This window comes from Oncorhynchus keta, chromosome 14, assembly GCF_023373465.1.
Source record: "Oncorhynchus keta strain PuntledgeMale-10-30-2019 chromosome 14, Oket_V2, whole genome shotgun sequence".
Taxonomy (NCBI): Eukaryota; Metazoa; Chordata; class Actinopteri; order Salmoniformes; family Salmonidae; genus Oncorhynchus; species Oncorhynchus keta.
Window position 1 is genome coordinate 35,883,314 of NC_068434.1, and position 129,849 is coordinate 36,013,162.

A 129,849-nucleotide genomic window follows, 5' to 3' on the forward strand; every position below is an offset into this window, starting at 1 on the left:
TTAAAAAGTCCTGCTCTGGAAATCAAAACCTCGTATCATATCGCATACAGACAGCACTTGATTTGGGATGAAAGAAGTGCACGAGCTCTCGGTCAATTAGACTATGTTAACCGAAATTCACAAATAATGCTATAGAGACTTCTGATTATTCACTATTAATAGTTGATACACATTTTCCATGACTTCTCACCAAATGTTCATGACTATTATTATAGCCTGCATGAAAAAGTAAGCATTGTTGACGCTGGAAGGACTGCTGTGTCTGATCCCATGAAGGCCTACCCTCTCCTGCCATTGTGCCCGGAGAGGGTGGGGGGCACTTAACCCCCCACAAAGTAAAACTGCACATGTTTTTCATCTGGAGAGCTTCTGGGCATGCAGGCTTGGCTTTTGATCCAGTCCTGAAACACCCAAGTCTGCTTATAAAAGTCATGTTGAGCAACTGATGTTTAAGCTACAATGTGGTTAGGCCAGGGCTTGAAAAAAAGCCTGCACACCCACACCCACTATCCTGGAGGATGGTTGCCACCCTTGATGTAAAATATTGCAAAATTACAACCAGATATTTTTGTCTTTATGAAATTATAAACTCATTCAATGAATCAGGGATCAAATGGATAACGTAGGCTACTCCAAAGCAAGATATCTAACTAGACATGTTAATATATAAGGCTAAAATATGAATGTTTCAGTGGAGATCAATGCACAGGAAGTTATTTGTCAATTAGGCCATTTTTAGAAATGGTTTAACGTTATTGTAATTACATGCCTACTGTTTAATAATGGGAATCCTAGATTTTCAACGGTGCACATTTATTTAGGCTATCTACAGTTCCGGTGGAAAGGCGACAACTACATTAATGCTGAGCTATAGCTATAGTTAAATATCGAGATAACTGCTACAAGTTATGTTTTGAATTGGCTATGTAGTTAGTCTGTTTGTCTGTCATTATTTTATACTTGCTGCTGAAATGTCCGCCCACTCGCACTGGCACACGCAACACACACATACACGCACTGAAGGGTCCGATAATGGCTGATATGCAGAATTGTAAGTGATTGATAATATTAAAAGGTGTGTCTTCATGAATTACATTAACAAAAATCAATACAATAATTTCCATGACTGTTCATGACCATACAACCCCACATTTGACATCTTGTAACAGCGCATCGTGCGCATTCAGGTTGGCGCATTTTTAATCTGTACAATCTCAAATCGCCTACTGTCACACACTGACACACTGATTCACAGACTAGCGGCAAATACATTTGAACAAAGTGGGATCAGGAAATGAATCCCCACCCTATTGCTATTCAATGCAGATCCAGTACGCAATTCCCCCCCAAAATAGAAGCACCGGTACGGCGCTCCGGACAGCTCTGGCCCAAGTCAAGCACGACAGTCCGTTGCAGTGTTTCACGTCATGCTCCCTCTAACTACATTGTTCCATTTCACGGAATTGCCGGCATCACTCAATGAAATACAATTATTGATTGCACTCTCTCCTAGCTCTCCCCGTCCCTCCTACTTCTCCCTCTCTCGTTTCTTTCCTGAAGTACTGCAGGGAGAGAACATCATCGAAAAAAACACCATCAGACAGCAACTACCTCAGTTCTACAGTGGGACACCAGCACATTTACATTCACAAGACACAAGCAACTCGCCTGGTGCAATGGCTTAACAACCAGCGAAATCCACTTTTCCTCTCTCCTTAAACAACGGTAAGCGCTTTAATTTCCTGAGACGAAACTGAGATTAGTATTTTTCAAAAAACCTAGTTTACAGTGTTTCCTTTATTGTTTCATATTGGCTTTCTGGGAATGCAGAATCATTTTCACTATAGGCTAAGTGCAAAGTAGGCTAATGTAGCAAAATACACTTTTGATATTGTTAAATGCAAAGTTCCATTGCGTAGTTCTAGACTGCAGTGCAACTGTGTGGAGGATGTTGGCAGGGATCCCCACTTTATTCATAATACAAAGCTACTGCTTAATCTCATGCATAGTTTACGTCTGAAGTTGACCAGCTTTTTCAGTGTTTATGCTTGATTTTTCTTTGGGCTATGCATAGTCCGCGCAATAAATGTGCTTCGAACCATCCAGATGCATTACTTGGAGTATATATAGGCTTAATTTGGGACACTAGCCTATAATGTAGGTTAACATCAAAGAGACAAGTTCGGTTTTAGTCATGTAACATTGTGCCTACCCCTTTACAGACCCACCAAGTAAAGTCATGATGCCCATGATATCTGTTCTTCATTACATTTTATTTCAATTGAAGTCGATAGTTGTTACAGTCTCACATCTCTGCAAGTCTGACAGGAGCTCTCGGCTGCGGTGAATTAGTAGGCTATCACATGGCCAGTTACCCGGAGCTTTTATAGCACTCTGCATTACCGCCAAAAAGAGCGCGAGGCTGCGGGTACAGTAGCGTGCTGGGTACTGAGTCATCCGTGGACTGCACCTCAGAAAATGCAACGATTGATAGGCATTCTACCAAGGAGCATGGCCAGTGAACCGGAAATCTGCATCAAAGTCCTCTGTAGGAGCACCATAGGCTTGCTTGGCAACATTTAAAGGGTAGGGAGCATACACCTAACCACATGAAACAAATGTATTTGCATTAGTATATCAAAAGTCCCAATGCAAAGTTACACCTCACTTTTTATATATAAAAAAAAGTGATCAGAATTCCCGAAGAATTGCCAAAGTCATGTTAGGGAGTGATGTAATATGGAGGACCTGGAAAGCAAGCCTATTAAACTCCAACAGAAATAACTTCAAAAGTATAACTTCAAATTAAACCAAATCATTTGCACCCATGACTACTGGTTTCAATTGAATTTTCAGCCAATTTACAAGCAAATACTAGATGCATTTATTGTTACAAATCAGCTTGCAAGGTTGCTAGCCAACTAGCCTGCTAATGTTAGCCCTACTAGCCTGCTAACATTAGCCCTACCAGCCTGCAAATGTTACTTTAACACTCCATTAGTCATCCAGCTGCTATCAACGCCTAGCTTACAGCTACATTGAAGTAAACCAATGTTTTGGAAATACATAATTCTATCTAACCAGTTAGCAAATAATGTTACCTGTACTTAAAGTTATCTTAGTCAGCAAGCCAGACAGCTAAAGTTAGTTATTTTAGCCTGCCAGCTAGCCTATACAGATAACTACCCAAGGTTACCAATGTTGACCATCACCACGGTCAACATAGCTAAGTAGTAAGCCAGAGAACAACTTGTCAAGCACAGGTAGGAACCCACAAAACACACACAAATACACCACCAGATATAATGTAGAGAGAGCGGAGAAATACAGATTGACGGCTGTGTTAACTACCAAAGAAGAGTCTGAGAGAGGCCTTCAGAGGGAGAGGCCGTTTCACCGGCCCGAGGGAGAGTCAGCTAATCCAATGTGATTTAATGAGGTAAATTCACATTGAATTTACCCGGTTCATGTACATCACTGCTGACACTTGCGGTGTACCGGCAGGTTGGTAGGAAACAGAGGTTGCAGGGTTCACATTCACACATGGCACAGCACCTGGTTTCATTCAGTCTCATTCCGAATCCTGCCTTCCACTGGTTTAACTAAGCCATCAAAGTCATCTGGGGTGAAATGAGCACTGCACACAGTAGATGTGCGCACGGTTCCCTTACTCCAATCTGCTCGCTTCAACCGGACAAACCAGTCCCACTTCAAAGCTAGCTTCTTATTTTTGGGCAGCAAATGAGTCGTAACCCTGTCCTTGTGGGTATTACTGCAGTATGTGGGTGTTACTGTACTAGCTACGAATGAAAGAAAACGAATACAACACTCACTCGCTAGCTCATCCACTGCTAAGTGCACAGAACAAGAGATGATGCAGTTTTTCGCATGCATGTACAGTGCATTCGGAAAGTATTCAGACCCCTTGACTTTTTCCACATTTTGTTACATTACAGACTTATTCTAAAATTAATCACTTGCTCAGTTTGGAGACCTTTAATGGTGCAGACTTTGTTTTGGTACCCTTCCCTAGATCTGTGCCTTGACACAATAATGTCTCGGAGCTCTATGGACAATTCCTTCAACCTCATGGCTTGGTTTTTGCTCTGACATACACTGTCAACTGTTGGACCTTATAAAGACAGGTGTGTGCCTTTCCAAATCATGTCCAATGCATTTTATTTACTACAGGTGGACTCCAATCAAGTTGTAGAAACATCTCAAGGATAATCAATGGAAACAGGATGCACCTGAGCTCAATTTCGAGTCTCATAGCACAGGGTCGGAATACTTATGTAAATAAAGTTTTATAAATTTGGCAAAAAAAATGAAAAACCTGTTTTCGCTTTGTCATTATGGGGTATTATGTATATATTGATGAGGATTTTGTTTTATATAATCCATTTTAGAATAAGGCTGTAATGTAACAAAATGGGAAAAGTCAAGGGGTCTGAATACTTTCCGAATGCAGTGTATATGGTTTCTTCTTCGTGGATGTACATAGTAGCTCACTAATGCCAACACTTGGTTTTGAATGTAATTACATGCGTTGCTAGTAGCTAACCGGTTCGCCATATGACATTGACAATAGTTCATTGTGGGTAGTTCCGAAGATATCCAAAAATAAGTTCATAAATATTTCAAAACCCCAAAACATAACTATTTATGGAATTATGGGAAACCACACCATGACTACGAACTAAGTTAATAAGTCTTTGACCATACTACGTTGTTACTTGGTGAGTAAAAACTCATGCTTCCTACCCTTTACGTTGTCTTCAAAACAGCTTGACAGATTTTCATGGGCGGTGTTGTCTGTCTGTAGTCAGTTGGTGGGAAACACTTGACTTTTAATGGTGTTGACAGCTAAATGAAGCCATGTGTAAACTGTGGCTTTCAGATTCAGGAAAAAGCTCCTGGAAGTTCTCCAATCAGTTAACCAATCAATCACCAATCAATCCCAAATCGTATAGTTTTGTTACTCAAATCTAAACCCAAATCTTTTTCTCCCAGGTGGACCATACACTCTAGCAACCCCTCTCGACTCAAAGTTACATCATTGAGAGAGGTAGTTAATTGACACTGGTCCAATGACAATGCAGTAAAAGTGGAGGCCTCCAAATAGACCCAGTGAGTCAGCCATGCAAGTAACCCTGTCTAAGCACTAAGCAAATTAACAATTTACAGATACATCATTTATATATCTGGGATGATTGAACCTGGTAATGTAATTACTTGGCATCATACAGTAATGTTATTCAGCCGCGACCTCTGAACTTCACATTGTATCTCCAGTTAACATTTGAACCACATCGTTTTCTGCAAAAATGTCCTGCATAAATTCTTTAATCTCTTCACACATACATGTGTGTCTCCAATTTCACAATTTTCTCTCTTGGTGTAACTTGTGGTGGTACAAAGAAGTTCCTTTCGTAACTAGTGTCAGGCTGGTGAATCACTGCCAAAGACTATAGTGTAAAAGCCGCATCCAGCAGCGAGTGGCGTGCTCGCCATCTTCTCTGTTCGAGCTCTCTGTGTTTCCTAGCTCTGCAGTGAGGGGCTGGCATGGCTGGGTGACCATATGTCCACCGCTCAGATCAAACAGGAACCCGTGTGTGTCCACTGGGAACCAAGGGACAACACATACAGTACACTGTTTGGATCCTCCCTCCCTCCCTCCCTGACTCAAATGTGACTATGTTAACTATTATGTGACATAGTAATAGTAAACGGGTACTAGGTGATATTGTAATACAAATCCCAAAGATGAACAGGGCGCAGTTATCTGATATCCTATTGGCCATTATCTCCTGCATCTGTGAAATCTGCCGGATGTGTGTATACTACCTTGGCTTGAACTGTGAATGCTCTATATGGGATCCTTCAGCTTTATTGTAGGTCACAACATAGTGTGTGTAGAGTGCATATATAAGTGCCGTTCATTTTGACCAGCACCATCACGTGACGTCACAACATCATTACTTCAATTCGCTGCAGTGGTGAGGGAACTATCTATTATTATAAGCATGGGGTGAATTCCAACTGTATGTCTTATCTTCACTCAGCACGAGATTCATTGAAGTCAACAATAATATTTATAATTCTGGTTCTTACAGAGAAAAAAGGTATTGCCAACTTGCAAAAGTTGACTTCAAACCATTCGCCATCATCAATATATCCTTGTGAAGGTTGACTCTGCACTACAGAGCACTATTGAAGCAGGTTTCCTCCAGGTCTAATCTGTGTACCCACATGACTAGTTTGCCTTAGCTCTCTTCCATTCCTCTCTCACTTTCTTTTCTCTCCTATAATCTCTCTCACTCATCCCCCTCTTCTCTCCCTTCAACCCTCTCTCTTTCTTTCCTGCCATCCCCTCTCCTCTTTCATCTCAACTCTTTCTCCCTCTCCCCATCTCACCTCCATACCGCTCCTCTCATCCCCCTGTCTCCATACCACTCCCTTTTCCTATCCCTCTTTATACATCTCTTTTCTATGTATTCCACCATTCTTCTCTCTCTCTCTCTCTCTCTCTCTCTCTCTCTCTCTCTCTCTCTCAGTAATGGCATCAGTGTCTGATGAAATCTCCTAACGGAAGACATCCCAATCTCAGGCTCCATCTTGCAGATGAGGTCATGCACTCTCCGTTTTGATGCTGGATGTCCTCTCCTCTTTCAAAGGGGAGGACATCCACAAGTCAAACATGACTAGGATGGAATATATTAATAATTTCTGTTTAAATAGATTGCTTCCCCTATATTGCTATTATATCCACCATAGGATTTTATGATCTCATGGAAATAAAGGAGTTGTTCACTGCCTTCAGTAGGTGTGGATCAGGAAACCTGTAAACTCCTCCTGCAAGCTTTTGTTTTTCATTCTAACCTCCTGCTTGTAAAAGTCAAATGGCCTTGTGTCAGGTGATCTGTGTCATGAATTCAGGCCAAATTGAGAAAGCAACATATTGTGATATAAACTGTGGGGCACCAAGACCCATTTGCATGCAACACTGCTGAAGACACAAATGGCCAACACGATACATTGAATGTAAAACCAATGTTGCTAGCTAGTAGCTATATCTCTTCGAGTCTTGACTCAGATGGAATGGAGTGCAGGAACTCCTGACTCAGTGATATACTCAACTAATCATGGTCCTAATGGATCTATAGCGCTTAGCATTGTTGATCTCAGCCAACCCAAAGTAGTTTTTTCCCTGTTAACCCCTCTGTATGCCAGTCCACACTCTCCCGTGACAGTGGTACCCCGCTAGTGCAATCTCTGGGCGTTGATTGCCTTGTCAGGCCTGGTGCAGGATGACTGAACTGAAATGGGGTTGGTAGGAATGGAGGAGATGGAGAATGATGGGGGTGGGGATGGGGCGTTTACAACCAAGTAGAGACTTATTTTTTTGGTTGGTACATTTTTTTGTAAAAACATCCCTTTTCAATCAGTACACACATTAATGGATTTAAAAAAGAAATCATTTTGACACATTTTTCACACTCGGTAGGAAGGTACATAGGGCCTAGTTCGGTGAAATGCCTTACCTACTGTATATAGTTAGGGCAGTTAGATATGTTTGAAGGAGACTAGGTAGAGGTTTGGAGTGATAACTAGTTAGTTAGTTTGACAGGTGGATACGAGGGGATGGTGGAGGGAGAGGTTGAATGGAAGGGTGTAAATGAACAGAAGAAAGTAGTGCGAGGTATAATGGATAGAAAAGGGGAACACGGTAGGGGAGTGATAGACAGATCAGATGTGAGGAGAGGGACGTAGGAGTGGTATGATAGATGGCAGTGAGACTGCCCCTGTTGGTCTGGCTGTCTGTGCTGTCTCGGTTTCGTCAGTGGTGGTCAGGTGAGGTGGACTGTGAGGGCCTTGGTATGCACACATGTCTTCACTGATCCTCATCACCACTGACAAGGGGGCTTGGACTCTGCTCCACAGACTCTCTGACAGACAGATGCTGGACACACACACACATACACACACACACACACACTCACACACACACATAACCCACCGTGTGTGTGTGATCAGTGTGTGTGTGTGTGAGAGAGAGAGAGTGCATGAGAGAGTGTGCGTCTGTGTGTGTGAGTGTTTGTGTGCTTGCTTACTTTGCATTTAGAGGTGCTTGTGTATGTGTGAGCACCCAACTCATGACCTGCATGAAACACTAGGAAGCGTCAATGTCTTGAGAGTCTGTCAGGAGTCTTGACAAGCCACTGGCAGCGCCTGACTCTGAGTTCACATAACAAAAGCATTAAAAGTGCAAGCTTCGCTGTCAAGATAAACTGCAGAATGGGCTCCAATAGTAGAGTAGCACAGTATAGCAGGGGGGTTGAGAGAGACAGGTTTGCATAATAAATCTCTGAAGATAGTTATTTAACTTCACCTAACCTGAGTGTCCTCTGTAATACAGCTCAGCGATGTTCATCAAACTAAGGTTCTCTGCAAAAAAAGGATCCCAATAACGAGAACGACAAAGCAGTAACACACAGAACCCTGTACTAGTCACAATGATGAATAACACAGGCAATATGACCAGTACATATAAAAGGAGACTTGGTCTTAACTGCAGAAGCCAGCCAATGAGACAGAAGGGATTAGCAGAGTCACCTTGAATCAGCTGTGTCATTCTGCCCGGTAAAATTGTATAATGGGAGCTGGAGCCTGGGAGGTGATTTGTGGCCTCCTGACAGAGCTTCAGTGTTCATTAGGCCCTGTGGAGAGCAGCTCAGAGACACACTGAACGGATGCAGAGATACACACACCCACACTTGTTAATTAAAAGTACACAAAAATATAACATTTCAGCACTTAGAATTTTACAGAATAAGGACACGCCTCTCAGTCTCTACCAGAATCAAAGCCTTCTTCCATTGGATAATTGCTTGACAGTTCCCAATTAACTTCCTTCTTCCCTCCAATCAGCAATGTATATTTTATGCAGCTGTAGTATGAAAGAGTTCAGCCAGGGCGATTAAGTCAATCTGTGATATACTGTAGGTCTTGGTTTACACTTTGATCATTCACAATGAATCACTCCAGGGTTATGTTGGGGTCACACTCCTGCCTGCTAACCTAATGTAGCAGGCGTAAAGGAAACACCTGAACGGCAATTCTTTCTTACTGATCCTGACGAGAGGGGAGGTTCTCTTCTGCACTATTCAACCAATCCAGTAAATGTGGAGGAGGAGTTAAGATGGAGTGTTGCGTTGTTAACGTCCAAAAGCGGAAGTCCCGTCACAGGCTCTCTTTCCATTTCCCCTGAAAACCGGATGCATCCGGTTGTTTCCACTCTGCTGAGGGTGCACTCTTGCCAACCCAGGCCTCCTCTGACTGGGAGGGTTTCCCCCTGCCCATTGTGTGTGTGCGTGTGTCCTAGTTCATGTGTATGAAATCAGTGACATTGCCAAATTAATTTCCTTCGAACACACAGTGTGTATGTGTTTGTACATTATGCTGGTGACACAGAGGCCATTTGCTTTCAGTGTTTCCCGTGGATCCTCCTCGTGCATGGATTTAAGGATGACACTACGGTTCCGCTTGGATCACCACACCTGCTCTTATATACCAGAACCTTGATCATGACTCAGCACATTTCCTGTCTCTGTTTAAGACCTGAGACTGAAGGAGACTCATGAAATATAGAACAGGGGAGCTCTCCTGGAAATGTAATATACTTCATGAATATAAACTGTGTAATACGGCCAAAGCCATTTTCTTTACATCACTCAAGGAAATGATTAAAGGGGAAAGGGGCAGGCAGGCAGGACAGCGAGCAAATGTTTAAGAGAGTTAGGTGTCAGAGCTGTTTTCCTGCAACACCTGTTTGTCTGGTTATGAATGCAGCTGTCAACTTCCCGAGTTATTCACCTCTTTCTCTCTTCCACAGCTTGACCAATGAACACCACAGCCAGTGAGGGTAACTTCCTGTTGTGACTGCAGACTTCAGGGTTTTCCCTGTTGCATCTCCAGACCCACCACTCTGATCTGCTCCCAAACCTCTCTACCCCCCTGTACTCCCACCCCTGAACGTCCATCAGAGCTAAAATGGACGACAGCTACGAAAGCAGGACTTCCTTAGTGAAGGGGGCCAAGGACATCGTCAAGGAGGCCAAGCGGCACGCTGTGAAAAAGGTCAACAAGGTCGTGGACAGCACCACAGACGAGTACTCCCAGCGCAAATACAGCCGTTTCGAGGACGAGGTGGACGAGGGGGACGACTTTTACCGTAACCCTCCCAGGCAGGACGGAGGCTACAATGACAACGACCAGGCCAGTGATGCCAGCGACGCCACAGAGGGCCATGATGACGAAGATGAGATCTACGAAGGGGAGTACCAGGGAATCCCAGCGGCCGGAGACAGGCGGGCCAGGGAGGGGCAGGTGGCTCTGGGGCAGCCCGTCACAGACAGCCTGAAGGACCGTAAGGAGCTGGAGCAGGAGAGGCAGGCGGACGAGGAGGAACTGGCCCAGCAGTATGAGCTGATCATCCAGGAGTGTGGCCACGGCAGGTTCCAGTGGCAGCTGTTCCTGGTGCTGGGCCTGGCCCTCATGTCGGATGGGGTGGAGGTGTTCGTGGTGGGGTTCGTTCTACCCAGCGCCGAGACGGACATGTGTGCTCTGGGTGGCTCCAACTCCAGATCTGGATGGCTAGGTAAGCAGTTAGGGGTGTGTGTGTGTTTAAAACATGAGTGCTTAGCAGTTTCTGAAAACTTCTGTAAGATCACAACAGGATTAAATTACGATTGTCCACAGAGTACCGTGTAACGGTACGTTGGTTTCTGTGTCCTTGTTGAGGGACTAGTGTTCCCAATGTGTTCACTTGGAGTCGCACTAGTACAGATGGCTGCAGGTCTGTAATCCATCACTATCGAGTCTGACATGACATGTGTGTCTGGGGGCTGCCTGTGTTAATGTCATATTGTAAAAACATAGAATCAGTCAGCCCTCCACCCCCTGCACAGTGAGACATGGCACTACTACTTTCACTGATCCATGCTCTGCTTACCCTTATTCATGCTCCCTCCCTCTTTCCCTCTTTCCCTCCATCCCTTCCCCCCTCCCTCCCCAGATGAGGTGACTCAGGCTGAACGGGATTGTGTTTGTCTGTGTGTATTGTGGAGTTACTTTGACCTTGTTGGAGTCCAATGTGATCATCATCAGATGTGTCTCTTTTCATTTAGTTTTGTCATTTTTCTTTTTCAGAGCGGGGTTAGAGCTACAGAAATATGAAAATAAACCCGCCCGCGTCCTCCCGTCCCACCCGGAAACCATGATTTTCTGTGGAATATTTAATTACACATCTGTGCATTTTGTATACAAACAACACCAATGTCAGTGCTTTGTTGGTTAGTTAGTTCAACCTGAGTTTACTTAGTTGTTTCCATGCAGACCCATCGCAGGGAAACATGAATAACATCCCAGAGACTGAGGCTTTGCATCGCAAACTGGTCAAACTGAGCCCAGTGTAACAGGATAATACAATCTGAAAAATGAAATGAAATCAATCAGATTAAATTACAGAATAAAATTTGTACCTAACAGGATCCCACAGGAATCTTAACTGCTGCATGGGAACGATGGAGGAATGAGAAAGCACCTCACTGTATCACTGTTCACCTCCTCTGTTTTCTTCCCTTTCTCTTTCTGTAACTCTCTTTCCCTTTCCTTTCTTAGTCTCTTTCTCCTTTGTTCTCCCTCCTCTTTTTTGTCTCCTTCATTCTCTCTTTACATCTCTCCCTCCTTCCTCCTTTTACCACTTCCTTCCTTCCCCCCCATCCATCCATTCATCCATCCAACCCTCTCTCTCTCTCCCTCCCATCTCTCTCTCTCCCTCCCATCTCTCTCTCTCTCTGTCTCTCTCTCTCTCTCTCTCTCTCCCTGACTCTCTCCCTGACTCTCTCCCTCCCTCCCCCTGTGTCTCTCTCTGTATATGGTAGCCAGCTGGCAGGCTGTGAGTATCTGCGTGGTCCAGGCCAGGGGCAGCTGAGCATGGCTAAACTGCAGTGAGATAGCAGTGCCACTGCAGAGATTACCCGCTGCTACCGCAGAGAGAGTGTGTGTGGTAGAGGGCTGTGGGGTGGGAGAGCGTGTGTGTGTGTGTGTGTGTGGGGGGGGGTTCTCTTATCGAGCACTCATAGTATCAAAATACTTCACGCCTATCTGGTCATTACCCTTGATGCAAGGGAGCTTAGAAGCATTACTTAGCTGAATGAGTCATTCCATTGTGCTTGCACCCCTGGGCCCAAGATAAGTATAATTTCATAAAGATTTCATTGAAATCTTTGCTACCCCCACCAACCAAAAATGTGACAAAGAGACCCAATCTTTTTTTCTGCAGAGGTGGTGGTTTTCTTACGGCAAAAGAGGGGGCACGAATCCCATCAAGCCTGACATGATCTGGTACAAATGTGATTACACGCTGCTCAGTGTAAAGGAGCTGAACAGAAGAGAGGAGAGGAGGGGAAAAGGAGAGTGGAGGAGAGGAGAGGAGAGGAGAGGAGAGGAGAGGAGAGAGAGAGGAGAGGAGAGGAGAAGGAGGGGAAAAGGAGAGTGGAGGACAGAGAGGAGAGGAGGGAGAGGAGAGGAGAGGAGAGGAGAGGAGAGGAGGGGAAAAGGAGAGTGGAGGAGAGGAGAGGAAAGATATGGGAAAGAAGAGGAGGACACAAGCAGAAAAAGAAGAGCGGGGAGAGATCAGCACAGTGAGAAAGAAAGCAGACAGGAAATGAGAGAAGATCTGAAGAGAGGAGAGGAGAAAAGAGACGAGAGGATAGGTAAAGAGAGAGTATGAAAACAGTAAAAAATACAAATAAAAGGAAATCACCAGACCGTTGTTTACAGTGACAGAATTAGCTTCAGACAGGCACGCCGTACTCCCCTATATTCAGACAGGCACGCCGTACTCCCCTATATTCAGACAGGCACGCCGTACTCCCCTATATCCAGACAGGCACGCCGTACTCCCCTATATTCAGACAGGCACGCCGTACTCCCCTATATTCAGACAGGCACGCCGTACTCCCCTATATTCAGACAGGCACGCCGTACTCCCCTATATTCAGACAGGCACGCCGTACTCCCCTATATTCAGACAGGCACGCCGTACTCCCCTATATTCAGACAGGCACGCCGTACTCCCCTATATCCAGACAGGCACGCCGTACTCCCCTATATTCAGACAGGCACGCCGTACTCCCCTATATTCAGACAGGCACGCCGTACTCCCTTATATTCAGACAGGCACGCTGTACTCCCTATATTCAGACAGGCACGCCGTACTCCCCTATATTCAGACAGGCACGCCGTACTCCCCTATATTCAGACAGGCACGCCGTACTCCCCTATATTCAGACAGGCACGCCGTACTCCCCTATATTCAGACAGGCACGCCGTACTCCCCTATATTCAGACAGGCACGCCGTACTCCCCTATATTCAGACAGGCACGCCGTACTCCCCTATATCCAGACAGGCACGCCGTACTCCCCTATATTCAGACAGGCACGCCGTACTCCCCTATATGCAGTATGAATAGAACAGGGCAAGCGTTTTGTGTGGCGCTGAAACAGTTTACCCCTCTAAGAGTGAAGAGCATCAAAGCGTGAAATCGGAAAAGAGACCATGATGCAGCTGAGCGCTCTTACTACTCTTAGGGGGCTCCTCAGGATCTGACAGCACAAAAATCACCACCACCATGCCCCCCCCCCTCTCTTTTCACTTCCTCTCATACACCCTTTCTCTGAACTCCGTTTCCTCTCTTTTTCTTTATCTCTCACTCTTATTCTTCACTCCTCCTTTTTCCGAACTTCTCTCCCTCGTTCTCCTCTCACTATGCTAATTTTCTCTGCCCTTTTCTATTTGTTTACATCCTTTTCCTTCCCCTTCTCCATCTCCCCTGTTCTCCTCCCCATTACAATTTATTTGATTATCTCTCTCTTTTTGCCCTTCATTGTCAAGTTTACAAGAGCTGCTGAATCATGATCCCTAACTGGGTGTGTGTGTGTGTGTGTTTTGCCGCACTTTTCAGCTCCAGTACCTCTCCCTTTAGGGTTTGTGTGTTGGTGCGTGTCTGACTGTTTGTTGAACATTTCCCTGTTTTGTAGATGTGTTTTGACATATCTGTGATCTATGTGAGTGCTTTGGGACAGTTGTGTCTGAGAGTTCTGATGCAGTGTGTTTTGTATGGGACGATGTAGAGTTTCGTTGCCATGCAGTTAACCTGTCCAAATTCAAATACGGTATATTCTCTTCACTTTTGGGACCAGAGGCACACCACCCTGCATCCCACTGCTGGCTAGCCTCTGAAGCGAAACAGGGTTGGTCCTGGTCGGTCCCTGGATGGGAGACCAGATGTTGCTGAAAGTGGTGTTGGAGGGCTCGGTAGGAGGCACTCTTTCCTCGGGTCGAAAATAAATATCCCAGGGCAGTGTAGTAGGGTGTCTTTTTTTCTGTCAAAGATTCAGTCTCGTCTCACCCTGTTGAGAGAACCCAATCACCCAGACAGTCATGTTGTTTCACCACCTCCTGCTTGGCCACAGATCACCTCATCATCACAACTCTCCTCTCTCACACCTTCTAGCACCCAACAGGGAATAGAAACACACACGTTCACCCTGCCTTTCCCCAGCTATTCTAGATGTGACCTGTGTACAAATTATGTCATCTATCTCTCCAACCGCCAGGCTTCTGGGCAATAGCCTATAAAACTAGACTTTTTACACGTGAATAGACTCGGACGCCCAGGCTTTGCTCATGTGGTTTCTATACGGAAGGCAAGGTTGAAAACCTGTGACAGAGGATAACAGGTGAATTGACTTGACCCTCTGTTGGCCTGCAGGTTTGAATGAAGCTGCGTTCACCCCCCCCAGGACAGGGAGTGGCTTCAGATAACGGGGAGCACTGAGCCACTCTGACAAACGGTCTGCCTCTAAGTTATTCTTAACTGAGGGGTGAATGTCTATTTGGTCATATCTATTCCTGTATCATTTAGTCTAGCAGTACTTTATTTAGTAACCATGTGTGATGTGTGTGGAACGAACATTCCTAAATGCACTAGTATCATACTTCTTAGAAAGTGTGGCCAACCCTGTTTCACCACCAGATGCTCTGTCCACTGCTGCTTCCTTCTGCAGAACAGTTTGTGCAGCGTAATAATTTCTTGGGCTCTACAGGAGCAAACTAGCGCCTTGAAAAGTGCCTGGTCATAACAAGAGTAGCAGGGGACTATAGTCTGTAGACTAGAGGCTGCACAGTTAAAGAGAAATATCTTGTCGTGCAGCTTTTATGGGTACTTGTGTGTCTGAAAAGCATATAGAGGATACTAGCATATGAATATAGGTTTGGCACAACCATGTGTAGCTGGCTAAATGCTTCTAGTTGGTGAATGGGACGCTGGAGTATTTCAACATAGTGATACTGTAGATGTCTTTCCCCCATGAGTCACGTTATTTCCTGGCGCCAGTGCTGAGATGATCACACCCTCAGATGCTGTGCAGTAAAACACAACAATCAATACATGAATGAGGTATTCGGACGTCCTCTAGGGGCTATTAGACAGTATGATCATGGTTCAACTGTTTTACGGTTTTAGAAGATATCTGGCATCCTAGGCTCCTTTCTCTCTTTTTGTGGGGGGGGGAAAGGGTTCTTCCTAGAACCATAAGGGTTCCCTTGTGGGTAGGGCTGGGAAATTCTAGGGATCTCGCCATACGATATTGTCACAATGCTTAGGTGCCGATACGATATGTATTGCGATTCTCACGATTCTGGTATTACGATTAGATACTGTGATTTTATTGCAATTTGATGTTCCAAACATATGACATATTTGTCTGCTGCAGCCTCCCGAGTGGCTCAGTGGTCTAAGGCACTGCATCGCAGTTGCTAGCTGTGCCACTAGAGATCCTGGTTTGAGTCCAGGCTCTGTCGCAGCCGGCTGCGACCGGGAGACCCATGGGGCGGCGCACAATTGGCCCAGCGTCATCCGGGTTAGGGGAGGGCTTGGCCGGCAGGGATGTCCTTGTCCCGTTGCGCTCTATCGACTCCTGTGGGCACAATGCATGCTGACACGGTCGTCAGGTGTACAGTGTTTCCTCCGACACATTGGTGTGGCTGGCTTCTGGGTTAAGCGGGCATTGTGTCAAGAAGCATTGTGGCTTGGTTGGGTTGTGTTTCGGAGGACGCATGGCTCTCGACCTTCCCCACTCCCGAGTCCGTACGGGAGTTGCAGCTATGAGGCAAGACTGTAACTACCAATCAGATACCACGAAATTGGGGAGAAAAAGGGGTCAAGTTTTTTTTTTTTTTTCATTATAAAAAACATGTCTGCTGCAGAGGGAGCATGAGAATAAAAGTGCTGAAAACATGTTGGCTCACTATTTAAAAAGAAGATGGAGAGAAAGCTATATGATGCAGGTACAGCCGACTAGCGCTCGCTAACGCTACCTAGCAAAAATATAAACATATATATATTTTTTTACAAATCAATACTTGGAGTCAAAGTATCAATATAATATTGTCCAAAAACATATAGCAATACAGTGTATGTAACTGTATAGATGTGTTCCGCCATCACTATAGAACCCCCTGGGGACAAGCTGAAGAACCCTCTAAGGCTTGCAAAACAGTGTGGGGAAAAGTATGGGCAGTATTTGATATATCACTATTATTTATGTTGTCCCTTTTGTCAGGAAGAGATCAAGGAGTATGCTGTCTTCCTAATGCCTTGGCTTCAGGGCTGTATCAGATGGCCGAATGGCTTGCTGACTCTCCCCAAATCCTCATCTCAACCATTAGATCATAAAGAAGGACCTCAGATTAGCGACTATGGCCAAGTGTGAATGACCTCAGTTTGACCCCTGAAGTAAGAGAGTTAAGTCAGATCCCCATCTATCCACAACAGTGGGGAGATGAGATCTGAATGAGGTGTATCTTGTTATACCCTGAATTGCAATTATTTGGACCAGACGTCATTGCCTCAGGCTAAATTATACCACACCATGTGTAATCAGAATATGGCCTAATCTATCTGCAATCTGTTCTTTATTGTCATAGCGACTGAAATGTAAAATATAAATGACAGTGCTTTTGTAATGTGAGAGCTATCCCTTTGACGCCATTTTCTGTTTACTCGTCGGTTTATCCGTTTATATCTCGGTTTCTTATTATATGAAAAAAAAAATATTTAGATGGTGTCTGAGTCCTCTTAAGGAATCCTGTTTGATGGAAATGTCTCTTGACCAGGACTTCGCAGCATTCATTCTATCAATGCATGAAATGATTCAATCCTAGAAAGATTCCAAAATGGACTGGTAGGCCATAGCAGGACTATGACTAAAGATGAACATCTTCCTGAGATTAGAGAGGGTACAGGAACAGTGGCATTAACAATAGAGAAGGATATCTCATAGTGTTCCAAGACCATGATCAGCAGTGGGTGAAATTGATGCAGAGATCAAGTCACCCTGTACAGTGCCTTCAGAAAGTATTCACACCCCTGGACTTTTTTCCACATTTTGATGTGTTCCAGCCTGAATTTAAAATTAATTACACTGAGATGCTGTGTCACTTACACAATACCCCATAATGTCAAAGTGGAGTTATGTTTTTAGAAATGTTTAAAAATGTATTAAAAACGAAATGCTGAAATGTCTCGAGTTAATAAGTATTCAACCCTTTTGTTATGGCAAAAGCCTAAATAAGTTCACGAGTAAAAAAAATGTGCTTAAGAAGTCACATAATCAGTTGCATGGACTCACTTTGTGTGCAATAATAGTGTTATTTTTAAATGACTGCCCCATATCTATACCCCACATATACAATCATCTGCAAGGTCCCTAAGTCGAGCAGGGAATTTCAAGCACAGATTCAACAACAAAGACCAGGGATGTTTTCTATTGGTTCGCAAAGGGCACTGTATTACTGACCACATTCTTCATCCCATTGATTCATGTCACACTAGTGGGTCCAGGTTCATTCCTTCTGTATTCACTCATCACATCACAGTGGGATTGAGAATGGGTTGTGTTTTACTGTAGGGACTTCATCGCTTGTATAACTCCTTATCATTCTGACACGTAACAGGAATCGAATAGTTCTTGGTGAAGGTATTTATGAAGTGTGCTCTTGGGATGTGCAAATAATTGAACACAAAACTGAAAGAAAAGTTGAATCGACAGTATCATTTGGGTTATGGTTTGGGCAGCAAGGCAAGAGAGATCCTTTGTTATTCCTGCATGAGATAAAGGTTTTAACAGTCAAAAGATGAGCAGGATTTATCAAGTTGTTATTCTACCAAGACATCTCCACTCTCAGGAGAAGTGGAATTTATTACACAAAACAGAGTCGTTCAACAGATTTGGTGATTATATGTTCTTATTGATGTATGATAATCAGCACTAATGGGCCTTAATGCCGCTCCATACTTTACTGTGACAATTTTATACCCTTCACTTTAGCAGCTAGAGCCCACGGAGGGGCCATAAATCCTAATGGTTCAGTCCCAAATGGCACCCTGTTCCCTAGATAGTGCCCTACTTTTGGCCAGAGCACTATGGGTCCTGGTCAAAAGGAGTGCATTAGAAAGGGAATAGGGTGCCATTTGGGAAGCACTCAATGTCTCCTGGCAGGGATATGATGTCAGGTAGAGAGGGACTAGAGGTGATTATGACATTGCATATTAAAATAGCATGGGATATATATATAAAATAAAGGAAACAGTAATGTCCACTGTGTTCTGCTGAAGACGATGTGAATCCACCATTAAGATTAGCTTTATCCACCAGTCAACAATTCTTATCTACACTGTCAAATTCACACAGTATTTGTTGGTTTGTTTGAAGGTTCGATGACAATCGGTTTGAGCATTGCTTTGTGCTGTGCAAATAGATATGGTATAAATCTAAAGTATCTCTCTGTCTGTGTCTCTCTCTCTGTCTGTCTCTCTCTCTCTGTCTGTCTCTCTCTCTCTGTCTGTCTCTCTCTGCAGGCAGTATTGTGTACCTGGGGATGATGGTGGGGGCGTTCTTCTGGGGGGGCATGTCGGACAAGGTGGGCCGCAGACAGTGTCTGCTCATCTGCATGTGTGTGAACGGCTTCTTCGCCTTCCTCTCCTCCTTCGTTCAGGGTTATGGCATCTTCCTACTCTGCCGCGTGATCGCAGGCTTTGGGTGAGTCTATCTGACTGGGGTTACAATGGCAAGCAACATCAATGTGTTATTTCTCTTAAATAATGGGCTACTGAATTATAATAATCCACACTAAACAAACAGTTAGAAAAGTGAACTACAAATAATACTGGAGATTAAAACATGTATTGCGAGTTGTGACATGAACAGTAGAGTAAGGACAACTGACTCAGTCTGTTCCAATTTTACAAAGCTCGCTACAACCATGATGTGTCCTTTCAAGTCGTTCATCAAATGGCCCTGCAGTTCTACGTCGTTAACTCCTTAATTCCCATAGAGACTGCTTTTCACAGTAGTTAGTCATTCATTCATTATCTGTTGTTGTAAATCATCTGTTTTGGTTTCTTGAATGAATATCTAGTTGTGGACCCCTCTGTTTACATAGACTAACTCTTATATTTCACCCACATAACCCCTAGAGGTTTCACTCACTCCTATCTATATCCATAATAATAATAATAGTAATAATGTGTGACTAGTAGTGAATGTGTCAACCACTCTCCTGTCAGTATGGCAGTATGCTCCTAACATCCATCATGAAAGACTTTAGTTTAGACCAACAGTGATAACAGGGGATTTACTGTAATATATTTACTGTAATATAGGGCCTTTGTAAACACGTCTTCTACTTGGAGTGGATGAATGATTTTAACATTGCTGGTAAAATGCTTTACAAGACTCAAAAACAAAACAATTAGCACGAAAGAATTCCCCTCATTCGTCAAATTAATTTGAAAAAGTTCAAGCAAAAAGTGCACAAGAATTCTAAAAGCAATATCTCAGCAAACAACATTCAGTCCTTTCTTACTGTCTGGCACTCGCTGATTCTGGTGTCTCATTCAATCAGATGTGTTTTTGTCAAGGTTTCCCCTGGCTTGACAAATCCTAGGGACGTTTCCTTAGCCATCACTGTCGTCATGCCACACTGGCTTTTGGTAAGCCTTTAGTGAAAGGCTCTGTGACAAATGATTGTCTGAAATGTGCTTCTGGGGCATTTAAAAAGCAGCCTTATGATGGACAAGTGACATTTGGAAACTACTGTACTAGCCCAGTACGACCATCCTGATCTCGCGAGCTTACATTCTATATCGCTACACAAGGAAACGAAACAAAAGCGCAGCAGGATAGTGGAGACGTCTTTACAGCACCGTTTCTGAATGTCCATATTGTTATTCACTGGCTGCATGGCCTCTAGCCTCACATGTCTAGCAATGTAAGAACAGAGCATTGATTTATAGAGAGAAAATATTGGAGGGGTATAACGGTCCCTGTCAAAAGCTCATTTACTAATTGCCTCCCGCCCCTCTCCCCAGAGGGACTCAATGTAATTGAAAAGGCTTGCAAGCCAAACTGCCTTCTGTTGGAGTCATGGACGACTGGCTCCAAGCCTAACGGTTAACTGGAAAGCCAAGGAAATGCCCTTTTGGCAAAGTTGTCTTATTTTCAGGAAAATTGTTGTCTACTTTTACAGTAGTAAAAACTGTTCCAGCTGCATCACGTCTGAACAATACAAAAGGTTCCTCAGAGAAAATAAAGCCCCCACAAAATATTTTTTTTAAATAACAAAAAACAAACACATTTTTGTCATTGTTGCAGCAATGTACTATAGATATAGTTAATTTTCATGGGTCAACTAATTTGTAGGTGTTAAGAAAATGTTACCTTCTGCATAATCCGTGTAGCTCTACTCGTTGTCCTATGGCATATCATCTTCTGGTGCATTGCGCCACCAAGTAATTAAGCAACTCATTGTCCTGTCCTTGTCTCCTTCAGAACAGGGGGAGTTGTACCCATCGTCTTCTCCTTATTTGCGGAGGTGCTGTCCAGAGAGAAGAGAGGGGAGCACCTGAGCTGGCTCTGCATGTTCTGGATGATTGGAGAGATCTATGCTTCAGCCATGGCCTGGGCCATTATACCACACTACGGTAAGTAGTATACTGTTATACCACATTAACGCACCACGGTGACTCACCAGGACTAGTTCACACTCACACAGGTGGAATGAACACATCATAGGCATTTTAGTAACAAAACCTTCTTGGTTAGATGGTTATGATGCCCCTGAATGTGGTATAATAATTTGACATTGTACAGTTTACAAAGTAAAAACAAATCGAACAATGGGACACAATGTTAAAACTTACTGCACAAATCCAGGTTGGCAGAGTATAACCAGCGGAACGTTTAGCTGTGACCGTGGGTGAAGGTGCCAGTTTGCCCTGCTGGCGCATCAACTAAGTGGCTGCAGACTGGGAGAGGGACAGTTGAAGTGATTAATGTAGGCCTGGAAACCACGGGGATACACATACAGGCACACATAGGGATATTTAAAGGATGAAGGCGTAACGGTGGGAGATAGGAGACTGTGATTTACAACCGCTACACTGGAAATAAGCTGCACTCATCAATAAAGAAAAGGGGAAAGGCTTGAAAATGGGCTTTCCTCTCTCTCTTCCTCACACTATATCAATCTCTCCCACCACCCGTATCTCTGTCTGAGCCTATTTCTCTCTGCTCATCTTCTTTCCCTCTCACTCCTTTCTTTCTGTCCCTCTCTTTCCTCCCCCTCTTTCACTGTCTCCCAATGTCTCTTCCAACCACTTCTTACTGTCCCTCCCTCCCTCCCTCCCTCCCTGTCCCTCCTCTCCTTCTCTCTGTCTGGGGATGTTCTTCTTGATCAAGCATAATTAGCTTTTTCTTCTTGCTCTAACCTAATGGGACAAAGCTACAGCTAGCCATGATTTATGGTCGAGCCGTGTTTTAGCCCAGCCGTGGGGGACGTCAGTGAGAGGCTTCATGGAGGATATTTCACTGTGCCGGCCGTGCTGAGCCACTGAAATGCCTGTTGGTACAAATAGTGACTGCACTGTAGACATTGAAGGAAATGATACCTGAAACAGTGGGGGTTCATTTAAGATTTCAGATCATTGAGCTGCTTTTAGGAAAATCCACAGTTTCTCTTCATTGTGCCGTGGCTATAGAGGAGGGCTATACACACACACACACACACACACACACACACACACACACACACACACACACACACACACACACACACACACACACACACACACACACACACACACACACACACACACACACACACACACACACACACACACACACACACACACAATCTGATAAACCCAGTGAGTCTCACTGAGAAAGCTCTGCTGTCAGGTCTGCAGATATCCCTTTGAAGGCTTGATAGTAAACCCACTCTGCTCTCATTCTTTCTGACACACACTCTCTCTTTCCTCTCTCACTCTTCCTCTCTCCATATCCTCTCCCTTTCTATCCTTTATCTCCCCCCTTATCTCCCTCCCCCCTTTATCCCCCCACCCCCTCTCTCTGAGCGTGCCCTGCATACTCCAACAATTTTGGGTGATTTTTATGTTCTCTCCAACTGCCGCAGTGCCCGCCAACAGCGATGGGGCTGAGGAGCCTGAGGTGTAGTCTTTTGTCTCATATAGAAACAGATAATGATGGATTACCACACATCTACCACCTCATTGGTGTTTAATACTCCACTAAAGTTCTTTATATACCTCCTCACTTGTCTTCAGCACTCTGCAGCTCCTAATGTCTTCTAAAGCCTCATGACAAAGACACAGATGGAGCCTACAGAAGTCTGAATCAGCCTGGAGAGATCTCCGTCATACTGCAGCCTTTAGTTACACTACTAGGGGTCTCTCTCTCCCTCTCTCCCTCCATCCATCCACTTAGTCAATTATGTACATTATCCCAGTAATGACATTTTCAATGGCTAAAAAGACACTAACCCTCCGGGGCTGACAGCACAGCTATATCCCCATAGACAAGGCAATCACTGCAGCACATCAAATCTCACACACACACACACACACACACACACAAATACATTACCATCAGCATACATGTGTCATGTTAACACGTACACACACATGTGCAAGCGCGCACAGACACACAGAGTTCATGCATTCACACCAACACACACATGCACAAGACCCTGAATGTAAGGAATTGAGATTGCCTTCATGGTAGTCACTGGGAATCCTTGACATCCTCCCACACACACCTACAGGATAGTGTCATTACTCAGCACACAACTACAATAACATCCCAGCAGTTCTATACATTAACGCTTACAAACACGGTGTGTGGATGACTCCGATGCATGCACAGAATGATGTACAGCCCCTGCCATACACGGGTGGTTTGAGAAGGATGATCTATGTATGACAGCCTTTCTTCAAGTCTGGCTTTATTTCCACAGTGGTTCATAAGCGGTGGTATCAATCTGCCATTAGATTCATTTCTAGCACTCATTTCCTTGCATTAACATTAACAGTGCTGATGGATAATGGGGTTATTCCTTTAAATCGTGTTAAAAAGAAAAAGGCCTGATCCAGAGGGAGAGACGTGGGAGGTCACGACTAACATCCCTCTTCTCCCTCCTTCCCCAAATAGGAACAGGGACCATAAGCACACACACACATTGCATTAGCCCTCTTACACTAATGTACACTCCCACACACTGAAGAACAGTCATTGTCAGTAAAAAGGAGATAAGGAGAACAAAAATATACCTCTTCATTGTTTTGGATTTACCCTGTTACTGTAGTTCTCAGCTACAGTGTTTATAGTGTACATACCGCATGTGGATTTGTGTTAATTCTGTGTCCTGTTTATTGTCGGTCTATATATCCTGTTTATCATCGGTCTGTATATCCCGCTTAACGTCTGTCTGTATATCCTGTTTATCGTCTGTCTGTATGTCCTGCTTATCATCTGTCTGTATGTCCTGTTTATCATTGGTCTGTATATCCCGCTTAACGTCTGTCTGTATATCCTGTTTATCGTCTGTCTGTATGTCCTGCTTATCATCTGTCTGTATGTCCTGTTTATCATCTGTCTGTATATCCTGCTTATCATCTGTCTGTATATCCTGCTTATCATCTGTCTATATATCCTGCTTATCATCTGTCTGTATATCCTGTTTATCAACTGTCTGTATGTCCTGCTTATCATCTGTCTGTATATCCTGTTTATCGTCTGTCTGGATATCCTGCTTATCATCTGTCTATATATCCTGGTTATCATCTGTCTGTATATCCTGTTTATCATCTGTCTGTATATCCTGCTTATCATCTGTCTGTATATCCTGCTTATCATCTGTCTGTATATCCTGCTTATCATCTGTCTATATATCCTGCTTATCATCTGTCTGTATATCCTGCTTATCATCTGTCTATATATCCTGCTTATCATCTGTCTGTATATCCTGTTTATCATCTGTCTGTATGTCCTGCTTATCATCTGTCTATATATCCTGCTTATCATCTGTCTGTATATCCTGTTTATCATCTGTCTGTATATCCTGCTTATCATCTGTCTGTATATCCTGTTTATCGTCTGTCTATATATCCTGCTTATCATCTGTCTGTATGTCCTGTTTATCATCTGTCTATATATCCTGCTTATCATCTGTCTGTATATCATGTTTATTGTGGCGGCACCACAAATTCCTGTACATACAAATTTATTTGGCGAATAAAGGTGATTCAGAAAATATTTTACTTTCTCGATGTTCCATCAAATTTTCAGTAAGATCCATTAAAGTGGGCAACAAATTTGATATTTATAAACTATTTCACAGAATGTATGAAACACACATTTAAGGGTTTGAAGGGTTCTACTGTGCCTAAGGGAAAGCGCTATGAAATTACAGTGCTGTACATGGGTCGCTCAGTGTTGAGGCTAAGATTATTTACATGGCTGTGTACTATTACAATGATTGAGGATAGATATAATTGAAGGCTACAGCAACCTTTTCCAGCTCGAGGACATAATTAGTCCGGCACGTTCCTTTCCAATGGCAAAGGTGCAAAAAGGTGAAGGAATTCAGATATGACATTGTTTGTAGCACGACCCACAGAGTTCTTAAACTACGGTGTGCCAAATGGTCCAATGTGCCAGTAAATCAGCACAATCTAATTTTTCGTTTTTTCAAATTGGAGCCATCTTGGAGGTAGAATTGGGATCATGTAGACTGTGATAATGCCGATACAAAAAAAGAGTAACGTAGAGCAATGTACAATAAGGCGAACATTGCAAATGAGGTAAGTTGTAAGTACATGGGGGCCGCCATCTTTATGCACCTTCGCTGTTGAATAGTCCAGAAAATGACTTTAGAATGTGCTGAGATAAGTGGCATTTAGAGAGGGGAATTGGAAATTGATTGTGTGTGTGCATGTGTTTGTGTATGTGAGAATATGTGTGTGTGTGTGTGTGTGTGTGTGTGTGTTGCTACTATGAAAATGAATTGGACATAGTCTCTACCTGTGGGATGAGATCAGGTACAACATGATTTAACTTAAATGTCCTTTCCTTCCTTCCTTCCTTTATTTGTTTTCTTTGTGTGTTGCACTTTCCTCTGTGTGTGGTCTTCTGGAATATACCCCATAGAAATTGTGCAAATAGAACCGACGTCACATCACCAAGGGAAGCAATAGTCAGTTGCCCATAAGTAACTTAAAAGACCCACTCCTGTGACATTTTTGAACTACTATGAACGGAGACCAACAACAAGCTGAATATTGTATGAATTGAAAAATCGAAGCTCCCCTCTCTTGAGAATGTGACCATTATGTAAAACATGCTGATGTGTTCTCTTGTGTCTGATTGTTTGATGATGTATTGTGTGTGATTGGTTGCTGATGTGTTCTCTCGTGTGTGATTGGTTGATGATGTATTGTGTGTGATTGGTTGCTGATGTGTTCTCTCGTGTGTGATTGGTTGCAGGCTGGAGTTTCAGTATGGGTTCTGCCTACCAGTTCCACAGTTGGAGAGTGTTTGTGGTCGTCTGCGCCCTGCCGTGCGTTTGTGCTGTTGTGGCTCTCACTTTCATGCCCGAGAGCCCCAGGTTTTACCTGGAGGTAAAGTAAAGCATTATGGGAAATGGGGTTTTAGGGAGAGTGCCTGCCCCTCACAGACTATGTCTGTGTGTGGGCATGGATGGTCAGCTTTTCAATTCAATAGTTCCAGTACTGAACAGTATAGGCAACTAATAGAATGTAGACCAAGCCCAGATAGACATATAGCCTAGATAATTGGTTATTTAAGTCTGATGATAGTGCAAGGATCGGTTATCATTAACCCAGGGCCCTATAGCAGCTTAGGTCCCTATAGCATCTATTTCCTCAGAAAACCATTGAAGAGGGTACATTATCCTAGGTTACTATAATGCTTAAGTGTGTTCATGACAGTGGGTGCTGAGGAGTATTTTATTTGTTTTTGCTGTCTTATTGGGTGGGCCTGGCAGGGCCTGGCTTCCCAGTGGGTGGGCCTGTGTCCACCCAGGCCCACACATGACTATGCCCCTAGTTCATGAAAGTTGGAAATGCTTTGTTCTTCAACAGCAAGGCCTATGAGGCAAACAGTTAGTCAGCCTAAAGCTTCAGCAGCAGAGGTCTGGGCTACATGGCACGCCAATTTGCATGTTTTGTCGAAGATGGCAAATACGACTGTGACAGTTGGCTACGCCTGTTACTGTAGGAGAATTATACTTTGAAGTAAAATGAGTCATCATTGTCGTGACTCCTGTCATCTCAGCCCATCTCCTCCCTGCGTGAGCATGGCTGTCACGGAGGAGTGCTCCGGTTCTCTCTCCGTTAATCCCGTTTAATTCTCCCTCCTGTCAGGTGGGGAAGCACGACGAGGCTTGGATGATCCTCAAGCAGATCCATGACACCAACATGCGAGCGCGTGGGCAGCCGGAGAAAGTCTTCACCGTGAGTGTTGTCCCGCCTCGGCTCTTGCTTTGTTCACGCAGTAGAAAAACGAAGGCTTATAACCGCCAGCCCTGCGACTTGTTTAAATATGTGCCGAGTATAATATCAATGATATGAAAAGGTTTTGAAAGGTATTTTGTGCCTTTCAAATACGCAATGCCCGAGGCGCGCCCGGAAACAGCACCCCAGTCAATCTACATTTAGAGCTTTTCATTTGGTGTCAGATGTAATGTCTCTGGAAGTGAACTAAAGCCCTTGCAAATCTCATGATACATCTGTAGCCTATATTTTAAGATGCAGGTTTTTGCTGCTAATGCAATAGCATAAGGGCTCAATCAATCTTGAATTGCAAAACTTGCCTATCAATTTGCATAGCCTACCTTTTTCCATAGAAACATTTAAAAGCAATGCAGAATAGTTGTAGATACTGTAAGAGAACCAGGTAAATTCCAATTCCTCGAGGAGCTTCCAGGGCCCGAGTTTCCTTGTACCACCCACAGATATCCAATGGATGGACCACAGCCACAGACCACCTTCCAGTTACATTTCTCCACCAGCAGTAGCCTACAAGAAAGAAACAGCATAAACATGACTTTTGATGTAATTATGTTATTAAAAACTCAATTTCCCATAATTCCCATCCCAGGTGAACAGAATCAAGATCCCCAAGCATTTGGATGAGCTGGTGGAGATTAAATCAGAGTCGGGGAACCCAGTCTCCAAGGCCCTCTTCAGGTCCAAGACAGAGCTATGTGGGGTGGGTTTTCTCTGTTGGCTCGCTAGATGGCCATGATAGAAGCGGAATTATCCTGCACTGCACTCTCACAAATCATTATTGATGTGTCTCTCTTGTTTCTCCACACAGATCTGGGTTAACTTTATGAAGTGTTTCGACTACCCTCTGAAAGAAAGCACTATCAAGCTAGCTATTGTGTGGTTTACTCTGTCCTTTGGGTAAGTTTTTCTATTTTAATGACTCCCGCTCCCCCCTCTCTCCTGATAGAAAGGTCCGGTTCTTAATTTAGAGCTGTAGGAGTAAGAATAGGCCAACTTCTTTCGTCAGGAAATGGCATAGACTTTTGCGCTTGCAGCCACATTGCATTTCTGTCAGCTGTCCAACGTGGTAGCAGAGGTCGCAGCTCCCTGCTCTCAGGAGAACTACTGAATCAATATGCTTTCATTGGCCTCTCCTCTCAGTGTGACAGGGTGGGAATTCAAGCAGCCTGAGAAGAAAAGAACACTCCTGGAAACCCAACAGAAACCGTGTATTCTACCCCTATAGTTCCTATACATTTCAACTGGCTCCTATGTATAAACATGGATTTCTTTCTATTTGTTAACCTATATCCACTAAAGTGACTCCCTACGCCAAATTCCCTGTGGGTACGTACATAACCTAACCTTTATGTTGGTGACGACACTGTGTGTCTGTGGATCCAGGTACTACGGCCTGTCTGTGTGGTTCCCTGACGTCATCAAGCACCTCCAGGCAGATGACTACGCCTCCAAGGTGAAGATCCACAGCAACGAACGCATCGAGGACTTCACCTTCAACTTCACCATGGAGAACCAGATCCACACCAATGGTGTCTTCACCAACGACAGGTAGGGAAGAAAGAGAAAACTCTTCCAACATTAATGCTGAACAAGCAGTTATAACTGCATCCTCAATGAAAATGGGCTGGATGGACTAAAATGGAGTATGGATGGAAATGTGAGTCATTACTATGGTGCTTTTATATTAATCTGGCATGTTGTCTTATCTGCTTTGTCTCTGCCAACTAGATGAGATGAGTAAATGTTAAATACAGAATCGACAAGGATTTCTCTGTAAAATGAACATGACATGTAGGCATTCGTAACTAACCATGTCCACACATACACTTTCCTCTGTTGAACCGTCCAGATTTGTTAATATGAAGTTGAAGTCCATCACCTTCATTGACTCCACCTTCCGTAACTGCTACTTTGACGACGTGACGTCGGTGGGATCCTACTTCCGGAACTGTACCTTCATCGAGGCGTTCTTCTACAACACTGGTAAGACAGACAAACAGAACCAGAAAGAGAACAGGGGCATTTCTGGGCCACCGTGAAGAATCCAGAAGGATCTTTGTCAGGCTTGACCTGTTCTCCTTTCTTTCATACTTCCTTTTTTGTAAAGATATAGTTTCGACGGGCTGAAAAATGTTTGCTAGGTATTGTCCTTTCTTTGCTACAGTCTCAGTCATGCCTATATTCCTGTTTGTGATGGCAGACATCGATGACTCCAAACTGATAGATGACACAGAGGTGATCAACAGCACGTTTCACCACAACAAGACGGGCTGTCAGATGACATTTGACGACGACTACAGCGCCTACTGGGTCTACTTCATCAACTTCCTTGGAACTCTGGCTGTTCTGCCCGGCAACATCGTCTCGGCACTGCTCATGGATAAAATCGGACGCCTTTCCATGTTAGGTATGTACAGGGATAGTTTGCAAAGTCCTTTCTGAGGGCTGCATTTGTTATGAGCATGACTGTATCAGGTTGTTCAAATAAAAAAAGGATGTTGTGTGTCTGTGTCTGCGTGTGTCTGCGTGCGTCTGCGTGTGTGTGTCTGCACGTGTGTGTGTGTGTGTGTGTGTGTGTGTGTGTGTGGTACAGGTGGCTCCATGGTTCTGTCAGGGATCAGTTGTTTCTTCCTGTGGTTCGGCACCAGTGAGTCGATGATGATCTTCATGCTGTGCCTTTACAACGGCCTGAGCATATCAGCCTGGAACTCACTGGACGTGGTCACCACAGAGTCCTTCCCTACAGACAGAAGGTATAGTTAGCAAGAAAATATAAATGATCCATTCCTATCTGCACACACAACAAGCATGAAAAAACACAGACATGCATATAAAACTCCTGTAAATCACTAAAAGACTTTCCAATTTCTCCCCCCCCTTCTCTCTCTCTCTCTGTGTCAGAGGGACAGGTTTTGGGTTCTGTAACGCTTTGTGTAAGCTGGCTGCAGTGCTGGGAAACCTCATCTTTGGTTCTCTGGTTGGCATCACCAAGTCCATCCCCATCCTCCTGGCCTCATCTGTGCTGGTGTGTGGAGGCCTGGTGGGGCTCCGGCTGCCTGATACCAGGGCCAACGTACTCATGTAGCCCCAGGAAGGACCACCTGGCCTGTGGAAGACTTGGGCCAAACCTGGTGCAAAGGGTTTGCTTCAAACATGTCCTATGGATGTTTGAGATTTGATTTGCTTATTGCCGCTTGTGGTCTCAAAGAGAGTTCAATTGCATAACTCCCCACCCCCACCCCATATTGCTACAAAACAGTATATCTACTTTCACTTTATCAATTTATGTATGTACAAGACACAACCCAAGCTCCAGACCATCTGCACAATTCCCTGGTGTCAAAGGGAAACTCCTATTTATTATTGAATGTAATATTTGGGGATGTCACAACGCCCCTTCCAGGATGGAATGATGTCACTCAATATTTTCATGTTATTTCATCATGATATAATCATAAGAGTTAGTGGGGTATATATTTTAGTGAAGCTTGTGGTGAGCATTGTTCAGGGGAATTGATGGTCAGTTGATCATGACTGATTGATGGTCAGGCCATTGCCTGTGGATTATGTCCATCCATCCCTGTATAGTACTGGCTGTGAAGGGAACTACTGTATAATGGGTCCTGTAGTTGGCTGAAGTAGACTCTATATCAGTGTCAAGGCCTGTTTGCTATGAGCTGGCTTGTGAAGTCAGTACTGAGCTAGTGCTATGTGAGTTGTATAGATGTAAGTAGCGCCTGTTGCTTTGTATCTTATGAGCAGTAGCTTCCAGGCATGTTTGTCTGGAGTCATTGCAGGGGCAGGGTTAGTGCTGTACATATGAATGCGTTCTTATTAGGCCAGGACAGATGGAGGAGAGAGGGGATAACAAGCTGTTCTGAGCACAGCCACCCTGCAGTGGGAGAGACAGGGGAATAGATGATCAGAAAGACTGGAGACCACACAGCTGCAACACAGCTGGCCTAGACAGACAGGCCAAGGGAGAGAACAAGGGTATTTCTGGGCCACCGAGTGTAGATGGATCTTTGTCAGGCTTGACGTGTTCTCACATAATGTTTCACTTGTAATGTCTGCTAGATATACGCACATACCCTGAACTGTCAACCATGAAGAGTCATGGTGATGGACAGGTCTTAACTAAGCTAAGCTTCTCCCAGATAACATCTGAAACTATAATAATGTGTTTGTTGTCAGTTGTGGCTATTTATTTATTAGTTTACACTGACAGATGCATAAAGATGTGTTTTTATTACAGTGTTCTGCCCCACTCTACCACAGTCATATATAAACACTCAATGTCAAAGCCCTTTGCACCAGCTCTCTAGGCCATATTGAATAACTTGATTTGTTGTTATTTGAAGTGTACATACTAAATGTATCAATATGTTAATATTTATGTTTTCTTTTGCGGGTATGTATCTGCAGCTGTTCTAAAGAATTCTTTGGAGAAAATGTAAGAATCCATATTTTTTGTATCTACTCTTGTTCTGCACTTCTCCTGTGTGTTGTATTGTATGCAGGCTTCCTGATTGGGATGTATTTATGTTCAGCCTTTGATTTGGCGTTTCTCTTCGGCACTGACTTTGTAATGACATGTCAGGCTGCTTCCTTTTCAAGATACTGAATGGCCTTTTTTAAAATGTGCCTCTTCTTCACCGGAGCGTTCTCCTCATAGACAACAGAACAGGAGACTGAAGGGTACAGGAGGTAAACAGGAAGTGAACTCTGTGTGTGTGATGTCCCTTCTCACTACGGTCAACATTTTCAAGTACTGTACATCATCACATTGTGACGTGTAAAAGGTTCAACCTCCATATCAGTTTAAAAAAAGATGCCCTCCCCTCAGATGAAGTTGGAAGACAATATTATTTTTAAACTGGATTGGAAAATATCAAATGTTATTTAAAGCAATAAGTAAGTAGTAAGTAAGTTAGTAACTGCTTGCATAAGAGTGACCCCCCATAAGACGTAATTGAAGTGAAACGACGTGAAAACAACGTTGATTCAACCAGTGTGTGCCCAGTGGGAATGCATTTGCGTGGATATTTTAAGCAATATTTAAACAGTTTTACAACATTGAGTAAACTATTCCAGTGCTTGTTATTAAAAAAAACACCTGTGACAATTTGGAAGACGTTTTGGAATCAGTAACAAAACAGTATTTTTAAAAATGTTGTACACATAATTCAGTACGTAGCACATGTATAAATCTTTTCACTGTATAATGGCATTTCATTAGTGCTGTACACTGCAGTCTCTAAATTCTCACCCAAAGTTGACAAATGCGTCTGACGTTGATAAGGCATCCTGCAGGTAGCTGTCGTTACTGTAAGCAGTATGATCACCAGACCTCAGTCACAGGTCTACATCTCGACATGGCTCCTTAGTATTATCTATGGCTTACTGCCTGTGTAGCTCTCCTGTTCCCGTGTGTGTTGTATCTGTGAGTATATTGTAGTGTTCGTAGTCCACTGTATCAAAACTGCGGTCTGCTTGCCCCCTCCTTATTTTAGCTTTACATCATCTCGGATATGGTCATGTCTGTTTGCTGATTGTTTGCTTCTTGGTATGCACTACAAATGATCAACCGCTGACTTGATGATTTCATGATTTTATAAGTGATGACATAATCAATGGAACTTGAGTATTTATAGTAGTAGTAACAACATTCTGATTGGGCTTGTGTCAAACCAAAGCTACTGACTGACTACTGTTACCATCTCAGCAGTGTAGTGCATACTATAAGATACCAGTTATTTATGAACAAGGGTTGCAGCTGTATGGTGGTACTGGATGTGTTAAACCTAGCGTCTTAGCCTAATTGTGACAGCATTGCCTGTGGTATCTTACAAAGGATAAATAAGTACCTCTCTTTTTTTGTGTGGGTGTGTGGTTTGGCTTCACTATCATTGTGGGGACCAGAAGTCCTCACAAGGATAGTAAAACAAGGGACATCTGGACAGGTATGGACATTTCGCCAGTCCCCACAAGGACAATTCCTATGTTTGGCTTAGAGGTTAGGTTAGGGATAAGAGTTAGGGTTAGGCTTAGTTTTAGGGTTAACGTTAGAGTTAGGTTAAGGGTTAGGGAAAATAGGATTTTGAATGGGAATAAATAGTTTGGGTCCCACAAGGATAGTAAAACAAATGTGTGTGTGTGTGTGTGTGTGTGTGTGTAAGTATTGTACATATCTATGCTGTAGTTGGTGGACTTCTGAGTTAAATCTGTATGCTTTTTGATTGACTGATGCCTCTCCAGCTGTGTTGAAGCGATAAATCCATCTATCCATGTTCTACGTCTGTGTTTCCTTGGCTTAAAGCCACATGTCCTCTACTACTGTGTGTACAAACTTGCATGTGTGTATGAAACTTCTCTTTTTTTTGTGCTCAACTTTGTGTTCTTATTGTATTCTTCTGCCAGAAGAAGAGAAAATGTAGATTTTTGGAAGAAAAAAAGTGAATGTATCACTCATCAGTTTTTTGGGGACATTTTTTTAAGTGAACAATGGTGTGAGCTCAGATGAACAAATGTGTGGGTTCAGATGAACAAATGTGTGGGTTCAGATGAACAAATGTGTGGGTTCAGATGAACAAAGGTGTGCACATTATTGTGAAAGGCATGCCAATTGTGGGATGACTGTGAAGCTGAGTAGAGAAACATTTGCCAAATGATGCCCTGTGAATATTGTTTTAATTAAAGGAGAATGGCAGGAATTGCAAATAGTGCTGCTTATGAGCATCAAGTATATGAAATAAAGATTTATGTTCTCTAGCAAATTCAATCATGTGTTCATTCAACTCCAGAGGATATAAATCTTGAGTGCATTGCAGCTTATATAGGTCTGCAGCAGGTCATTTTGAAGATACTATTATATCAGATAGAGTGCATGCAGACTGCAGAGCATTGGGCCCAAAATCGTATTACACTAATAATAGCTTTTATTTAGCCCTGCACTCTCATAATCAGACCGCTAAGAAATATATGAGTTATCTTGCCTTCAATGTTTGCAAGTCAGAAAATATTATCAATTGTTGTCAGGAATTAAAAATGCAGATTTTCAATTAGTATAGACTACTATAATTCCAGTCCTATAAAGTTGGAAACGATGACGCGGCTAAACTAAAGTGAGGGCTTGTGGTATTCGTTTTAAAACAACAACAGAAACAGCAGCATTGAAGACATCAAAATGCTAATCCACACAATCCACATTTCCGTATTCACTGCCTTATTGTCGTAGCTAGTGGGCATTACGCATACCACGTAAAGACATGACATCTACCCCTGGCTTTGGCCTTTTAATAAAAATAAAAACATTCCAACAAAACAAACAGATAAAATGTCAAGTGAAATTTTACGTGGAATATGGAGTTATAGACTTCTCTCACACACACCCTGCAACATCAGCACAGCAGAGACAAGAAAGAACTTGGGCAACACAATACATGATTACAGGCAGGCATATCAAGCTGCACTGCTCTGGCCTAGTTACATGTCATGGCTGCAGGTGGCCTAACGCTAAGGGCGTTGGGCCTGTAACTGAAATGTCGCTAGGTCGAATCCCCGAGCAAGGTGTAAACTCTGCCTAGGTGCCTTTGAGCAAAGCACGTAACCCTTATTGCTTGTGGGTCACCATTGATAATGGCATTTCCAATTCACACATGCATATTAATACACACTTGTACATGTGTGAAATAGGGCATTTATGTAATCCACCGTTGCTGGGACAATGCTGGAATGGAAAATTAAATATCTGAACAAGTAGGGTTTAGGTTGGCATGATAGTGTGTAGCCAGCATTAATTTATCGTCCCTGTCCATAAACCCATTCTACCAGGAACTGAAAAGCATGACTGGCAGCAGTAGGCTTCAGAGGTGGTCAGACTAGCATGAAGTGAGCTATATGAAATTATGTTATCAGAAGGACCCTCTACCCCCTTTATACAGTAGTGTATACCTTTGACCAGAGCCCTATAGGCCCTTAGGATGCATTACCTTTGACCAGAGACCTATAGGCCCTTAGGATGCATTGCCTTTGACCAGAGCCCTATAGGCCCTTATGATGCATTACCTTTGACCAGAGCCCTATAGGCCCTTAGGATGCATTACCTTTGACCAGAGCCCTATAGGCCCTTAGGATGCATTACCTTTGACCAGAGCCCTATAGGCCCTTGGGATACATTACCTTTGACCAGAGCCCTATAGGCCCTTGGGATACATTACCTTTGACCAGAACTCTATGGGCCCTTATGATGCATTACCTTTGACCAGAGCCCTATGGGCCCTTATTAGGACCAGGCCTGTGGCCAAAATATCATATCACAATATGTTCTCAAAAAGAATGTAAGGTACGGCAACCATTGTAATTGTTTTATACTCAACCAAACTAAGACAAAACTGACAGTGAAGTAGCACAATTTGTATAACTTTTCATTTGTTTAGCACTGTATCAACATATTGTTAAAAATGTATGTGAGTCGATACTGGTATACCTTAAGATACAATATATTGCCCAGTCGTAGCCCTTATAGAGCTCTACTTTTGACCAGAGCTTTATTGGTCCTGGTCCAAAGTAGTGCACTCAAGGGGATAGGGAGCCATATGGGACTCAGAACCTCTTCCACCTGGCTGACTTCAAGCTTGGTGTGTAAAGTGAACCTCTGATGTCCAGAGTTGGGACCAAGTCACTATGAATCGAGTCACAAGCAAGTCTCAAGTAACAAGATCCAAGTCAAGTCCAAAGTAGAATAGGTCTTGACTCAAGTCAAGTCCAAGTCGTGGGTTCTAAGAGCAAGTCAAGTTGAGTCACAAGATTTCAAGTCAAGTCTCAAGTCAAGTAAAACATTTTTTTATACATGCAATGACTTTTTCAACTACAAAACTTTTTATTGAGCCTACCAGATAGCCCATTTCATTATTTTGTCTACAACACATTTTGATGATGTATTTGTTAAATAGGGACCTTGTAGCAGTGGTAAAGGCATGAAATCAGCAGAAGGCAAAGCAGGTTGACATGTTGAATGTGTAGATGTACAGTATTTACAGGTCCTGGTGATCCAATGGTGAAAGCACCATATCATACAAAATATACAAGTAGATTTACCAAATTTACACCGGTAATAGCCCAAAAGAAATAGCCTCGGGTAGAGGGCAAGACTGTATAGCTTCCCCTTAAGAAACCAACTCGAATCTGTAACAGAAGCTCAAACAGGTAGGCCTACATAATGTAAGCAATTGGACCCCAGGATCATACAAGTAGCCAATAGGCAATTACAACCAATAAACTGGTTCTACAATGTAAAAGGCCATTTCCATGTGCACTGCACGTGTAACCGATAGATACATTTAAAAACATGAACGTGAGTGTGTGTACGTAAATTGTAGTCTTTTGTCTGTAATATGTTTCGTTGTGCCGATTCCCCAGTGAATCTATTGAGATCCTAATAAATCAAATCCACATCCATTGTAACATTGGTAAACGTTACAGGGATGGAATAATGAAACGCTAGCAATTATTTTAGTATCAGATGGAATATCACATAGGGCCTATGCACTTAAACGTGTGAAAGCAAGAGCAAGCGTTTCAACAAGAGAAAAACAGCACTCTCCACTGGTGGGAATTTGGAGAGCGCAAGTGAAGAGTCTCGACTATGGTGAGTCTTCGCCACAGTGATAATTCATTTTAAACCAATTCCAAATGCAAGCTTCATAAGTAAATTATACATTTCATGCAATTGTTACATACCAAAATACCAGTAGGCCTATGCTAGTAATTGTTTCCCCATTGCTGAGTTAATATTCTTGATCAGAAAATTATTTTTTAAACTGCATATTTATTTATTATGGCAATCATTTCTTCCTATAATCTGACGTTTGCGCTTTACCAGATCCTATATCTGTTCCCTAGCTCACCCCCGACCTGTATTGATTGACAGTTGTCTAGTTCAACCAGAGTGCCGAGTGTGCGGTTCACTAGCCGATCTGTTGCAGTTTTTTTTGCAGATGCAGTGCTGCTGTCGTCCACATAGACTCTGTGACATAAAATGAGTGACAAAGCATTACAAAAACTGGCCACATAAATTCAAGGTATCAGTCTTAAATCAAAGTCGAATCCCAAGTCTTGAGGCTCCAAGTCCAGGTCAAGTTATTGTATTTTCTATCAAGTCGAATCTCAAGTCATAAAATGTGTAACTGGAGTCAGACAGTCCAAGTCATGTGACTGGAGTCCACAACTATGCTGATGTCTGCAAGCCAAGTGTCATGTCATCCCAAACTATCCATGCATTTCTTGATATACCAACTACATCAACTTTTAAAAAACGACCCATTTATTCGAATGTTTCCATAGACAAGATAGCCACCACATCTTCACCTATTAATTTGCCATCTCGAGGCTATTTTGCAGTGGTGTAAAGTACTTACGTAAAAATACTTTAAGGTACTACTTAAGTCGTTTTTTGGTGTATCTGTACTTTGTAATTTATATTTTGGACAACTGTTACTTTTACTCCACTACATTCCTAAAGAAAATCATGCAATTTCTACGCCATACATTTCCCTGACACCCAAACGTACTTGTTACATTTTGAAGGTTTAGCAGGACAGGACAATTGTCTAATTCACGCACTTAAAGAGAAAATCCCTGGTCGTCCCTACTGCATCTGATCTGGCGGAATCACTAAACTCAAATGTTTTTTTTTAATTATCTGATTGTTGGAGTGTGCCCCTGACTATCCATAAAAAAAATGTATTTAAAAAATCGTGCTGTCTGATTCGCTTAATATAAGGAATTTGAAATGATTTATATATCTACATTTACCGTTGATATGTAAGTATATTTAAAACCAAATACTTGTTGACTTTTACACAAGTATAATTTTAATGTGGGTGACTCACTTTTACTGGGGTCATTTTCCATAAAGGTATTATCAAGTATGACAATTATGTAGTTTTTTCACCGATGCTATTTTGTCGCCAATATTCTAGCAAGAGAGGGACGTCATGTCATGATAAATTGACCACCAGGTGGTGCTAGAGACGGCTAAAGCATTAATGCGGTCTGGTCAGTTCAGAGCGCACCCACTGTGAACACTTGCACTGGACCAGAGGGAAATTGAATGACAAGCTCTTTCTGACATGATTCCTTCAAGGGTGAAGGCGATGGGAGTTCTGCTGAGCGAGTGATAGGAGGCATGCGGTGCATTTCGACGGAAAGGAACTTTAGAAAACTGTTTAGCCGCTGCTATTGATAGTGGCACCACTACAAATGAGCGTTTTTGTTGTTTCATATTGAACTTATAACTCGAGGTGCGGTTTATGGTTTGCTGCTAGCTAGCGTTGGTTTGACTGGACATTCACTAAGTTTATAACCGAAGGAACCGAGGCAGGATGTACTATGAAGAAAAAGCTAATTCACACAAGCCACGTTATGGAAGTAAGTAAAAGTAACCCGTTTGAAAATAAATTCAATAGACATTCAGTGGTTTTGAAACGAGTGGTTTTGTAAAGGCTGTTTTGGGGCGAACCACACGCGCTTATGCACCGCAATAAGTTCAATGACGAGCAGTTCACCGTATGAAATGAATGAAATACGGTTTAATAAATATAATTAAATTTGGACTCTTACGCATTTAGGTGTAAGATTTCAGAAGCCTATCACATTGTGATATCGAACTTGGAGTGTCTTTTTTTATTGAATGAATGCAATCTGGTTATTGTCAGACAATTTGTGTCCTGCACCCCATACCCATGTCCCTCAGACAGACAAATTGCCCGTCGCAAACAACTAAACGTTGCCATTAAGGCCTTACAGTTGTGACATATAACCTTACAGTAATATGACTAGTCCTAGTACACAATTAATGTAGTCGACAGTCCAGGTCCTCAGACAGAAGGCATTTTCGCAGTGGTTAAATATTAACTTTTTCTATTACTGTTAAGAAATCCACACCTGACTTCTGCGTGGGTATTACAGCAATTTAACAGTCAATACATCTCCTAAGGTTTCAAACGACAATAACATGTTTACCTGTTTGTCACTTTAGACCTGTGTGTTATTGACAACATTTCAACCTATGCTCACTCAGATCTGAGAGCAATGGCAAAGTGCAATGGTGTGAGATTCAATCAGGTCAATAGTCTTTTCTCTGAGACAAACCAGTGAATAGCGTAGCTGTCAGCTATAGTGGAAATGCCTCAAACTGTTTGTTGGCCTGACATTGTTGTTTTCTGTTTTAACATGAACTCTGACTCCAAGGGTCCAAACAGGAAAGGTTGAAGGTATTGTTTGCAGTGGATGTGTCATTAACACAACATGAGTTTATTATTGGAAGGGCAGAGGTGGTCCTTACTCCTTAGAGGCCTCTAGGACCTGTTCCGAAATGGACCTGGGGCTTTCCCATCTGACTCAGATATTCATAAATAAATTTTGAAAATATTGAGACCCGTTTGGAACGGACACTAGAACTACACTTGTTTTGCATAGACCTGGTCAAACCCGATCCGAGTGAGAGAAGCAGCAGCAAAGTCAATTTAAGTTACTTTATTAACCAGAGATGATAAAGCACGAGGTATAGAGGTGACGCTCTAGCAGGGGCCTTGCACACAGCAAGCTACTGTGAGTGACACTAGGAGGAGGGAGCCCCACGCGTAGAGGCTCTATGACTGTTGCCTACTGCTGCTTTGGTGACTCATGTTTGGCCAACATCAAGCTACACATGCCACTCTTCTGAAAAACAAAGAACAGCAGGGTCAATTATGCAATTCCTCTTTCTCTACTGCTGCAGTCTCATTCGGGTCTGTATGGGTCCTTCTGGACAAGATTACACACACCCGTGACAATCATATCAGACCCGTGACATTTATTTAGAATTCTGGATCCGGATCCGCTCGAGTCCCAGATCGGGTCTTGGGTCTAGGTTCTGTATTGATTCCTTTGGGTCAGCGAGCCCAAGCGGATTATTATGTTCAGATGGTGGTGGAAACAAATATACAAAAAGGAAAACTATTAACAGGCATGCCTAAACTAAAGAATCAAAACGAAAGGACTCATGGCCACCAAACAAACCAACAGCCTCACGGTTTGCAAGCTGGGACACTGACTGGCGATCCCCAGATCATCAGCATCTTCGATGAGGTTTAACAGCGGTTGGCATCCAATAACTCTTGCTATACCTACTAGACTTGAGGGATAATTCCCCTATACTTTGCTTGAAAATAAGAAATGTATATAAATTAAACAACAAATACCCTACCATCTAACCACATACTCGTACATCCTAATACCCCTGCAGCTGCCACCACAACCTCAATTTTCTGTGACTTACGTTTCATCCCTGCAGTACAGTTAATAACCATTACTATAAACAAATCAAATCTTACTGAAGCATATCGCTTGTTGGCATATCCCTCTGTACAGATCTACTCCTGTCAGGATCCCTCCCCCTTGACCCATTTTCCTCTACTTTCTACACTGTCTCAGCATATGACAACTTCTGGAAACCTCAACCTGCCTCTCTCGCACCAGACATTTCTGATCCCCAGCCCCATGGGCACCCCTACAATTACTCATAACGACTTTCCCCAATGCTACACATTCCTTTGTCTCATGCCCTTCTGCAGACTTCTCACACCTAGGAACCTCCCTCCTACTCAGTACTGCCACATAAGCTTGACACATGCAACAATGTAATGTATTCGGCACAAAAGCTCATACAGGATAACTTATTTATAACATCACTTTATCGGACAGACTCAACATCAAAACTCTAAAGAACAGAAAATGACTTCTGTTTCACCACTCACCCCACCCTGTATGCGTCGCACCAAACGACGAGCATCACAAACACCGGGAATCTTCCCCTTCAGTTGGTCAACTTTCACATTTACCGCTACCCCAGTAATCACTCCTTTCGACGGCACCTTTTCTTTTGAGAGCACAACAATTTCTCTCTTGTCCCCATTTGTTTTTAACATGGAGCACCTGCTCCCTCTGACCAGCAGAAACTAAATAAATCAATAAATTATTACCAGACCACTTCTGGTTACCTTCACCGATTCCACAGCACCAAACTCTGTTTTCTCCCACCCCGAAACCACAAATGGGTTTGCCGCTTTTTCCAAAAATGTCACTCCTGCCGTCAGACTTTTCTTTATCCTGACCCTCAGTGCAAGCTTCAGGCTCTGAGGACTTCACCACACCCTACCCCCTCCGATACCTCTCCCTCAATCACTTCCATGTCTCCTCCTGTCTTCGGTTTGGCATACAGCTCAGACTGCTTATACTTTCTACCATTCTTCTTTAACAAACCATCCCGTCTTTTCCCCACAATTTTTAACAAATTCAAGCTCTCCCTCACTCTTTGACATCCTATGCCTCCATTCCTCCTCTGTATTCTAAGTATACATCTCCTTATGATAATACTGCACTTCACCTGACATCTTGTTCCCGCCCTCTCAAGGGATGCCATTTTCCTTTGATGACCCCGTTAATTGGCATCACCTGTCCTTATCAAGGCTTTGCAGTAAAGCACTCGGACATGGTTGCTGCTGCACCCTGGTGGAATGGAGTTTTGTAGTGAGATGTAGTGTGCGGTCTAGATTACCAAACCTATTTGAGAACAATTGATTATGTAGCCTATCTGATTAGTGATGCACACCTCTGGTCTTGGAAGGCAACACCGTAAGCTGTTTTTTGAGTCAAGGCCTTTTAATCAGAGACTGATTTAAGACCTTGGTAAGCAGGTGTATGGGGTTTCTAGCCAATCAATAAACCATAATTGATCAATTAAAGAGCGGAGAGAAACTAACACTAGCATGACTGTTGCCCTCTATGACTGGACTTCCACACCCCAGAGCAAGGTGGTACTGTCTCTCTTGGCTACACCTGGAGCCCTTTCTCTGTATTTGTAATACTATGGCATGGGCCCTTAGCACCTCGTGTGTCTAGATTTGTCACTCCCTCAGGATAGAAAAACATTACCTTAACAAGGAATGAGTCATCAAGTCTATAAATCATGTCCAGTGGTGTTTAGGGACGGGAATTGCCAGGGACCTCACAATATGATATCACGATACTTCGGTGCCGACACACTATGTATGCCGATTCCCACGACTTAAAATGATATATGCATGACTATTAGATACTGTGATTTTATTGCAATAATGATGTTCCTCACATTGCTCACCATATGTCTGCTGCAGAGGGACAAGGGGGAGCCATGAGAAAAATAATAAAAGTGCTGAAAACAAATTGTCTCCCTATTTAAAAAGAAGATGGAGAGCAAGCTATGAAGGAGAAATACTATTTTGGTGCAGGTACAGCCAACGAAGACAAAAATAATATTGCGATTATTGTCAAAGCAATATGATATATCGTCAGAAATAATATCCCGATGTGTGTGTGTGTGTATTTATTCTCCCTTCCCTCCATTACTACTGGTGTTCTGACAGATGAAGGAAGCGACAGATTAAATATGGCCCAGCACAGTCAACAGGCAGGCTGGCCTTCCATGTAGTGTGTGTAACGGATGTCCTGGGGATCCAATGCCTCAGGGTTGAGCGTTTACCAACACTCTGGTCCAGTGGCCTTCAGGCTGATGGATCCTATGGTCATAGATCTTACCCTGGTCCTTCTGTAAACATTGCCTTGTGCCTTGAAATTCCGTTACCGAAAACACACATCTTTAACATATTTTCTAATTTCTCTCTTATGTATTTATTTGTAATACAGATCAGGGACCGTGATGAAATTATATCACCACAATTCTGTTACCGGATGTTATCCCACTTCATTTGCTGTAGTTCAATAACCAAAATAGATTATTTTTCAAAATCAATATGTCATATCATAGTTGACACCCCATTCACTCTGCAGACATCATTGAATCTTAATTTGGAGGTGACATTTTAGTTTTTGGAAAACGTGGACATAAAATACTGAGGGAGATTGTACTGAAATGCGAAAATCTGAGTTTCAGCTAGGGCTGTTGCGGTGACCGAATTACCGCCACACCAAGTAATGACTGCAGTAAAATTCCACGTGACCATTGAGTCACGGTAATCTACTCTTATGCACTCTGGACATGCATGTAGTACTTAACTTGCTAATGACCATCAGGTCCTAATGGCCTGGTACTCAGGCCAATCGTTATTTCCCCCCTCGTCAATCTACACACAATACCCAATAATGACAAAGCAAAAACAGTTAAAAAATATAATAATAATATAATGTTTACTTAAGTATTCAGACCCTTTGCACCTTTGGCAGCAATTACAGCCTCAAGTTTTGGGGTATGACGCTACAAGCTTGGCACACCTGTATTTGGAGAGTTTCTCCCATTCTTCTCTACATATCCTCTAAAGCTCTGCTGCACAGCTAATTTCAGGTCTCTGAAATGAGAGATGTTCAATTGAGTTTATGTCCGGGTTCATTGCCCTGTACTGTCCTGTGTCACAACCCTCTCATGTGTCTGTCCATCCGCCCCACCCCACCCCACATATTTTGGTTTTTGGCATCATCATTTCAGGGTGAACAGACCCTTTATTAATTCACCCCTATACTAGAAGTGCAATGGCTTGTCCAATTAAGTAATGTTTCAAGCAGACCCTTGTGTCACAATTTGCCCCTCAGTAAGACTATGATGAGGTGTGTGTTGTAGTTTTTGGGTGAGCTTGTCTTTGTCACCTGCCCCAGTGCGAGTAGGCTACAAGAGCTACAGGGCTAGATGTCATTGGAATGGCCCAATAAAGGGGCACCAATTAGGCCTGATTTCTGCTGGGATTTGTTAACAAGAGTTCTAGGCCTAATTTGCAATGCTCACCAAGGTGTGTGTGTGTGTGTGTCTGTGTGTGTGTGTGTGTGTGTCTGTGTGTGTGTGTGTGTGTGTGTGTGTGCGAAGTGTCAGCAGTATACTCCGTTATTCTGAATGAATGGGCTTTGCAGAGATGTAGCCTAGGCTACTCAGTCATCTGAATTGTCTTGTCTCTGAGCCTGCCAGAGTAGAGGTCGACCGATTTATGATTTTTCAACGCCGATACCGATTTTATTGGAGGACCAAAAAAACAGCCGATACCGATCAGTCGGCCGGTTAATTTTTTTATGTATTTATTTATTTGTAATGATGTCAATTACAACAATACTAACTGAACACTTTTATTTTAACTTAATATAATACATCAATAAAATCAATTTAGCCTCAAATAAATAATGAAACATGTTCAATTTGGTTTAAATAATGAAAAACAAACTGTTGGAGAAGAAAGTAAAAGTGCAATATGTGCCATGTAAAAAAGCTAACATTTAAATTCCTTGCTCAGAACATGAGAACATATGAAAGCTGGTGGTTCCTTTTAACATGAGTCTTCAATATTTCCAGGTAAGAAGTTTTAGGTTGTAGTAATTATAGAACTATTTCTCTCTATACCATTTGTATTTTATATACCTTTGACTATTCAATGTTCTTATAGGCACTTTAGTATTGCCAGTGTAACAGTATAGCTTCCGTCCCTCTCCTCGCCCCTACCTGGGCTCGAACCTGGAACACATCGACAACAGCCACCCTCGAAGCATCGTTATCCATTGCTCCACAAATGCCGCAGCCCTTGCAGAGCAAGGGGGACAACTACTTCAAGGTCTCAGAGTGAGTGACGTCACCGATTGAAACGCTATTAGCGCACACCCCGCCAACTAGCTAGCCATTTCACATCGGTTACATTAGCCTAATCTCAGGAGTTGATAGGCTTGAAGTCATAAACAGCTCACTGCTTGAAGCACAGCGACGAGCTGCTGGCAAACGCACAAAAGTGCTGTTTGAATAAATGGTTTTGAGCCTGCTGCTGCCTACCACCGCTCAGTCAGACTGCTCTATCAAATCATCATAGATGAAATCATAGACTTAATTAGGGTGGCATCCCTAAGTCTAAATATTGCTGTTACATTGCGCAACCTTCAATGTTATGTCATAATTATGTACAATTCTGGCAAATTAAGTACAGCCTTTGTTAGGAAGAAATGGTCTTCACATAGTTCGCAACGAGCCAGGCAGCCCAAACTGCTGCATGTACCCTGACTCTGCTTGCACAGAATGCAAGAGAAGTGACACAATTTTCCCCAGTTAAAATAAATTAATGTTAACAGGCAATATTAACTAAATATGCAGGTTTAAAAATATATACTTGTGTATTTATTTTAAGGTGTTGATGTTTATGGTTAGGTACACATTGGTGTAACGACAGTGCTTTTTTTTGCGAATGAGCTTGTTAAATCATCACCTGTTTGGAGAAGTAGGCTGTGATTTGATGATAAATTTAACATGCACCGCATTGATTATATGCAACGCAGGACAAGCTAGATAAACTAGTAATATCATCAACCATGTGTAGTTAACTTGTGATTATGGTAAGGTTGATTGTTTTTTATAAGATATGTTTAATGCTAGCTAGAAACTTACCTTGGCTTCTTGCTGCACTCGCGTAACAGGTAGTCAGCCTGCCATGCAGGCTCCTCGTGGAGTGCAATGTAAGGCAGGTGGTTAGAGCGTTGGACTAGTAACCGGAAGGTTGCAAGATGGAATCCCCGAGCTGACAAGGTAAAATTCTGTCGTTTTGCCCCTGAATAAGGCAGTTAACCCACTGTTCCTAGGCCGTCATTGAAAATAAGAATATGTTCTTAACTGACTTGCCTAGTTAAATAAAGGTAAAAAATAAATAAATAATAATAAATCGGCCACAATCAGTGTCCAAAAATACCGATTGTTGTGAAAACTTGAAATCGGCCCCAATTAATCGGCCATTCCGATTAATCGGCCGACCTCTAGTCTTGAGGGTACTTTCAGTCAGTCGCCCCAGTAACTTTGTGGTCTAATCAGTCTGCAGAGTTAACCAGTTAAGCCCTTTAATAATGGTCCACCCACTACACGCCTTCTACAGACTGAGTTGCAGCATAGACATGCACTCATCAGATGTAGAATACATGTGTATATACTCACCTCACACTCTCCATGTACTGTACAGCCTCAGTAACTGCCACTTGGGCCAACCAGTCCAATCCTCCCTGTTAGGAGGCCCAATCTCAGGAGCTGAATGGTATTTGGTATTTTATTAGGATCCCCATTAGCTGTTGTGAAAGCAGGAGCTACTCATCCTGGGGTCCACAACTTCATAGCCAGTTGCTGTAGGTATTAGGTAGTTGTTGTTGAAATTGTTATATTCCATGTTAGATTTTGATGCACTTTTGGGAACTAGAAGCTCAAAAGCATTTCGCTACACTCGCAATGACATCTGCTAACCATGTGGATGTGACCAATACGATTTGATTTGACACAGAACATTATTAGACAAGAACAGCTCAAGAACATAACTGCATACATATCGGTACATATCTTGGCGTTTTGCTGTGAGGTGTTGCTTTGTTTTTTTTTAACCAGGTTTGCTGTTCATTTGAAGGGAGATGGGAGTTCTGTGCAATCATGGCTCTATATAATACTGTATATTTTCTGGAATTTATTCTGCATAACTAAAATGTTGGTTATTTTTCATTTTTTTAAACAACTAATTGACCAAGTAAGGTTAAATTATTTGATTTGCATTTTGTTCTGTTTTTTTTTCTGTGAGCTCAATGCTGCACTGCAGTTTCTCGAGAGATCAATTGGATCATGCCCAAACTGTGCGATGTAGTAGGGAGTTGCAGTTTCCAACAGGCCAATGTTGCAGAAAATGTGTAAAGTACAATGACCATTATCCATTGCGTGGCCACTGGTCCGGTCTGTTTCCTTTACGCCTGCTACGTAAGAGATACGAATGCGTGATCAAGAGGGGATACATAGAGAGCTGTTGCTTCGCCAGGTATTGGTATTCAGCAGTCATAATGGTAGGCCTTATTTACTTTGAAGAACTACTAAAATTGTGATATTTGTCAGACAGCATAGGCAGCAGCTCTATGGAGATGAGTTGACTTGGAGTGAAAATTAGAGTCAAATAAAACAAATGTAATACACAAGTGAACTATTTTATTAAAGGACTCTGAATAACTGTTGGTTTATATGTGAAAACCAGTCATTACCATCATTGGACTTTCATTAATTGTTTTATTCTGTGTTATAGCATTCAACCCACATAATGCATAGTGTATTTTTATTGTGAAAATTGTGATTATTTTTTAATAATCGAAACCGAACCGACCTCAAAAAGCACTAATCGGTCAGCACTAGGATTTGAGGACTTTGAAAAGACCCCTGATTACATGCCTAGTGGGATAAGTGTGTGTGTGTCAGAGCTGTGTGTAAGTTGACTGCAAACAATTGAGAATTTTCAATAATGTTTCTTAGAGAAAGAAGTAATGCTTTTAGTTAAGAGAGATATTAGTCTTCTGATTTCAGTGAAGAGCAAGACGTATCGCTCTGTTCTGGGCCCGCTGCAGTTTTTCTAGGTCCTATTTGCAGCACCTGAACATATGACTGGGCAATAATCAAGATGAGATAAAACTAGAGGCAATGTTCCAATCAGTGTGTTCCAATCAGCCAGAAATAAAGGGATTTGATTGGATTAAGCAGAGTTCAGGCGCATCAGGGGGAGGGGATCTCATTAGTGGGCAGGTAAATGTCAACTCAGCTGAATCACTTGCTCCTCTGACTTCCTCTGACTGCCTGTTTTAAGTGGCTCTCAGGCTGCCCACTAACTCCTCTGTTCACATGCAGCTCTCAGAGACCCAGTAGACCATGTGATTTAATGTCAACTCTGTCTGAATACTGAGGTTGTAGTAATAGGAGGAGAAGGTCAAGTAATGCAGATTTCTCTTTGGAATATTACTGTGTTATAAAGCGAGGTAATACTGTCCCAAGTATCATACTACTAGGCAGGTTTTTGATTATTATTATTTTTTTAAGAAAGAATCATATGTTGTCAGATTTTTTGTTTGTCAAACCCAACATTTGAGGTAAAACGCCAGATAATCCTCTCCCTCTCCCCACTGGCCCGTGTGCATCATGCTGTAACTGTAAATAGTTAGTTCATGTTTTGTTTCTGTCTGCAGCCATTCAGGACGATGAGAGGATCTCGGCAGAGGAGATGGACGAGAGGAGACGACAGAACATCGCCTACGAGTACCTCTGTCACCTGGAGGAGGCCAAACGGTAAGAGAGGAGGAGTAGTGGGAGGAGAGGCATGACATGAGAAGGGGCAGTAGATTGTGATATATTGAGTGGCTTTTTGGTGTGCATGTCTGGTCTCTTCAGAAGACAGCAGACTCTTATGCAGCTCATTGGAGTGTGTGATAAGCAGTTGAGTACATGACTCAAAAGACAGACTAGCGCTCCTGCTGATAACTACTGATTCTGCTGGGGATTCAGGTAAACTAACTGACATCTAAGAGAGCTTGGTTCCCATTGGACTAAAGGGAGAATTGACGTTCGTGCTTGAGATGCTTAAGAGGACAGCTATTGTAATCTCATTCACACTTTAGAGCCCACAATGTCAACATGGGGCCACTACTGTAGTGTAGGAAATATAGTCAAGATGTTGACAAGGTTATAAATAATGATTTTTAGTTGAAATAATAATTGTGTCCTTCAAACTTTTGCTTTCGTCAAATAATCCTCCATTTGCAGCAATTACAGCCTTGCAGACCTTTGGCATTATAGCTGTCAATTTGTTGAGGTAATTTAAATTGATTTCACCCCATGCTTCCATGATGGGCACTTCTCAATAGGGTTGAGATCCAGTGACTGCTGGCCACTCCATTATAGACAGAATACCAGCTGAGTGCTTCTTCCCTAAATAGTTATTGCATAATATGGAGCTGTGCTTTGTGTTATTGTCCTGTTGTAGGAGGAAATTGACTCCCAATTAAGCGCCGTCCACAGGGTATGGCATGGCGTTGCAAAATGGAGTATTAGCCTTCCTTCTTCAAGATCCCTTTTACCCTGTACAAATCTCCCACTTTACTACCACCAAAACACCCCCAGACCATCACATTGCCTCCACCATGCTTGACAGATGGCGTTAAGCACTCCTCCACCATCTGTTCATTTATTCTATTGTCTCACGAATGTTCTTCTTTGTGACCAGAACACCTCAAACTTAGATTTGTCTGTCCGTAACACATTTTTCCAATTTTCCTCTGTCCAGTGTCTGTGTTCTTTTGCCCATCTTAATCTTTTCTATTTATTGGCCAGTCTGAGATGTGGCTTTTTCTTTGCAACTGCCTAGAAGGCCAGCATCCCTGAGTTGCCTCTTCACTGTTGACATTGAGACTGGTGTTTTGCGGGTACTATTTAATGAAGCTGCCAGTTGAGGACTTGTGAGCGGTCTGTTTCTCAAACTTTACACTGTAATGTATTTGTCCTCTTGCTCAGTTGTGCACCGGGGCCTCCCACTCTTTCTATTCTGGTTAGGGCCAGTTTGCTGTTCTGTGTTTTATGCGTTTTATGATATCTTCAGTTTCTTGGCAATTTCTCACAAGGAATAATCTTCATTTCTCAGAACAAGAATAGACTGACGAGTTTCAGAAGAAAGTGTTTCTTGACATTTTGAGCCTGTAATTGAACCCACAAATGCTTATGCTCCAGATACTCAACTAGTCTAAAGAAGGCCAGTTTTATTGCTGCTTTAATCAGAACAACAGTTTACAGCTGTGTTAACATAATTGCAAAAGATTTTTCTAATTATCAATTAGCCTTTTAAAATGATAAACTTGGATTAGCTAATACACCGTGCCATTGGAACACAGGAGTGATGGTTGCTGATAATGGGCCTATGTAGATATTCCATATTTTAATGGATGAAAAATGTGGTGTTCTTTCAAAAACAAGGACATTGCTAAGTGACTCCAAACCTTTGAACGGTAGTGTATATTAGAAAAAAGATTAGTGTGAAGGATTCTTAATCCAGTTGGTTGATGACATACAGTAATAAAATATTGGTTGATGAAAAAACAACATTGACATTTCCTGAGAGCTTTGAGCGTATCTGATACTGAACCACTTCCTGTCCTCTGTGTGAAGGCACCTAACAGGAAGCGTCCCCTCTCGTGTTCTGGCATGCTTTTTTTAGGACTTCCCCACCACACCTCTGCAAGCAACCCAGAATAATCATACCAAAATCCAAGCTGCTATATCTGTACCATGGTTATATCACCAACCAGTGGGTGGTTTAAACACTTCTAACGTGTATGTGTCGAGGTCAGAGTTTGCTGTGCACTGGTATGACTGCATTGGCCCCCTGGTGGGATTTTGGATTCAAGTTTGACTGCAGAATGTGGACTTGGATTTGATAGAGAACAGAGAATTGGTGCATATGTAGTATCTTAATTTGAACAGCCTGTTGCTGGAGAACTTTCCTGCAATGTAAAACTTGTGTATTTAAGGTTTAAAAAGGCTTCTGAAGTTTAATTTCTACTTTTTTCCTCATGAAAAAAGTATCAGCCCCTACAAAATTGTCCATTCATAACCCATATAATAATTCACATTTCCTTTTGCTGCAGGATTATTTTTCTGCTGTAGCAAACTTTCTCAAATTAAGATCCTACATCTGTAGTGGTATCAATTGTGACTTTATTGGTGTCATGGATCTGTGTCTCTGTCAAAGTGTAATATGGAGTCTGTTGACAAACTACTCTGTCCTGTTAACCTGGAAGAGACAGCCCTCTCACCACGCACCTAGACAGTAGCAGGCAGGGTTGGGTAGGCTACTTTCTAAATGTATCAGTTACTGGTTACCTTTCCAAAATTGTAATCATTAACATAACTTTTAGATTACTTTCCCCTTAAAGGGGAATCGCAGCTTTTCCAACCTCATATTCATTATCTCCAGCACAATACCAGTGTCTACATATGTGAAAAATATACGTTTCTATGATCTGTAGTTTAAAAAAAAGATAAGAGACATGTCCCTGAGTGGCCCAGCCAGAGACCGGACTTAAACCTGATCTAACATTTCTGGAGAGACTTGAAAATAGCTGTGCAGTGACACTCCCCATCCAACCAGACAGAGCTTGAGAGGATCTGCAGAGAAGAATGGGAGAAACTCCCCAAATACAGATGTGCCAAGCTTGTAGCGTCATAACCAAGAAGACTTGAGGCTGTAATCGCTGCCAAAGGTGCTTCAACAAAGTACTGAGTAAAGGGTCAAATACTTATGTAAATGTAATATTTCATTTTAAAAAAAAAGTATTTGCAATAAAAATGTGCTTTGTCATTATGGGGTATTGTGTTTTTAGTCAATTTTATAATAAGGCTGTAGCGCAACAAAATGTGTGTGGTAGATTTATGGATGCCACCCATTAGAAAAAATACGGAAAGGTTCCGTATTTCGCTGAAAGAATAAACGTTTTGTTTTCAAAATGAGAGTTTCCGGATTTGACCATATTAATGATCTGTGTGTTATTATGTTATAATTAAGTCTATGATTTGATAGAGCAGACTGAGCGGTAGTAGGCAGCAGCAGGCTCGTAAGCAATAATTCAAACAGCACTTTTGTGCGTTTGCCAGCAGCTCTTCACTGTGCTTCAAGCAGTGAGCTGTTTATGACTTCAAGCCTATCGACTTCCGAGATTAGGCTGGTGTAACAGATGTGAAATGGCTAGCTAGTTAGCGGGGTGCGTGCTAATAGCGTTTCAATCGGTGACGTCACTCGCTCTGAGACCTTGAAGTATGTGTTCTCCTTGCTCTGCAAGGGCTGTGGTTTTTGTGGAGCAATGGGTAATCGATGCTTCGATGGTGGCTGTTGTCGATGTGTTCCAGGTTCGAGCCCAGGTAGGGGCGAGGAGAGGGACGGAAGCTATACTGTTACACTGGCAATACTATAGTGCCTATAAGAACATCCAATAGACAAAGTTATATGAAATACAAATGGTATAGAGCCTATAATTACTACAACCTAAAACTTCTTACCTGGGAATAATGAAGACTCATGTTAAAAGGAACCACCAGCTTTCATATGTTCTCATGTTTTGAGCAAGGAACTTAAACGTTAGCTTTTTTACATGGAACATGTTTCATTATATATTTGAGGCTAAATGTATTTTATTGATGTATCATATTAAGTTAAAATAAGTGTTCATTCAGTATTGTTGTAATTGTCATTTACAAATAAATAAATGAAATAAAACTGATTTAATTGGTATTGGCTTTTTTTGGTCCTCCAATAATCGGTATCGCGTTGAAAAATCATAATCGGTCGACCTCTAGTCTATATAAGGTCAGAGTTAAAACCAAGCCGAGACAGGATTGTGTTGAGGCACAGATCTGGGGAAGGGTACCAAAACATTTCTGCAGCATTTGAAGGTCCCCAAGAACACTGTGGCCTCCATCATTCTTAAATGGAAAAAGTTTGGAACCACCAAGACTCTACATAGATCTGGTAAACTGAGTAATCGGGGGAGAAGGGCTTTGGCCAGGGAGGTGACCAAGAACCCGATGGTCACTCTGACAGAGTTCCAGAGTTTTTCTGTGGAGATGGGAGAACCTTCCAGAAGGACAACCATCTCTACAGCAGGCCACCAAAAAGGCCTTTATGGTAGAGTAGACAGATGGAAGCCACTCCTCAGTAAAAGGCAAATGACAGTCTGCTTGGAGTTTGCCAAAAGGCACCTAAAGGACTCTCAGACCATGAGACACAAGTTTCTTTGGTTTAATGAAATCAAGGTTGAACTCTTTGGCCTGAATTCCAAGCGTCACTTCTGGAGGAAATCTATCACCGTTCCTACTGTAAAGTGTGGTGGCATCATTATGCTGTGGAGATGTTTTTTCAGCGGCAGGGACTGGGAGATGAGTCTGGAATGATGAACAGAGCTTGAGAGGATCTACAGAGAAGAATGGGAGAAACTCACTAAATGCAGGTGTTGCCAAGCTTGTAGCGTCATACCCAAAAGACTCGAGGCTGTAATCGTTGCCAAAGGTGCTTCAACAAAGTACTGAGTAAAGGGTATGAATACTTAGGAAATGATATATTTCAGTTTTTTTATACATTTGCAAAAATGTGTAACTTGTTTTTGCTTTGTCATTATGGGGTATTGTGTGTAGATTGAAAAAACAACAAGAATTTAATCAGTTTTAGAATAAGGCCTTAACATAACAAAATGTGGAAAAAGTCAAGGGGTCTGAATACTTTCCGAATGCACTGTACATTTGTTAATAGCCATCCACAACGACCTCAATTTGTAAGGCAAAATTGCTAAATGAGAGAACAGCAGTATGATTCACATCAATGCACTATGTAGATATAAAAAATGTAAGATATCTCTATCAGCTGTAGTAGGCTACACAACTGCTGTCGTACTTACCGCCAAGCGTTTATTCAAGTTTGATATTCTTTGGATGCCGACAGCAGTCGCACCATTGGAAGACATAACTTGGACTGTAGACTACCAAAGCCTATTCCTGCTCTTCCCACAATCTATCAAACACATTTGGTGTGTTAGTGGTCTCTGTCTTGTGGTCAGACTCGATTAGGCGGAACCTAACCTTTAATAAAGGTTAAATAAATAAAAATCTGTGCAGCTTTTTTTCAGTACTGATTTGAATTATTGAGAGAACCAAGGTGTCGTTTTTTTTTGTTGATCTGATTACAATATTTTTGTTGGTACTGGATTGCAGTTAGTTTTTTGGGGGGTAATCCGTTACTCCCCAACCTGGTAGCAGGACATGCCTCTTTCCCCCCCACACACACACACACACGTTACTTCCTGTGGTGTTTCTCTTGGAAGCACGGCTGATTTCCCATCTCTCTCCTTCATCACTGGTAAAGCCTCTACTCTGGGAAGCCTGTCATCTAGGATTCGGGTTCTGCCTGCTAATCAGGCTATTAGTGACTGAGTCGGGCAGCGGGATTAGGGCCTGTCTAACCATGCTCTGCTCTGCCTCCATTCTGGGGTCAGGAGTCACAGGCACAGGGTAGGCATGCAGCCCCAGTCTAATCGGCCCATCTCCCACACCCAGGAGAATGTCTTGACTATAACAACTAAACAATGCTGCTTTTGTCTTCTCTGCAAATGAGGTTAATGTGGGTCCCAGGTATGATAACTAAGATAATACAGTGGTATTGTGCCTCACACCTGCCCTGTGCCTCACACGTTACAACCATAGTTTACCGTAACAGCCGAGCAAAAGGGCTTACTAACAAAGACCAGACGTTAGACATTCATTTACAGAATGTATGCCTACCTCAAGTCTGTTTAACCAAAACTATAGTGCAGTGATAACACTGCACTGGTACCAGCCTTGTACGGCACATAGCTGCTGATATAGGCTAGGCATAAGCCTAGACATTCTTTTACAGACTCCTAGGCTGTCAGCCGGGCGACACACCCACTCTCTCTCACACACAAAACCACACACACCCCCTGTGGTAAAGGGGGACTTTGTACCTGTAGTGCTGAGTAAACAATCTGTCAGCTTGCACATGATGTGTTTTTTTATATGGAGTCATTTCGTTTTTACCCTTCACTTCATCAATTAACTTTTAGTTACGTTTTTATAAGTTGGGCAAGAAATGGGCCTATCAACTATAGAACTTTGGGGGAAAAAGTGTTTGTCTTCCATTTTGTCTGATCTTTGATAATTTATTTAAGCCTAAATTATATTTTGACTAACTTAGCTAAAGTAGCATTAAGAGCTGTCTTCAAACATGCAAAAATACCCTCCGTGCCACTAGTATCACACATAACATAACATGGGAGGGGAGGCTTACGGCGGATAGTACATATTGTACACATACAATTACTGTAGTAGCGCGTGGCTAAACAGTTTAGTTTAGGCTAATGTGGACTGGTGTGGGGTGTCTCCTTTTGTCCCAGAGAGCAGTAGGCAATATGTTGTTTAGCCTGGCCACAGGTCTGACAGTAACAATGACAGGAAAGAGTGGCTGGGGAGTTGTAAACACTGTTGTTGGACCTGTGCTCCAAGCAGCTGTATACAAACAACCACATTGTTTCACTCCAGGAAGTGCAGTTTCAGAGGCTGGAGGGCTTTGTTACTGACTGAGCCTGAATGCTCCTCTCTTTGACTTCAACTTACCCTGTTTCTTTTTCTTGCTCTGTTGTTCCCCCACAATTAAATCGGGGAGGGGACTGTCTGGATCTGTCTCTCCGCCCGTTCATATGTTAGTCACACGCGATATCTCAGACAACACTGGCCCGATTTTAATGAATGTTGCGTCTTGTCATAGAGATCCGGCATTTAGAAAATTACGCTGATTAGCCAGATGGTGGTGCTATAAAAAGATTGAAAATGCAAACTTTGAAAGGTCATGCCCCTCACCCCATTTGACCTAAAGTCTTCAAATTCAGTATACGGGTCCCTCTTCAGTATACGGGTCCCTCTCCTCACAAGGGTCAATTTCGCTTCAGGGGTCCATAAGGTCTGCTATGATCGGTTTTCTGCCATTTAGAATTTTGTGAAAAACACTTAAAATGCTACTCTTCTGGCACCGAATGACCAATCTGCATAAAACTTAATATGTTGCTTCTGTGGACAAAGGTCTCTGAACGCAATATTTTACAGACTAATACATAAAACAACATGGTTGATATTGACCAATAAACATTCACATGGGCTTGGTCTAGCACATAAATGTATATAAATCAGTCAATTACAGTATATTCGTATGGTAACAATTTGTTGCAAACACTGTCAAGACTCAACATATGCAAGAACATTCATATCGACCACAAGCTGGTGCTATAACGGGCACATGTTTGTCTTTGAATCTGTTTGACGCAGAGTGCTAAAATTTGGCACACATGCTCAGGGATATGAGTCTAGCTAACCCACTCGATATTCAGACACCGCTGACCCGATTTTGTCAACTTATGTGGATGATGTGTCTTGCTACAGAGGTCAGTTTTAACAAAATGTTATTACACTGATTGGCCCAAGGGGGAGTAATCAACTGTACGTACAGTTGAAGTCGGAAGTTTACAAACACTTAGGTTGGAGTCATTAACTTGTTTTTCAACCGCTCCACAAATTTCTTGTTAACAAACTATAGTTTTGACAAGTCGGTTAGGACATCTACTTTGTGCATGACACAAATCATTTTCCCAACAATTGTTTACAGACTGATTATTTCACTTATATTTCACTGTATCACAATTCCAGTGGGTCAGAAGTTTACATACACACACAAAGATGACTGTGCCTTTAAACAGCTTGGAAAATTCCAGAAAATTATGTAATGGCTTTAGAAGCTTCTGATAGACTAATTGACATCATTTGAGTCAATTGGAGGTGTACCTGTGGATGTATTTCAAAGCCTACCTTCAAACTCGGTGCCTCTTTGCTTAACTTCTTTCCGATTAACATTAATTCATAACCTGCACAGGTGTCACACAACTCAAAAATAGTGATAAAATAAATTACTTGCCTTTCAAGATCTTCATCTTTTTGCAATCCAAAGGGTCCCAGTTACACAATGAATGGTCGTTTTGTTCGATAAAGTCCTTCTTTATAGCCCAAAATGTCCATTTATTTGGCGCTTTTGATTCAGAAATCCACCTGTTCCAATTTGCCCAACATGCCTACAAAGGAATCAAAAAATGTACCTGTAAACTTTGTCCAAACAACTCAAACAACGTTTCTTATCCAACCTCCGGTACCCTAATATGTAAATAATTTAAAAAAGTTAAGACTGAATATACTGTGTTCAATACCAGAGAAAAAGAACAAGGAGCACGCTCTCATTCACACGCGCCAAAGAATTAGAGTCCTTCTGAGGGACACTTCGAAAGAATACAAATACTAATTCAGTTTTCAAAAAACAAGCAGGAAACAATTTCTAAAGACTTGACATCTAGTGGAAGCCATAGGAACTGCAATCTGGGTCCTAATTATTAGACTTTCCCATTGAATGACCTCAAAAAAGAAATTTCCTGGATGGATTGTCCTCTGGGTTTCACCTGCCAAATCAGTTCTGTTATACTCACAGACATTATTTTAACAGTTTTAGAAACTTTAGATTGTTTTCTATCCAATACTACCATGCATATCCTAGCTTCTGGGCCTGAGTAACAGGAATTATACTTTGGGCACCTCAGTCATCCAAACTTCTCAATACTGCCCCCTAGCCTTAAAAAGTTAACATCATGGGAAAATCAAAAGAAATCAGCCAAGACCTCCACAAGTCTGGTTCATCCTTGGGTGCAAATCAATCCCAGAACAACATTGAAGGACCTTGTGAAGATGCTGGAGGAAACCGGTACAAAAGTATCTATAGCCACAGTAAAACGAGTCCTATATCAACATAACCCGAAAGGCCACTCAGCAAGGAAGAAGGCACTGCTCCAAAACTGCCATAAAAAAGCCAGACTACAGTTGGCACCTGCACATGGGGACAAAGATCATACTTTTTGAAGAAATGTCCTCTGGTCTGATGACACAAAAAGAGAACTCTTTGGCCATAATGACCATTGTTCTGTTTGGAGGTAAAAGGGGGAGGTTTGCAAGCTGAAGAACACCATCCCAACCGTGAAGCACGGTGGTGGCAGCGTCATGTTGTGGGGGTGCTTTTCTGCAGGAGGGACTGATGCACTTCACAAATAGATGGCATCATGAGGTAGGAACATTGTGGCTATATTAAAGCAACATCTCAAGACATCAGTCAGTAAGTTAAAGCATGGTCACAAATGGGTCTTCCAAATGGACAATGACCCCAAGTATACTTCCAAAGTTGTGGCCCTGACCTCAATCCCATAGAACATTTGTGGGCAGAACTGAAAGAGCTAGTGCGAGCAAGGAGGCCTACAAACCTGATTCCGTTACACCAGTTCTGTCAGGAGGAATGGGCCAAAATTCACCCAACTTATTGTGGGAAGCTTGTGGAAGGCTACCTGAAATGTTTGACCCAAGTTAAACAATTTTAAAGGCAATTTTACCAAATATTATTTGAGTGTATGTTAACTTCTGACCCACTGGGAATGTGATGAAAGAAATAAAAGCTGAAATAAATCATTCTCTCTACTATTAGTCTGACATTTCACATTCTTAAAATAAAGTGGTGATCCAAACTGACCTAAGACAGGAATGTTTACTAGGATTAAATGTCAGGAATTGTGAAAAACGGAGTTTAAATGTAGTTAGTTAAGTGGTATGTGAACTTCCGACTTCAACTATACATTAGTCACACGCAGTATATCAGACACCACTGGCCCGACTTGGATGAAATTTAGGTGAATGATGCGCCTTGCTATAGAGATCTGTCATTTACAAAATTGCACTGATTGGCCAATTGGCATCATTCGTAGGAGACGACATGTTTACTGTTACTTTTTTTTTGTCTCTTTTTCCCATCTCGCTCTTCTTATTCATTATGCATTAATACTCTTCCTGTCCTTTACATCAGGGAACTACAACGCCCATGTGTGTCACTAACCTTCCCAGCGTTGTATCTATACCCTCTTCAAATTCCCCTCTCCTCCACTACATCAGCTCTAGCCAGTGCACAGTACAGTAAGCTGGCCCTCTTTCCAACCTGCTATGCAACCAACTCTCATGAAGTGTTCACCGTCATCAGACGGACATAGTATGATGTGCTGCTATCTCTATCAGCCACCCACACAAAGCCCTCTGTGCTTCCAGTCACACCTCCTCTATTATTGACTTGTTATTGTGGTTATTTTTGCAAGGGCCAGCCTGGTTGTGTTTTTCCTTTAGTCCCCTGGGCCAGTTCGGTAGTCACAGTACTGCAGTGAGTGGAAAGTGGCCATGGCGCCGTTCCAAGATGCTAGATTTTCATTTGGTCATGTTAGTGCAGAAGTGTGCCGATCTGACACAGCGCATTACTCCCAATGCACAGACCGGACACTCTGTGTGTGTGTTACTCATTCCACAACAAATGTGGTAGAAACGGGCTACAAATTGCTGTATGTGAAGTGTAAGTTATCCTGTTAGTTTATCAGTAACGTTGTACCTCCTTGTTACTGATTTTAAAAATGACTTGCTTCATGGGATGCATGAGGCACCAGTCATTCTCCAGTCCTGTTGCCCTAATTCCCCAGTTTTCCAGGACAATTATGGCCCAGAATGACCGCATTGGACCAACTTATATCTGAGCCCATATTCACAAAGTGTCTCAGAATAGCAGTGCTGATCTACTATTAGGTTCTTTCTGTCCATGTAATATTATCCATTATGGTCTTAAAGGCTAATCTGTTCTTCGATCAGCACTGCCACTCTGAGACATTTTAAGAATACAGGCTCTGGTTTCACTGAATGGTACTGGACTTAACTGGTGTTGGTTACTGCACCCTCAAAGGCTAAATGTGCCAAAGGTGTTCATGTTCCTGTTATTTTAGCCCAGGCCAAGAGGCAGACCTGTTCTTGTCATCTACAAGTAGTCTGTTTTGCTGATCGTTTTTGCATTCTATTTATGAAGAGTTGCTTTTTCTGTGTCCGTCACATCCTCTCACGTTTCCTTTGATATACAATTTGCTGTAATAATACGTCACCATAAACTCTATCTTGGCATTCGCCAGCGGGGTTTTGGTGAAGAATTACAGCATATTATCACTTTAGCTATTCCCCTTTAGCAAGATTGTAGGACAAACAAAGGAATTTACAATGATAGTCAGATACAATGAACCTTTCATTCTGCAATGATACTGTACAATGCACAATGAAGTTAAGTGCATAAATCAATCAACATGATTGGGTACCATTGCAGGGAATGGGCTGACTTGCCACAATAACATCATGTCTCCCTCGCTGTTTGTTGTGGTTGTCCATTAAGAACCACACGCTCAGATGAGTTAGTGCTGACAGAGGAGAGGGGATGGTGTGTTGCTTGTGTTCGTTGTGCTGACGCGTGTTGCGGTAGAGTGTTGTCTTTGCTTTGGTGGTTTAGCCTATGTGTGTGCACACCTTTTAATTAAAGGAGACTAAGGAGGGATGTTATCATGAAAGGTTGGATGGAGGAGGCAGGCCTGATGGCTTGAGCAGGATGGAGGTGGGGTAGGCCTGATGGAGTGGGCAGGATGGAGGGGGGTAGACCTGATGGAGTGGGCAGGATGGATGGAGTGGGCAGGATGGAGAAGGGTAGGCTGGATTAGGGATGGGCATTTGACATTTTTTGACTGTTGGAGTACTCAAAAGATATATGTTCACATTTATCTAAAGGCCTATGCCAACAATGTGCAACAATGCCTAATTTATCATAACCAAACAGATAACAAATCATGATTGCTAAATTGCCCCACTTATTTCTTTATTATATTTATTTATATATATATATATATATATATTTCAGTCAATAAAAAGCAAGTGAAATTTGAGAACAATTTATTGAAACCGTAATATCAGCTGGTTATATTATTTAATGGAACACAATCTTTAAGAAGGCGGTAACTTCAGCAGTGGCGCTAGCTTGTAGAAGTCTGTGGCTGTGCAATGGCATAGACAGGTTAGTCATATTTCCTGAGCCCTTTTCACAGTCAAGGCACCTGTTTTTTAGTAAAAGAAAACGTGTTGTAATTGAACAAACAAACAGTACATTTGAGGCATCTTAAAAAGTTAAAGTAATTCATAATGCTTTATTAAGAAGTGTAATAAACTACTGAGAATAAATAATAATAAGCATAAAGATACATTATTATATATGTAAAGCACTTTTCATTATGCAGAATAATCTCAAATTGCATAAAATTAAAACCAAATAAGACAAAAAATGGACACAACCCATGGGGCGGCGCACTATTGGCCTAGCGTTGTCCGGGTTAGGGAAGGTTGGCCGGAAGGGATATCTTTGTCTCATCGCGCACTAGTGACTCCTGTGGCGGGCCGGGCGCAGTGCACGCTGACCAGGTAGCTAGGTGTACGGTGTTTCCTCCGACACATTGGTGCGGCTGGCTTCCGGATTGGATGTGCGTTGTGTCAAGGAGCAGTGCAGCTTTATTGGGTTGTGTTACGGAGGACGCATGGCTCTCGACCTTCCCCTCTCCCGACCCCATACGGGAGTTGCAGCGATGAGACAAGACAGTAACTACTAACAATTGAATACCATGAAATTTGGGAGAAAAGGGGGGTAAAAAAATGGCCACAACGACACAGGGCATCTGACGCTAGAAGGACACCAAGGAGCACAGCTATAAACAGAAAGCCTTTCTAAAGAGTACTGTCTTTAGGCCTGTTTTAATGAGACGTAACAACTTTATTATGAATAACGTCTAACATGTCCAAGCAGTAGTGCATGATTCAGCATATTTTGATATGACAATCACTGTATACGGCTGCATTAGTTTTTGGTTGACTTCGTTTTTTCTTGTTATATTGTGCTGTCAAAATAGAGCTCTAGAATGTTCAGATAAAAAAAATAAAAAAATACAATAGAGATGAATTTGTCTTCATCCCTCCCGGTAATTAGTTAACTTTTTTGTTGTCTGAGTGAGGGAAATGCTGAACATGTAAGATGACTATGTATTTTGAAAGATGAGGTGTTGAGGATTATGATAAATGCAGCTTTGATGTCATACTAGCATAAAATTCATATAAAGTGTCAACGTTTATGATCCATGATTTGATGTACTGTTACAAAATGACATGTTGATATACCCTGGGTTGTTCTGAATAGAATGAGCCTACTGAGTGTTTGTTTATTGTGAAGAAAATTTGCTGCAGGACATGCACCTGAATGCACTCATGACTCTTTCAATGCAAACAAAAATTACGATCTGTTTCTCTGAAATTGACTTTTGAAAGACTAACACTGTAAGATTGTATTTTATATATTAGTTAATCATGTTGGCAATATAACAAGCTTTCAAATCATGCCCACCAGACCCAGATTGCGGTTTTATAATGGATAGTTTTTGGATTGTGTAAACAACAGTAATTGTGTGATGGCAGGTGTCAGGTGTCAGGACTTGCCCTCCTGGATGGAGATCAAAGGTGCCGGCTATTCAAAGGTTTCAAGACCCTCGTCTCCTGGGGGAGTTGGACAGTTTTATGACAGTCGTAAATACCTTACAGGAACATTCTCTCCCATGCCAGGCAGTATTGACGGGACAGAACCCGTTTGTTACAAAGAGATTCTTCCCGCCAAAACCACAACATCAAAGTGGATAATGAAGCAATATTTCTAACAAAAAATGTGGGAAATGGTCGAGAGGGACTTAAAGAACAAGCATGTCAGATAATTTATTATTTTGTGATATCATTAAAGACGCTATAATGGAAACATTGTAACTTTTAAGAGCTTTCACAATGTATATGTCAGAGTTATATCTAAATGTTGTAACTTATATGATTAAATAAACTATTTGTGAGAAGATAAAATGTGATTTTAGCTTTCTAAATGAGAAATGTTTTTCATATTAAGTTTTACCCAGTCAGTAACCACGCCAACGTGAGCATAGACATTATGCCAAAAGGATGGAACGCCCCTTTTGCCAGAGTGCTTATAAAGGATCCCTAAAAAATTAACATATTAGACCAGTACATTGCCGGGTTGCTACTAGTGTGTAAAATGGTTTAAAACTACTAGACCAGTATATGTGCAGCGTGACCGACAGCGTGAGCTGAATGTTACGAAATGGTAAGACCCTCTGAAACTCAACAGAGAATAAGACTACTAGACTAAGACATGCTTCGCCTACAGCTCTGCATGTAACGTAGTCTAGGAAACTCGACCGAAGACGAGAAATGAGGAACATTTCCCCATCAAACGACCAATGGAATGTCTAATGAATCCAGTCTAACGAACACTTCCAGAACAAAGCCAACTAGTAAGGACATTGTGACCTCTGGTGGACAACCTGAGACTTACATAACCAGAGACTTTCTGTCGGACTATTCGTCACAGATGGATCGAGGGGTTTCAACAGAGACGACAAAGACATATAAGCGTAAATATGTTGCATTTCTAAATCTGAATGAGTAGGTGTTAGGGTGCTAAATATCCATATTCACGATGAAAGTATTATTGAACTGCATGTATGATAGTTGAATTCCTTTCTCTCCTTCTCCCGCTCTTTCTTTCCCCACCCCTTTCATTGTGTAACCAGCTGTCATATGGGGTTAGTCCACTAGGGACTTTTCATTGGATTATGTTAGTAATCATTTCAACATATTGTGTGTGTTTATGTAATTCTGTGTGATTAGTTACACAAATTGGCTTGATGATTTATTTATCGCTGAATCATCATTTATACTAGGGTTTGTGCAGAGTTGAAGTCAACAACATTTAGAATGAGATAATTAATACTTTACTGTTATTGATGTAAGAGATATTTATCTTTTGAGTTTAAGTCAGAAGATAGTAGCTTGTTAAATAACTTTTCCCATGGTACCCCAAGATTGCTTATGAGTTAATTGTTAAATTATTAAAAAGTTAACTTCTTAGTGATCCCTTCGCGCGCCAATCCCATTAACAGGATTGATTTGACAACACCCAGTGAAATAGCAGCGTGCCAAATTCAAAAACAGAAATACTCATAATAATATATCATAAAAGTGTTAAATCAAATCAAAATCAAATCAAATTTATTTGTCACATACACATGGTTAGCAGATGTTAATGCGAGTGTAGCGAAATGCTTGTGCTTCTAGTTCCGACAATGCAGTAATAACCAACAAGTAATCTAACTAACAATTCCTAAACTACTGTCTTATACACATTGTGAGGTGATAAAGAATATGTTCATAAGGATATATGAATGAGTGATGGTACAGAGCAGCATAGGCAAGATACAGTAGATGGTATCGAGTACAGTATATACATATAAGATGAGTATGTAAACAAAGTGGCATAGTTAAAGTGGCTAGTGATAAATGTATTACATAAGGATGCAGTCGATGATATAGAGTACAGTATATACGTATGCATATGAGATGAATAATGTAGGATAAGTAACATTATATAAGGTAGCATTGTTTAAAGTGGCTAGTGATATATTTACATCATTCCCATCAATTCCCATTATTAAAGTGGCTGGAGTTGAGTCAGTGTCAGTGTGTTGGCAGCGGCCATTCAATGTTAGTGGTGGCTGTTTAACAGTCTGATGGCCTTGAGATAGAAGCTGTTTTTCAGTCTCTCGGTCCCAGCTTTGATGCACCTGTACTGACCTCGCCTTCTGGATGGTAGCGGGGTGAACAGGCAGTGGCTCGGGTGGTTGATGTCCTTGATGATCTTTATGGCCTTCCTGTAACATCGGGTGGTGTAGGTGTCCTGGAGGGCAGGTAGTTTGCCCCCGGTGATGCGTTGTGCAGACCTCACTACCCACTGGAGAGCCTTACGGTTGAGGGCGGAGCAGTTGCCGTACCAGGCGGTGATACAGCCCGCCAGGATGCTCTCGATTGTGCATCTGTAGAAGTTATACATCGGTTTAAAGATTAATTTCTTGTTAATTCAGCCACAGTGTCAGATTTCAAAAAGGCTTTACGGCAAAAGCAAACCATGCTATTATCTGAGGACAGCACCCCATCAAACAACATATGAAAATCATAATTCAACCCGCCAGGTGTGACACAAAAGACAGAAATAACTATATAATTCATGGTTTACCATGAATGGCACTCCAATATGTCCATTAAACATCACAAATGGTCCTTTTTGTTCGATTAATTCTGTCGTTATATCCCCAAAATGTAAATTTATTTGGCGCGTTTGATTCTGAAAATACACCGGTTCCAACTTGCGGAACATGACTACAAAGTATCTAATAAGTTATCTGTAAACCTGATCCAAACATTTCAAACAACTTTCCTTTTCCAACTTTGGCTATTTTGGCTATCGACCCTCGTTCTGAACAGCCCTACTTCTTAATTTCTCAAAGGGAAAACATCAACCAATTTCTAAAGACTGTTGACATCTAGTGGAAGCGATAGGAACTGCATGCAAGTGCCTTAGAAATCTAGATCCCCATAGAAAACCCATTTCAGAGTGACCTCAAAAAAAACATTCCTGGATGGTTTGTCCTCTGGGTTTCGCCTGCCAAGTAAGTTATGTTATATTCACAGACATAATTTTAACAGTTTCAGAAACTAGAGTTTTCTATCCAAATGTATTAATTTTATGCATATCCTAGCTTCTGGGCCTGAGTAGCAGGCAATTTACTTTGGGCTCACTTTTCATCCGGACATGAAAATAGTGCCCCCTAGCCTTAAGAAGTTAAAGACTCTAAGAGTCATAAGTACATTGAAATTGCTTAGGAACTGTGCACACTTTGGAGAGGTGTGTGGGCAATTGGAGATACCAGTTGGTCCTCTCATTTAAACCCTTGTAATTGTTATGTCTTATGTTGCATCTTACCCCCCATTTTCCAGGAATATTATTTTACTGAATGTATCCAGAGTACTTTCAGATTTCGTTATCAGCAAATGTGGTGAACAGTGAACAGTAGAGTAAATGTAAAATGCAAATAAAATCAACAGTAATGTTTTTGGATTCAATCTTGTCAGGTGAACTGTTGTGTACTCACCTTTTGGTCTAAAATTGTTCCTTTTCAATTGCTACCATGATTATGCAAATTATTTTCATATTTCTGTAAAAAACATTTCAATTTAGCCCTGTCCATGTAGGCCAATTCCCAGGAGTTAAGGTTTAAAAAAAAATACATATTTTTTTGAAAGATGTAATGTTACTGTCGATCTACACAAAATACTCATGTCAAAGGGATTTTTCTTCTTAAAGATGAATACAAATATACCCTGATTAGTAATTATTCTCCCCACATAAGTATTCACCCCTCAATACATATTAGAAACACCTTTGACAGCAATTACAGCTGTGTGTCTTCTTGGGTAAGTCTCATTAGAGCTTTGCACAATTGTATTATGCAATATTTGCCCATTCTTTAAAAAATTCTAAAAGCTCTGTCAAGATATTGGGAGTCATGGCTAGACAGCAAATTTCAAGTCTTGCCCTAGAATTTTAAGCACGAGCTTCAATGCCATACAACACTCCTTCCGTGGCCTCCAACTGCTCTTAAACGCTAGTAAAACCAAATGCATGCTTTTCAACCGATCGCTGCCTGCACCCGCATGCCCGACTAGCATCACCACCCTGGATGGTTCCGACCTTGAATATGTGGACATCTATAAGTACCTAGGTGTCTGGCTAGACTGCAAACTCTCCTTCCAAACTCATATCAAACATCTCCAATCGAAAATCAAATCAAGAGTCGGCTTTCTATTCCGCAACAAAGCCTCCTTCACTCACGCTGCCAAGCTTACCCTAGTAAAACTGACTATCCTACCGATCCTCGACTTCGGCGATGTCATCTACAAAATTGCTTCCAATACTCTACTCAGCAAACTGGATGCAGTTTATCACAGTGCCATCCGTTTCGTCACTAAAGCACCTTATACCACCCACCACTGCGACTTGTATGCTCTAGTCGGCTGGCCCTCGCTACATATTCGTCGCCAGACCCACTGGCTCCAGGTCATCTACAAGGCCATGCTAGGTAAAGCTCCGCCTTATCTCAGTTCACTGGTCACGATGGCAACACCCATCCGTAGCACGCGCTCCAGCAGGTGTATCTCACTGATCATCCCTAAAGCCAACACCTCATTCGGCCGCCTTTCGTTCCAGTACTCTGCTGCCTGTGACTGGAACGAACTGCAAAAATCGCTGAAGCTGGAGACTTTTATCTCCCTCACCAACTTCAAACATCAGCTATCTGAGCAGCTAACCGATCGCTGCAGCTGTACATAGTCTATTGGTAAATAGCCCACCCATTTTCACCTACCTCATCCCCATACTGTTTTTATTTATTTACTTTTCTGCTCTTTGCACACCAATATCTCTACCTGTACATGACCATCTGATCATTTATCACTCCAGTGTTAATCTGCAAAATTGTAATTATTCGCCTACCTCCTCATGCCTTTTGCACACATTGTATATAGACTCCCCCTTTTTTCTACTGTGTTATTGACTTGTTAATTGTTTACTCCATGTGTAACTCTGTGTTGTCTGCTCACACTGCTATGCTTTATCTTGGCCAGGTCGCAGTTGCAAATGAGAACTTGTTCTCAACTAGCCTACCTGGTTAAATAAAGGTGAAATAAAAAAAATAAAAAGCAGATGTAAGTTAACTGTAACTTTGCCACTCAGGAACATTCACTCGCTTCTTGGTAAGCAGCTCCAGTGAATATTTGGCTTTGTTGTAGGTTATTGTCCTGCTGAAATGTGAATTCCCCTCCCAGTGTATGGTGTAAAGCAGACTGAAGTAGGTTTTCCTCAAGGATTTTGCTTCCATTTATTTTCATCCTGAAAACCCCCCCAGTCTAATGTGTGACCTAAGGTGTTGGTTCCAAAAAGCCTTTGTATGCTGGACAGTGAGTGTGGGAGCTAGATCAATGGCCTCTTCTCACTGGGTCAGTACCAGTCAATTAATGACACAGACCGAGACGGTTTAACATCACCAAGCATGTCAGTCCATTTATAGACACACTGACGTGTAATGTGTTATGTCAGTAGCTGCTTGTATACAGTGCTGTCAAAAAGTATTTGCCCCCTTTGTAATTTTCTCTACTTTTGCATTTTCTTTTTATATTGAATGTTATCAGATCTTTGACCAACACCTAATACTAGTTCAAGGGAACCCGAGTGAACAAATAACACAACAATTACATGCATAACTTTGTTTATGAAATAAATTAATACCCAATGCCCTTTGTGAAAAAGTAATTGCCCCCTTACACTCAATAACTGGTTGTGCCACCTGTACCTGCAAGAGCTCCAACCAAACACTTACTGTAGTTGTTGATCAGTCTCTCATGTCCCTGTGGAGGAATTTTGGCCCCCACTCCCATTCAGAACTGCTGTAACTCATCGACATTTGTGTGTTTTCAAGCATGAACTGCTTGTTTTCAAGTCCTACTACAATATCTCAATTGGGATTAGGTCTGTACTTTTGACTAGGCCATCCCAAAACTTAAAATTTGTTGCTTTTTAGAAATGGTTCATGTAGACTTATTGTCCATTTTTTAATCATTGCTGCTGTTCACCTTCAGCTAACAGACGGATGGCCTGACATTCTGCTGTATAATTCTGATACAGAGCATAATTAATGGTTCCTTCTATTAAGGCAAGTCATCCAGGTCCAGAGGCAGCAAACCGTCACACGTCCCCAAACCGTCACACTACCACCATGCTTAAATGTTGGTATGAGGTTCTTACTGTGGAATGCAGTGTTTGGTTTTCGCCAGGCATTATGCAACTCAAGTTGTCCAAAAAGTTAGACATTTGAATCATCTGTCCATAGAACATTCTTCCAAGAGTCTTGATCATCCACGTGCTTCCAGGGTGCTTTTTGACAAACTTGACAACATTGTTCTTGGACCATGGACTGTAGGTACAGGCAAAAGCCAATATTGACTCTCGTGGCACTAGTGTAGGCGGCCATTGAGCCAGTCAGGTGATGGCTCACATGCTCTTAGATCAGGTAAGGGACAGACCAAGGTTCCGTTTGTTTATATCTGCTTGTATCCATGACGACAGCTTTCATATCGAGAGAAGTTAACTGAAGCCAAAGAACGAGCTGGAAATTCATAGGTTGCACCATTGTCACGTCATGCCATTGTTATGAACATTCTCAAGCCGCTCTCTGCCGGCTGCGCCATTGAGGTGCACAAAAGTCATTAGAAGCCCAGTCATTCTGAATGGAGGCTAACGACTGTTTAGTCTAAATTACACTAGTGTCCTGGAAATACGATGACATTGGTGAAGTAGGCAAATATGTAGTAAGAAACAACTTTGCCATCATTATCATGTTGTCAAATTCCAACTTTAGACAAATGGCAATGTTGTCAAATAGCTAGCAAAGTTAGTCAAATAGCTAGCAATGCTAAAGTTAGCTATCAAAAATCTGGTGGTCTCCCCTCAATCTTAGCTAGCCAGCTAACATTATACTGCATCTAAAGTCAATCTGGTGACATCAAAATGATGACAAAAGCTTGTCCTACTAATTATTTCCCATCTTTTGAAATGTCATTGTATTTCCAAGACACTGTAATGCACTTTTGATGAAATCTTCATCAGCGCTCATTGACAATGCATTCAGTAGAATGCTCAGTCGGTCATCAGTCCAAAACAAATGTTCAAAACAATATTGTGACGAAAACGTGCAACCCATGAATAGATCATTTCCCCCCTAACTTCAGACATACACTAGCAGTCGGAGGATTTAATCACCTTGTAATGGTAATAGTAAAGTTGTAGAGAAAAGCCATGCCTTTCTTTTTATTCTGATATGTGTCAATCCTCCCATTATGCGGCCATGTTTTCCCAAAACTGCAGATAGAATGGGGTGTCAGCTAAGACAGGACACCTTGAGTATGAAAACATCTATTTTGGGTATTGAACTACAGTAAGAATTACAGAACTGTGGAATTACATCATGGGTCCCTAATTTGTACTACACATAAATGCATAATTATGGATATGAATGTTGTTCTCTTCATGGTGATGTATCCTGAATAGGTACACAATTAGAAAAATGCAATATCATCCTTTGCATGTATGGGTGTTGTTCTACACACTGGCTATTATTCTAATGAGCTTTGCCCCTAAACAAGACCACATTTGGTTGGTCCGGACCAGACCAAATCTGAACCGATCATGGACGTCTGTTTCACGAGTTTGAACTTCGCAGGACAGTACAGTACATTATACTGTACTTGACTCTATAGTGCTGTACTGGACTGCACTCTAAATGTTTGGGCCAAATTGGAGCCTCGCGAGGGGTGTAGCAGTCTAAGGCACTGCATCGCAGTGCTTGAGGTGTCACTACAGACCCGGGTTTGATCCCAGGCTGTGTCACAGCCGGCCACGACCTGGAGACCCATGAGGCGGCACACAATTGGCCCAGCGTCGTCTGGGTTAGGGAGGGTTTGGCCGGCTGGGATGTCCTTGTCCCATTGCGCTATAGCGACTCCTTGTGGCGGGCCAGGTGCATGCACACTGACTTCGGTCACCAGTTGTAGTGTTTCCTCCGAACACATTGTTGCGGCCGTCTTCCGGGTTAAGCGAGCAGTGTGTTAAGAAGCAGTGCGGCTTGGCAGGGTCGTGTTTCGGAGGACGCATTGCTCTCGACCTTCGCTTCTCCCGAGTCCCATTGCTGCAACTCCTGTACGGACAAGACTGTAACTACCAATTAGATATCACAAAATTGGGGAGAGAAGGAATGTGTCAAAAAAATAAAAATTAAGTACTAAAATTAAATTCAGGTAAAATCAAGGCCATTCCAGACCGGCTCAAAAAACGTCTATGGACGTTGAAATCAAGGTCAGGGCAGACTGACCCACCTTCAATAACTTTTGAACGTCCGGTGTCAGTCGGTGCTCAGTGGGTGCAGATGCTGGTTACAGTAAATAAAGAGAGGGGGCTCATGGGTAGGTGTAATTAAGAGGTAACATGAGAGATGGGGAGAGAGATGAGCTGAACAACAGTATGCCAGTGGAAGGGAGAACAGTAGCAGGTGATCCAAATGTGGTTTGCCACTTCTATGATTTTCCATTGTAGCCAATTAAATAGCTGGAATTCCGATTTGGTAACAGAATTATGCGTTATAATCACTTAAATGTATATCAGTAAAAACACAAACTAATTGTTAGGCCTGTGTGTGGGTTTTTGGTAAATTAATTACAAGGCACAAGGCAATGGTCCTTAAACTTACAGAAATTATTTCTCAAACTAAACAAGTGTGGTTATTAGTTGGCAAGGGTCTTTACTTCAACAATATTGCGTTTTGTGAATTTCTAATTTCTTTTAACTTTTTCTAGTAGAGGTTTTCTAAGTCCTCTTTTCAATACGTTTGACCAGAAATCAAAGCCATTACTTAGGCCCAATTTTTTGGATGGAAAATGGTTGAAAAATGTATCTATGCTTTAATTTCCCAAAAATATAGGTTCTCAGCCTTCATTTGACACCCAATTTGATATGCTTGAACGTCACATGTTTGTGCTCATGGCTCCTTTTAAATGGAAATGACATTATCCATAATCTCCTCAAAGCTGTGATAGTTAAATGTACCTACGAAGTTCTGGGATCAGTGTCTCTGCTTGTGTTTATCTGGCCTCACCGTTAGGATAAAAAGTCAGGACAGGACCCTATACCCAGCCTAACAAATTATTGAAAGGAAACCGTGTTTCTAGAAAATAACTGTATTGTTCTGTTGTGATATCAGTGTCCCTTCCCTATTGCTCCATATGAATGACTTGAGAGATGTGGCCATTTTGTTGTGAGATCCCTCAGTTTATGTTCCAATTGTCTCCAAAGGAATGACAACAGATGTTGCCATCATAGAATTAGTAGAATGGGCATCCCCATTCAGGTCAATTATGCCATAATGGGTGCCCCCCAAAGGAGCAAAGCAGGAAATATTTTTGATTTATTTCCATGTTTTCCGTTCTGAGATCAGTGTTTGTGCGTATCCCCAGGTGGATGGAGGCGTGTGTAGAGGAGGAGCTGCCGCCCACCACAGAGCTAGAGGAGGGTCTGAGGAACGGAGTCTACCTTGGAAAACTGGCTAAGTTCTTCGCCCCCAAGATGGTGTCTGAGAAGAAGATCTACGACAGGGACCAGGCCCGCTACAAGGTGACCTTTGTCCTCTTACCACGGAATACTCTTACACTTCAGATCAACATTCTACCAAGTTGGCATGATGCCATTTCTTATCAAGCTCTGTTGAAGCTCTTATCAAGTTACTTGACACTATTTTTCAGACCATTAATTTAGCTAAACTACTAGGATACTGAATAAAACTGACACACACGACCACAAATCTGGGTGGTAGTAGGCACTATCTAGTCCGTCCCCCCCCCTCTCCCCCACACCACCTCCCCTCTATTTAGTTCTTCTGCTCTCCCGCACACTTCCTCCCCTTTCTAGTTCCCCCCCCCCCCACACACCTCCATGGAGTCAGACAGGAAGTGTCTAATCCCAGATCCATTGCAGACATTTCCACTTCCTGTCAACCATCTCCCATGGGGCAGAGAGATAGCAACCCCCCCTACAGCCAGCAGCTGTGCTGACACAACACACTCACTCACACACACTCCATCTTTTGGTGCGTGCGTTTCCTACCAAAAACATGCAATTTGTTATATACAACAGACTCAGTTGCTGGGATCTAATGTTTCTGCTTTGCCTGTTTTTGTCTCCAGCACACAGGACTTCACTTCAGACACACAGACAACACGGTGCAGTGGCTACGGGCCATGGAATCTGTAGGACTGCCCAAGGTAAAACAAACACACACACACTGCTCAAGTCCCTCCTTCCAGTGGCATACAGTATCATAACCTGGTAGTAACTGGTGATATCACAAGGTTGAGTTGCCTGTTTTATGACAGATTTTACTAAGTCAAAGGATACACATACGCAGACAAACACCTGTGAGACTTTCACTGGGCCAGGTAAATGGAGCACGCCGTTGTACTGCTTTCTTATGAGAGGCCTGAGACCAACGCTAGGAGGGTGTAGCTGTGGTGCCTGTACTACTATTGCTACCACAAATAGAGTGTTATCAGCACCAATGCATCTTTTATGGGTAGTGACAAAAGATTTCCCACTGGAGCTGATATGGAGAATGCTACCTTATCGTCATGCCATGTGATGGTAAGACTGGAACCGCTCTGGAGATGCCTGTTTGATGATCAAATCAATCGATTAGTTCCTCTGTTTTGGGGGAAGCAGAATCTTAGGAGTAGACATCCAACTAATGAATATGAGATATTGTTTATTCATATGGTTATTATGGGCTCTTGTCATTATTGATGCTTGAAAATATTTCTCTATTCATTTGAATTGACAAGAATGATCAGGGCATGGGAATAGGTTGCTTCACGGTTGTTCCCTTCACTGTTGTCCAGCAGTGCTGTTCTATTCGGAGAAAACACATGCACGTACACAGCAGCCAGATGTACTGTATGTATAGTGAGAAAGGAAGCACACACTGTAATACACCCAAAGGCAACTAAATGCGTGTTTGAAAATTGAAAATTAAACTGACAGCCTGAAAGATGTAGTGTTCTTGATATGACTCCTTGGCCGCTGCACTAAACAAGGTATCAGAAGACACCAATGAAAGATCCATGACTAATGCCTCCTCTGGTTTCTACTTTCAGATATTCTATCCCGAAACGACAGATGTGTACGATCGCAAAAACATGCCCAAGGTAGTGTACTGCATACACGCACTAAGGTAAGACATAATTCCAACACAATATGTTTTTTGTCACTTACTGACCTCCCCCCCTTCCCCTTTAGGCTTACTGCTTACATCATCTTACTCTTTGTGTCTACCACACACTAGTCTATTTCTTGTTTCTGTTTCTTCACTACACTTTATATTGTGGAGGTCTACAGTGCATTCGGAAAGTATTCAGACCTCTTGACTTAACACATTTTGTTACGTTACAGCCTTATTCTAAAATGGATTAAATAAAAAATCTACACACAATACCCAATAATGACAGTGAAAAACGTTTTTTTTTTAGAAATGTTTGCAAATGTATAAAAATAAAAACTGAACTACATTATTTACAAAAAAAGTAGAGATCCTTGATGGAAACCTGCTCCAGAGCGCTCAGGGCCTCAGACAGGGGCTTTCTAATAGGACAACGACCCTAAGCACACAGCCAAGACAACGCAGGAGTGGCTTCGGGACAAGTCTCAATGTCCTTGAGTGGCCCAGCCACCATACCCAAGAAGACTCGAGGCTGTAATCAGTGCCAAAGGTGCTTCAACAAAGTACTGAGTATAGGGTCTGAATACTTATGTAAATTTGTAAACTTTCCAAATGCACTGTATGTTTTTAGCTCATCTTCTGAGGTTTGATGAGTCCTAAAAGCATATCACATGATATCACTGTCTAAAGTGGATCATTTGAAAAAGCTAACAAGATTGTGTGAACCAAGAGAAGTGAAAAAGACTGGATGAACGTTGACTTTGAAACTATTATAGTCTGTGGTCCTTTTGGTTTCAGTTTGTGGTTAAACATGTGCCATCTTCAACATTTGAGTGACAAAGGTGTGGCAATAAGCAGTCATTTCCCAAACTCACTCTCGGAACTGATGAGGTGACTTCCTGTACACGTTGAAACCGTCTGTAGACAGGAAATGACTCAATCTGTAGGCCTAGGCTGTCTCAAGTCATTTAGTGTCTCCTTTGATAATATTGTCCAAGTATACAAGTGATGGCAACGATGTCATTCTCACACATTATATCATCAGGCTCTAGAAGTAAAGCCAGATGTTGTTTTGGAAGCTGGAGTAGAAGTGTATGTCTCTCAGCTTTTTTGTTTTTTAATAAATAGGCCTACAGTAGTTCCATCTTTTTATCTGATTATCTTTATCTTATTTTCATGTGCAATCCTAACTTGCAGTGAGAACAAGTGAAATACCTGTATTATATAAGAGGGACTGGAAATGGTTTTCATCCTGCTCAGAGGGGATTTAACTTCCCATCCTCCAGCGTTAGGCTTTCTTCTCTACTGTGCATTCGGAAAGTATCTTGTTACATTACAGCCTTAAAAATTGATTGAATCACTTTTTTGCCTCATCAAGCTACACACAATACCCCATAATGACAAAGCAAAAACAGGTTTTTATAGATGTTAGCAAATTTATAAAAAATAACAAACTTATGTAAATAAGTTAAGCATACAGACTCTTTGCTATGATACTCGAAATTGAGCTCAGGTGCATCCTGTTTCCATTGATCATCCTTGAGCTGTTTCAACAACCTGATTGGAGTCCACCTGTGGTGTTTTCAATTGATTGGACATGTTTTGGAAAGGCACACACCTGTCTATATAAGATCCCACAGTTGACAGTGCCTGTCAGAGCAAAAACCAAGCCATGAGGTCAAAGGAATTGTCCGTAGAGCTCCGAGACAGGATTGTGTCAAAGCACAGGTCTGGGTAAAGGGAACGAAAACATTTCTGCAGCATTTGAATGTCCCCAAGAACACAGTGGCTTCCATCATTATCAAATGGAAGAAGTTTGGAACCACCACGACTCTTTCTAGAGCTGGCTGGCCAGCCAAACTGAGCAATTGGGGGTGAAGGGCCTTGGTCAGGGAGGTGACCAAGAACCCGATGGTCACTCTGACAGAGCTCCGGAGTTCCTCTGTGGAGATGGGACAACCATCTCTGCAGCACTCAACCAATCAGGCCTTTAGGGTAGTGTGGCCAGATGGAGCCATTTCTCAGTAAAAGGCAGCCTGCTTGGACTATGCCAAAAGGCACCTAAAGACTCTCAAACCATGAGACACAAGATTCTCTGGTCTGATGAAACCAAGATTGAACTCTTTGGCCTGAATGCCAAGCGTCACGTCTGGAGGAAACCTGGTACCATCCCTACGGTGAAGCATGGTGGTGGCAGCATCATGCTGTGGGGATGTTTTTTCAGCAGCAGGGACTAGGAACTGGGAGACTAGTCAGGATTGAGAGAAAGCTGAACGGAGCAAAGTACAGAGATCCTTGATGAAAACCTGCTCCAAAGCACTCAGGACCTCAGACTGGGGCAAAAGTTCACCTTCCAACAGGACAAGACCATAAGCACACAACCAAGACAACGCAGGAGTGGCTTTGGGACAAATCTCTGAATGTCCTTGAGGGGCTCAGCCAGAGCCTGGACTTGAACCCGATCGAACATCTCTGGAGAGACCTGAAAATAGCTGTGACGCTCCTCATCCAACCTGACTGCGCTTGAGGGGATCGGCAGAGAAGAATGGGAGAAACTCCTCCCAATACAGGTGTACCAAGCTTGTAGCATCATACCCAAGAAGACTCGAGGCTGTAATCACTGCCAAAGGTAGTGATTAGTGAGTAAAGGGTCTGAATAGTAGTGAGTGAAGGGTCTGAATTCTTAAGTAATTTCAGTGTAATTCTTTGTTATACATTTGCTAAAGAAAAAATAAACAGTTTTTGCTTTGTCATTATGGGTTATTATGTGTAGATTAATTTGTGTAAAAAAAACTATTAAATACGTTTTAGAATAAGGCTATGCGTAACAAAATGTGGAAAGTCAAGGGGTCTGAATACTTTCTGAATGCACTGCATATGCAGCATACACACATTACATAGCATAATGTTCTATAACATAATGTTATGGCAGGTTCACACCTATTTGATGCGAGCTGGCCTCTGATTATTATACTTTGAGGCATAACTGTTGAATAACTTTAGTCAAATAAAAGTGTGTTGAAGATCATGTCCTGATTATGAACTGTGCATTCATACTCGTCACACAGGCTTGAGAGGGCTAAGGTCCAGCAACGTACTGTAATGGCTGACTGGCTCATCCTTTTCAACACTGAATAACTGATATCACTGCATACTGTAGTAGACACACCCCTGTTAACATCTCCAGAAAAGAAACAGGCAAGACTACACTCAGTCTGCATCCCAAATGGCAACATTTTTCCTATTTAGCGCACTACTTTAGACCAGAGCACTATCGGTCTAAAGAGTCCGGACGGGAGTTGCAGCGATGGGACAAGACTGTAACTACCAATTGGATGCCATGAAATTGTGGACTTTTTATTTTTATTTTTTAAATATAATAATTTTAATAGTGCACTATTTAATGGGTGCCATTTGAGACCGTCTCCAGTCTCACCTGAGAGCTGCTGTCATAGTGTGGTAGTAGTGGTGCTAGTAGAAGTAACAGTTCTGTAGTGACACTTAGTCATTGTGTGATGTCACTACTAGTGGGAGGCTCTGCTTTCTGTGCCCACACTGACTGTCATGTAGTCAGTTATGTCATGTACACTGTAATGTGTACAGAAAAGGGTGGCTCGCATCTGAATGTGGCAGAGAATTGGAGTGAACGTGTTAGCGAGTTGGCTTGTTTCCTTAATTTTTTTTTGCTGTTTGGTCAGGGCCCATGAGGATCAGCTTCCTTCCCTCCCTGTGTGCGCGGACACACACACACACACACACACACACACACACACACACACACACACACACACACACACACACACACACACACACGTGATCTTCCTTCCTGGCAGGCTGGTCTAACCCCCACTGGGAGCCAGGGAATACACTAGCTCTGAGGAGAAGTAGACACACTGGGCTAATGGGTCTTTGTTGAGAATTCAGTACAGTGGAAAAAATGAAAGGCACCACAATAGAATGGAAACTGAACATAAATATTCACTCCGGATCTGATGGGATTGGTTGGGCATGCGTGCGTGTGTGTGTTGGTGACGGTGCCACGTTTTGTGTATGCGTGTGTGTGAAGAGGGGGGAGGAGAGTGTGTGTTTGTGTGGAGGAGGATGTTGTTCCGTGTCCTTCCTACGTGCTTATTGGCCAAGTCAGCAGGATGATCTAACGAAGCATCCATCATTATCCTCAGTCTGTCAGCTGTTTATCTCACAGCAGGGCTGAGTCTGCCAGCCACCCATGGGTTAACAATGTATTAAACATTTGGCCTTACCTCTGTCTCCGCAGACTCTACAGCCCTAAAGAAGAGACCTGTGTCCCTGTTTACACTCACATACATATACACACACACACACACACACACACACACACACACACACACACACACACACACACACACACACACACACACACACACACACACACACACACACACACACACACACTGAGTTTAGAGGCTAACATAGCACTATCATAGCCTCCTCATACACACAGTTACAGGCACTAGCCCAATATAATGAATGCCAACTTATCAGGAACCTGCTGGCAGATGAAAGTTGAATTCAGTTTCCAGCCACCTGTTTGTTTCAGGCCACCCTTAGTTAGCGCCATTGGCAGAAAGTGGATATTTCTGGTTTTCAGGGATACAGTATTTTCAACTTCCATTTCCCCTGAAAAACGGAAATGTGGACTCTGCTCAGGTGTCAATCCACGCCTGCCGTCTTAGGTTAGTTTCAGGCTGATGGGACTCAGGACAGTGCAGTTTGCATGTCAGGATTGTTACTGCTACTTTCTCTGAGCACACAATGCCCCCCTGTGGGGAGAAGGGGACATTGCCGTTTGGCTGACGCTCTCCTAGTTCGGTCTGGAGCAGATGGATGTTTCAAGGTCCTGTTGGGATGCATCCTTCCGTCCTTCATTTCCTTCAAGTCATCACTGATTGGATTGACATGCTTTCATAGGTAAAAGGAATATGGTGGATTCCTTGCTAACCCAAGGCAAGAGGAAGGATTCATTTCTGAAGTATTGAAGCGCAGCTGAAGTGTGGATGGATGCAGATGTATAGATGTTTGTAAATATAGGTTTCCCCTGCCTCTGAGTTATTGAGTAAACAGCCACATCTTAGCTTCAGCTTGCTACCCTTTCTTCCTAACTGTTAAATCTAGATCAGTTAATGAATTGACATTTGGAGCTTCATTCCTTTCCATTTCTCCCCCCCCCCCACAGCTTATACCTGTTCAAACTGGGCATTGCACCACAGATCCAGGACCTGCTGGGGAAAGTGGCCTTCACAGGTAAGACCAGGCTATACCAGCTCTTCTACATCATGATAGTTTGAGGTATCATAAGAGCCATAGCTGGAGTTCCTCCTGTATTCTAACGTCAACCCATAGCGTTCTTCTCTGCCAGGTTTGAACTGGAGGCTGGGTCCTTGAACCTGTAACAACAGTTGCTGTGTAGTTGTACGACGGTGTAATGAGCATGTAGCTAACTGCTCCAGAATGAACGCTGACATAACATACAGCGTTGTCGTGAAGGAAGAACCACTCTAGTGATTACTACCTCCCTTTAAAACGAAAGGAAAACATGAGCCTCAGGGCGTCTTCTGAAGACTCATTTAAATTGCCTCGGCTGGCGGGCGTGCGTGCGGTAATGACACATAATTGGCGCTCATGTTTGGTTTTGATCGAAACAGAATGTCATCACTCGCTCCCAGCTGCTTGTTCAATTCGATAAGCACTGTGGAGATGATTTGTAACGTGGTTGATATGAGTGAAGTGTGAAATACCAAACACGTCTCTTTACCGTTCTGTTTAAAATCTCCAGTGTGTCTTGATGTTATATAGGTTGCTAGTGAATGAGCAGTCCCTCTTCTAGGCACAGAACGGCTCATCATAATGGTCGGAACGGAGCAAATGGAATGGCATCAAACACCCGGAAACCATGTGTTTGATGTACTTGATACCATTCCACTGATTCCGCTCCAGTCATTACCATGAGCCCGTCCTCCCCAATTAAGGTGCCACCAACCTCATTTGCTCCTAGGGTATAGAGGTTTCCTGCTGTGCCAGTTTGGCTGACCTGTTTGTAATGTGATCCTGTCTGTCCCACAGAGGAGGAGATCAGTAACATGCGGAGTGAGCTGGAGAAGTACGGCATCCAGATGCCAACCTTCAGTAAGATAGGAGGCATCCTGGCCAATGAGCTCTCAGTGGACGAGGCAGCCTGTAAGTAGTACAGTACACTGTTCCGTCCACTGGATTTCCTCTGGAGACCACTGGTCTTCTATCCTGCTCCTGAATAGACCCATAGGGTGTGCAGGGTTGGTTCCAGCACAGCGCAAAAACATCCAATTGAGATAATCCAGGCCTTGATGATAAATTGAATCTGTTGTGTTAGTGCTGGGCTTTAACAAAAGTCTGACCTCCTATAGAGAGACATGTTTGCTGCTGAGTGGTACTTATTCTTGCCTCTGTCCCCAGTGCACGCTGCTGTGTTTGCCATCAACGAGGCGGTGGATAAGGGTGAGGCGACCGTGACCATGGGGGCGTTGAAGAACCCCAACGCCATGCTGAGGAACATTGGGGAAGAGCTGGCCCAGGACTACCAGGTTACACTGAGCCGGGCCAAGGCTAGCAAGGAGGACCAGGCCTCAGGCAGGGTGAGGAATTCTGAGAGCCTCCCTGTTGTCCTTTCCACACAAGAGTCAGTAAAAAAAAAGTTTGCGTCCCAAATGGCATCCCATTCTCTTTCAAGATTACTGCCTTTGACCAGAGATCTATGGGCCCTGATTCTGGTAGAATTTTCAAAACTGATCTTGGATCAGCAACTTGATCCTGTTCTGAACAGAAACCTCTTCTACCAGGCAGAGAGGTAGTGAGAATTTGTAGTATATGAGTCTTGTCTGCAGTGACTACCACCTGAAACACTTTGTTTTTTAAATGATTTTTATTATCAAATATCAACAAACAAAAGAAGAATAGTCACATGCAACAAGCATACATACAAACTATTTACATTGCCAGGAATCCTAAACAAACAAATAATATTCATTAATAATACAAGTTTTAATTGCCTTTTTGTTTTTCATTTTAGTTAAAGTAGTGCCATATTGTTAATTTATAAAGTGAAAAAAGTTTGGTTTTGAATTAGACCATTTGCATTTGTGAATATGAAATGTACCTAGTGTTATTTGCAGTTGGAATTAAATATACTATATCATTATCTATGTCAGAATTTCTGAAATGAATCATATCAAAACCATTAAATAGTACAACCTGTCCTTTTTTTTTTTTTTTTTTTTTTTTGTAACAAATTCTGTATGTCAATCCCAAAAATTCAACTATAAACACAGGCAAAAAACAAATGCAAAATGGTCTTCTCCATTCCACAGAAATCACAGTTATAGTCAATATTTAGCTTGAATCTTTCCAAAACATGTTTCACAGGATAAATTCTATGTAACATTTTAAATGAAACTTCCTTTACTGATATAATATTTTTTAGTAATTTTCCATGCTTTCCCCCACTGTATATCACCATAGATATTTGACCAAAATAATCTTGCTGATGGAATTGTAGTATCACAAACAATATTCCTAATCTGTTTATTACTACATTTGCCTTTGATGTTAATATTGCCGATTTCGTATATTTTCATATAAATCTATGTTACTTACATCAACAACAGATACATTTAAAAGATACAACCCCCCTTGGAATCGCATCAAAAACAATTGCATATTCTTTTGGGGTTATTGGAATTTTTAATTTATCAATAAATTCCCCATATATGAGTAGATATCCATCCTCATTCAGTAACTGACCAACCAAAATCATTTTATTCTCAAACCAGTTACGAGAAAAAAAAGAGACTTATTTTTAAATCGTATATCTTTGCTGTTCCATATAAAGTATCTGTGAGGGTAAAAATTGTGTTTATACGCTAACAGCCAAGCAAAAATTGCCTGCTTATGGAATTTGGCAAACTACTGGGATTTTATCATCAATCAAAATTACATGGAAGCAAAAGTTCTAAACCACCTGAAACACTTGCCATGACATTCCAGTGACTGCAGCGTCAGCTGAACTCCCACTACAGCACTAGTCTTCCCACACCAACTGGCATCTCTCCTCCCATACTCCTCACTAACTCTGTGTAAACATTTAACCCACTGTGTTAAATTACACATTTCTTCAGCAAAGACATGAAATCTGAAGTTAATATGATGTCCAGATTATCAACTATTTTAGCATGACAGATTTAGTTTCAATATGCACAACATTTAAAAAAGCTTGAAGGGATAGTGCAATATTCTTTCTACTTGACCAGAGACCGATGAACTCATGGATACCATTTTTATATCTTTGCGTGCAGTTTGAAGGAAGTTGAAAGTAGTGTTGTGAGCCATTGCTAACTAGTATTTGAGCAATGACTGGAAGTCTACCGATATAGCTAGCATGCAAAAAAAATGGTATCCATGAGTTCATCTGACTCTGGTTAAGTAGAAAACGGCTTGGTTGCCAGAATCTCGTGTTATCCTTTTTAAGAATGTACGTTTATAGTCCGTCTAAGACTATGCTTTTCTCTTGTCTCCCTGTTCAGCGCTCATCTGTAGCCACAGAGGAGAGAGATGTTTATGAGGAGCTGCTGACCCAGCAGGAGATCCAGAGCTGCATTGACCTTGTTAACAGTAACTACAGTTCCTGTCTTATGACCTCAGCTCTATAATGAGCATCTCTAGGATAGGCCTTGAGCAGGGGTGTGAAACTCAAATTCTGTAGGGGTGTGTGTCTGCTGCTTTTTCTTATTTCTTCTCATTTTGTGACTAATTAGAGCTGCATTAGAGACTTAGACAACTAGGTGAGAGGAGTTTCTAACTAATCAATGACCTTCATCAAGTACAAGGGAGGAGTGAAATTCCGCAGACTCTCGGGCCTCCACACATGGTCTATAGGTAGTATCGGGGGGGTTTGGCCAGTGTCTCCATCCAACCCCTGCTCCCTCCTGTCTGTCTCTCCAGCCCAGGTGGCGGTGCAGCAGGTGAACCAGGCCATCTCTGCCCAGGACGAGGCTGCTCTGCTGGCTGGGCTCAGGATGCCCGCTCTGGGAATGCTGGGGGTCCAGGAGGCAAACTCCCACTGGTACCTGGAGCACTTAACCTCCTACTGCGAAGTCAAGGCTCAGGTCAGTAAGGCCCAGTGGTGAAAAAAGTACTCAATTGTCATACTTGAGTAAAAGTAAAGATACCTTGATATAAAATGACTCAAGTGAAAGTCACCCAGTAAAATACTACTTAAGTATATTTAAAACCAAATACTTTTTTACTTTTACTCAAGTATCAAAAGTAAAAGTATTAAATATTTCAAGTTCCTTACATTAAAGCAAACCAGACGGCACAATTGTATTTTGATTTTTTTTATTGAAGGATAGCCAGGGCACACTCCAACACTCAGACATCATTTACAAATGGAGTGTTTTTATGTTTAGTGAATCTGCCAGATCAGACACCAGGGATGTTCTCTTGATAAGTGTGTGAATTGGACCATTTTCCTGTCAAAATGTAACGAGTACTTTTGGGTGTCAGGGACAATGTATAGAGTAAAAAGTACGTCATTTTCTTTAGGAATGTAGTGAAGTAAATGTTGCCAAAAATATAAATAGTAAAATACATACCCCAAAAAACGACTTAGTAGTACTTTAAACTATTTTGTACTGAAGTACTTTACACCACTGGTAAGGCCAGTGGTCAAAGTAGTGGATGCATGTCTAGTAGGTTTTTACAGGTGTTGGGATATAAGGTGTCCTGTCAAAAGGAGAATACTAACACACTGTGTGGATGTGTTTTTGCCTTCAACAGCCCCAGACTTTATTTGTTGATTAAAGTTGTGTTAGTGTTACAGAACCAGGGTTTTTCTATTAAATTGAACTTGTCACCCAAACACTTTCTCCTTGGACCTCAGGATGCTGGAGGTGCAATGATGCTGCAGAGGGAGGAGATTCAGAGGGTGGTCAGCTCCACTAACGACTTTGCTGAGGCAGAGAAACGAAGTAAGTCATTTATATGTATCATTCCAGTAATTTATATGAATTACATCAGAATAAATGTGTTTGTATTTATAGGTTGAAAATCTTTTGCCATCTGCATTATAAGAAGATTGATGAGTATGATGGGTTTCCTGTTCAGAACTGGAGGCCATTGTAGCGATCAACGCAGCCATTCGTCATGGCATAGCAGCAGAGACGGTGGAGGAGCTGATGAACCCAGAGGCCCAGCTTCCTATTGTCTACCAGACAGCTGCCAACCTCTACCAGACCGAACTGTTCAGCCTGCAGATACAGGGGGCAAAGGTGACGAACGCATGCAGGCATTCACACACTAACACACACACACACACACACACACACACACACACACACATTTGAGTTGAAATTACACTTTTCTATTTTAAGCTATCATATTAACTTGTACAGTTGTGAACTGGTGCTAGTTGGCACAACAAAGTAGTAATATATTTCTCTAGCTTGGTTCGCCAGTGTGCAGAAAGTTGTGTGTCTGTCCAGGTGTATATGGTCACTGAGCCTTCCATCTGATTGCATTGAGCAGGTAGGACTGGGGCATGAAGAGCTGTGTGTGGCAGTAGAGATGCTGTCTGCGGTGGCCGTGCTCAACGAGGTCCTGGACACCAAGGACCCCCAGGCTGTTACTGAACAGCTGACGGACTCTCCTCTGGGCTTCAGCAACATGGATCAGGACAACCTGCACAGGTAGCCAACACCACAACCTGCACAGGTAGCCAACACCACAACCTGCACAGGTAGCCAACACCACAACTATCTGACATATCACAGGTAACACCACAACTATCTACCCTTTTGTTCCTCTAGAGCAGGGGTCTCCAACCTTTTCTTGCATGAGAGCTACTTAAATGAAATGTAACTCATCTGAAGTTACTAATTGTTTTTCTAGCTTGCTTATCTTCTCCCCTGCAACACTTTACAGGTCCTTGGTGTTATTAGGTTCTGATAAACCAAGTTAAAAACTCAAATGGACAACTAGAAAAAGCTCAAAACAAGTTTATTCACCCACTGGGTTAAACAGCTGAAAAGACAGACATGTTTCCACAAGTACATATATTTATACCCGCTACTGGGCAGAGTCAACTCCTTGCACATCTAGACAGCCAATACATCTCTTGCTAGGCATGAACTTAAGTGGTTCCTCTCGTTGGTGTAGTCATGGCCCTGTCTCCTGTGTGTGTATGTCATAAGACTGTTCCTTCTCAATTCATCTGACCTGACTTGGTTAGGTTTACTAACACAGGCCGTATTCAACGGGTGTTGAGCATTTGTAAATTCATCAAATTCATGCGCTCTGGCACACTCAGGCGAGAGTGCTCTGAAATCGGATTAGATAGTGTTGTGACTTTACTTCCATTAATCTGATGACTTATTTATTTAATCCATTAACTTTGTTTAATTGTTACCCAATTTTAAATTAGTCATGTACAATTAACATTAGTATTTGGGGCACCAAAGAAGAATTTGTTTAGAGTTACCAATTCCCGAATTAAACTCTCAGGTCTTTATCTATTTCATCGATAAACAGTCATCTTATTAATTAATTATTAATGACCTCTTATCAAATCATCATTCTGACCACTCGTAACCTTCTTGGATCTGCAAAAACCCCAGTCTAGCTCATTATTCAGTACTACACAAATTGTGTTCATTATTAATTTACTAGCTAAATAAATTATAACACAGAATAAACATAGTCTCATGTAAAGGGTGTAAGGTCCCTAATGGACTGACAAAATATGACTGCTTATTACACAGATGGGGAGGGGGATAAAGAGGGAGACAGAGAAAAAGGAACACATTCTATAACTATTCTCCCATAAACTTCAAACTTTGCTCACGAACCACCGCCCGTTTGGAATAAGAGATCGTTAATAATATTATGTGTGAAATGCCTTCGTTCGTCATATCTCTCGGTGGGAACAAGCCTTCTCGGGAAGTTATAATAATAATATATGCCATTTAGCAGACGCTTTTATCCAAAGCGACTTACAGTCATGTGTGCATACATTCTACGTATGGGTGGTCCCGGGGATCGAACCCACTACCCTGGCGTTACAAGCGCCATGCTCTACCAACTGAGCTACAGAAGGACCGGCCTTCCATCTGTATGGCTCTGATTGTCTGCAAGGGGTCTCCCCTTTCCTGTCTTCTACTGTTGTTCACTCTGGAAGAAAGCTCGCCGACGGTTCCGATTGGTGATGAGCGTCGTAGGATAGTCTCACTTAGATTCGCTTTTCGTGATCTGACTTAAGACAGCTAATCAGCTGTACAAGTGATTGTCTAAGGTGAGTTTCTCGCCTCTTCCATTCAGGATTCGAACCACGATTGACATGAGCTGCTGCTTTTCGTCTCTCTGGTCCAAAGGATGGTGTTAATTTCTTCACCTCGTGTTGAGGTTCAAAGTTTCAACCATTTCCAACATGAAGATACCAGCCTCACGTTTCCTGGTTTAAGGGTTGATTCCTCTTCCAATCCTTTACGCACTCTTGGTCAAAAGGGGCGTTCTGTCATACTGACAAGCTCTCTGACGGGGCCTGGCTATTTAATGTGCAAAACATCAAAAACTATCATTAGAAAACTAAAATCACATTCCTAAACACACAGCTTCAATACTTTTCATATTGTATTCACAACATATTGGGTACAAACTTGACAGATAAAGGGGGTATCCTTTCCAAGTTACAGTATTTGGTCCTTACAGTTTTTAATAACATCACAAAATAAAAAACTATGTGACATTAGTTTTCCATAGTTCCCCACTGACCACTTCCCACATTATGTTAAATATATGGTTGCACATTTTTGGGACTATTCAGAGGTGGAAACTTTCCGTGGGAATTAATGGGAATATATATGCAAATTAATACATAAAGTTGTTTTTTTGCATTGGATTTATTTACCATATCATATGGAGACAGAAACATAAACCTTTTACCTGATCATAAGTAGACATAATTGCAAATTATTAAATCCTTCCAATGGAAATGTGGGAAAAAAACACACAAAAAAACAATTTAGTTACTAATTGAACTTTAATTAGTTGACTTCACATGGGATGATTTCACTGAACAACAAAGGAAAGGGAATATTGAGTGATCCCCAATGATCCTTCGTATCTCCCCCCAAAATATTCAATATATATCTGGAAAATGATAGTCTAGAAACTAAAGCTTTGGTTGTCTTCCTCTCAGGCTTCCATGTCTTCTCTCTGGACCTCCTCAATGCCCACCTCTTGAACATCATACTCTGAGGCCTCATCTTCACTGTCACTTTCCAACCTTGTTGAGGAGGATGGCCCCTTGTCAGGCTCAAAAAACCCAATTTTTTCCCCCAGGTGGCCACCAATTTTCCAACCCTTGTATTGGTCAGCCTGTTATGTGCTTTGGTGTGTGTGTTCCCATACAAGGACCAGTTGCACTCTGAGGCAGCTGATGTTGGTGGGATTTGGAGGATGGAGGCAACAAAGGAAAGAGCCTCAGATGCACAAAGTCCCTTCCACCAGGTGGACGATGAGATATGTTGGATTTCTTCTCTTAGATCTGCAAGCAGAGTTTGAACATCAGACAGGATGGCATTGTCTCCCTCAATCCGTGCAATGGCTACTGCTATAGGTTTCAGGCTGCTTACCACTCTCTCCCAAAATACATAATCCAGGAGGATCCTCTTGATGGGGCTGTCCATATTGGCAGACTGTGATATTGCCATTTCTAGGAGAGACATGGTAGCAAAAACTTTAAAAAACTAAAAACTAAATGATTTAAACACACTTTGCTGTAGGCTACTATTTACTAGTTAAAAAAATATCATGTATGTCATGTAAAATATATTCACCACACCCAGTATTGTAATCAAAACTTACCAGAAGGCATGTAACCCTTGGCTTAGACGGTGTAGTAGTGTGGGCTCAATAGCAATTTAAAATGATGGGAGGGCAATGTGATGGGGAGCAAAAAGAATAAACTTGACCTATGCCACAAGACCTAGAATTGTTTTATGTATCATTAGCGTGTATGTAAATAATAATTACATTCAAATGACTCTTCAGTGAAGTTGTGATGCGCGAGATATGCCTAGTTTCCTGAAAGAAATAGACAACTTTAACCCTATAAAATCTGTTTAGTATTTTCCCAAATGTTGTTTTTGCGGCTGAATTTTTCCGAGTTTTGGATTTGTTTTTTATTTTTCACAAACAAAATATAAATAATTATTGGAGAACCAATGAAATTGGATGATCTGAGTCCATGTCAATGCTTAAATCGCATCAAAAGAACATTTTTAAGTCCTGGGAAAAAGCGAACACATTTTTGAGTGTAATTCCCCTTTTAATTGCGGATCTAGAGAGAGAGCAATGTGTCAGTCTAGCAATGTTTCTGTACTGTTGCACATGCTGAGTTTGCTAAAGTGGCAATATTGCTTGAAATTAATTGACAGATGTTACGCTTAGCTTTTTAAGCCAATAGTGGCTAACCAGGGGTGGGATAATGTCAAGATGGCTTTGATTTGATAGTAGTTGGAAGCTTGTGGTGTCTGGTACTTGTGAGATTTGTTCATGAAAGTTTGCGGCGGAACTCATGAAAAAAGCATGTACTTTCAGAAATGCTTGGTCAACTACTGGTAACTCGCAATTTACCTGTTGGAGTCCCCTGCTCCAGAGAGAGAACTCCACACACACACACACACACACACACACACACACCACACACACCACACACACACACACACACACACACACACACACACACACACACACACACACACACACACACACACACACACACACACACACACACACACAGGTAACAACTAGAAGAAGAAACGTCTGTCTGCCTAATGTGTAACCTAGCCTGGCCCTGCCCCTTCCCCCACTCTGTCCCCCTCTCCCTCTGTCTCTCAGGTATGCAGACACTCTAATCAGTCTCCGAGCAGAGAGCCTGTCCCAAGGCCTGGAGTTTCTCACCTGGAACGATGTTCAGAAGACCATCGACACTGTCAACCTACAGGTCCACGAAGAACACGAGCGTAAGTCAAGTCCTCGAACGGTCTCGACACTGACTACATCCCAAATGCCACCCTATTTAGTTAACTACTTTTGAGCAGGGCCCATAGCGCTCTGGTCAAAGTAGTGCACTAATTAGGGAATAGGGTGCCATTTGGAATGTAGACAATGTCTCCCAAGTCAAACCATTCACTAAGTTGAGAGAAAAGTTAGCAGTGAAATAAATACAGTCTAAATAATAATACAATGTTTTATTGTCACGTACACTGGATAGGTGCAGAAGATGTGTTGTTTTACAGGGTTAGCCATACAGTAGTAGTACGGCGCCCCTGGAGCCAATTAGGATTAAGTACGTTGTTCAAGGGCTCATCGATGATGAAGTAGTCCTGAGATCAGTATCATTAGGGCTGTTTCCCTGCTGCTTGGTGTGGTTCAACTCCCCCTGACTGTGTCATTACACGTGCTGTCTGTCTCAACTCCCCTCCAGGTATTATTGCTATAGCTGAGATCAACGAGGCGCTGAGCTCTGGGGATCCTGAACAGACCCTCTCTGCTCTGCTCCTGCCCACGGCCAAACTGCAGGGGGTAAACCCAGCAACAGCGAAACACTACCATGACGTCCTGCAGAACACCAAGCTACTCATCTGTAAGGTACTGGACTGTCAGCTATTATGAGATCCTATAGATATCTTCCCTCGAGCAGAGAAGCCTCCATCTTAATACATGTCATGTACAGAGAAGGCTAGTACCCAGAGGCTGGGGATCACAGCTGTTGATCAGATCTAGGTTACAGATCCAGGCTACAGATCTAGGTTGCCATATTTCGAATATAGTGCATTACTTTTGACTAGCGCCCAGTGTTCTTGTCAAAAGTAGTGCGATATATATGCCACTTGGAATGACTGTAGATCTGTAACCTAGATCTTTAACCTAGACCTAATAAGGCGTTTAGTTGAGAAGGCTAGGGACAGTGACTGAGAGATGAATGAGATGTTCAGTGATTAATGGGAGCATGTTCAAGGGTCTGTCTGGAGTCTGTCTGGAGTCAAGAACATCATCGGAATGAACCTGCCCTCACCTTTATTTAAACCTCTGCTTATTCTGTGACATGTACTGTATCCACCCCAATGGTGGAATCAGCTTCTCCCTGAAGCTAGGACAGCGGAGTCCCTGCCCATCTACCGAAAACACCTGAAGCCCTACCTCTTCAGACTATCTTAAATAATCCCACAGCTCCCCCACCTAAAAATGTAATCAAATAAATAAATAGTGTGTGTGTATATAATATGTATTAACGTTCAAAAGTTTGGGGTCACTTTGAACTGTCCTTGTTTTTAAGGCACTGCATCACAGTGCCACCAAAGATTCTGGGTTCGAGCCCAGGCTCTGTCTCGGCCGACCGCGACCGGGAGGTCCATGGGGCGACGCATAATTGGCCCAGTGTCGTCCGGGAGGGTTTGGCCGGCAGGGATATCCTTGTCTAGCAACTCCTGTGGCGGGCCGGGCGCAGTGCACGCTGACCAGGTCGACAGGTGTACAGTGTTTCCTCCGACACATTGGTGCGGCTGGCCTCCGGGTTGGATGTGTGTTGTGTCAAGAAGCAGTGCAGCTTGGTTGGGTTGTGTATCGGAGGACGCATGACTTTCAACCTTCGTTTCTCACGAGCCCGTACGGGAGTTGTAGTGATGAGACAAGATAGTAGCTACTAACAATTGGATACTACGAAATTGGGGTGAAAAAGGGGTAAAATAAAAAAATAAATAAAGAAGAAAAAAACTGAATATCTCGTACAACGCTGTGTACTACTCCCTTCACAGAACAGTGTAAACTGGCTCTAACCAGAATAGAAAGAGGAGTGGGAGGCCCCGGTGTACAACTGAGCAAGAGGACAAGTACATTAGTGTCAAGTTTGAGAAACAGATGCCTCAAGTCCTCAACTGGCAGCTTCATTAAATAGTACCTGCAAATCACCAGTCTCAACGTCAACAGTGAAGAGGAGACTCCGAGATGCTGGCCTTCACATTTAAAAATAGCCTGTCGTGAACGAACACTCTCACTTGACTTTTTTCCCTCTAGCACTGACTTTTCTACTACTGCTACTAAAATTGAGGTAAAGTGTACTTACTAAGACTGAGATATGTAGTTTCTCAGTCTTAGTATGTAGTTTCCCACCTAGCTATTTTAAGATGAATGCACTAACTTTAACTCTAAGTTGTTTTGGATAAGAGTGTTTGTTAAATGACTAAAATGAAAGGAGTGTGCAGTCTACACCTTTCAATGTGGGCAATAAAATATACGGAATTAAAATGGGAATGAGCTAATAAATGAATGTATGGTAATACCTCATTTGTATTGCAAGGGTTTTATATTTACAAATTGTCCTTGTGAACAAATCAAAACAGTACATAATGATAACTTTGAAGTAAGCATGTCTTTCCTTGGCTGAGATAATGAGTGGGCTGGACATGCCGAAACAGTCTGGTTTCTCAACATTGTCTCTGGGAGAATTGTTTTTGTCGTCACTGTTGCCGTCGGCTGGTTTTTCAGGACATCCTTACTGATACTGTACACAAATGAAAACATTTGCTAAACCGTCAACTTAGTAGCTCTGATAGTATCCCACAGGGGAGAACGCATAGCATAATATTGTGTTCTGATTTCAAGCAGAGCTGTTTCCTGTTCACTTGTTTACAGCGTGTAGTTCCAGGCGGCTTTCCTGCCTCTTCATTTTCAGTAGTTTGCTTGTTCATGCTCTGGGCTCCCCCACTGTGCTCTGACAATGGAAGATACTGTACATCTGTATCCCATCAGTAAATAGCCCACCCAATCTACCTACAATCTACCTACCTCATCTGCATATTGTTTTGATTTACTTTTCTGCTCTTTTGCACACCAGTATTTCTACTTGCACATCATCATCTGCACATCTATCACTCCATTGTTAATTTGCTAAACTGTAATTACTTCGCTACTATGGCCTATTTATTTCCTTACCACCTCTCGCCATTTGCACACACATTTTTTTATTCTTTCTATTGTGTTATTGACTGTACGCTTGTTTATTCCATGTGTAACTCTGTTTGTGTCGCACTGCTTTGCTTTATCTTGGCCAGGTCGCAGTTGTAAATGAGAACTTGTTCTCAACTAGCTTACCTGGTTAAATAAAGCTGAAATATATATATATTTTTTAAATACAGTGGGCACATACACACAGTCTCTACACCAGAACAGGTGTCTGCTGTGTCTTCCTGAGAGAGGCGAAGCGCAGTTTGGAGGCGGTTGTCCTGGACATGAGAATACACAGGAAGGGGTCCAGACAGCTGTGGAAGCAGCACAGACACACTGTAGCGCTGGAGTACACATACAGCCCGTCCTCTCCACTGGTGGACAGCCTCACGTAATGGGCGAAATGGAGGACGCCGCTGGGAGCGAAACACACAGTGAAGATGAGGAAGACCAGTGTACTGACCCTGATGAAGGGTGTCCAGTCAAGGCCCGAGCGACCCAGATGCTGCACCACCGCCACATGGGTCCAGGCACAGACCACAAAGGGCACGAGTAACCCTAAACAGACCAGTGCCAACCTGTAGGGCACCAGCAGTGCGTGGGGGGAGTCCTCCAGGGGCAGTATGTCATGGCAGGTGGTGAATCCCAGACGAGGCAGCAGGAAGCTCTGTCTCACCAGGAGCTCAGGCATCACAGCCACCCCAAACAGGCCCCACACCCCCAGGCTTGCCCCCAGCGCCCAGGCCGTCTTGGGCAGCCGCCTGTATAGGAAGGGCCTCACCACAGCCAGGTACCGCTTGAGGCTGACACAAGCGATGGTGTGGGCAGAGCAGTAGACATTGCCATAGAAACAAGCGGTGACGACACGGCAGGCAGCTTCGCCGAACACCCAGTTGTTTCCATTTAGGTGGTAGTGGACTCGGAGGGCCAGGGAGAGCAGGAGGAGTAGGTCAGAGAGGGCCAGGCTAAGGTAGAGGACAGCCGTGGAGAAAGACCTGGCCCGGAGCCTCAGGAAGGCCAGGATATAAGCGTTGGAGGGGATGCCCACTGCCATGGCCAGGAGGTAGGCTGAGGGGATGAGCCGGGTGCTGAGGAGCCCTGTGGTGTAGGCTACTGCAGGGTCCTCCAGCCTCACATCCAGCCCAGGGGACAGGTGGACCAAGCTGGGGGGCCCAGCCTCAGCCGTACAGTTGGTCTGAACTCTCCTGCCATTGAACGTCCTTGGGTCCAACACAGCTACGGCGGTTATTTTTGTCTTGTTGACTTCCTCCTCTGTGGTGAAATGGGGGTGAAGAACATAGATTTTAATTCCGATGTGAGGTTTTCTATTTTGAATGCAACTATTCCCGTTTGACACACTGTATTGAATGGAAATGTCATTATAATAATATAGATATTTTTTAAGTTAATTGGCTCAAAATGCTGTTTAAAACATGCATGATGTTACACAATTCATACAAGATGTGTGACAACCGTACACTAGTGATTGTGAAGCTGATTTACTGGCAAACATTTAGGCATAACAAGCATGTTGTTGATGGAGGGGAAACAGAACTGGTGAAGCCCTACCAAAATGCAGCTTGACCAAGTGGATGCAAAGTCCCCAATTGTAATATGAAAGGCTTAAGAATGATGTCCTCTCTAAAATCCTATGGAAAAATTTAAAAAGAATATGACTTACCATTGTCCTGGAGAGACAGTCCTACCGTCAGACAGAAGAGAATCCCAGCCAGTGTATTGGTCCGGTCTTTCTCCTGTCTCCTCCACATTGTTGTTATTATTATCCCTGTATAACTCAAAGTCCACTAGTGTTTCTATAGACTTGCTATAGGCTAGTTGTTCATTATCAGGATTAACTAGCCATCTAGATAGCTGGTTCACATGATCAAGCAGGCTACTGTACTGGAAGTCCATTCTACACTGGTGTGAGCATTGGACCGTGAGGCTGTGTGCATAGGGTGTGTGTATACTGTGTGTGTGTTTCCTGTCCAGGCTTGAAACTGAATTCCTGCTCTGCGTCAGACACTATCTACTGATTCAGCCGAGTGGGAGGAGACGGTCCTAATAGTTTACTGTTTGTCATTCCTCAAATAGTTTTGTTTTTTTGTGAACATGTTTCTCAAGTCTTTCAGTTTTCTGTGACTGAAAATATGGCTAATGTAAAATGACTAATATTAGAGTAAAAAGATTAACTCCGGTTATACTAAGTAACAAGATTATCAGCTTGGGTAACATCAAACATACAGTAGGATGATTTCAAAACCAAGCTTCCTGGAACAGTTTCCATGAACCTGCTTTGACCTTCAGTATTCCCCATGAGTCACACACATTTAAATTCCATGTGATCGGAATACAATTTTCAAGTTAGAAAATATGGTAACAAGTTCCTATTTAGCTTTGGTCTGTATGTTATGTTTGTGCTTGTATGAGTCCTTGCTTATCTTATGCACGTCCTAAAGGTATTTATATACTGTTTGGTCAGTGGGGAATTCACTGTTCAAAAGCAGATCCACTTCCTGACATACTAAAGGGGCCTTTTTTCTCTTGGCTTCCTTCCTGCCTTTTGTGTCATTGGGGAGACAACCTCTCTGCTCCCAAAGGTCTCCACAATTAGTCTGAGAAGGAAAATGTTGGTCAGGAAGGCTGAATAAACAAACGTTCAGTGTGGTTTCTCTGCTATTTTAAGTGGTATTTGTGTTTGAGCCATGGACCCATGACCAATGGTGTGGACTGAGCTGAGGCTGTTTTGTCCATTAACTAACAATGTGTTTTGACATTTTCCGTCGGGTCTTACCTCTGGGCACAGAGGAAATGGTACAACTTAATATTCATGCTGGCGCTGTCTTTAGCTGTTAATGTGCTTCATACCTGGGCTTCAAATACTTCAAATATTTACAAAAACATTCTCTGCCAGTTTGAGCATGTCTGGCTTAATAAACCAATGGAAAATACCACAAAATGCTAAGTATTTTAACCCAGGTATGTTTTTTTGGGGGGCTCACGCCTAACTTGAGATCTGTGGTTGTATCTCAAACATTTGATTTTACCAGAAAGTTGAAATGATGTGTGCGTGCACATCTCAAGCTAGAATTATGCATTGCATTGTGTGGATTGTCAATGTTTGTGTGGTCTACCACTCTGAAAAGCAGAGGTTGACTCTGTGTGTCTGTGACTCTAGAGCTCAGGGGATGAGTCTGCTGTGCTGTGGCTCGACCAGATTCAAGAAGGGATACACACAGCCAACCAAGATGAAGAGGAGGCTCTCGCATGTAGGCACACCATGCTCACTCCCAACCATTCACTCAAAACCATGAACAAATCATTTCTTAGTAGTTCTTCACATCACAATTCTCCAACCACTGGATAAGAGCAACATGACCAAAATGTTAAATGTCATAACTGATCCTGTGTGCGTTTTGTCTGGCAGTGGCAGGAGCTGTGGCAGACATCAACAGGGAGGTGGCGGAGGGGGACTCCCAGACCACCCTACATGCCCTCCAGTCTCCCCTGGCAGGGCTGAGAGGGGTTCTGTCTGAGTGTGCAGACACCTACCAGACACAGCTGGCCCAGCGCCAGGACCTCAACACTACCACTGGTAACCTGGCATACAATCAGCTTATTTATGGATGTTTGTTCTCAGTACATTACCTTCCCAACTTCTAGCGTGTCATTTACATTTCAGTCATTTATCTCTTTAGCTCTTATGCAGCGCAACTTAGTGCATTTGCCTTAAGGTAGCTAGGTACGACAACCACATATTACAGTCAACTATTGTGGAAATCATGCAATTGGAGGTTAGTGAGTGATGTCTAGCTGTTTCCTCTAGCAGGCAGCAGTGAGTGTGTGTGATGTCCAGGTGTTGTTTCCTCTAGCAGGCAGCAGTGAGTGTGTGTGATGTCCAGGTGTTGTTTCCTCTAGCAGGCAGCAGTGTGTGTGTGTGATGTCCAGGTGTTGTTTCCTCTAGCAGGCAGCAGTGAGTGTGTGTGATGTCCAGGTGTTGTTTCCTCTAGCAGGCAGCAGTGAGTGTGTGTGATGTCCAGGTGTTGTTTCCTCTAGCAGGCAGCAGTGAGTGTGTGTGATGTCCAGGTGTTGTTTCCTCTAGCAGGCAGCAGTGAGTGTGTGTGTGTGATGTCCAGGTGTTGTTTCCTCTAGCAGGCAGCAGTGAGTGTGTGTGTGTGATGTCCAGGTGTTGTTTCCTCTAGCAGGCAGCAGTGAGTGTGTGTGATGTCCAGGTGTTGTTTCCTCTAGCAGGCAGCAGTGAGTGTGTGTGATGTCAGGTGTTGTTTCCTCTAGCAGGCAGCAGTGAGTGTGTGTGATGTCCAGGTGTTGTTTCCTCTAGCAGGCAGCAGTGTGTGTGTGTGTGATGTCCAGGTGTTGTTTCCTCTAGCAGGCAGCAGTGTGTGTGTGTGTGATGTCCAGGTGTTGTTTCCTCTAGCAGGCAGCAGTGAGTGTGTGTGTGATGTCCAGGTGTTGTTTCCTCTAGCAGGCAGCAGTGTGTGTGTGTGATGTCCAGGTGTTGTTTCCTCTAGCAGGCAGCAGTGAGTGTGTGTGATGTCCAGGTGTTGTTTCCTCTAGCAGGCAGCAGTGAGTGTGTGTGTGTGATGTCCAGGTGTTGTTTCCTCTAGCAGGCAGCAGTGAGTGTGTGTGATGTCCAGGTGTTGTTTCCTCTAGCAGGCAGCAGTGAGTGTGTGTGTGTGATGTCCAGGTGTTGTTTCCTCTAGCAGGCAGCAGTGAGTGTGTGTGTGTGATGTCCAGGTGTTGTTTCCTCTAGCAGGCAGCAGTGAGTGTGTGTGTGTGATGTCCAGGTGTTGTTTCCTCTAGCAGGCAGCAGTGAGTGTGTGTGATGTCCAGGTGTTGTTTCCTCTAGCAGGCAGCAGTGAGTGTGTGTGATGTCCAGGTGTTGTTTCCTCTAGCAGGCAGCAGTGAGTGTGTGTGGGTGAAACACCGTATCAAGGACAGTTATGACTACTACTACAACCTGGAGAACAGAGAGGGGACCTGGGAGGAGCCAGAGGACTTCACACACAACAGCACACAGCTCCGCAGAGAGGAAATACAGGTCCCTATCATATTTATGTTGGATTCTACATAAGAAATTATGTATTATTCTTTCTACATTTCACCATTATTTAACTAGGCAAGTCCGTTAAGAACAAATTATTATTTTCAATGACAGAACAACAGATTTTTACCTTGTCAGCTCTGGGATTCGATCTTGCAACATTGCAACCTTTCAGTTAATGGCCCAATGCTCTAACCACTAGGCTACCTGCCGCCCCCTAAGACATGATGTATTATTCTTGTTGCGTGACACAGACCACAAAATATCAGTTAACAGAATAACCTTCTCCATACATAGCACAAAGAACACCACCAGAGACCACACACATGTTCTGAGTCATTTATAATGCATTACACATGAACTAATCTAGTGTTGTATGTGTCCTCTGGTCAGAGTGTGGTTGGAGGCGTGACAGCGGAGTATAACAGGGAACAGTTATGGTTGGCCAACGAGACCCTGGTAACCCAGCTACAGGCCAGGATCAGAGGTTACCTGGTGAGAAGAGCTCATGCCCAGAGACTGGACTACCTACTACAACAACAGCCATATGTGGTCCGACTACAGGTACTATACTGTGTCATTTGTTCTACAGTTTAATTATTTGATTTTTTAAAGTTAAACTAGAATTTAATATTTACAGTTAAAATTCACGTACTGCTTTTGTAGTTTACTCACACACGGATGATTTTAATGTCTTGTTGTCTGTGTCTAGGCCTCCTGGAAGGGCTACAAACAGAGGAAGGTATACAAAGACAGACTCAACGTGTTGCAAAGCAACGTGGGGACTGTCGTCAAGGTAACAAGTTAGACTTGGGACTGTGAGCCTTATTTGAAAGCGAGAACATTAGTTTGAAACAGTGAGAAATAAAGAGTGTCAATAATCAGGAGAGAAGTCACACAGTTTAACCTCAACAGAAACACACAGCTACGAGTTGCTAACGTTGTTGTTTTCCTCTCGGTCCAGCTTCAGTCATTTGTTAAGATGTGGAGAGCTAAACGTAAATACACTCAAAGACTGCAGTATTTCATAGACCATGTGAGTAACACAACACCTACATAAAAAATGAGGGTTTATGTCATTGAGATGGAGTCATACAATATGACTCAGTGACATTTACGGAAGATTGATTCCCTTCTGTCTTGTTTGTATGTTCAGGAGAAAGAAATAGTGAAGATCCAAGCTTTCCTCAAGGCTAACAAAGCCAGAGACGACTACAGAACACTCAGTGAGTTTAGACAGCATTTAATACGTCACACGGTTTCAAAGAGGTTACGATTTCGAAGAGAGATGGAACTACCTGAAGTGTGTGTGTGTGTGTGTGTGTGTCTCTCTCTCTCTCTCTTTCTCTACCCTGTAGCCGGGGCCCAGGACCCTCCTCTTTCGGTGGTGCGTAAGTTTGTCCACCTGCTGGAACAAAGCAGCCTGGACCTGCTGGAGGAACAGGAAGTGACACGGCTTAGGGAGGAAGTGGTCACGAAAATCCGCTCCAATCAGCAGATGGAGAAAGACCTGAACCTGATGGACATTAAGATCGGCTTACTGGTCAAGAACAGGATCACCCTACAGGTGACATTTGTCTTATGCTGCTGATAACAACTGCTTCTGGAGACAGCACTTTATTGTCTACAATAGTCAAACGCCTGCTGCTCAGATACTTTGATAATGCATCCCTGTCTTCCTTAAAGCTATCACTGATCAAACACAACTGGATAGGTGAGAAGGACCTTTTCCATGCTGACGCATCTGTTTTTACTGTCTGTCTTCCCAGGATGTGGTGTCCCACAGTAAGAAGCTGAAGAAGAAGAGTAAAGAGGAGCTGGCTGCAGGGGACAGGCAGGGCATCAAGGGCCTCAGCAAAGGCAAACGGAAGAAACTAGAGGCCTACCAGCACCTCTTCTACCTGCTACAGGTGAGTTCAAAACACACACGCTTAAACATGCACACACACACATACACGCAAACTCTTTTACCCCTATGTCTTCTCCTGCTCCACAGACCAACCCTTCATACCTGGCCAAGCTGATCTTCCAGATGCCACAGAACAAGTCCACTAAGTTCATGGACACAGTGATCTTCACGCTGTATAACTACGCTTCCAACCAGAGAGAGGAGTACCTGCTGCTCAAACTCTTTAAGACCGCTCTGGAGGAGGAGATCAAGTGAGTGGAACTGTCCACCTGTGCCCAAATCGTACACACCCCTTATACAGTAAATATAGATGGTTTCACCTGGGTGCCTTTGTTTCTCTCAGCTCATGTTTGCTAGCTCATTGGTCAGATAAGGCAACGATGTACAGTAGCACTGTTTATTGCAACAGTCAGTCAACCAGGCTACTAGGGAATCCACTGTCTCCCTTGTTCATAACTCAAGGACCCTCTCCAGTCATATACAGTATTATATATCATTTGTTCTTATATTGTTGTCTGATATTTCCTGATTGAATATAAAGGAATAATAAAGTTGTATGATAAAAATGATCTCTCTTCTCCACCCCTCCTCAGGTCCAAAGTGGACCAGATCCAGGACATCGTGACCGGGAACCCCACGGTCATCAAGATGGTGGTGAGCTTCAACCGTGGAGCCCGTGGTCACAACACGCTGAGGCAGCTGCTGGCACCTGTTGTCAAGGAGATCATCGAGGACAAGGGCCTGGGCATCAACACCAACCCTGTGGATGTGTACAAGGCCTGGGTCAACCAGCTGGAGACCAATACTGGAGAGGCCAGGTGGGACACACACTAGTGCTAAGCGATTAACCAACCTTTCAGTTTATTTTCGTTTTTTAAATAACTAGTTGACTGATGGTTCAATTATTTGAATTCCTTTTAGTTTTTCTGTGCACTCAACGTGCCATTTCTCTGTAGAGATTACTCTGTGAGACGTTAACTCATCATAGTTAAGTGCAGACAATGTTGCAATTAACTACAATGACCAGAATCCATTGCACCGAAAGCTGCCTGTTCTCATTGGTTCTTGCCTGGCAAGCCTGTGGGGGCTGGCAGACCTGTTCTAATTATAGCTCAGTGCAGCAGACAGACACGGAGAGAAAGACGGATAGACAAGAGAGGGATAGAGAGCGGTTGCTTAGATGTCTCTTTACCCGACAATACAGCTAATTGATTGATAGTTGTTGATTGGCAGTTTTAAAAGTATGCCTTATCTACTTAGAAGAACTACTGAAATAGTGATTTCGTCAGACCACAGGCAGCTCGCCAGCTAGGCTAGCCTACTAGCCTGGAGGATGACTCTTTTGGGAGCACAGAGATGGCTGGCAGGTTGCTACTGCCTGAGCAGACATGAGATTATGACTAAGAATAGAATAAGTCATCAAATATTTTGTTTATCAATATTTTATTAAAGTAATATGTTTAAAGGATGGTTTATTAATAAGTGCTATGCAGTAATGAGCAGTCACTACCATCCTTGTGGTTTTATAAATATAATAATAAATTCATCATCATACTAAAAACATATGTAATATACACAACCCAAATATGTTTATTTGGTAAAGCAATGTCAATAAACGATGCCTTATAAGTGATAGTAATGGGCAGTCATTACCATCAATTGTTTTATTCTGTGTTGTTACAGCATTGAACCCACGAAATGCATTTATTGTTAGGCCTGGGTTCAAATACTATTTAGGGTATTTCAATCATTTTCAAAGACCTTTGGAAGTAAGTATTTAGATATTATTTATTTGAAAATACACTGACTCAAATACACTCTCATTTAACCTAGGCATTTGAAAATAGCATTTGAAATAAGTATTTGAAAATACTTTCCAACAGTCGGGACCCATTATTAGACAATACTCAAATACACAGAAAATAAGTATATCAAATACAATCAAATGCACATGTATTTTAACCAGGTCTGACCTGCACATATACACATTGACCTAACTGTTGTCCCACCTCTCTTAGTAAACTGCCCTACGAGGTGACCCTGGACCAGGCCATGTCGCACAAGGAGGTGCGCGCCAAGCTGGAGTCCTCCAGTCAGGCGCTGCGGACGGCCACAGACAAAGTGCTCAACTCCATTGTGTCATCACTGGATAACATTCCGTATGTCTCAGGCCCTTTTGGAATTCTTTAAAAATGCAGCCGTCTTTCTTTCCTTTTTTATTTCTTGATGCAATCACTGATCTGACATGAGTGGTTCTGTCAAAGCCTTGTAGCAGAACTCCAATAGCGATAGATCAGCGATCACTCCTAGGGAGGATGGAAGGATGCATTTTGAAAGGTGAAGCTGTATGGGAACAGGACAGGACAACATCCTGTCAGGGCAGAAACCCAAACTGCCAGGCTGCGCCCCAAATGACACCCTGTGCACTAGAAAGGGAAGAGAGTCCCATTTGGGAGGCAACCCTGTGGTGTGTTTATGGAAGGGTAAACAAAACAGTGCTTATAGAGGGTTAGAAACCATCCATGTTACTGGTTTAGACAACTGTTGACTCCATACTCTGCAGGGGCAACCATGGTATTATTTTATACAACTGCCCAAAATACACCCCTCATTCTGAAATGTTCACAGCCCCCTGCATTTATATGTTATTGCTTCCTATCATTTGTGCATCAAATCACTGTGTTGTGTATCTATGTAATGCCTGTCAATTTCACACGATCTCCATGTTTTGTTTTGCATGTAGCTATGGCATGAGATACATTGCAAAGGTCCTAAAGCATTCCCTTCATGAAAAGTTCCCTGACGCTACAGAGGATGAGTTGTTGAAGGTATAAGACCGGAGTATTACATGTGATATTAGATCGTTCCTTTGCCGTTCGTATACCTTCCATGTATGTTGCTGATATTGTTATGGTTCCTCTAGTGTTCAGTGACACGGTAGTCATCCAGCTCGCACTGATTAATACAGGTCCTTAGATATAACAGCCCTTTGGGAAGCTATGCAGCTACGTTTAACAGAGGGTGTGTGTGTGTGTGTGTGTCGGCTGTCAGATTGTAGGGAACCTGCTGTACTACCGTTACATGAACCCAGCCATAGTGGCTCCAGACGGCTTCGACATCATCGACATGTCAGCCGGAGGTCAGCTCCACTCTGACCAGCGTCGTAACCTGGGCTCCGTGGCCAAGATGCTGCAGCATGCCGCCGCCAACAAGCTGTTCGAGGCAGACAATGCCCACATGATCTCCATGAATAACTACATCTCCCAGACCTACCAGAAGTTCAGGTGAGAGTAAAGAACTACAACTCCCAAGACTATTGGATAAAGTTCACTTTCACTCCATATAAAACTGCTCAGAGAAATGTTCCATTTAATGAAGCAGAAGGGAATCATTTAAGACAGAGCGGGCTGTAGAGGTCAAGTCAGAACAGGGTTAAGTTGACGTGAGCCAAAGGTGAGCCGGGAGAAAGAGGAAGTGTCTGTGTGAAAGTGCATAATTCCGGCAAGGAAAGTGGAGTAGTGTGTCTTCACTCAAACTCAAGACACACACACACTCAAACACTAGACACACACACACACACAGCAAGAGAAAGGGATACAGTTGTGATCCCAGAGTTCTCTGCCCCTCCCTCCAAACAGTTGACTCGTCTTTTTTGGAAATCAATTTGAACTACAGTCACTGAAAACCACAACTGTCACCCTGATTCAACAGGATATGTTTTGTCTTTAAGCTGTTTAAGGTGATTTCAATATTATTTGTTGTTTTGTTTATTTTGGGGTAGATATCAGAAATATATGGTTCCTTGTAAACTGATAATATTACTATTACAAATGTGTCCAGTTATCTGGGTCTCCCGAGTGGCACAGTGGTCTAAGGCACTACAGCCGTCACTACAGACATCCTGGTTCGAATCCAGGCTGTATCACAACCAGCCGTGATTGGGAGTCCCATAGGGCGGCGCACAATTGGCCCAGCGTCGTCCGGGTTTGGCCGGTGTAGGCCGTCATTGAAAATAAGAATTTGTTCTTAACTTACTTACCTTGTTAAATCAATAAAACATTTTTTAAAATCTTCCTGGTGTGGTAGTAATCAACCCGAATGCTTTGATCCTGTCTGGCAGGGTGTTTTTCCAGGCTGCGTGTGACGTCCCTGAGCCAGAGGAGAAGTTTAACGTGGATGAGTACTCTGACATGGTGACTCTGAGCAAGCCTGTCATCTACATCTCTATAGATGAGATCATCAACACACACTCGGTAAGCCCAGGCTATGGGTGCATCCCAAATGGCACCCCGTTTCCTATATAGTGCACTAACTTTGACCAGGGCTTTGACCTGAGCTCTATGGGCCCTGGTCAAAGGTAGTGCACTATTTAGGGAATAAGGTTCCGTTTGGGACGTGACCTAGGACTCTACTGCCCCTCTATGGAGCCTACTGCCCCCCTTCTCTTATCTCCATCCCCTGGGTAAGGGAGTGGTAATGGTGACAGACCTCTTGTATATAACGCAGGACATCAGAGGTTCTAGACTTCTCAGATGAGAGACGGATGAAGGGCTGAGATTGATTTGACGGACTCTAGAAGAACAGGGCTGACCTCATGAACTCTCACACAGAGCTTGCATACATCTTGAGCTGGAGAGGCCTAGGGTTGGAGAAAAGTGTGTCTAGTAGATAACACAAAAGTGCTGTGTGTATTGTGTGTGTCCTAGCTAGTGTTAACCGTGTGTGTGTGTGAGTGTGTCCTAGCCAGTGTTAACCGTGTGTGTCCTAGCTAGTGTTAACCGTGTGTCCTAGCTAGTGTTAACCGTGTGTGTCCTAGCTAGTGTTAACCGTGTGTGTGTGAGTGTGTGTGTGTGTGTGTGTGTGTGTGTGTGTGTGTGTGTGTGTGTGTGTGTGTGTGTGTGTGTGTGTGTGTGTGTGTGTGTGTGTGTGTGTGTTCCTAGCTAGTGTTAGCTACCGTGTGTGTGTGTGTGTCCTAGCTAGTGTTAACTGTGTGTGTGTGTGTCTAGCCGTGTGTGTGTGTGTCCTAGCTAGTGTTAACCGTGTGTGTCCTAGCTAGTGTTAACCGTGTGTGTGTCTAGCTACTGTGTTAACCTGATTAACTGTCCTAACTACTGTGATTAACTGTGTCCTAACTACTGTGATTAACTGTCCTAACTACTGTGATTAACTGTGTCCTAACTACTGTGATTAACCGTGTGTGTGTGTCCTAACTACTGTTATTCCTAGCTACTGTGATTAACCATGTGTGTGTGTCCTAGCTACTATGATTAAACGTGTGAGTGTGTGTGTGCCCTAGCTACTGTGATTAACCGTGTGTGTCCTAGCTACTGTGGTTAACCGTGTGTGTCCTAGCTACTGTGGTTAACCGTGTGTGTCCTAGCTACTGTGATTAACCGTGTGTGTCCTAGCTACTGTGATTAACCGTGTGTGTCCTAGCTACTGTGGTTAACCGTGTGTATCCTAGCTACTGTGGTTAACCGTGTGTGTCCTAGCTACTGTGGTTAACCGTGTGTGTCCTAGCTACTGTGATTAACCGTGTGTGTCCTAGCTTGTGTTGGAGCACCTGGAGGCCATCTCCCCCGACCACAACGACCTGCTGCATGAGCTGCTGGAGGACCTGGGGGACGCGCCTGATGTGGAGGCACTGCTGGGTACCACACACACCACCATGCCTCTTACACGCCACACATCCTCCCAGACATTAGAAGATCCATTTACAGGACAGAATCCTAATTTGTGATAAGCATGTACATGTTTGTCTTTTCTCCAGGTGAAGGAGCCGTGGATCCTAACCATCCCAACAAGGAGAGCACCCTGAGTCAGCTGGCTAAGACGGAGATCTCCCTTACACTCACCAGCAAGTTTGAGCTTCTGGAGGGAGATGACAAGGACACGAAGGGCCTGATGATGAAGTAAGAGTCTGGATGAGTCCCCAATGGCACCCTATTCCCTATATAGTAGATCTCTTATTGACTCTCCATTATGGTGACCTACTAGAATCTCCATCCACACACAGAGACTGCCAGGGTTGGGGAGTAATGGATTACATGTAATCCGTTACATGTAAGGGATTACACAAAAAGGGTAACTAATCCATTGTTACCAGCTACAATATTGTAATCAGATTACAGATACTTGAAATACTAGACTATTCATTTGAGGATTACTTATAAATTCAGAAAGGATGTTTGCACATAAAAATATATCACACTGTGACATTCAAATCAGCATTGAAAAAAGGTGCAAGTTTGTTCTACCTGAGCGAGTCTGACCACAAGTCAGAGACCACTATGATGACACACCAAATGTGTTTGATGGATTGTGGGAAAAGAGCAGGAATAGGCTTTTGTAGGCTACAGTCCAAGCTATGTCTTCCAATGGTACGACTGCTGTCTGCATCCAAAGATGATCCAACTTGAATAAATGCTTGGAGTTAAGTATGAAAGCAGTGGTGTAGTCTGCGGAGATATGGATATAACTTATTATTGCTATCTACATAGCGCATGTATGTGAATCACACTGCTGCTCTCTCATTTAGCTATTTGTGCCTTACGGATTGTGGTTGTTGTGGATGACTTTTCACAAATCTAAATGTGTATTTGAACCCAATAATGGTTGAATTCAAGAAGTTTAAGCTGCCTATCAGCCATTGTTTTTGAAACCAGTGGTCAGCCAGTGAAAATTGCGATTTTGCAACAGCTGCATAGTGCGGATCCCAGCCTGTAGAATAAAAGTGGGGCTTTTATTGCTCAATCTAATTCAAACTCATTAAAAAAATAAATCCATAGGCCTAATGGACACATGCTCTCAACTCACACGCTTTTGATAGACTTAAAGGGGCAATCTGTAGTTGCAAGATCCATTTTTGGACTTATAAGTTAGATATATTAATGTAAAGATGTAATTTAATAATATTATTATATGTAGTAGAAAGTGATAGGTTAGAAGAAGCCTACATAACCAACCCATAAAGTTAAATTTAACATCCATATATGGCCAGCTATGTAAACTTTAACATTGATTGACATTGATGTCATTCAATTGGTAACATACAATTTTGTCTTCTTCTAATGCCTCTTAAGGGGAAAGTCATCTAAAAGTAACTGAATGTAATCAGATTACGTTACTGAGTTTGGGTAATCCAAAAGTTACGTTACTGATTACAATTTTGGACAGGTAACTAGTAACTAATGGATTACATTTGGAAAGTAACCTACCCAACCCTGGAGACTACACAGTGAGCTGTTTTGTACTGACCAAGCTAACTTGGAAGAAGCCAGAAGAAACACTGTTTTAATGCTGTGTTATGACGTTCCAGTAGGTACATACATAAATAACCACAGTGGGTATTGCTCAGTGACCACACTACGTGCTCTTTCCTGCTCCACTACCACTTCCTGTCCTGACATTTTTAGCCCATTTCTTGCTCTTCCTTGAGAAAGCTGTGTTTAAAAGACGGCCTCTGTTCTGCTGATGTGAATGTTTACATCATGTTTCCTGCGACATGAGCACCAATAATCACGACTAATCATGTGGTCAGGAAAACCTCTTGGTGCTACTTATGATACTATAAATGGTATCTCTAGACAACTCTGTTCATCTGACCTACAGTAGCTGAGATGTTCAGGATGTCAACCCTCCAGCTCTGCTTTCTCAGGCTCTGTGTCCCAAATGGCACCCCTACTCTTTATAGTGCTCTACTTTTGACCAGGGCCCTATAAAGGCAATAGGCTGCCGTTTGGGAGGCATACAGAGTGTCACTGTGGTCCTGGTAAGTGTTGGTCCACCATGCACTGGGTCAGAAAAAAGGAAATGTGTTTGAGTGGCATCATGCCCTACTGCAGGGTCATGGAAACTCCAACGGGACAGTGACATGTCCATTGTGTGTGTGTTAACATGGCAAGATGTTTGCTCTCCCCCTGAGCCCAGTGCAAAGCAGAGGCCAGAGCTCAACACACTACCAAATCAACAAGACTTAAATGTTTGAGGAGAGCTACACTGTTTAGTTGAAATGACATAATCCTTTTTAATCCGTCTCCATCTACCTCTCTCTCGGTCTCTCTCTCTCTCTCAGGACTAAGAAGCTGATAGTAGATGTGATCAGGATCCAGCCAGGAGACACTCTCCCAGAGACCCTTGAGACCCCGGCCTCTGCCCTCCAGGTGATGTCATAATGATGAAACCTACACCGCCCAGCCAACCACACACCTCAAATAGCCTACTTCTCTATCAGTGGTTTTATTTGTATTCTTTTCCCTTTGTGTCATGCCGGAGTGGGAAAGAGTGGACTGACTAGACATGCTAACCTTCCTTTGTGTTTTTGTGTGTCTGCCTCTTCCTACCTGTGCTGTCCTGTAGGAGTGTGAGCATTCTAAGGTGGTGGCGCTGCGTGCGGTGCAGGACGCCCAGACCCCAGAGGGGCTGAAGAGCAGCCAGGCGGTGCTGGAGGACAGACAGCTGCCTCTGGAGCAGAAGAAGAGGAAGATCCTCCGCAACCTCCGAACCCTGGAGCAGGCTGGCCTGGTCACCGCTAGCAACAAGTACCAGGACCTCATCAACGACATTGCCAAGGTACACATGCGCACAAACACACACACAGAGACACAAGCACATTGATGGCCTTCAGCGTTTGTGTTGTAGATGACCAATCATGTCCCTTCTGCGTGTGATTGACAGGACATTCGTTACCAGAGACGCTACAGACAGAGGAGGAGGGCGGAGCTGGTGAAGCTCCAGCAGGCACTGAGCGCGCTCAACTCCAAGACAGCCTTCTATCAGGACCAGACCAACTACTACGACACTTACATCAAGACCTGCCTCGACAACCTCAACAGGAAGTGAGTGTTCCCTACAAAACCCATCCCTCGCCACTAACCATAAGTCGAAGTTCACCCGACCTTCACAAACACTGTAGAGGGCCTTGCAACAAAGATCTAGAGATGGAGAGGATGGATTGGTTTGGAATTGGGCCATATGGGCTAGTGTTGAAATACATTGTCATTGCTCTTGGTCCCATTCAAAACTTGATGTGTTAAGTATGTGTTTGTGTGACTTCCATGCGTGTGTCTTATCTGGCGCGTGTCTGTGTGTCCACAGGAACACGCGGCGGTCCATCAAGCTAGAAAGGAAGGTGGAGGAGAAGGGCAGTAAGAAGTGGAAGCATCAGTCTCTGAAGTATACAGCTGCCCGACTGCACGAGAAGGGAGTGATCCTGGAGATAGAGGGGCTGCAGACCAACCAGTGAGTGGAGCAGCACTGAGGACAGCTGGTTCTAGCTAGCTTAGCATTGTGCAGTGACATCAGCTTCCCGAAACCGGAGTAGTATTCATTTGTACACACAATTTCAAACCACAGCAAAATGTTATGCAACGGACAAACTTTTTACAACGAATAGCCAGGGTTTTGTGATTCAGAGGTAGTGTGTGGTTGACTTGGAGTATAGGTGGGTGGGTTGTTTAACAAAACTGATGCGTGCTCATCTTCGGGGTGAAACGGAGGTTGGCTTAGAATCATATGATTGACAACATGTAAACTATATTTCGTCTGCAAATGTTTATTGAAAACATGCATTTGTCTCTCGAATACATTGTTACAGTTGTTAGCTAGCTAGTTAGCAAATTGTTGCCATATTATCGTAGACATGACATCAGTCAAAACACCTCAATACAAGTCATGGTATCAAGAACAAGCAACCTATGATTCCCCACATGTCAGCTTCTTGTCATTGTTGCTAGCGATCTGATTGTTCAGAATCATAACAGCAGATGGCCTTCTACCCCTGTGATGCATGTGCAGCATTTTCGTGACGTTGTCAGACAACCCGCCTATGGACACAAAATGTGAACATGGTATTGAATCCTGAAGTGAGTTGGTACCATACTGGGTCTTGGGTATTGTGGTAGTCAAGGGAACATTCTCCAACACTTTCATAAATGCATGAGTCTTTCATAGCTTTCACCAATCAGATCAGTGATAACATGAAATAAAGGGAGAAAGGAAGGATGCGTTGGTAAAGTATTTGGACGGGGACAAGGGCATGACTTTGATGGGAGGAGTGAGCTGTATTAGCTCTGTGTGAGATGGGGTGGGAGGAACTACCTCATTAAGGGACATTGTCCATACAGAAGCCCACCGTGTTCTGTCTCGCTCTTTCGCTCTTGTTTCTCTCGGTCTCTGTTTTTTTTGCTCAATCCCCCACTTTCGCTCCTTCACGTTCTCTCACTCTCCCTCTCGCTCTCCGAACACTCGCTCCTGTCCTTCATGTTTTGGTCAGGCTATTCTAGCTAGAGTGGCGCTGAGGAGAGCCAGTCGGCTCCTCACTGCTCTGTGGGAGTTCCAGGTCATGTCAAAGTGGAAACTGGGAGCTAGTATCTAGAAGGCATCGCTATGTCCTCTTTAAAGCCAGTTAAACACACTACACTATGGCCCAATATCGTCAATGCATTTCAGAAACCTTTTGAGAAAATTGGATATCTAAGCTTATATTTCTGATCATACTATTTCTCACAATTGACATTAAATTTTATGCCAAAACAAGTCTGTCTGATATTGTGACCTTAACCAACTCTAGTCCTGCTATTGTCTTATCTGTGTCTGTATCCTGTCTTTTCATTTGATTAATTCAATTGCATGTATTTGTCTTTTCTCTCAGGTTCAAAAATGTAATGTTTGACATCTCTCCCAGTGAGGAAGTTGGGGACTTTGAGGTGAAGGCCAAGTTCATGGGAGTTGAGATGGAAAAGGTCCAACTCCATTTCCAGGTGATGCTTTTCTTCCAAATGACGACGACTCATGGTTGTCAAGGCTCCTCTCTGTCATGCTGACAGACTGATAGTTCCGTGTCCCTGTCTGTTGACTAGGACATGTTTCTGTCTGTTGACTCTGTTCCGTGTAGGACCTCCTCCAGCCGTAGTTCCATAGTTGTTTAAAATATATATTTTATTTTATGATCGTAGAACCATAGTTGACTGTTGTCTCTGTCCCTGTCTGTCACTGTCACTGTCCCTATCTAGGATCTGCTCCAGCTGCAGTACGAGGGAGTGGCGGTGATGAAGATGTTTGACAAAGCCAAAGTCAACGTCAACCTGCTCATCTTCCTCCTCAACAAGAAGTTCTATGGAAAATGAGGGATTATTGAACCAAAGATGGAGGGGAGAAGATTGAGTGGGCATAGGTGTGAAAGGATTGTGTGCCTTTTGACAAAGCAAGAATTGAGATCGGATGTTTGAATGGTGGTTAACGTGTTATGTTCGTCTGACTGGCCACCCTCAGGCTGGTGAGCCACACACACACACACACACATTTTATTAATCACTTTATACCAAAATGAAGCTCACATTGAAATGGGTTTGTTGCTTTTATTGTCATGTTATATCTGTTGCTTAATTATTGTAGTTTTTTTTCATGTTCAGTTTTCCACTGGGTAATTAATTGTACATGGAATATATTTTTCAAAAGCATATTATAATGGCATTTACATTTTATATGTAGAAGTTATATACAGTGCATTCGGAAAGTATTCAGACCCTTTGACTTTTTCCACATTTTGTTACTTTACAGCCTTATTGTATAATGTATTAAATACCACATAATGACAAAGCAAAAACGGGTTTTTAGACATTTTTGCCAATTTATTAAAAAGAAAAAACTGAAATAATACATTTACTAAAGTATTTGAACCCTTTACTCAGTACTTTGTTGAAGCACCTTTGGCAGCGATTACAGCCTCGAGCGTCCTTGGGTATAACGCTACAAGCTTGGCGCACATGTATTTAGGGAGTTTCTGCCATTCTTCTCTGCAAATCCTCTCAAGCTCTCAGGTTGGATGGGGAGCATCACTGCACAGCTATTTTCAGGTCTCTCCAAAGATTTTCGATTGGGTTCAAGTCCGGGCTCTGGCTGGGCCACTCAAGAACTTTAAGAGACTTGTCCCGAAGCCACTCCTGCGATGTCTTGGCTGTGTGCTTGACCCTTGACCCCAGTCGGAGGTCCTGAAAGTGCTGGAGCAGGCTTTCATCAATGATCTCTCTGTACTTTGCTCTGTTAATCTTTCCCTCGATCCTGAATAGTCTCTCTGTCCCTGCTGCTGAAAACCACCCCCACCACATGATGCTGCCACCACCATGCTTGACCATAGGGATGGTTGCCAGGTTTCCTCGAGATGTGACACTTGGCATTCAGGCATAGAGTTCAATCGTGATGTCATCAGACCAGAGAATCTTGTTTCTCATGGTCAGAGAGTCTAAGTGCCTTTTCATAACTCTAAGCGGGCTGTCGTACATTTTACTGAGTAGTGGCTTCCGTCTGGCCACTCTACCATAAAGCCCTGATTGGTGGAGTGCTGCAGAGATGGTTGTCTTTCTGGAATGTTTTCCCATCTCCACAGATGCACTCTAGAGCTCTGTCAGAGTGACCATCGAGTTCTTGGTCACCTCCCTGACAAAGGCCTTTCTCCACCTATTACTCAGTTTGGCTGGGTGGCCAGCTCTAGGAAGAGTCTTGGTGGTTGCAAAACCTCTTCCATTTAAGAATGATGGAGGCCACTGTTCTTCGGGACCTTCAATGCTGCAGACCGTTTTTGGTACCCTTCCCCAGATCTGTGCCTCGACCCAATCCCCTCGGTGCTCTACAGACAATTTCGTCGACCTCATTGCTTGGTTTTTGCTCTGACATGCACTGTCAACTGTGGGACCTTTATATAGACTGGTGTGTGCCTTTCCAAATCATGTCCAATCAATTGAATTTACCACAGGTGGACTCCAAGTTGTAGAAACATCTCAAGAATGATCAATTGAAACAGGATGCACCTGAGCTCAATTTCGAGTCTCATAGCAAAGGGTCTGGATACTTATGTAAATAAGGTATTTCTGTTTTCTTCAAACCTGTTTTCACTTTGTCATTATTGGGTATTGTGTGTAGATTGACGAGGAAAACAATACATTTTATCCATTTTAGAATAAGGCTGTAACGTAACAAAATGTGGAAAAAGTCCAGGGGTCTGAATACATTCCAAATGCACTGTAAGTAAACACATTGTTATTGTCAAAAAAAAAAGTGTTTGGAATTAGATGTGTACAATGCACTATTGCCTAATGGTCAGAATGGGAGATTGGACCGCAACATTCCTATCCATCTATAGCCAGCATGGAATGAAGTACAGTAGTTAACCAGTGCCTTTTTAATCTACATACAGTAAATTGGGAAGCTGTGTATCTTTTAAAGACTATTAATGAAGTTATTCTTCCTAGTTTCACTGCTTTTTAAAAAGATTATACTGTCAAGTATAAATTAAAATAATTTCAAATGTTTTAATGAGGTTAAATCAAAATAACAGATTTTTCTTGTTAGTTTTTATAACAATCACAGTTTTTATAACAATCACAGTGCTATAAGAAAATGATTTTAAAAGAATTGTGTGGTCATCAAATAAATAATAAAGCCTGATTTGTTTTTTAACTGTCATTAGTGTCACCCCAGCTGTGCAACACAGCATGTTCGAGACACCTTGTCCAAGATAGTAGTTTACGTCACTGAATAGAAATTATCTAATAAATCCTATATATTAATCACTTGATAGTAGACGAGGCTTTTTACGAACCCTCTGTTGATGGAGTCAGCCTTTTCAAATCCAACATGTATTTTAATTGGCTCTAAGCGCTGACAGATGGCTGTCTGCAGTTTCCCTCACGCTTGCCTGTATAGTTAATTTAGGGGAACAGTGATTTACAGCCATGGTTTATTGGTTATTCGCGACTTTTTTGCTCTCCAAACTTCAGCCTATGTGCCACACAATGGTAAGTAATATGTCTTTAGTTGTTTTGCTTCTGTGTTTATTTTAGCAGTTTAACATTGAAATTATGATACCAAAAAAGCTGATTTCATTTGTCGCATCCATGTACAGAATTTTGAGAAAATGTGTTTGTATATTGTCAACATATGAACTAATCCTCAGACTCAAACTGCTACTTGCAGAGCAATATCCACGGGTTTTCCCGCAGAGGGCGCATAGACAGCGGCGGCAATGAGTTTGACCAGTTGTGTAAAGTACTTGAAGTGTATTTAAGTACCACTTAAGTCATTTTTGGTCATCTGTACTGTACTATTTATATTTTTGGCAACTTTTAATTCACTACATTCCTAAAGAAAACGTTGGAATGTACCCCTGGATATCCATACATTAAAATAATAAAATTGTGCTGTCAGTTTGCTTAATATAAGAAATGTGAAATTATTTATACTTTTACTTTTTATATTACAGTATATTTTTGCAATTACATTTACTTTTAATACTTAAGTCTAATATATAATTGTATATATTACGTATTTTACTGGGTGACGTTTGAGTCATTTTCTATTAAGGTATCTTTACTTTTCCTCAAGTATTGGGCCATTTTTCCACAACTGATTATGACAAACTTTTTTGTGCGCAGTATATTAATATACATTGAACCTGGTAGGACAGCACACGGAGCAAATTTAGTGAGAGAAGGGAAAGTTTAGTAATTTGTTTTACCTTCAGCATCACAATGTCAAGAAATGCATAGTATTCTTTCTAACAAAGAGATCTACATATATCTCAGGCTGTTGTGTGTCCCTAGAAATAATCAGAATTCATGTATAAAAAAAAATACACGACATGGCCAAGAGTGATAGTGGATTTGGCTATTTCAGCCACACCTGTTGCTGATAGAAGTTTAAAATCAAGCACACAGCCATGCAATCGCCATAGACGAACACTAGCAGTAGAATGGCCTTACTGAAGAGGTCAGTGACTTTCAACGTGGCACAGTCATACGATGGCACTTTTCCAACAAGTCGGTCAATAAAATGTCTGCCCTGCCAGAGCTGCCCCGGTCAATGCGAAGTGGCGGGCCACACAAGCGCACAGAATGGACAGCCGAGTGCTGATGCGCATAAAAATTGTCTGGTCATGGTTGAAACACTCATGACCGAGTTCCAAATTGCCTCGAAGCAATGTCAACACAATAACTGTTTCTTGAAGTGGGTGTCCATGGCTGAGCAGCAGCGCACAAGCCTAAGATTACCATGCGCAATGCCAAGCGTTGGCGAGAGTGGCGTAAAGAGTGGCTTGCTGCTAGTGGAAATGCGTTCTCTGGAGTGATGAATCACGCTTCACCATCTGGCACCCCACCAGACGGATCGGGGTTTGGCAGGGTAAGCTGCGCTGCCTCGGGATAAGTGGGTAATGGTGTCCTGTGGCAGTAGGTGATGGTGCTGGTTGGTTAAATGAATAGAGTTGGGGTGTGGTGTATTGTATGCCGACATTCAAATATAGATTCTGTTCAATATCACTTACCCTCCATTTCTTGACCAGTTGTCGTTTCAATGTGCCAGTTCGTAGGCAAATTCTCTGCATTTGAAGGTGATTTGACGTCTTCCTTCTCTCACTTCCTTGGCTGCTCTTTGAATAATCTCGGGGGGCTAGACCCCTGCTTGTTTTACGTTTGTATACACGGGACGGGACATGTCTTCTCAGTATCATTAAAAAATGAACAAAATTGAGTTCATATGCATACAGTGCAAAAATACTATGCATGTCAGGCATAAAACAGACTAAATGTGATCATCCTTTGTATAGTGGCCATTGGCTCAACTTACCCCATGGCAAACATTTTGACTGTTACCCAACACAACTGCAAGGAAGCACTTTTGCTAGGTTTAAGACCTCATGTTGTAACTTATAGAGAGCCCAACTGATGTATAAACAATATTAAATTATCTACTTTGGGTTAGATACAAGCATTATGAAACCTCTAACACATTCATTTGACTTTGTAAAAATCTGTTTTGGGGACCGAACTTGCTTATCACTTTTGCCATGTTTTTTTTTCCTTCACAAAACTTGATGAAATGATGACCTGTTCTTAAATGCTAGTCTACTGATAAGTACAATTCTACAAATGCTTTGTTGCTGCAGATGCTTTGTTGCTGCAACTGTATATTGAGTAATGTTGTTAGTGTGCACTCTACATGGACTGATTCTACAAAACATTAAGAACACATTTCTAATATTGAGTTGCAATCCCTTTGCCCTCAGAACAGACTCAATTTGTTGGGCATGGACTCTACAAGGTGTCAAAAGTGTTCCACAGGGATGCTGGCCCATGTTGACTCCAATGCTTCCCACAGCTGTGTCAAGTTGGCTGGTAGTGGATCTCTAATCCGAATAGCTTGTTCCATCTCATCCCACAGATGCTCAATTGGATTGAGATCAGCTGGATTCACAGTCATGTTTGTGGAACCATTCCTAGACAATCCTAGCCTTGTGGCATTATTCTGCAGTGAAAAAACACTATTCACAGATGGATACACTGCTGCCATGAAGGGATGGACCTGATTTGGCAATGTGTTCAGATATCCTGTGGCATTCAAACGTTGCTCCACTTTTATCAAGGGGACCAATGTGTTCCATGAAAACAAACCATCATCACCAGCCTGCAATGTTGACACACGGTATGATGGATGCATGTATGAAGTGGTTTTCACCATACCCTAGTCCTCCCATCAGCGTAAAACAGCAGCAACCGGGATTCATCAGACCTGGCAATCCAGTGCTTTTGATCCTTAGCCCACTGCAAATGCCGTATTTTGCTGAAAGAAGGTCGTCGGCTGCCGTACCCCATTCGTATCAAGGTACGATGAGTTGTGCATTATTTTATGGATCACAATTCGTGTCAGCCTCCTTTGTCCTCTCATCAATTACCTGTTTTTGAACACTAGGTTGCCGTTAGTTGGATGTCCTTTGGGTGGTGGACCATTCTTGATACACACAGGAAACTGTTGAGCTTGAAAAATCCAGCAGTGTTGCAGTTCTTAACACACTCAAACCGGTGCGTCTGTCACCTACTACCACACCCCGTTCAAAGATACTTCAATGTTTTGTCTTGCCCATTCACCCTCTGAATTTAGGCTGAAAAATCCCCTTCATCTATACTGATTGAAGTGGATTTAACAGGTGACCTCAATAAGGGTTCATAGCTTTCACCTGGTCAGTCTATCTTATGGAAAGGGCATGTTTTGTACACTCGGTGTATATGACAATGTCTATTACTATGTACTCCACATTTGAAGAAATGGTCCATATTGTCATGCTGTGTTTCAAAACCACAGTATTAACATGCACAGTAAATCTCTACACATTTCAAGTTCGGTATAGAAGTAGTTGGCGGTTGTCTGATTTTTTAAAAGGATAATACCAGTCAAACTTTTAGTGTTTGTTCCATTAGTCCACTGTTGATACAGTCCTAAAATGTTTTGCATGTCAGCAATTTTTTACATTTAATTAGGCAAGTCAGTTAAGAACAAATTATTATTTACAAAGATGGCCAAACCCGGACGACACTCTGCGCTGCCCTATGGGACTCACGGCCAGATGTCATTCAGCCTGGAAGCGAACCAGGGACTGTAGTGATGCCTCTTGCACTGAGATACAGTGCCTTAGAACGCTGTGCCACTCGGAAGCACTCAAACAATCAAGTTTTCAGGATATAGAACTATCAAAATACAAAAAGAGTCACAGTATGATGCGCATTTTGAAAACTTGATTGCTGACATGCAAAACATTTTGGGACCGTATCAACAGTGGACTAATGAAACACATTTTTGAGTGTAATTTTCCTTTAACTCACTTCTCAATATAGCCCAAGTAACCTAGATATGTACAGGAAGTTTTACATTAAACACCCAGTGTTACATTATATTCAGATCTCATAACTTCAAAGGAAAAAAGTTACAAGGTTGAATGTGTTTATTTAAATGTCTTTGTTTGAACAGTCATATTTTGTTATTTAAGATACCTTGAACTGTTATCAAATAAACAGTAAAAAGACACAGTTCAAGGTAAAAACTTTAGCATTTTTTAACAATACAGCACCTAGAACGTGTCATGAGTATGTAAGACATGGTTTAAAATGCATGGAAGTACAAGTGGTATTTGGTTAGTGGTTATGGGATCAAAGTTCCACTAAAGGGAGGTTTTGTTGGGCAACACGGTGAGGATCTGGTTCTTTTATTCACTTTGTTGTCTTCTCCTCCTCTGTAGCCTTCTCCTCCTCTGTAGCCTTCTCCTCCGCTGTAGCCTTCTCCTCCGCTGTAGCCTTCTCCTCCTCTGTAGCCTTCTCCTCCTCTGTAGCCTTCTCCTCCTCTGTAGCCTTCTCCTCCTCTGTAGCCTTCTCCTCCTCTGTAGCCTTCTCCTCCTCTGTAGCCTTCTCCTCCTCTGTAGCCTTCTCCTCCTCTGTAGCCTTCTCCTCCGCTGTAGCCTTCTCCTCCTCCGCTGTAGCCTTCTCCTCCGTAGCCTTCTCCTCCTCCGTAGCCTTCTGCTCCTCCGTAGCCTGCTTCTCCTCCATAATCTCCTCCATAATCTCCTCCTCCACCACCACCTTCTCCTCCACCACCTTCTTCTCCTCCTTGTCATCAGGGCACAGCTCTGAAATACAGAGAAAGTGTGAGGATATTCAGTGGCGACCTGTCATTCAGGGCAGGTGGCGCCCCACCTGTTTAGCAAAAAATTGTCTAATTGTTTTGCATGTTATTTGGGCATGAATACGTGTCACACATCAGTTTGCAAACAATGTAAAAAAAAAACATATCATTCAGTTAATAAACTTGTTAAGTAAGGCAGCTCCAAAATGCAGGTGTTTCAGCCTAGCTCAGTGCTTTCGGTGGTGGTGGGGCATCCAGGGGAATATACGGAGCGCAAGGTTTGGTAATGTAATCTATTTGCGCCGTGATTGGCTCAGTGTTCTGTCACTCATGGGGACGCTACGTCGCCACGACATCTACAGGGAGAGCTCTAAAATTCAAGCCCCTTGAGTGGTGCCATAAAGTTACATTAGAAGTGCCCTTCCAAGAAGGCTCCAGATCATTGGCCACAGATCAACTGACATCAAATCACATATCTGCCGTAGCTTTATTGGACTGAAGTCTAGATATAAGGATCACTTTTCCAAGCTTAAAAGGATAAACATTCAACACCATGGGTCAGAGAAGGTTGAATACATTGGCCATGCTGTCAATCCTGACAATGGAATGGCCATTGCTTTCTCTGTCTGCACAATATACATTTAAAGTTTCACGTTTTGTAGATTTGTTTTACCATCTATAAAAGATAATGAAAAGATGAGGAGCAAAGAGAACCCCTGACCTGTTTTTCCATCGTAGGTCTGGTGTTTCTCTGGGAAGTTCAGACACTCTGCCTGTTTCTTATAGGTGTCCAGGTATGTGTGATCCATTTTCCCTGTCCTTGCTGAGAGAGGGAGAGCGAGAGAGGCTGGTGAGCTGACCTACAGTACTGCTGGTGCTGCTGATCTTTAAGGGCTGGTAACAGACAACAAAAGGCTCATCTCCCATTAAGTCTTTCAAAGCATTGAATATATCTCGCTGGTTCTGAAATAATGACTGATCCCTTTGACATAAAGATAGCGTTTTAACACCTTATCGATGTAGGGTCAACTCCAGGCTTTCACAATGCTTAGTCTGGAGTATAGCATGCCTAAACTGCTACTATTTATCAATGTCAATAAGTGGGGTGAGACTGATCTCATATCTGTATGTGCTTAAGCCAACTCCTCTGACCATCGTTGTCATGCCATACATTTGTCATGACACTGAACCAGCAGTTAGGAATTGGTTAAAGCACATCCAGATGGGTCTGACAGTTTTGGGGATGGACTTCCTCAAATCAATTGAGAATTGATCGGACTTACTGAACAGGAGCAGGTATCTGCCAGTGACATCTCCATTACGAGATGTGTCTGACCAAAGCAGGCAGTCAGGGCAGGTCTCCAGGTACTGGCCTTTGTGTTCAGACAAATGAACTGTGGATCCACAAAATAAAATAAATGCCTTATCCATTATGATTAGGACATTTGGTAACGCTTTTTTTCTGTCCTGCTTCAGCTGTTACAGTAAACAAATTCAACACACTTGGTAAGTACCTTGTACCAAATGGCAGGTTACTTTTTGGTGCTAGTTTCAGTGAATACCAAAGAAAAGAAAATTTAATTATTATTACTATGATTACCATGTAATTTCCAAGTAAAAAATACCAGACTATAAAATAAAGTAACAGTACATTTTATTTATTATTTATCTTTACAGGCATACGATGACATACAGTGAAGACATAACATGGCAATATACACATTAATAGTTAAGTGGATAAAAGCCCTCTCTTATTGAGCAGCTAAATGTTTTCCTCCCTCAGATGTAGAGCACTAGCCAGGTTGCCAGATTGTTTCTGCTTCAGCCAACTTGCTCCTTTGCCGATGTCCTATTTGGCATAACAACACCAGAGGAGGGTGTTGGCTAAAGCACAGACAGATATGGCAACCAGGCTAGTAGAGCACAGGTCACTTACTGTGTACTGTGGAAGTGGTGCCGGAGATGGTAGCATGTGTTGTACCCACGATGCATTTGCCATCACTGATGGACATTTTGAAAAACGTGTTAGCATGTTGTATGATTCATTGCTTAGGTGCCAATTTGAAACATTGTCTTTGCTTTCAGAGAAAGGTCAAATTAAATGTCTACCATTGCACATACTTTCCTGATATTTAATAATGCCCTTTCCAAACTACTATGAATGACATTCACTAAAGTCTGCATTCATATCCACAATATAGCCAGACTTACATGCGGTCTCCCCATCTTAGGGTGACTACTTTATGGTCCGATGTAGCCGACAGGTCTATCCAGGAGCTTTTCAGAGTCCCCAAAGCATTTTGGAAGAATAAATGATCTGCAGACCCCATCACATACACCCATTTGCCATAGAGCTGCCAGTCACAGACAAGGAAAAACACATGAGTTTCATACCATCTAATTGCATCATCCTATACCAATATGGACCATTTTGAAGTTGGAAGAAACACAAGGGTAGTATAGTAAAAAGAAAATGTGTAGGTGTTATGGATTAACATCCCTTGCCTTATCATGGATGTACAGTTACCTATCCAATAGAAGACACAATGTTTTCTTTAATGGAAGCCTTTCTAATGCAAATTCGGTTGAGTGTGGAGTACCACAGGGCAGCCGGCTTGGACCATTTATTGTTTTTGGTGTTTACTAATGACTTTCCTTGAATAAGTACTCTGACGACTCAACAGTATACACGTCGGCTGCAACAGTAAAATAACTTAAGTTTAAGGTAACTAGCAATAAGCTGGTGCTAAACATCTCAAACTAAAAGCATAATTTTTGAGACAAATCACTCACAACCCTAATCCTCATCTGGATCTATTATTGAATGTGGCTATTGAGCAAGTTGAGGAGACAACTGCTAGGTGTCAACCTAGATGGCAAGCTTTGATGGTCAAAACATAATTATGACTTAACGGTTACTAAAATGGGATGAGGTCTGTCTATATTAAGGCATTGCTCTGCTTTCTCTATCTCAGTCAACCAGACCCTAGTTTTGTCACACCTCCACTACTGTCCAGTTGTGGTCAGGTGCAGCAAAGAAGGAATTAGGCAAATTGCAGTTGGCGCAAAACAGAGCAGCACATATTGCACTTTGATGTACACGGAGTACAAATGACATGCATGTCAATCTCTCCTGGCTCAAAGTTGAGGAGAGATTGACTGCATCACTATTGGTCTTTGTGCGAGGTGTTGAAGGTACCAAACTGTCTGTTGAAGCAGTTGGCACACAGTTCGGACACTCATAGGTACAACACAAGACATCCAACCAGAGGTCTCTTCACAGTACCCAGGTCTAGAACAGAGGCTGGGAAACACAGTATTAAATAGAGCCATGACTACATGGAACTCTGCCACAGCAGGTAACTCAAGCTGGCAATAAAACCAGACTCAAAGAACAGATAAAAGAACAACTTACAGGATGACGGGAACTGTGAAAAGACAGACATTTATATGCATTTTGTATTGTATTTTGCATTATGTATGTGTTAAGTGATTGAGATATGACTGTGGTATGTACTTGTCTCACCATCTTAATATGAATGAACGAGCTGTGGGTTGCTCTGGTTGGGAGCGTCTGCTGAATGGTTAAATTGTAATGTAAATGTGCTATATATTATTTATTTTATTTGCGTTTCCTGTTTTGGAAACCCCAGGAAGAGTAAATTGCAGATCCTAATAAATACTGCACAGCATCTGTCACTGTCCATAGTAGGTTAGCCGGATAGGGAGTAGAGTGTCATCTGAGACGTATTCATTAGGTCCAAAATATATTTAGTATTATGATCACAACTTACCTCGGTATGGTCCTCCAGTACCAGGGGTTTGACCAGTTCTTTACAGTCCGGTGCAGATGCAGCACTCAGAGAGGCTAGAGCCAGGAGAGCTACAACCAGCTGAACAGCCATAGAGAGAGGTAGAGAGAGATGGAGCAGAGACACTGAGGACGATTGTACAGATAGAGCAGAACACCTCTACTGCTGGGGCATATGCCTCCCGGAGGCTTAGACAAAAACACTGTTGCATAAGGGGCAATGTGGAGGAGGAAGAGGGGAGGCTTTCAACATGCTTCAATGCTTGAATGGGTAAATGGAGGGCTAAATCAGCATTCATTTCCAGACTTGTCTTATATAACTCTGAATGGATGTCCCCTCCCTGACTGAGGAGACACCATCTATTAGCTAGGGACCAGAGCACTCTAAATAGAAGCTTCTGTTTGGGACTATTGTCCTTGAATGAATTCAAACGGACAGCCTGGATACCAGCTAAATGATAACATCCACATTATGGTGAAAAGGGCTTCAATTGCTTTTGTTTGAAGGAACTTTTGTTACATGTAGCAACAAGCTAAATAATTACTTAAATGATCAATAGCATGTACATTGTGTCTGGTTTGGGATGGGACTACAGTAAAAACAACGTTGCAGGATGAAGAGGGATGCAGCCCTTGGTTTGGTTTCTGTGCACATGAGGGGGTCTTACACTTTCTCTTGAGTTACTTTCTCTTGAGTTACCTGGCAACCAACTGCCTTGGTCCCAAAACAAAAGAGCTTCTCTTTTAAATGTTTTGTTGTGCCCTAGCTTTGTCACATTTTTATGCCAAATGAAACAAATGTGCTGACCACTAGGAACCAATAAACTAATTCAGGGTGAGGGCTACATGGAAACTTTGAATAAAATACTGAAACAGGTAGCAAGTAAACAGATATCTATTTCCTCCCGTTTCAATGTATTTCCCATTTCAATAAGACAAATCGACCTTGATATGTCTGTCTATTAAGTTGAACAGTTAAGCAGGAAGTACATGATCTCTGTGTCACTGGGGAGTGGCAGAAATGCTGCCCCTTGACCATAGCTTGACTTTTGGTGAGCGGAGCGTGTTCCTTCTGATCGGTAGGCTACATGGACCTCTGAAGGGTCATATTTTGGTGGTGTCTCTCATTCACCATAAACAGTTGTAATGAAACACATAGAAGTTACTGTTTAAGACTTGAATTAATTGTAGAACTTTTTAAAAGCTAAATTACATACAGTAACAATGTTTGTTTAGTAGTAATAATAAGTATCAAGCAACTAAAGGCATTGTACAGTAAAATAATTGAATGTACTGTAACACAATTAAACACGTTAAGAAGGTTAGAACAGTCCCAGTGATGGGTCATTCTGTTGATCAGGTGGCTTAGACTTAAGCCTGTTGTCTGTCATTTCCTTCACTCATCAGGACACAGATCTGAAACAGAAACAGTGAAGATATTTACAGGAGTGAATGCTCTCCCAGTACGAAATAACTCATTCCGTTTTAAGAGAGTTATGTTTCATTAGATGGTAAAAGGTGAGAGAAGTACATTAACTGTATCATACCCAGGTCCCCAAAGTGGTATTGTGGGAGGAAGTTGAGACACTGCATGTTTCTTAAAGGTCTCCAGTTATGAGGCTTCTAATCTCCTCCTAGTCCTTGCTGAGAGAAAGAGAGGGTGGGTTTTTTGTGTCTGACTGGAGAGATTGATGGTGGGATTGGTACGGGTGATGATGATACTATAAAAACACGGACAAAGCAAATTACTTTAATCATTTGACTTACTGAAGAGAATGTTGTTTCTGCTACTGGTCTCTCCCTCAGAGGTCGACACGACAGTAGAGTCTGGTCACAGGAGGCAGTCACGGCAGGTTTCAGGGTGCTTACCATCATGGTCAAATCAAAGTTTGTCACGTGTGCCGAACAGGTGTACACCTTACAGTGAAATGCTTACTTACCGGCCCTAACCAACAGTGCAATTAAGTAAAAAATAGTTATTAAGTGAAAAATAGCTAACACTAATTGAGGTAGTATGTATATGTAGGTATGGTTAAAGTGACTATGCAAATAGGACAAACAGAGTAGCAGCAGGGTTTGGGAGGGCAGGACAATGCAAATAGTCCGGGTAGCCATTTGATTACTTGTTCAGGAGTCTTATGGCTTGGGGGTAAAAACTGTTGAGAAGTCTTTTGGTCCTAGACTTGGCGCTCCGCTACCGCTTGCCATGCGGTAGTACAGAGAACATTCTATGACTGGGGTTGGCTGGGGTCTTTCTCTGACACTGCCTGGTGTAGAGGTCCTTGGATGGCAGGCAGCTTAGCCCCAGTGATGTACTAGGCCGTACGCACTACCCTCTGTATTGCCTTGCGGTCAGAGGTCGAGCAGTTGCCGTACCAGGCAGTGATACAACCAGTGCTCTTGATGTTGCAGCTGTAGAACCCTTTGAGGATCTGAGGACCCATGCCAAATTTTTTAAGTTTCCTGAGGGGGAATAGGCTTTGTCGCATCCTCTTCACAACTGTCTTGGTGTGTTTGTACCATTCTATTTTGTTGGTGATGTGGACACCAAGGAACTTGAAGCTCTCAACCTGCTCCTCTACAGCCCCTTCAATGAGAATGGGGATGTGCTCGGTCCTCCAGTTCCTGTAGTTCAATCATCTCCTTAATCTTGATTATGTTGAGCGATAGGCTGTTATTCTGGCACTACCTGGCCAAGTCTCTGACCTCCTCCCTATAGGCTGTCTCGTCGTTGTCAGTGATCAAGCCTACCACTGTTGTGTCGTCGGAAAACTTAATGATGGTGTTGGAGTCATGCTCTGCCATGCAGTCATGGGTGAAAAGTGTTGGATGTGTTGCTACCTAATCTCACCACTTGGGGGGCAGCCCGTCAGGAAGTCCAGGATCCAGTTGCAGAGGGAGGTGTTTAGTCTCAGGATCCATAGCTTAGTGATGAGCTTTGAGGGAACTATGGTGTTGAACGCTGAGCTCTAGTCAATGAATAGCATTCTCACGTAGGTGTTCCTTTCATCCTGGCGGGAAAGGGCAGTGTGCAATACAGATTTCATCATCTGTGGATCTGTTTGGGCGGTATGCAAATTGGAATGGGTCTAGGGTTTCTGGGATAATGGTGTTAATGTGAGCCATTACCAGCCTTTCAAAGCAATTCATGGCTACCGACAAGAGTGCTACGGGTCTGTAGTCATTCATGGGCACACGGACTGGTGGTCTGCTTGAAACATGTTGGTATTACAGACTCAATCAGGGATATGTTGTGAATGTTGACTTGTTTAAAGGTCTTACTCATGTTGACTACGGAGAGTGTGATAACAGTCGTCCGGAACAGCTGATGCTCTCATGCATGCCTTAGTGTTGCTTGCCTCAACGCGATTTAATCGTCTGGTAGGCTCATGTCACTGGGCAGCTCGTGGCTGTGCTTCCCTTTGTAGTCTGTAATAGTTTGAAACCTCTGCCACATAAGACGTGCGTCGGAGCCGGTGTAGTACGATTAGCCCTGTATTGGTGCTTTGCCTGTTTGATGGTTCGTTGGCTGGCATAGCAGGATTTCTTATAAGCTTCCGGGTTAGAGTCCTGCACCTTGAAAATGGCAGCTCTACCCTTTAGCTCAGTGTGAATGTTGTCTGTAATCCATGGTTTCTGGTTGGGGTATGTTCGTACAGTCACTGTGGGGACGACATCCTCGATGCACTTATTGATATAGCCAGTGACTGATGTCATGTACTCAATGCCATCGGAAGAATCCCGGAACATGTTCCAGTCTGTGCTGACAAAACAGTAGTTTTGCATCTGCTTCATCTGACAACTTTTTTTACAGACCGAGCCACTGGTGCTTCCTGCTTTAATTTGTGCATGTAAGCAGGAATCAGGAGGATAGAATTGTGGTCAGATTTACCAAATGGAGTGCAAGGGAGAGCTTTGTATGTGGAGTACAGGTGATCTAGTATTTTTTTCCCTCTGGTTGCACATCAACATGTTGATAGAAATTAGGTAAAACTGATGTTTCCCTGCATTAAAATCCCCCGGCCACTAGGAGTGACGCCTCTGGGTGAGCGGTTTCCTGATACAGCTGATTGAGCGAGGTCTTAGTGCCAGCATCTGTCTGTGGTGGTAAATTAACAGCCATGAAAAGTGTGGATAAAAACTCTTGGCAAATAGTGTGGTCTACAGTTTATCATAACTTACTCTACTTCAGGCGAGCAAAATCTAGAGACTTTCTTAGATTTTGTGCACCAGCCGTTGTTTACAAATATGCACAGACCGCCTCCCTGACTATAGGCAGGAATTAAAACAGGAAGCACCCGTGGCAAGGTCTGGATGAGTATAAACAGACCACCTGAGGCAAAAAGACAGTACAGGGACAAAGAGGAGTCACAACATGAGACGCATTTGGCAGGGACTTTTAGAATAATTGATTATAAAAGGAAAAGCAGCCAGGTCGCGGACACGACACTTCACTCCCAGACAAGCTAAAGACCTTTTTTCCCTGCTTCAAGGAAAACAATAGCCACTGGGTCGAAAGGTTCACCTTCCAACAGGACAACGGCCCTAAGCACACAGCCAAAACAACGCAGGGGTGGCTTCGGGACAAGTCCTTGAGTTGCCCAGCCAGAGCCCGATCGAAAATCTCTAGAGAGACCTGACGGAGCTTGAGAGGATCTGCAGAGAAGAATGGGAGAAACTCCCCAAATACAGGTGTGCCAAGCTTGTAGTGTCATGCCCAAGAAGACTTGAGGCTGCAATCGCTGCAAAAGGTGCTTCGACAAAGTACTGAGTAAAGGGATATGTTTAAAAAAAATAATAATACATTTGCAAACATTTCTAAAAAACTGTTTAACCCATTATGGGTTATTGTGTAGATTGATAAAAATGTAATCAATTTTAGAATAAGGCTGTAACTTAACAATGTGGAAAAAGTCAAGGGATCTGTATACTTTCCAAATGCGCTGTATGTGTGAATGTTGTTCATCAACTATAGCTCAGCTTTTAACACCCTAGTGCCCTCCAAGCTCATCACTAAGCTCGGGGCCTTGGATCTGAACTCTTCCCTGTGCAACTGGGTCCTAGATTTACTGAAGAGACGACCACAGGTGCTGAGGGAAGGCAACAACACATCCACCCAGGGGTGTGTGCGCTCAGCCCCCTCCTGTACTCCCTGTTCACCCATGACTGCTTGGCCACAGAGGACTTCAACTCATCATGGCATGGCACCATGACAAACAGACGTCTCACAAGTCCTCAACTGGCAGCTTCATTAAATAGTACCTGCAAAACCAGTCTCAACGTCAACAGTGAAGAGGCGACTCCAGGATGCTGGACTTCTTGGCAGAGTTGCAAAGAAAAAGCCATATCTCAGACTGGCCAATAAAAAGAAAAGTTTAAGATGGTCAAAAGAATACAGATGCTGGATGGACAGAGGAAGGCCAGCATCCCGGAGTCGCCTCTTCACTGTTGTTGAGACTGGTGTTTTGCAGGTACTATTTAATGAAGCTGCCAGTTGAGGACTTGAGGCGTCTTTTCAGCCATACCTGTTGCTGACAGGTGTATAAAATCGAGCACACAGCCATACAATCTCCATAGACAAAAATTGGCAGTTGAATAGTCTTACTGAACAGCTCAGTGACTTTCAACGTGGCACCGTCATAGGATGCAACCTTTCCAACAATGTCTGCCCTGTTAGAGCTGCCCCGGTCAACTGTAAGTGCAGTTATTTTGAAGTGGAAACATCTTGGAGCAACAACGGCTTAGCTGTGAAGTGGTAGGCCACACAAGCTCACAGAATGGGACCGCCGAGTGCTAAAGCGCATAGCAAGTAAAAATCGTCTGTCCTAGGTTGCAACACTCACTACAGAGTTTCAAACTGCCTCTGGAAGCAACAACAGCATAATAACTGTTCGTAGGGAGCTTCATGAAATGGGTTTCCATGGCTGAGCAGCAACACACAAGCCTAAGATCACCATACGCAATGCCAAGTGTCGGCTGGAGTGATGTAAAACTCGCCGCCATTGGACTCCGGAGCAGTGGAAACGCTTCACCATTTGGTAGTCCGACTGCCAAACCCAGATTTGTCCAATGCCAGGAGAACTCTACCTGCTCGAATGCACAGTGGCAACTGTAAAGTTTGTCGGAGTAGGAATAATGGTCTGGGGCTGTTTTTCATGGTTCGGGCTAGGCCCCTTAGTTCCAGTAAAGGGAAATCTTTATGCTGCAGCATAAATTACATCCTAGACGAATCTGTGCTTCCAACTTTGTGGCAACAGTTTGGGGAAGGCCCTTTCCTGTTTTAGCATGACAATGCCCTGTGCACAAAGTGAGGTCCTTACAGAAATGGTTTGTCAAGATCGGTGTGGAAGAACTTAACTGGCCTGCACAGAGTCCTGACCTCAACCCCATCAAACACCTTCGGGATTAATTGGAGTGCCGACTGTGAGCCAGGCCTAATCGCCCAACATCACTAATGCTCTTGTGGTTGAATGGAAGCAAGTCTTTGCAGCAATGTTCTAACATCTAGTGGAAAGCTTTCCAGAAGAGTGGAGGCTGTTATATCAGCAAAGGGGGGGGGGGGACCAACTCCATATTAATACCCATGATTTTGGAATGAGATGTTTGACAAGCAGTTGTCCACAGTGTATATCAGTGTAGTTACGTACATAAAGAGATTCTTCAATACTTTTTAGCCAGTAGTTCTTAAAGTGGTCCCTGGAAATTGTGTACTAGGTCACATACAGTGGGGCAAAAAAGTATTTTGTCAGCCACCAATTGTGCAAGTTCTCCAGCTTAAAAATATGAGAGAGGCCTGTAATTTTCATCATAGGTACACTTCAACTATGACAGACAAAATGAGAAAAAAACATCCAGAAAATCACATTGTAGGATTTTTAATGAATTTATTTGCAAATTATGGTGGAAAATAAGTAATTGGTCACCTACAAACAAGCAAGATTTCTGTCTCTCACAGACCTGTAACTTCTTTAAGAGGCTCCTCTGTCCTCCACTCATTATCTGTATTAATGGCACCTGTTTGAACTTGTTATCAGTATAAAAGACACCTGTCCACAACCTCAAACAGTCACACTCCAAACTCCACTATGGTCAAGACCAAAGAGCTGTCAAAGGACACCAGAAACAAAATTGTAGACCTGCACAAGGCTGGGAAGACTGAATCTGCAATAGGTAAGCAGCTTGGTTTGAAGAAATCAACTGTGGGAGCAATTATTAGGAAATGGAAGACATAAAAGACCACTGATAATCTCCCTCGATCTGGAGCTCCACGCAAGATCTCACCCCGTGGGGTCAAAATGATCCCAGAACCACATGGGGGGACCTAGTGAATGACCTGCAGAGAGCTGGGACCAAAGTAATATAAATATATGCCATTTAGCTGACGCTTTTATCCAAAGCGACTTACAGTCATGTGTGCATACATTCTACGTATGGGTGGTCCCGGGAATCGAACCCACTACCCTGGCGTTACAAGCGCCATGCTCTAAGCCTACCATCAGCAAGGGCATTGAAGATGAAACGTGGCTGGGTCTTTCAGCATGACAATGATCCCAAACACCCAAGGGGTGCGTCACCTGAATGGGTTGATTCACTGATGTGGTCATCCTGTCTGGGTTGGCTGCTCCAGTTTCAACTGTTCTGCCTTATTATTATTCGACCATGCTGGTCATTTATGAACATTTGAACATCTTGGCCATGTTCTGTTATAATCTCCACCCGGCACAGCCAGAAGAGGACTGGCCACCCCACATAGCCTGTTTCTTCCTAGGTTTTGGCCTTTCTAGGGAGTTATTCCTAGCCACCGTGCTTCTACACCTGCATTGCTTGCCGTTTGGGGTTTTAGGCTGGGTTTCTGTACAGCACTTTGAGATATCAGCTGATGTACGAAGGGCTATATAAATACATTTGATTTGATTTGAAACACACCGCCCGGGCAATGAAGGAGTGGCTTCGTAAGAAGCATTTCAAGGTCCTGGAGTGGCCTAGCCAGTCTCCAGATCTCAACCCCATAGAAAATCTTTGGAGGGAGTTGAAAGTCCATGTTGGGATGGTGTTCTTGGGGTTGTACTCATCCTTCTTCTTCCTCCAAACACAGCAAGTGGAGTTTAGACTAAAAGGCTCTATTTTTGTCTCATAAGACCACATGACCTTCTCCCATTCCTCCTCTGGATCATCCAGATGGTCATTGGCAAACTTCAGACGGCCCTGGACATGCGCTGGCTTGAGCAGGGGGACCTTGCGTGGGCTGCAGGATTTTAATCCATGACGGCGTAGTGTGTTACTAATGGTTCTTTGAGACTGTGGTCCCAGCTCTCTTCAGGTCATTGACCAGGTCCTGCTGTGTAGTTCTGGGCTGATTCCTCACCTTCCTCATGATCATTGATGCCCCACAAGGTGAGATCTTGCATGGAGCCCCAGTCCAAGGGTGATTGACCATCATCTTGAACTTCTTCCATTTTCTAATAATTGCGCCAACAGTTGTTGCCTTCTCACCAAGCTGCTTGCCTATTGTCCTATAGCCCATCCCAGCCTTGTGCAGGTCTACAATTTTATCCCTGATGTCCTTACATAGCTCTCTGGTCTTGGCCATTGTGGAGAGGTTGGAGTCTGTTTGATTGAGTGTGTGGACAGGTGTCTTTTATAGAGGTAACGAGTTCAAACAGGTGCAGTTAATACAGGTAATGAGTGGCGAACAGGAGGGCTTCTTAAAGAAAAACTAACAGGTCTGTGATAGCTAGAATTCTTACTGGTTGGTAGGTGATCAAATACTTATGTCATGCAATAAAATGCAATATAAATTACTTAATTTTTTATTACTATGTTTGTTTTAGATTCTGTCTCTCACAGTTGAAGTGTACCTATGATAAAAATTACAGACCCCTACATACTTTAAGTAGGATAAAATGCAAAATTGACAGTGTATCAAATACTTGTTCTCCTCACTGTATGTGCACCACGTCATTGCTCTCGCTCTCTGCTGTGTGTGCATGATGCACCTCTTGCTAGCTGTCACTCATATGGCGAGGGGCTGAAGCTCATTGGCTGAACTTACATTGGTAGGGGGCAGGCCCATGTGAGGGAAAATAGCACAGCACAGCTTCCCGAAAAAGTTGCTTTTAAACTAGGGATTTCGTGGCTAATTGAGGTAAGACAGTAATTTTGCATGTATGAACTACACATTGACACATCCAGCCCAAAGAGGGAGGTTTAAAATATACTTAGTAGTACTTTGTGGTCCTTCTGTAGCTCAGTTGGTAGAGCATGGCGCTTGTAACGCCAGGGTAGTGGGTTCGATTCCCGGGACCACCCATACGTAGAATGTATGCACACATGACTGTAAGTCGCTTTGGATAAAAGCGTCTGCTAAATGGCATATATTATTATTATTATATTAGTCCCAGAGGCACAAGGCAGCACGCC

The 129,849-nt window shown here is 42.7% G+C and overlaps 4 protein-coding genes and 2 long non-coding RNA genes across 10 annotated transcripts; 3 read left to right on the top strand and 3 right to left on the bottom strand.

The window, feature by feature from the left end:
* Positions 1-1,411: 1,411 nt before the first annotated feature.
* Positions 1,412-33,799, top strand: sv2ca (synaptic vesicle glycoprotein 2Ca). Of its 2 annotated transcripts, none has more exons than XM_035785900.2 (13): positions 1,412-1,725; positions 9,896-10,660; positions 18,991-19,171; positions 20,963-21,114; positions 25,973-26,106; positions 26,872-26,961; positions 27,608-27,718; positions 27,827-27,915; positions 28,402-28,566; positions 28,868-29,001; positions 29,219-29,425; positions 29,612-29,771; positions 29,920-33,799. In XM_035785900.2, exons 2-13 carry the CDS (start codon positions 10,054-10,056, stop codon positions 30,101-30,103), a joined length of 2,214 nt encoding a protein of 737 aa, XP_035641793.1. In that variant the 5' UTR covers positions 1,412-1,725; positions 9,896-10,053; the 3' UTR covers positions 30,104-33,799. The 2 variants fall into 2 exon arrangements, with proteins under 2 accessions (XP_035641793.1, XP_035641794.1); XM_035785901.2 differs by lacking the exon at positions 1,412-1,725 and adding an exon at positions 9,153-9,674.
* Positions 33,800-38,390: 4,591 nt separating this feature from the next.
* iqgap2 (IQ motif containing GTPase activating protein 2) lies at positions 38,391-111,638 on the top strand. Its single transcript, XM_052461677.1, has 38 exons — positions 38,391-38,448; positions 48,043-48,142; positions 71,381-71,537; positions 72,107-72,184; positions 73,070-73,146; positions 78,347-78,414; positions 79,234-79,347; positions 79,603-79,781; positions 81,726-81,813; positions 82,144-82,301; positions 83,084-83,171; positions 83,308-83,471; positions 83,728-83,888; positions 88,099-88,223; positions 88,688-88,851; positions 94,385-94,475; positions 94,634-94,801; positions 96,123-96,265; positions 96,662-96,832; positions 96,981-97,064; positions 97,233-97,304; positions 97,425-97,494; positions 97,627-97,835; positions 98,038-98,178; positions 98,265-98,428; positions 98,771-98,995; positions 100,196-100,336; positions 100,921-101,005; positions 101,229-101,461; positions 102,298-102,430; positions 103,726-103,828; positions 103,948-104,089; positions 106,252-106,339; positions 106,536-106,748; positions 106,854-107,014; positions 107,274-107,417; positions 108,829-108,937; positions 109,190-111,638. The coding sequence occupies exons 1-38, from the start codon at positions 38,403-38,405 to the stop codon at positions 109,301-109,303; spliced, it is 4,971 nt and encodes a 1,656-aa protein (XP_052317637.1). The 5' UTR covers positions 38,391-38,402; the 3' UTR covers positions 109,304-111,638.
* Positions 39,469-41,665, bottom strand: LOC118393328 (uncharacterized). Of its 2 annotated transcripts, none has more exons than XR_008064004.1 (3): positions 41,447-41,665; positions 39,846-39,946; positions 39,469-39,741 (listed from the first exon to the last, which is right to left on the bottom strand). It is a non-coding gene; the product is annotated as an uncharacterized LOC118393328 (long non-coding RNA). The 2 variants fall into 2 exon arrangements; XR_004827540.2 differs by lacking the exon at positions 41,447-41,665 and adding an exon at positions 40,818-41,435 and having other exon boundaries at positions 39,473-39,741.
* On the bottom strand, positions 85,517-93,546 carry LOC118393327 (proteinase-activated receptor 3-like). 3 transcript variants are annotated; one of them, XM_052461676.1, is made up of 4 exons: positions 92,888-93,546; positions 91,670-92,478; positions 86,832-86,911; positions 85,517-86,743 (listed from the first exon to the last, which is right to left on the bottom strand). In XM_052461676.1, coding segments are annotated over exons 1-4 (978 nt in total). In that variant the 5' UTR covers positions 92,976-93,546; the 3' UTR covers positions 85,517-86,742. The 3 variants fall into 3 exon arrangements, with proteins under 3 accessions (XP_052317636.1, XP_052317635.1, XP_035641799.1); XM_052461675.1 differs by having other exon boundaries at positions 85,517-86,911; XM_035785906.2 differs by lacking the exons at positions 85,517-86,743; positions 86,832-86,911 and having other exon boundaries at positions 90,354-92,478; positions 92,888-93,537.
* LOC127907279 (uncharacterized) lies at positions 95,092-95,783 on the top strand. The gene is made up of 3 exons (XR_008064005.1): positions 95,092-95,154; positions 95,484-95,577; positions 95,674-95,783. It is a non-coding gene; the product is annotated as an uncharacterized LOC127907279 (long non-coding RNA).
* Positions 111,639-115,926: 4,288 nt separating the features above from the next.
* On the bottom strand, positions 115,927-120,646 carry LOC118394240 (uncharacterized). Its single transcript, XM_035787458.2, has 6 exons — positions 120,413-120,646; positions 118,830-118,972; positions 118,555-118,619; positions 117,902-118,012; positions 117,340-117,441; positions 115,927-116,622 (listed from the first exon to the last, which is right to left on the bottom strand). The coding sequence occupies exons 1-6, from the start codon at positions 120,521-120,523 to the stop codon at positions 116,210-116,212; spliced, it is 945 nt and encodes a 314-aa protein (XP_035643351.2). The 5' UTR covers positions 120,524-120,646; the 3' UTR covers positions 115,927-116,209.
* Positions 120,647-129,849: the final 9,203 nt, after the last annotated feature.

Excerpts from the sequence above, each read along its gene's own strand:
- LOC118394240 (XM_035787458.2), bottom strand. The coding sequence starts at position 120,523 with ATGGCTGTTCAGCTGGTTGTAGCTCTCCTGGCTCTAGCCTCTCTGAGT. Across the intron at positions 118,620-118,829 it reads CTAAGATGGGGAGACCGCAT|TGATGGCAAATGCATCGTGG; the intron begins GTAAGTCTGGCT and ends AATGTCCATCAG. Across the intron at positions 116,623-117,339 it reads GACCTACGATGGAAAAACAG|AGCTGTGCCCTGATGACAAG; the intron begins GTCAGGGGTTCT and ends TCTGTATTTCAG.
- iqgap2 (XM_052461677.1), top strand. The coding sequence starts at position 38,403 with ATGTACTATGAAGAAAAAGCTAATTCACACAAGCCACGTTATGGAA. Across the intron at positions 72,185-73,069 it reads AATCTGTAGGACTGCCCAAG|ATATTCTATCCCGAAACGAC; the intron begins GTAAAACAAACA and ends TTCTACTTTCAG. Across the intron at positions 83,889-88,098 it reads GATCAGGACAACCTGCACAG|GTATGCAGACACTCTAATCA; the intron begins GTAGCCAACACC and ends TCTGTCTCTCAG.
- sv2ca (XM_035785900.2), top strand. The coding sequence starts at position 10,054 with ATGGACGACAGCTACGAAAGCAGGACTTCCTTAGTGAAGGGGGCCAAG. Across the intron at positions 21,115-25,972 it reads GGCCATTATACCACACTACG|GCTGGAGTTTCAGTATGGGT; the intron begins GTAAGTAGTATA and ends GATTGGTTGCAG. Across the intron at positions 29,772-29,919 it reads TCCTTCCCTACAGACAGAAG|AGGGACAGGTTTTGGGTTCT; the intron begins GTATAGTTAGCA and ends TCTCTGTGTCAG.
- LOC118393327 (XM_035785906.2), bottom strand. The coding sequence starts at position 92,975 with ATGTGGAGGAGACAGGAGAAAGACCGGACCAATACACTGGCTGGGATT. Across the intron at positions 92,479-92,887 it reads ACTGTCTCTCCAGGACAATG|AGGAGGAAGTCAACAAGACA; the intron begins GTAAGTCATATT and ends ATTTCACCACAG.